Source organism: Podarcis vaucheri, assembly GCF_965113315.1.
Source record: "Podarcis vaucheri genome assembly, chromosome: Z".
Classification (NCBI taxonomy): domain Eukaryota; kingdom Metazoa; phylum Chordata; class Lepidosauria; order Squamata; family Lacertidae; genus Podarcis; species Podarcis vaucheri.
The window spans coordinates 43,659,417-43,781,312 of NC_138758.1; the positions used below are offsets into that span (position 1 = coordinate 43,659,417).

Consider the following 121,896-nt stretch of genomic DNA (forward strand, 5'->3'; position numbering starts at 1 on the left):
AAAACATCATCAAAGTCTGTCAGATGCCTGGGGATGGGAAGGTGAGCTTTTTACCTGGTGAGGCAGACCTCACTCAAGAGAGCCACAGGGAAAGGCTGCCTTCTCCCTTGTCACCACCCTCTGAGCCTCACTCAAAGAAGGGGCCCAGGGTAGGGCCTCAGGTGACGACATAAAGGTATGGGTATGTTCCCCTTTTGAGAGGCATTCTAGAATATACTGGGATCCTGATCTATAAAGTTTTATAGGTCAAAACCAGCACTTTGTGCCTTCTCAATATATGTAAGCCTCTAACTTAAAAATAAATAAATCTAACTTAAAAAAAAATATCTATTTCTGCATTTTGGAAAGCCAATTAAAACACTATTTATGCATTTATTTATTTTTTTAAAAAGACAACCAAGCACTATGAATTGGACTGTGTAGCTGTTAACCTAGATTGTGCTATATGTTCTGTTTGCCTTGAACCTGTCAGCAGCTGGGCTGCTGCACTAATTTGATGCTTCTGCACTGTTTTCAGAGGCAGCCCTATGTAAAGAGCATGGCAGTAGTCCAGTCCTGAGGTTTCTAGAACATAAATCATAGCAGCCAAGTTATTTATATCCAAATAGGGTTGTAGTCGGGCCACTAGTCTGATTTGACAGAAGGCACTCTGTGTCAGCGTGGCCGTCTGTGCCTCAAGTGGCAGCAGTGGGTCCAGGAGCACCCACAAGACGAGAAACCTGCTCCCCAAGTCGTCCCTATTAAGCTCCAGCTCCAGTCCATCCTTGTGACCATGCACTGATCCAGCACATTAGCTGTGGTCCTTCCCCCAAATCTCTGCCTCCCAGATGTTCCCATTTCCTTTGCCTGGCCTCCAGGGAGCTTGCCATCTGCAATCAAATCCAGAAGTGGCAGGTGGGCTGCACGTTTGCCTGGCCTCAGCAGCATGTGGCAGACAAATCAAGACAAATCTGCGCCTTGCAGTAGAAACATTTATCTGGTTATTTAGTCTGCTGCCTCTTGCTAAGACTCTTGTTCAAGCTACTGAATCCAAGCATGGCTTCTGACCTACTCCTTGAATGGGTAGGGCGGGTTGAAATATGCCAATTCTTTTAAATGTATTTTCTTTTGTTGTTTCTTTGCACCGTGCTTCAGGGGCAATAATTACTACTGCACTTTTGCATAGTGCAGGGGCAAGGAAGCTTTTTCCACCCGAGTGCCGCATTCCCTTTTGGACAAGCTTCTGAGGGCCACATGCCAGTGGTGGGTGCAGCAACAAACTTAATTTTTCCTTTGTGGTTTCTACACACTCCCCTCTCTACCCTCCACACAGACAAAGAAGAGGCGTCAGAATTGAAGAGCACATTCCAGCTAGGCAAAAATTATTGGAGTGTGAAACAGGGCCTGTGTGGGTGTGGCCTGTGGAGAGGGGTGTGGCTTGGGGAGGGTTCCAAGAGTCAGCTAAAAAGGCATGGAGAGCCACATTTGGCCCCCAGGTTTGAAATTTCCCAGCAGTGGCATAGCACTTTCAAGGGTCCAAAAGTGATTGGTGTTGCAGTTCTGACAGTGACCTTGTAAGGAGGAGGATGGTGAAACTTGTGGCCCTCCCAGATGTTGCTGGAGTACAACTCCCATCATCACTGGCCATTCTGGCTGGGACCAGTGGCAGTCACCGGGTCCAACAACATCTGGAGGGTACCAGTTTGGGGAAGAGCAAAGTATGTGTTGCCAGCACTGGGGGGGGGGGGCAATTCTCTGTGTGATCTGGCTGAATCTCCAATCTAAGCAGTGCTGCCCCACAGAGGCAACACATGGGCATGTGATGGGTAAGCTCTCCTGAAAGTTAAGGTAGTTCTTGGTAGTTGCTACCTCTCTGCATGAGGAGAGAATTTGCACAGTCTGTGTATCAGGCATGACTGGAGAGAACAATAGGCTTCCCCAGCCTCTGGTGACTCCACTTCCCTGTGTGAGTTTCTGCTGTGCCCTGGCTTCCTGGCGGGGAGTTGCAATGTTCAAAAGTGCAATGGGCAGTCTTCTTTGAAGCCAGATATTCCTTGTGTTTAGGCAGTGACTGAATTACCCATTTGGGAAGGAGGCAAGATTCAGCATGGGGAATGATGCAGAGTAGTGACAGAGATCTTCCTATCAAATCCAGCATCCCGTTCTCTCAACCGACTAGCCAGATGCCTGTGTGAATTCCACAGCACATAAGTGCAAATGCCCTCATCTGCTGGCCTCTCTGACTGTGTGTGTTTTACCAGTCAGGAATAAATCACATGATGTGTGCCAAGCTTTGAAAGTGGTTTCTTCCTAGCTCTGCCACTGTCACATCTGTCTCTTCCTGTTTTTTTGTCCCCCAGGTTCTGCACCCAAATCGGGCAACACCTCTGTCTTCAAATGCCCCACAGAGTTCCCTCTCATCCTATGGCACCCTTACGCCCGGCACTACTACTTCTGCGTGATGACTGGGAAGGAGCATGAGAAGTGGCGAGCCGTTTTCCAGGACTGTGTGCGCCACTGCAACAATGGTAAGTCAGTCAGAAACTGCCTGTTTAGCCTCTTGGTGGACAGCAGAGGCTGCATTCACACAACAGCCTATTCCATTTCCCCCATGGTTTCACTTGACATTGTATGTTTGAGTCTGCATATGGTGTAAATGCCGCTTCCAGAACTAATGAAATATGGGCATAGAAAAGATTCCAGCAAGCGTTTAAAGGTTAAAACAGAAGGTGCTTGCTGAATCTCTTTACGCAGGTTCCCTGAGGATTATTTATTTGATTGATTGATTGATTGATTGATTGATTTGATTTATTACGGCCATTGGCCCATATCTAAAACAATACATCAAGATTTATCCATAAACAAACAATTTAAAACAATTCCAAGTTAAAAAACCCATATAAAACCAATTTTACTTCAATTAAGTAAACACTATATACAATAAGCTCCCTCTGTGTCAACCGTAATTCAAATCCCTCGGGGATATGCGTCATAGTTCTGGCACTTATTGATGGTTCTTAAGTTTGGCTAAGCTGTCAGAGTCATACAGTGATCCATTTCTCCTCTTATGAAATAAGACATTAATCAGGTATCTAGCGACTGCAAGGGATCTACTTGAGTCTTCCTCATTTAATAAGTATATTATCTGGGCTTCCTGAGGTCTGTCAGCAATTCTCGATAAATATGGGGCCAGAAACTTGGACCGTGGAGCCGAATGTAATGGACAACAGAAGATTATATGGTATAACGATTCTATAGATCCACTTTTACAGTCACAGAGGAGTGAGATCTGTCCGTTGGAGAGTCTGTTACCCAACACATTTGATGGGAAAACATTGAATCTAGCCTTTATAAAGGCATACCTGTGCATCACCACAGATAAGGTAGTTAAATAAGCTGGGAGTTTCGTTGGTGTTAAGCCAAGGTTTATCGGCGAACAGGTGCCACCACCTGTCGCAATATTAAATTGTAAATCGATCTCCTCTAATCTGTGAGTTATAATTCTCTTGGCAGAAATTAAATCCAATTTTAGTAGTTCAGATGGAGATAGTCCTAAGGACACAAGTTTCCCATGTATTATTTTTGCCCAAGGGCTAGGGAAGTCATCTCTCCAGAGACACTGTATCAAGTGGAGATATGGGAGTTTATGCCATAATGCCAACCAGTAACAGAGGATGCATTTCCATAGTGTGGTTTCTAGAGATGTCACATTTAGTTCGAGTCGTATAGCTGTATTGCCTACACACCTGGGTAGTTTTAGCAACCTTCTTAGCAGCTGGTTTTGGATTACCTCCAACTGGGTTAGATTAACAAAGGATCCCCATATTGGGATTGCATATGCTATTGTTGCAATAACCTTTGCCTTGAAAACTTTTAACACTGATAGAATATGGAAAGCCCCATCTGAAAAGAAAAAACGCAGTAGCGCAAAGGAAAGGGCTTTAGCTCTATTTAATACATATGCAAGATGGACCTTCCAGCCCATGTTGTGTTGGAGGAGGACACCCAAGTATTGAAATTTAAAAACTTGGTCTATGGCTTTCCCGTCTATTCTCCAATTATAGGTTTTTCGACTCTTGGTGAAAATTAGGACTTTGGACTTTGCGTGATTAATTGTAAGAAAATTTGATTTGCAATAAGCATCAAAAATTTTTAAGGCCCTCCTAAGGCCAACTCTTGAAAAAGATAGGATCACTGCGTCATCTGCGTAGAGTAGAAGGGGGCAAATCTATCAGAGGCGCCCTCATATCGCTTATAAATAGATTAAAAAGGGTCGGAGCAAGGATACAACCTTGACGAACACCTCTATTGATGGTTACTGGATTTGAGAGGTCGCCTGCCGGAGTGATTCTCACCCTAGCGGCCGATCCGTCATGCAGTCATGCAGTTTAGTTATTAGATTATTTGTTTGTTTAACAATGTTTGTAAGACATTTGACTGTAGTAAAATCTCTAAGCAGTTTACAAGAAATATAAATACAGATTTAATAATAAATAATAAAAACAACGCGGGTGGCGCTGTGGGCTAAAGCCTCAACGCCTAGGGCTTGCCGATCGAAAGGTCGGCGGTTCGAATCCCCGCGGCGGGGTGCGCTCCCGCTGTTTGGTCCCAGCGCCTGCCCACCTAGCAGTTCGAAAGCACCCCCGGGTGCTCGCCAGAGCAGCGATGTCACGCTGGCCACGTGACCCGGAAGTGTCCCCGGACAGCGCTGGCCCCCGGCCAATAAATGTGAGATGGGCGCACAAACCCCACAGTGTGTCAAGACTGGCCCGTTCGGGCAGGGGTACCTTTACCTTTAATAAAAACAAAACAAAACACCATTGACAATAATTAAAATTAACAGTAAAAGATATTCAAATGCATTAACATTTTTGTGTCTGGATTGGCTTCCCTGAAGAAGAAGAAATGTTTTAAGTGGTCTCCAAAAGAGTACAGTGAATGTGTCTGCCTAATGTCAATAGGCAGGGAGTTCCGAAGTGTAAGGGTCCACAAGTATTAATGTGGCACCTGTAATAGTTTCATGGACTGAAGCAGTCAAGTGGGCTCATATGGGGCAAGTAAACTTGTCCCAAGCCATTAAGTGCTTTAAATACCAATAGGAACACCTTTAACTTGGCCTGGTAACAGATTGGCACCCAGTGCAGATATCCTTTCCCATCACTCTGAACATAGTAGGACTTCGTCAACTGCAGCATGACTGACTAATTAATGGGCATGTATCTTCTACTTAGGGATGCGGGTGGCACTGTGGGTTAAACCACAGAGCCTAGGACTTGCTGATCAGAAGGTCGGCTGTTCGAATCCCTGTGACAGGGTGAGCTCCCGTTGCTCGGTCCCTGCTCCTGCCAACCTTGCCGTTTGAAAGCATGTCAAAGTGCAAGTAGATAAATAGGTACCGCTCCGGCGGGAAGGTAAACAGCATTTCCGTGTGCTGCTCTGGTTCGCCAGAAGTGGCTGAGTCATTCTGGCCACATGACCCGGAACCTGTACGCTGGCTCCCTCAGCCAATAAAGCGAGATGAGCGCCGCAACCCCAGAGTCATCCATGACTGGACCTAACAGTCAGGGGTCCCTTTACCTATCTTCTACTTAACCTCCTCTAGGAAAGGAGAGCGCTCCACCTTCAGAGGTTTTAACTGCTGAACAGCCTTTTTATCTCTAGGAAGTTGCTCTTGATATATTCAGTCAAAATCTTCTTTCTTGCAGTATCAACTGTTTTATTCCAGCAGAGGCAAGAAGGAACAAGTATGGAAGTGCATTGTGGGAAAGTGTGTGTGTGGGGGGGGAATGCCTTATGGACTGAGACCAATGACCCATCTATTCCAGCACCCTGTTCTCCCAGGGGCCAACCAGCTGCCCCAGTAGGAAGCCTGAAAGCAGGATCTGTGTGGAACAATTCTCTCCTCACTCAGGATCCCCAGCAAAGGAAAGGTTTCTCCAACATAGGAGGCAGAGCATAGCCATCATGGCCAGTAGTCATGGATAGCCTTATACTCCACAAAATTGTCTAATTCTCTTTTAAAGGCATTCAAGATGATGGCCATTACTACCTCAGGCAGGAGCAAATTTTATAGCGGAACTATGTGCTGTGTGAATATATATATTCAAAACATGTTTATATTTTAAATAAACCTGCCTTATTTCTTCCTCCCCTCTCTCATATAAGTGTCCCTGCCTAGTTTTTTTTCCTTTCTCCCAAACACAGTTCAAAATTCATATAAACAGGGGTAATAATAATAATAATAATAATAATAATAATAATAATAATTTATTGTTTATATCCTGCCCATCTGGCTGAGTTTCCCCAGCCACTATGGGCGGCTTCCAATCAAGTGCTAAAAACAATACAGCATTAAATATTAAAAACTTCCCTAAACAGGGCTGATTTCAGATGTCTTTTAAAGATAGGATAGCGGCTTATTTCCTTCACATCTGAAGGGAGGGCGTTCCACAGGGCGGGCGCCACTACCGAGAAGGCCCTCTGTCTGGTTCCCTGTAACTTGGCTTCTCGCAGTGAGGGAACCGCCGGAAGGCCCTCCGCACTGGATCTTAGTGTCTGGGCAGAATGATGGGGGTGGAGACGCTCCTTCAGGTATACTGGACCGAGGCCGTTTAGGGCTTTAAAGGTCAACACCAACACTTTGAATTGTGCTCGGAAATGTACTGGGAGCCAATACAGATCTCTCAGGACCGGTGTTACGTGGTCCCGGTAATAATACAACATCAATTTTCAAAGAAAAACAGTGTGGGAAAATATCCAAATGCCTGCAGGTAACTGCTGCAGAGGTTAAAACAGTGGTTTTCTAACAGAGTTTCCCAGGAAACCAAATGTTTGGGTGCATTGTAGAGTGGCGAGCGCCTTGAGTTTCGTGAGATCTGGTGCTTCTGGGGTTTGAACCCGGGACCTTCTTCATACAAAGCAGATGCTCTACCATTGAGCTATGGCCCTTGCTGCAAGCTTCTTGAAGGACTGGCATGGCTACAAAGAGGTCATGTAAATTTCAGTCTCTGCTTCTCATCAGCTTTGAGTCACCCTCTGCCAACCGTGACAAAGTTTGTCTAAGGAACTTAAATTTTTTGATGGGAACTGTTTTGGATGTTGTGAGTATAGGTTTCTGAGCAGGCACAGGGAGTGAGCAACTGGTGGAGCAACATGATGTGTCTTTTCCACAGCTGGGTCTCAAGTTGCAGTTTGTTGAGCTCCACAGCTTGAGCCAAAGAGATGCTTTGGAAGAGACAGAGTAGTGCCCAGACTTACCAACTGGGAACACCTCTCTTATAATCCGGCCTCAGAATTATTTGTTTACCTGGGGTGATGAATTTGTTAATAGCAGCAGTGTTGCAGTTTTGTTTATTTATTTTATTTAACGACATGTATACAGTCAGGGGGGGAAGAAAGTGCACCCTCTTTGAATTCTGTGGTTTTACATATCAGGACTTAATAGCAATCATCTTTCCCTAGCAGGTCTTAAAATCAGGAAAATGCAACCTCTGATGAACAACAACACATGACATATTACATCATGTCATGATTTATTAAACAGAAATAAAGCCAAGATGGAGAAAACACGTGCGAAAAACTAAGTACACCCTTACTGCTTCCATACGAATTAAGAGGCTAAGTAGCAGACAAGGACTGCTAATAAAATGCCCTTGCTTAATTGATCATCAGCAAGTGTGCCCACTTCTATAAAAGCAAAGACGATACAATGCTCTTAGAAAAGCAACTGCTGCTGCCAATGAAATTGGGAAGAGTTCTAAGGGCACCTTCAACCAGTTTTAAGTCCATCGTTCTACAATGAGAAAGATTATTCAAAATTGGAAAATGTTAAAGACAGTTGCCAATCTTTCCAGGAGTGGACTTCACAGCAAATTCACCTCAGATCCTGCAATGCTCAGAGAAATTGCCAAAAACCCAAGAGTTACATCTCAGGCTCTACAGATCTCAGTTAGCATGTTAAATGTTAAAGTTCATGACAGTGCAATTAGAAAAAGACAGAACAAGTATGGTTTGTTTGGAAGGGTTTCCAGGAGAAAGCCTCGTCTCTCTAAAAATAATATGGCAGCATGGCTTTGGTTTGCAAAGTTGCATCTGAGCAAACCACAAGACTTCTGGAACAACGTCCTTTGGACAGATGAGACCAAAGTGGAGATGTTTGGCTATATTGCACAGCGCCATGTTTAGCAAAAACCAAACACAGCATATCAGCACAAGCACCTCATACCAACTGTCAAGCACGGTGGAGGGGTGATTATTTGGGCTTGTTTTGCAGCCACAGGACCTGGGAACCTTGCAGTCATTGAGTCTACCATGAACTCCTCAGTATACCAAAGTATCCTACAGTCAAATGTGTGGCCATCTGCCCAACAGCTGAAGCTTGGCTGACATCGGGTCATGCAACAGGACAAGGATCCCAAGCACACCAGCAAATCTACAACAGAAGTTTATACATTTTAAAGAGAGCTTTCTCTTTTGATCGAATCAACTCTTTTTCTAATCTACAGTAGATGGTTCTGTAGCGAGAAAAAAGGAGAAAAGAACAGAATCAAAGTATTGCAATGGCCCAGTCAAAATCCAGACATCAACCCAATTGAAATGCTGTTTGGGACCTTAAGAGAGCTGTGCATAAATAAATGCCAGAAAATCTCAATGAACCGAAGCAACGTTGTAAAGAAGAATGGCCCAAAATTCCTCCACAACAATGTGAGAGATGGATAAAGTCCTACAGAAAACAATTACGGTACTTCATGTTATTGCTGCTAAAGCTGGTTCTACAGGCTATTGAATCATAAGGTGTACTTAGTTTTTCACACATGGCTTTTCCATTTCGGTTTTATTTCTGTTAAATAAATAATTTCACAGTGTAATATGTCATGTGTTGTTCATCTGAGGTTGTATTTACCTGATTTTAAGACCTGCTAAGGAATAGATGATTCTTATTATGTCTTCATATGTAAAACCACCGTATTCGAAGAGGGTGCACTTTATTTTCCCCATGACTGTATGTTGCTGGATTGTAAGAAAACCTTTTAGCTGTTTACAAAATAATATAAAAACAAAACGTCCTCAATTTTTTAAAAAAGACTAGTAAAAGTAAGATATTATAAAAGATGCAAGAGATCACTAAAATCAACAGTAGCTGAAAAGAGATGAAATACAAGCAACTTCTGCATGTCTGGATAGCCTTGCCTAAACAAAGATATTTTTAGCAAGCACCAAAAGGAATGCAAAGGCCTAATATCAATAGGCAGGGAGTGTAGGTCCTGCCACACTGTAAGATTGATTTATTTGGAGTGTGGAATAAGAATTATGCAGCACCTATGACAGTGCTAGTTCTGCAGATTGAAGCAGCCAAGTGGTAAGGCGATCCTGCAAGTAAACCAATCCCAAGGTGTTAAAGGCATTAGTAATAGCAGCACCTTGAACTTAGTCCAACAGCAGATAGGCAACCACTGCAGCTCTCTGAGCAGTTGTGTTATGTGCAGACAGGGCCTCACTCCTGTCAGCCTTCGTGTTGCAGCATTCTGTACCAACTGCACCCTTCAGGTCAAGCTCAAGGGAAGCCCCACATAGAGTACATTGCAACAATCCAACCTTGGAAGTCACCATTGCCGGAACTACTATGGCCAAGGTTGTTGCTGCTATTTGTTAGTAGGGCTCATAGTGTGTGCTTCTGATGGACACAGAATGAAGCAGGCATGATTTTGAGCAGATGCTGTTAGGCTCCAGCTCCCATCAGCCCCGGCCAAAATGGCCTGTGCCCAGGGTTTATGGGAGTTGCTGTCCAAAACCTCTGAAGTGCAGGTTAGGACAGGCTGGTGTAAAGACAAGCCAGTGCAGAGATTTCACTGGTTGGGCTTTTAAATTACTGAATGGAATAACAGCTTACCCACAGGGCTGGCCCAATACATTTTGGCACCTGAGGTAGATCTCTAAATAGTGTCCCACTCCAGGGGAAAAGGGGGGGATGGAAGATCTGCATCAGGAACAAGGGGGGGAAGGAAGATCGACATCAGGATCTGCTGCCCCTGTGGATCCTGTCGCCTGAGGTGGTTGCCTCACCATTCTTCATGGGTGGGCCAGCCCTTCCTGCCCACGCCCATCAAAGCCATTTCCACTGATGTCCATTGTCTGGAGATTTTCTGCTTAAGGGATTCTCAACACAAATATTCCTACATCTTCCCAATGTTGTTGTACTACAACTCCCATCATCCATGACCATGGCTGAATTGGCTGGGGCTGATAGGAGTTGTAGTCTGATCGACCTCTGGATCAAATCACATGGGCAGCCTTTGCCGGCCTAGTGCCCTCCAGATGGTTTGGAATACAGCTCCTATGAGCCCTAGGGCACAGTTTTCCTTTCACTCTCCTTTAGTGCCAACCTTGAAGGAGGGGGAGAGGAGGGATACTTGTGCAAGAAATTAGTATTATTTATATGGTGTTTGTGTGCACTTGCACTTGAATATCATTTAAATATATATATATATATATGGAACTGCAGATATGTTGGATAGCTTTTCTCTGAGGCAAGCCTCACACCCACCTTCCTTTGAATGGGCACGCAAATATTGATTGATTGATTCTGAGAATCTGCAGGAGCTGTGGGCCTTTTTTCTCACCTGGGGACAAATTAATGCCTTCCCCAAGCTCCAATTAAGGTGAGCTCTTCCCAGCACCTGCTAGAGCCTAAACCGCTGTTAGCTATGCTCTCTCTCTCCTCCCCCCCCGCCGCCCTTTTACTGCTTCCTACTGCAAAGTTGTGCAAACTTTCTGTCCATAGTGGGCCCTTGGCATGCTTTGGCAGGTTCTGGCAGGGTCAAGCATCACCGCCACCCTCTTTTTTCTCCTCCTCCTCCTGCACCGCTCTGTGGGCTTGCAGCCCTGCCCTGCGCAGGGTGAGGCTTTGCTGGCAGAGGGTGGCATTTTCGATGCGGTGATCCCCACCCATCCTGTCCTCTCCTTTTCTCTCTTGGCAGGTTTCCCGCTGCCTGGCCTACGTGGAATGCGTTGTGCGGGTGGGAGAGCATTAGAATGCCAGGCTAGAAAGCCATCCATCACCCCTCCCCACCCCCTTGGGGAGGACTTCCCTCTGAAATTCCTTTTCCCACCCTGAACTGGGCAGATCCTTCCACGGTGCTTACAATAAACCACCCTGTCCTTCCCCCTCCTTCCCTTTCCTCCCTGGTTTCTTTCAAGCTGCAACGTTTTGAGAGTTCACTCCCAGTACGTGTGCTGCTTTGTTATTTTAAGTTTATGTCCTTTGCAGTCACGTTTTAATTTATTGCTGGGCTCAGATGGCTCAGCGCCACCTCCTTAAATGAAGGAGTCGTCGTTAGGCTGCATGTTGTGCAACTGACCCATGGGACAAGGTCATGTGTGCAAGAGAGATTGCAAGGTTGGCTTTCTGTGCTTTTATTTATTTATTCCTCTTTATGAAAACCTGCCACACACACACACACACACACACACACCTGTCCTTGTCCTGCCTCTCCAGCTAGCCCTCAGAAATTGCCCCACACTCCCCTCTCCCTTCACCAGGTCTGTTTTGCACCTTCCTAATGAGTTTTTGCCTGGCTGGAATGTGTCCTTGAACTCTGATCATGCCTCTTGCATGCCTGGACAGAGGGGTGTGCATAGCTTGTAGCTCAAAGGTAAAATCTGTGTTCGTAATGTCTCTGGTCCCGCCACTCAGAAAGTTGCCTAGGAGGAAATGTTCTGCACCCAAGCATCACATGGGGATAGACCCACTTGGACTGTGCCACCTCAACAGGCATGTGGGATGTTGCTTATTGGAGCCCTCTGCTAACTTGCTGTGCTCCAGAGGTTTTGGACTTCAAAATCTGGGTCTGGGGCTGATGTGAGCTGGAGCTTAGGCCTGCTTCATGTTGTGAGCTTCAGGAGCGTACACTGCCAGCCCTACTGAGCAGTAACAACAACCTTAACCATAGTTGTTCAGGCAATGGTGACTTCAAAATGGAGGGCAAGAAAAAATTACTAGTCATCCCCAGGCAGGACTGCAGGCAGGTGGCACTGGATCATCTCCCCTTCCAGAATCTTTCAAGGGAGATGCTGAGCAGCCAGTTGCATACATGCTGTGTGTGTGTGTGTGTGTGTGTGTGTGTGTGTGTGTGTGTGTTCTGCCACATGCCTGGAAAATGGTCATGCTGGCTTTCGGAACCCATCCACGATCAGCAGGCCTGCACCCCCTTACGCCAAAATGAAGCCAGAGAAATGTCCTGAGGTTCATTCTTTCCTTCACCCATCCTCCTCCTGCCTCCATCCATGGCTGCATTTCCCAAGCCTATCTGAAGGGGAACGGCTGCAGCTCAGTGGCAGACCATCTGTGTTGCATGCAAAAGGCCCCAGGTCCAATCTCCAGTGGCATCTCCAAGTGGCACTGGGAGTGACCCCTGTCTGAAAGCTCTAGAGAGCAGCTGCCAGTTGGTGCAGACCAATGCTCTGACTCAGCATAAGGCAGATCCCTGTGTTCCTGTTCCTGTCTGAATTATGAGGACTAGAACCTTAGTTTATGGTTAGGAGGAAGACTGTAGCTCAATGGCTGGGCATCTGTTTGCACACCCAGGTTCAGTCTCCCAACATCTCCAGGAAGGACTGGGAATGTCCCGTTCCTGGAAGCCTTGGAGAGTCATGGCCAGTCATTATAGACAGTACTGAGCTATATGGACCAATGATATGGCGAATATATGGCAGGTTCCTATTTTCCTAAGGAGATGGTGGTTCTGGATCTAGAGTTGCAGGGTGGTGGTAGTGGAAGTGAAGCCTTTCCATAGGATCTCACGCATGTGCACAGCCACAGAGCTTGGCTGCAGCTTCTGGTGTCTCTGAATCCTACTGGGTAGGAAATAGTATTTGTAACGGGGGCAGAAGAGAGTCATGGTCATATTCTGCGTAGCTCCTTGCCTTCCCTGAGGACGGACAAAATATGCTCTTGTGATGTACCAGGCATCCGGTATTCTTCTTCCACCAGTGTTGAAAGAGCCCCTTTTGTTGTTGTTCTTAATCCAGCATCCCTGTTGTTTCCTCCCCTTCCAGAGCCTTGCAAAGAAACCAAAGACAAGGCAGAGTTAACACTACCCTTTCTCAAAGGAGAGAGAGAGCTCTCTGCCTGCTTCCCTTTCCTCTGTCCCTCTACGGTTTGTCCCTGCCAACTCCAGACTTGGTCATTAAAAGAATGCCAGCTTTTTCTTTTTTTCCTTTTACACCTCTTCTTTCCTTCTCCCATTTCAGAGCGGAGTGTGTGCCCAGGCTATAATTCTTGTTGCTGAAACCTTAGTCCAGACCTTGCCAGATCTAGCCACCTCTTGGCTTAACTCTTCTCATTCCACCTATATTTGAAAGCTGTCTATTCCGAAAGGTTTGGGTGGGGGGGTGAGAAGACTGTGGAGAAGTACTCCCAACCTTCCAGCCTCCCCCTTCCCCAGCAGTGAATCACACACAGAGGAATCTTGGGCAGCTGCAATGCACTCCTTTCTCCAACCCGCTTACGGGGGTGTTGCTTGTGTTAAAAGATTTTCAGAAATCATGTGCTGACTGTGATTCATCCCGTCACATTATTTTTAGTCACTTTCTCTTCCCTATCCTCCCCCCCCCCCCCCGCCCTGTGCCAAAATGTGGCAGTTTCCCTTTTGAAGACCTTCCTCCGTCTTCGGCTTTCCAGACAGGATTCCTCTTTTGTGGATGTTACGTCAATTTCCAGAGCACTGTGATTGTAACTCTGACACTGGCACAGGCACAGCCCAGCCTTGCCTGCTTAACTCTTCCTTCTTTTTAACCCTTCTCCCTCTCCCTCAGCTGGTTGGGCTTGCTAGGAAATGTAGGAAGCTGCCTTCTTCAGAACTAGGCCATTAGTCCATCAAGGTTATCATTGTTTGCACTGACCAGCAGTGACTCTTTAGGGTTCCAGACAGGGCTCTCTCCCAACCCTGCTTGGAGACAGCAAGGGTTGAACCTGTGACCCTCTCTTTACATGCCTATGATCTGAGCACCACAGCACTCTCTCCTCTTGTGATTCCCAGCAGCTGGATTTCAGGGGGTCCAGTTTGCTAGGCTGTGTTATTGTTTTGTTTTATGGAAGATTTGTCTATATGGCATTGGGGCAGAGGGCTCGGTTTGCTCTTTCTGTCCTGTCTAGGAGGCTGGGGTAGCCTCTCCTACTGGATAGGATCATTTTGATTGACCCTGATTGCTGTAGGTTGCAGTTTTCCAACCTTGTTTCCCCAGATGTGTCAGACTGCAGCTACCATGATCCCTGAGCGTTGAGCTAGGGATGTTGGGAGTTGTAGTCCAACTCCATCATAGAATTGTAGAATTGGAAGGGTCCATGAGCCATCTAGTCCAACCCACTGCAACGGAGGAATCTCAACTAAAGCATCTGTGACAGAAGGCCATCCAACCTCTGCTCATATATTAGAAGGACTGGGGCAACCCAGTTAGATAGGTGGGGTAAAAATTATAAAATTGTTGTTGTTTCAACAAAACCGAGGAAGGAGAGTCCACCACCTCTCATGGGAGTCTCTTCCACAGTCAAACAGCTCTTGGTGTGAGAAAGTTCATTGGAATCTCTTTTCTTGTTACTTGAAGCTGTTGGTTCATGTACTCACCTCCAAAGCAGGAGAAAACAAGCTTGCTCCATCTTCCATGGGACAATTCCATCAATTGTTGCTCATAAGGCTTGGTTTCCAGATCCTTGATCATCTTGGTTGTCCTCCTCTTCACACATTCCAGCTTGTCAATGTCCTTAAACTGTGGTGCTCAGAACTGGACACAGTATTCTAGGTGTGGTACTATTACTTCCCTTGATCACGCTGAGGACAATGGGACTTGTAATCAAATGGCATCTGGCAGGGGATGGTGGGAGTTGTAATCCAACAACATCTGGGAACCCATGGTTGAAGAACACTGCTCACTGCTCTAAGAGACATAGAGTTGACGTCCCCCCCCTCTAAAAAAGCACCTTCCCCTTTTCTCTTCCAGGTATTTCTGAGGACAACAAGGTAGAGGCTCCTGCATTCACTGATGCCGTCCGCATGTACCGCCAGTCTAAGGACCAGTATGGCACATGGGACATGCTTTGTGGCAATGAAGCACAGGTGAGTCTTTGAGGGAGCAGCCCAGGAAATTAATTCCTAGGTATGCTTGACAACCTGAGGTCATAAGAACATCGGAAGCAGCCTTATACTGAGTCAGAACAGTGGTCCTTCTTGCTCAATATTGTCTACTTTGACTGGCAGATGCTCTCCAGGATTTCAGATAGGAGTCTCTCCCAGCCCCACCTGGAGATTCACTGCCAGTCAGTGCAGACAGTACTGGGCTAAATGAACCAAAAATCTGGCCCAGTTTAAGCCAGCTTCCTTTGTTTCTACCTCCCATTGTGTCATCAGTGCTGTCACCTCCCTTGGCGCTGGTTTTGCCATCAGTAAGGCACCAGGCAAAGGTATTTCTTTTGTACCTACAGGAGTTTGGGTAGCACCAATGACTGGATGTTTTTAACCCAACTATGTTTTATGGATCGGTCTTATTGTATCTTAGTCACCTTGTGAATTGTTTCAGGGCTTTTCGTTGTGGGAAGCAATACAATAAATCGAACCAACCTTTCCTTACCTTTATACCCAATCCAGGTCTTGAGCAACTTAGTGATGGAGGAACTTCTTCCTGAGCTGAAGAACATGATTGGGCCCCGCCTGAAGGGCAAAATCCAAGAGAGACACAGAGTTTGGATCCAGGTGAGTGTGCGCTGAGCATGCACCAGGTCCCACTCTGTAATATGTAAACGTATGGAACTCCCTGCTGCAAGGTCCAAAGTTCAATCCCTGGCATCACCAGGTAGGGTTGAGAGACACTCCCCGCTTAAAACTCTGGATAGCCACTATCAGTCAGTGTAGACAATACAGAGCTAGGTCTGTATTGGTATTGGTCTGACTTTGTATAAGGCAGATTCCTATGTCCCAATGTTGCTCCAGGAATGTGGGAACCTTAGGCTCTCTGAATGTTATTGAACTATAACTCCCATCATCCCTGACCATTGGCCTGGCTGGAGCATGCAGGAATTGGACCCCTGCCACATCTGGAACTCCACAGGTTCCTCAGCTCTGTCTCCCTACTTCTCTTATGAATGGAAAACAGGATTTCTCTACCAGAAATTTCTCCATGCATTTGTGGCCCTGTCCATTTCCAGGCTGCATTCAGTGAAAAAAACCCCAAACAAATAAAAACCATGCTTTTAGCTGTAAGATAATTATGGCCCAGAATGTCAAAAGACCTCGGGTGGGAAGAATATATATATACTGTTTGAAAAACCAGGATAAATATTTCCTTGTGAGCCATTTTTAAAAATAGATTGGCAGAAAACTCCCTTTTAAACAAATATTCAGCTCCCGGTGGCTGCCTTCCAAACACTGCAGTATAATGAGGACATTCCCTCCAGCACACCGGAGCCCTGTGTGGAAGAGTAAAAAAAACCCTCACAAGACCCCTTTTGCATGCACCCTCTCCAAATTTCTTAATACTTCCTTATTTATATGTAGGGTTGCAGGTGTGCCCTGTGATTCTGTGCCGGGAGAAGTCACAGGAATTTATAATTGGGCTCAGAATTAATCCTCCTGTACATCTCAGCATTCTTCATGTATCTATCTATATCTGTATATATACATATACATATACATATACATATACATATACATACACACACACACACACACACACACACACGGCAACCTGGAAGTAACGGAGACCCGGAAGTAACGGAGCGCGTTACTTCCAGGTTTCACAGCTCGCGCATGTGCAGACTCAAAATGGCGTCATGTGCAAGCGTGGAAGCAGCGAATCACGACCGCGGACGCGGGTTGCGTTTGCTTCAGGATGTGAGCGGGGCTCTGGAACGGATCCCATTCGCATCCAGAGGTACCACTCTATTCAGGTTTCTAGTTCTTATGAAAGTTTGTGTAGATGCCCTTGAAAGTGCAGCTAAAAAAAATGCCACAGAGCAGCTGAGCAAGACTTGTGGGCAGTGTTTATTAACATTGAAATTTTAATTTATGGGATAGTCATAGATCACAGAATCAGAGTTGGAGGGGACTACGGGGGTCTAGTCCAACTCTCTGCAATGCAGTCTTATTGTTAATATCAGCTGGCAAGGTCCCCCCCCCTTTTAGTTATTCTCGCAAATAAAAATCCTTTAATAATGAGAGTGTGAGCGTTTAGGTGATATTTCAGGACCTGCCATCATGCCACTTTTCCCCCTTTCATTCTAGCGGTGGGGAAAATATGTGTTGCTTTGCAGAAGGGATGTGGGACTTGTGGCCCTCAATATCTTGCTTGATGTCAGCCCCCATCATCCCTGACTATTAGCCATGTTGGCTGGGGCTGATGATAACTGGAATCCAAGAACATTGGACGGGCCACAGGTTTCTGCTCCTGTTCTAGGGAAAGGAGTATAAAATCATGCAAATGGTAGAGATATGTGTGGCCTAGTGTGGGCAACACTGAATTAAATGGACCAACAGCCTGACTCAGTGTATAGCAGCATCTTATGAAGGGAAGGGATGTAGCTCAGTGGTAGAACATTGGCTCCAATTAAGGGGCACAGAATTTAGATTCCTTGAGTGCACTTTTTTATCTCAACTTCTAACAGCTTCTTATTTTATTTTTGCTTTTCCTTAACAATAGAACAAATTAATATGATCAGTAGAATGCGGGAGGGGCAGAGAAAGATCAGCAAGGGATCACAGCAGTTTGTATCATACACTTAAAGTAAATACTATTTGTACAAATTTAAAAAGACGTAGTAGGTGTTCGGATGGGGGAGGGAAGGAGAAAAAAATGGGGGGATGGGTTCCCACAGAGCCTGATGGGCATATAAACAATTCTAAGTACAAATTCCAGAGTGAAAATATTTTCACTTTCTCTCTGTTTTTGGTTTTCCCCATAGAACAGGTCGTTCTAATTTATTAATCTCCGCACCCCTGCCCATGTACACGTGTTCTGTTGCAAGCTGCAGGGCATATCTTACCCTTGCTGCAATAACCTTGATGTTTTATTATGTGTTGGAAGCCTCCCAGAGTGGCTGGGGCAGCCCAGCTAGATGGTTGAGGTAGAAGGGGGAGGAGGAGTTGCCTGTCTCTTGATGGCTCACTAAGAAGGATGCTCTCCCATCTTATCCCCCCAAAACCCTTCCCCATCTTTTCCTAGGTCTCTGACGCTGTGTATAGGATGGTCTACGACCAGACCAAAGTCCAGTATGACGAAGCTGTGGTTAAATGCGAGGTTGAGAAGCCTGGGATGACCAGCACCATCCGCACAGATATGGATCAGATCATCCAATCGAAGGAGCACCTGGCCAGCAAAATCCGAGGTAGGGGATGGAGAGAGAGACCCTTTGCTTTGTGGAAAGGGCCGTGGCTCAGGGCAGAGCCCCTGCTTCTCATGCATGAGGTCCGAAGTTCAATCCCCAATGGCATGTCCAGTAAGGGCTGGGTAAGACTCCAGTCTGAAACCCAGCAGGTGCCAGCCAGTGTAGGCAACACTGAATTAAATGGACCAACAGCCTGACTCAGTGTATAACAGCATCTTATGAAGGGAAGGGATGTAGCTCAGTGGTAGAACATTGGCTTTGCATGCAGAATGTCCCGGTTCAATCCCTGGCATCTCCAGGGGGGTTGGAAGAGACCTCGTTTTGAAATCATGGAGTGCTGCTGCCAGTCAGTGTAGACAATACTGAGGTAGAGGGACCAGCTGTCTGACTTAGCATGAGACATCGCCAAACTGTTAGACTAGCGGTTCTCAAAAGCTTCTGCTCTGGGCTACACTTTAAGAATATATTTTTTCTTGTGTCACACAAGAGATTTTGTGTGTTTTTTAGACATTGGAAAACACAACTAGGATTGTCCTCATTGTCACTTGATGCTCTTGATCTCATTTTAAAAAGATACTTATCCATATTGTGCAAATAAAAATAATATTTTTGATACTATACTATACCATACCATACCATACCATACCATACCATACCATACCATACCATACTGGCAGCAACTATTTTAGGCATGTCCAATTGGCGTATGATTGTCAACATACAGGTCCTTTTGATCCCAGAAGTGGGCAAAATGGTGGCAGAGGATGCTTATGCATCCTCCGCCAACATGCGCGGTGGCCAGGGATGGATCCCCTGCACAAAATAGTTAGACCAATTAAACTTTTTATTGCACTAGCCATAGGCCATGGCATCATTCAGAAGGAGAACAAAAAACAAACAAACAAAGAACAATAACCACGAAAATCATTGGGCACCACACATACAATAAAACCAAATTATTTGTTGCATTCAATAGAATAGAATAGCAGAATATTCTCAGGTAAGATGTGCCAAATGAAATATCCGGGTCCCCTTTGCAGTTGCACAAAATAGTTACTGTACTATACTACCCTGGAATATTTAAATGCTTCTTTGGTTGCCTTGAATCTTCCCACCACACTTGCCACCCTCTCCTGCCACACCCCTGGAGAACCACAGGGAGCAGCATCTCCTTGGTTAATGGTTTTAGAGCACCTATCTGTGGGTTTTCTGCAACATCAGGGCTTGGGATAGATCAGGGGTTAGCAAACTTTTTCAGTAGGGGGCCAGTCCACTGTCCTCAGACCTTGTGGGGGGCTGGACTATATTTTGAAAAATAAATAAAAATGAATGAATTCCTATGCCCCACAAATAACCCAGAGATGCATTTTAAATAAAAGGGCACATTCTACTCATGTAAAAACATGCTGATTCCTGGACTGTCCACGGGCCGGATTTAGAAGGTGATTGGGCTGGATCCGGCCCCCAGGCCTTAGTTTGCCTACCCATGGGCTAAATGACCTTTCGAGGCATTTTTCAACTCTGGTTGATATCTGTATGATCGATCGTATGGCGTTTGCTAGTTGCCTGCACAGATGTCCAGATCTGGGGTGCAGGTTTGTGGAGGCAGTTCTAACCTCCCTGATGCTTCTTCATCCAGCCACAGTCTTCTCCAAAGCCGAGATCTGTGTTCGGAACCACGTCCAGCCTTACATCCCTTCCATCCTGGAGGCACTTATGATCCCCACCAGCCAGGGCTTTGCCGAGGTGCGGGAAGTCTTCTTCAAGGAGGTGACCGACATGAATATGAACATCCTCAACGAAGGAGGAATGGAGAAGATGGGGGAGGTAAGCTAGAGGTCTTGGTGACAAAAAAGGAAATTTGGGGTTGCGCTAAGCATTGTAAGGCAGGGTCTTCAGCATAAGGCTCCTCAGACTTCAGCAAAAGGACCTGGAAATTAGTTATTTTCTTTTTACCCTAGCTTTTAGCCCTTAATTTGAAGGGTTTCAAGTACCTGTGGCCTCTTTTAGTGGGGCAGTACGTGGGTGGCGCTGTGGGTTAAACCACAGAGCTTAGGGCTTGCCAATCAGAAGGTTGGCAGTTCAAATCCCATGATGGGGTGAAGTCCCGTTGCTCGGTCCCTGCTCCTGCCAACCTAGCAGTTCGAAAGCACATCAAAGTGCAAGTAGATAAATAGGTACCACTCCGGTGGGAAGGTAAACGGCGTTTCCTTGTGCTGCTCTTGTACGCCGGCTCCTTCGGCCAATAAAGCGAGATGAGTGGCGCAACCCCAGTGTCGGCCACGACTGGACCTAACGGTCAGGAGTCCCTTTGCCTTTACCTTTATCTGCAATAACTATTTGAATAGATGTGGGATTCTTCTGAAAGTTCTCATGGGTTGCATTTGTTATAATTGGTTTCATATAGTATTTGTAAGCCTCTTTGGGTTACTTTTTTGAGGAAAGCACTAATAAGTGGCCGTGGTAGTAAAAATAATACAAATCCTTCTATATACATAAAAATTGTAAGGCTGTCATCATGTTGCAGTATGGTAGGCAGGTGAGTGAGCAGCAGCGTGGGAGGCAGGTGGCCCTGGTGAACTCTTTAATGGAGGTGGGAGGAAGCACTTCAGAGAGCAATTTGCTAAGCCACTCTCTGAAGCCCCTCACCTCCTTTAAAAGGGGTGAGGTTTTGGGTGAGTTGGGAGAGGAGGGGAAGTGGAGTTTGGGCAAGCCATGAGGGGATAGGCCAGGGGATGGGTGAGGCGTAAAGGGAGGGGGTGGGTGGGGGAAGGGGGGTGGCAAGGGGGGGTTGTGTTGTTGAGCAGAGAAACAGAGACAGAAGCCTCTAGTAGCAGTTGTAATTAGTAGTACCTCTGGTTGCGAACGGGATCCGTTCCAGAGGCCTGTTTGCAACATGAAAAGCGTGCAACCTGAAGCACTGTATCTGCACAGATGTGCAGTGTGATTTGGTGCTTGTGTGCATGCGTGAAGCGCGATTTAGTGCTACTGAGCATGTGCAAGCAGTGAAATACGGAAGTAACCCTTTCCGGTACTTCTGGGTCGCCGTGGGATGCAACCTGAAAAAACATAACATGAAGCAAACGTAACATGAGGTATGACTGTAATAGTAGTAATAGGTATGACTGTAATAGTAGTAATAGTAGTAGTAGTAGTAATATCTTTTCCTCTCCCCGCTCTTCCAGTACATGGAAAACCTTTCCCAGCTGGCTTTCCACCCAGTCAAGATGCAGTCCTGCTATGAGAAGATGGACCAGTTGAAGCTGGAAGGGCTGCAGCAGAGGTTTGATGTGTCCAGCGCCTCTGTGTTTAAGCAGCGGGCCCAGATCCTGATGAGACAGGTAAGGACTGCCTTGCCAGATCGGACCAAAAGCCAGCCTCGTTGACAGTATCTGGCAAGCTTGCAAACAGCTCTTTGGATTCAAACGGAAGGACATCTTTATTTCAGCCCAAGGCTCACATGTGTTGGTGGTGGGCGGGACCGGCAATAAAAGTGGGCGGAGCAATGGAAGTGACTCTTTGTAGAGTGAGACAACATCCAAGAACTCAGGCATGCAAACATTGCATCACATTCCTGTTGCTATCTAGATTTGAATATGGTCAGGGGTGGTGTACAACTTTTTTTTATCTTTCTACCCAGTGGGCCAGATCCGCATATACCCTAATGCAGACGCAGGCAAACTTGGCCCTCCAGATGTTTTGGGACTACAACTCCCATGATCCCTAGCTAACAGGACCAGTGGTCAGGGATGATGGGAATTGTAGTCCCAAAACATCTGGAGGGCTGGGTTTGCTTATGCCTGCCCTAATGCTTTGTGAGCCAAATTTGGCTGGTGGGTGTGACTGCCCAGCAGTGAATCCCCTGAGAACACAGTGATTAATTGAGCGTCTTAGAAGACACACCAGCTTACTTAAGAAGCAGGAAGAAACCACTGATATAATTGAGCCTCCCCCCTTCATTTTAGAAGGCAGAGTCGGTGCCAGCCTCTTCTTGCTCCTGGTGCTGGTGGATAGTGGGTGTTTGCTCCCCCCCCCCCAGCAAAGGAGCAATTATGAACTCACTGGAAGCTCTTGATTATTCCTTTGAAGCAATGTTGGCACCCACCCCATACTTGTTAATGAACTGGACTAACTGAGAATCATAAAATTGTATTTTTTAAAAAAAGATATTTATTAAAAGTTTAATAGTTACAGAAAAAAGAAAAATGAATGTTAGAAGGATGCTGGAATGAAGTTACATGGTTTTAGCAGAAATGTTATAAAGAACTAAGTAAAAATAGATTGTTAATGGGCCAAAGTGTAAAATTTAAGGTCAGATTGTGTTAAGATAAATTATAGAACAGAAATTGAGAAAGATGGAAAGGATTTGCTGAAATAGCTAATTGAACAAGAATACAAAAAAAAGAGGTGTGAGGAGGTTGATGATACAAGTAAATGAAAGATAGAGATATAGAAATATTGGATGTGTTTTTTGAATATTTTTTGCTTTTCTTGTTGTTTTGTTGTATTGTTCTTTTTTTGTTTTTCTCTCTTTATTTTTGATGTATTGAGAATCATAAAATTGTAGAGTTGAAAGGAACCCCCAAGGGTCATGTAGTCCAACCCCTTGTAATGTAGCAATCACAGCTCAATAATCCGTGGCAGATAGTCATCCAGCCTCTGTGGAAAAACCTCCAGTGGGGGAGAGTCAACGACATCCCGAGGGAATCCATTCCACTGTTGAACAGCTCATGGCTGACTCTGGGGTTGTGGCACTCATCTCACTTTATTGGCCAAGGGAGCCGGCGTACAGCTTCCGGGTCATGTAGCCAGCATGACTAAGCTGCTTCTGGCGAACCAGAGCAGTGCACGGAAACGCCATTTACCTTCCCGCCGGAGCGGTACCTATTTATCTACTTTCGAACTGCTAGGTTGGCAGGAGCAGGGACTGAGCAATGGGAGCTCACCCTGTCGCGGGGATTTGAACCGCTGACCTTCTGATCAGCAAGTCCTAGGCTCTGTGGTTTAACCCACAGCGCCACCCGCGTCCCAGTAGGTTACCAGTAGGCTATCCCTAACTAAATTCCATGCAAAGTGGCCCCATTAATGTCAACTCTGAGTAGGAATAGCAGTGGATGGAGCCCATTGTTCTGAATCTCCCCCCCCCATTGAACCTTTTACCCCAATTCCCCCCAAAAGGGAGGGATTCACTCAGCTCCAACCCCCATCAGATGAATCAACCGAGCTGAGAGAGTAGCCCTTAGTACTATTGTCACCCAACTTCACTAGGTGTCCCAGAGCGTTGTCATTTAAAAAAGAGAGAGAGCTAAACCTTCACTTAATTTAATCACAGGGCCTCCAGTGATGTTTGTGTGTTTATTTGTTGTAAAATCACCATTTGGGTTACTTTGCTGTTGAAGAAATTTTCAGCCTAGCACAACCCCCAAATTCTGGTGAATAGGTCTTCCCTTTGACCCTGTTTGGGCAGGGAATTGCCACCACTGCCCTCTAGTGGCCAGGATGATTTGTACATGTTTTACAAGCCATACATTCTCGTTTTAAGTTTTTTGTTTGTTTATATGCAGTTTGGGTTCTCTCTCTACCATGTAATAATTCAAATCAAAAACAACAATGACATCCAAATGAACTTAGGCATGCTGTAAAATTACACAATCGAAAGGTTTAAGAGCATAATTGTGACACTTATTTTAATTTCAGAAGGTAATTTTTTTTTGCAGCTAAGCTATCAAATCCCAACACCTGTACGTAGAATGTCATGGTGCTTCTCCATCAAGTGTTAATGGCCTTTCAGCAAAGAGGTCTGTAGAGGCAGAGCCCCAAGCAAATCAGGGTTTAAAACTCTTATTCCAAAGCCAGCGGTCTTCTAAGCAACTGGATTCAGTGTTTTATATCTTTTAAATAAACGGTTACTTGTTGTTTTTGGGTGTTGCAGCAAATGGACGATACCGTGTACACCTTTGAGACGCTCCTTCATCAGGAGGTGGGGAAATCGCCAGACAAAGATGAGCTCTGCAAAACCATTCAGCGCATCTTGGAGCGGGTGCTTAAGGTGAGCCTACAACCTGCCAAGCTTTAGGTCCATTTGCACTGGATCAGACCTGCCAGGCTGGCTTCTGGAAGAAGCAAATAGAATCATAGAAATGTAGTTGGAAGGGACCTCAAGGGGCCATCTAGTCCAACCCCCTGCAATGCAGGAATCTTTTGCCCAGCGTGTGACTTGAACCCACAACCCTGAAATTTAAGAGTTTCATTGTCTGCTGTCTGAGCTGCCCTGGTTGAGAACTGTTGGTAGCCTATCAAGCCACATGGCATTAAGTCAGGAACAGGGAAATGTTTTCTTTCCTTTTTACATTCTTATTTTGTTCATTAAATTTTTATGACATTTATCAACATCGTACACACAAGTAATGAAGTATCACGACCTAATCCAAGAAGACGGTGTTCAGGGAATGCATGCAGAATAGCATCCAAATAGCATAATAAGTTCCTGTCCCAGTCAACCATTTGTACATAAGGAGATAAACAGTGTATTTTTAATTTCATTACATTTTATTTATCGCTTATTTATCCCACCTTTCATCCAAGAGTTCAAGGTGGCATACATAGTTCTCCTCCCCATTTTATCCTCACAACAACTCTGTGAGGTAGGCAGAGAGTGAGTGACTTGGCCCAAGGTCACCCAGTGAGTTTGATGGCTGTGCAGGGATTTAAACCCTGGTCCTCCATGTCCTAGTCTGACATTCTAACCACCTTGTCTCACTAGCAAAAGTTTTCTAAAGTTATAAAATACCTCCGTTTTCATTTTTAGCCATGTGCATAACAAATCTGTGCCAGCGAAAGATTCCCTGTGCTTCGTGCCTCGTGCCAATTTTAGTTTATTATTCAATTTCCCCACAAGTGCTATTTCCCATACTTCATTGTACCGATTTGCCAGAGAAACACCTTCTTAAGTATCTCGCTATTACAAGCCTGACCACTAGCAGAGAAGAACTTGATAGACATTCCAGCTGTAAGAGAATATCACTTGCCATGAAAAGATTGGGAAGATTGGAAGTTTAGAGGCATTTTGTTCAGTAATGGCTTTTACTTTGGAAAAATACTTCCTCCCAGAACCAAGCCAATTTGCCACACGTCCACTGCATGTGCCATTCCACAGCCTCTCCAACAGTTTAGTGAGTAGGAGGTGCTAATATGAACTAACCGTATAGGCGTCAGATGCCGTTTTTGCACTATTTTAAGTCCTGCCTCTTTTGTCAAGACAAATTTAAAAGGAAATCTAGCTTTTGCCTTCCCACACCTGCCTGAAACCATCTGCCATACCCATTTGGTTACATGTTGTGGAAATGTTTTCACCCCAAGGAAGGCATTCCTTCTGGGCAACTTTGTAGGAGGCCATAGCCAGTGGAGGGCAGAACCAGAGGGGAAAAGTGGACAGGACAATGCATTCAAACTTTCACTTTGCACAGCAGGCTAATTCCTACATTCACCCCTCTCCAGTGGCGTAGCGTGGGGGGTGCCAGGTGGGCCGGCCGCACCGGGCGCAACATGGGCGGGGGGCGCGCTCGCACTAGCAGCTCTCTGCCCCTACTAAAATCCACGGGTTAGGGAGCCCGCGCTCGCTTGGCTTGACGAGGAGGTCGCGGAACGGGGAGAGCGAAGCCTTCTGCCACGGGCAAAAAAAGGAGAGGAAGCCGGGCGGGCGGGCTGGCTGGCTGGCGGGGGTCTGGCTGCGCCTGCTGCTGCCGTTGCCGCTGCTGCTGCTGCTGGGCTTTGACAGCTTGGCGAAGCGGAGGGAGAGGAGCTTTATGGTAATTGCGGCTCTCTCTCCACTGGCCGCCTGGGTAGTGAGCCGAGCCGAGCAGGGAGCCTGGCGAGGGGGCGGGAGGAGACTTTTCCACCTCGCCTGGTCAAAAAGGAGAGCGGAGTCTCCTCAGGGCGCCCTCAGGCAGGGCAGGGCAAGGCAAGCAGAGCGAGGAGGAGAGAGAGGGGAAGGGGGGGAAAGCAGCCAGGAAACGCTGCGGTGTGGAGGAGGAATCAATTAAGGAGAGAAATCGAAAAGCCTTGGAGAAAGGGAAAAAAGGAAAGAAAAGAGGCAGCTCCAGGAGAGCGCGGGGGAAAGAGAAGCCTCGCTGCTGCTGCTGCTTGGGAGAGTAAATTACTGTACTTGCCTTGCCCCGGGTTAGGGGGCGCAAATTAATTGCCTTGCCCCGGGTTAGGGGGCGCAAATTAATTGCCTTGCCCCGGGTGCTGATAACCCACGCTACGCCGCTGCCCCTCTCTACCTGCTACCCAGACAAGCAAGAGGCATGGTAAGAGTTTGATGACACATCAAAAGCAGGCAGGAACCCTCAAGGAAGGGGGGGGGGCAAGAGTTGTAGCTCCCCTAGGCCCAGATAGCAAGGCTTGGTGGGTTGTAGTTGTCCTGTAGGTCTGAGGTTAGGCACTCTTCTCTGACATGGTTTAAGTCCCTTCCCTCTGTCTCAGTGGTGTGACTCTCTGCCCCCTCTTTTCTCTCCTCCCTGCAGAAATATGACTATGACAGCAGCACTGTAAGGAAGAAGTTCTTCCGGGAGGCCCTGCTCCAGATCACCATCCCCTTCCTGCTGAAGAAGCTGGCCCCCACTTGCAAAGGGGTAAGCGCAAGCCCCCAACAGGAAGAGGGGTGCGCACAAATGCAAGGGCAAGCAAAGCCTCCCTTTCAGAAGGAGTGTGCTAGCATCATGGCCGGGAGGAAGAACGTCTGGCATGAGGGCCTCATTCGGCCTACCATACGATATGTTGCGATAGTTTTTATTGTCATTGTCCCATACAGAACAACGAAATTGAAAAAAATCTACATCAGACATTCAAAAACCAACAAGAATGCTATCCTAGCTATCCCAGCCTGGTTAGCCCCCTAAAAACTCTTGATACCCCATAATTAAATACAATATACTGCCATAGAGACTACCTTACACTGCATTTATAACCAAAATCACATTTGGATAGGTAAAGGTAAAGGGACCTCTGACCGTTAGGTCCAGTCGTGGCCAACTCTGGGGTTGCTGCGCTCATCTCGCTTTATTGGCCGAGGGAGCCGGCGTACATGTGGCCAGCATGGTGAACCAGAGCAGTGCAAGGAAACGCTGTTTACCTTCCCACCGGAGTGGTACCTAATTATCTACTTGCACTTTGACGTGCTTTCAAACTGCTAGGTTGGCAGGAGCAGGGACCGAACAATGGGATCTCACCCCGACGTGGGGATTCGAACCGCGACCTTCGATCGGCAAGTCCTAGGCTCTGTGGTTTAACCCACAGGGCCATCCGCTTCCCATTTGGATATGTCTCCTCAATTGACCCACGAGATAATTTGGGCCAAGCCATGCTGTCCTGTTCTGCACTTGACATCCTAGACGATGCCAGGGTGTGGCAGACAATGATCTTGCTTAGCTTAAAGGGCAGTTTGCCATCATAGCTGATCAGAGCGCCTGCAAAGCTCTCCACAATACCTGACAATCTACTGATAACCAACTCTTACCAGTAAAAAAAAAAAAAAAAAAAAAAATAAGGGTAACAAATAAGCATGTATTGAAAACATTTGAAAAGAATAAAATCAGCAATAAGCTACAACCATATTAAAATACATGGCAGCTTCCACATGCCATGAATAAGTTTGCCCAAAGGAAAGTATTTTCAGCAGGCTCCAAAAAGACTACGGGGAAGGAGCCTGCCAGATGTTAAAAGGCAAGGAGTTCCAAAGTGCAGGTGCTGCTGCACTAAAAGATCAATTTCTTACAAGTGCAGAATATTAATGTCACACAGACCACAGGCTGAAGCAGAGTGGGTGCTTATGGGATAATGTGATCCTGCAAGTAAGTGCTAATGGAACAGCCTCCACCAGACAGCAACTCTCACCATCCCTAACTGGGGCTGGTGGGATTGGAGTTCAACAACATCTGGAGAAGCCACTGGTTTCCTTTTGCTGGTTGTTGTGTAAATGTTGTGCATAATTTTTTAAAAACGACAACAGTAAACCAACTCTTGTCTATAAGGCTCTTCTGGTGGCACTTTGCTTGGGCAATTTTGTCCAGCAGAAAAACATTTGTAATTTTTTTAAGCAAATACACTACAGCAAGCAAGCAAGAAAGAAAGACAGAAAGAATAACATAATGATAGTTAATTAAAATTATGTTTAAGGGCTGCTATTATTAGAGTCTCTTTCCCAGTCAATTCTATTCTTCACTTCGTTTTGTTGAGTGTGGGTCTTCCTTCCCCCTCTCTCTCCTTTCTTATTTTCCCCTTTTTCTGTTGTTCATTCCAAATACTTTCCTTTCTTTCTCCCATGGCAGGACCTCTCAAGATTCCAGGAACTGATTTTTGAGGATTTTGCCCGCTTCATCCTGGTGGAGAACACCTACGAAGAGGTGGTACTGCAATCTGTCATGAAAGACATCATGATGGGTAAGGACGAGTGAATGCCCTCCTCATGGGGGATGTTACTATTCTATTGAAGTGGCCGCTGACTGTTTTTGGGCCAGTGGGCACATTTGGAGTTGTGAGAGGGCACCGTGGGTGCCAGTCACAGAATAGCCACCATGGTGAAGGTCCGGCTTCACACCAAATGATGCAGGTGCTCCCCCACGACCCACCACATCAATGGGGAGAAAGATGCCTACCCCAGACATGACTTTGCTACTGTTCCTAGAGTAGTTTAACAGTATATTGTTCTTCCCAGGGAACCTTGGGAACTGTAGATCTATGAGGGAAATAAAAGGTAAAGGGGGCCCTGACTATTAGGTCCAGTCACGGACGACTCTGGGGTTGTGGCGCTCATCTCGCTTTACTGGCCAAGAGAGCCGGCGTACAGCTTCTGGGTCATGTGGCCAGAATGACTAAGCCGCTTCTGGCGAACCAGAGCAGCACATGGAAATGCTGTTTACCTTCCCTGCCGGAGTGGTACCTACCGTATTTTTTGTCCTATAGTACGCACTTTTTCCCCTCCAAAAATGAAGGGGAAATGTGTGTGCGTCCTATGGGGCGAATGCAGGCTTCAGGAAGCTCTGTGCAACCCTCGGGAGACCGGCGCCACTTTGTGCCCGCCTCCCGATGGCTGCGCAGAGCTGCCTGCATTCCGAAGCCTGGGGAGACCGGCGCGACTTACCGCTGGCCTCCCTAGGCTTGCGGATAGCAGGCTGTTCTCGGGGCTGGGATTGGGGGAAGCTCGGGCTTCCCCCACGCCAGCCCCATGCCTGGGGGGGGAACATTTTTTTTTCTTTATTTCCCCCCCCAAAAAAAATAACTATGTGCGTCCTATAGGGCAGTGCGCCCTATGGGGCGAAAAATACAGTATTTATCTACTTGCACTTTGTGCTTTCGAACTGCTAGGGGGCCTCTTAACAATTCTCAGCACCTTCAACAAACTACAGCTCTCATAATTCTTTGGGGGGAAGATATGACTGCTTAAAGTGGTATCATTGCACTTTAAATGCCTGGTGTGGATGTGGCCTTATGCATTGTCCCAGTTGTGGTCCTGTTCATGCTCCTTTCCTTTCCACATTTCAGCTGTGAAGGAGGCAGCTGTGCAGCGGAAGCACAACCTGTACCGCGACAGCATCGTGATGCACAACAGCGACCCCAACCTGCACTTGCTTGGCGAGGAAACGCCCATCAACTGGGAGGAGGAGTTCGGCAGGCAGTCGGACTCAGACCCGCCAGATGAGAAGCAGCGCCGGGCCAAGCAAGTCGTTTCTGTCATCCACGTTGATGAAGAGGCCCTTCCCTACGAGGTCACTTCCCTGGAGGGGTCCCCAGGTGCAGCTGAGCTGGAGCCCGAGGGGGTTGACTGCAGTCCTTCCCCTCCTGTGCAGGGGTCCCCTGACAGTGTGAAGGACCTTCGTACGATGCTGGTGAAGGAGATCTGCGTCAAGGCTCCGCTGGAGAAGGCTGATTCCCAGCTGGGCAATGGCACCATTGCCCAGAAGAGTGAAGTAGCCCCCAAACACATGGAGGGGGAGGAGGAGGAGGAAGCCACCAGGGAGGCAGGCAAGCAAACGCCACAACATCCCGCTGAGTGCCAGGCGGAGGCGCAGGAGGCTACGGACTCCATGCCCACATCTCCTGCCCAGTCGCCTTCCCTGGCTGCCGACGGGGGGTCCTGCCTTGAGCCTAGCGATAAGGAGACAGGGGAGGAGATGGGGGTGCAAGTGAAGGTGACCCCAGTTTGTGAGACAAGCATGGAATCCTTTGTGGAGAACAGCCATGGGGCTACAGAAGGCAGTGAAGGGGTGCAGACTCAGTTCTAGGACAGCTGCCCCACCTCCTACGCAAGAGGGTTCCTCTATTGGCTGTGTCAATGCCAAAGGCAGACTCGAATTGGGGGACCCTGTGGGGGGCGCTGTGGGGGGGAGAGCAAAGCGCCTAAAGTTGGTTCTTTGGCCTCCTTAATTTGCATGTGCTCAATCCATCCAGAGAAGTATTGGGAGGGAGCACAGGGGATGGGATGGAGGAGCCCCAGAAATAATATCAGTTCTTCTAGCTGTCTCTCTTGGGACTATGCTGACCGTTCTGGGCTTCTGTAAGCCTGGAATTAGGTTGGCTTCCTCACATTCCTTTCCTTTGCACCTTTTGTTCACAATTGGCTCATCAGGGGTCTCCTTCCCCCATTCCAGTTCTACTGAAAAGACACTTTACCTTGGATGCCAGGGAATGTCCGGGGTACAGGAACAGAATGACAGCTGCTTCCCTCCTCCTTGCCCTCCACTACAGATATAGAAAATGCTTTTCTGCATTTCTTCCAATCCACTTTCATTTTTTTGGAACTTGGTTGTGTTTTAATCCAGTCTTGTTGCCCCACTGATAATTATATATTTTTTAAGGGTAGTCATCTTCTTTTAACTGTTAACTCATCACCTGTGCATCTCCACCTCTCTACCCCAGCATTGACAGCCATGTCCTAGTGTAGTTCTGCAACTCCCATCACTTGGAGAGATTTGAGGATCTGGGTAGGAATATTAGCTGCAGGGCCTAGTAGGTAGAGCCAGCGAGTCCCTTTTCGCTAGAGAATGACGATGCAAATGAAGGTTAGAGAAACTGGATGTGGCGGTTGTTTAGGCCGAACGAGGGAAGTGTGTAGCAGAAAGCAGTGAACATATGTGGATGAGGACAAAGCTACGGAATAAGTTTTCTTCCCTGCCCAGGGAGGGGTCAAGTAACATACATCTTGTAGGTTTACCACCAATGCAAGAAACTGGGTAGATATGTTAATGGTGGTGGCTTGTATCCAATACTCATCTTACTTAGAGTAGGCCTCTCTCTGTGCCCAATTTATAGGCAAGGAAAATTATAAGAGAACTTGCCCGCTTTGTTTTAGAACGTTCTCTTCATTGGTGATTCTGGGTGGATGGGGAATGCAAACTGAATGCCATAGCAATGGGTTGTCCCATTGAAAGTGTGTGTGTGTGCACATATTGGATTTACAAAAATATCCATTTTTCTTTTTACCCCTGGTAGGTAAAAGGAATGTGGTTATTGCCTCCTGGAGCTTCTAGGGATTGTGCCGAAACTTAGTCCTTGCTTGGAGGCAGACCCACTGAAATTAATAGACGTGAGTCTCCGTCAGAGAAAAAGGTGGGGATTTAAAGCCTGGTACAGGTGAAACTGAGAGGAGATATGATAGCCATCTTCAAATACCTAAAGGTCTGCCACATGGAGGCTGGAGGAAGCTTGTTTTCTCCAGCTCCAGAGGACCCAAACCTACATCAGGAAGAACTTTCTGATGGAAAGAGCTGTTTGACAGTGGGGGTGTCTCCTTCCAGAAATGGTGGGCTCTCCTTCCTTGGAGGTTTTTAAGCAGAGGCTGGATGGCCATCTGTCATGGATGCTTTAGCTGAGATTCCTGCATTGCACAGGGTTGGACTAGATGACCCTTGGGGTCGCTTCCAACTCTATAGTTCTACGATTCTGTGAAATAAATATTAATAATATGGTGAACTTAGGCACATTTCAGTGAGTCTGCTCTGAGTAGGGTAGTTTTGGATGCACCACTGGGTTTTCCTGTTATCTGAGGGTTTACACACTCATTTCTCAGTATCTCTGACTCTAGTTTATGAGGCAAATCAAATTTGAGGAGCTTGTCATCCAAGAAAGTATAGGGTGGTCAGTCCTTAGCCATGGAACAGCACCACCTCAGGAGGACTGTTCTAGATAATATCCAGAAGTTGTATATTTGAGAGTGGTTTATTACAAGTTTTTCCCCCATCAGTCCACTCTTGTTTCCCTCTTGCTCTGTGCCCCCAAATAATTGTTTATCTTTAAGGCTATTTTTTAATGTGTTTGGAACGACAGGTTGGAACGTTGATGTGTATAGTTGCCTTCATAGGAAGGAGCTGAGCTGTGGAAGCCTAAATGGACACAATGCTTCTCAGTCTTGGACCACTGGATGTTGCTGGACTACAGCTGCCATCATCCCTGAATGTTGGCTAAGCTGGCTGGAGATGATGGGAGTTGTAGTCCAACACCATCTGGGTAATCCAAAGTTGACTAACACTGAATGGGCCTCTTGAAAAGGAATCCGGAACCTGCGGCCCTCCAGGTGTTGGTGGCCCTCCCACCATCCCTAGTCACTGGCTACACTGGTTGATGGGAACTGCAGTCAAACAACACCTGGAGGCCTTCCGGTTCCCTGTCACGTTTCCTCTTCCCCAGTGGCCAAGTTGTTGCTTTCACCTATCAAACATGCTTTTATAGGTGCAGGAGGGCAGGGAAGCAAATGGACATGGGTACATTTGTATGTGTTTTAGTTAAGGTGGTGACAGAATGACGTTTTAGAATGAAAACAGTGGAGGCCAATGGGGCATCTGGCTTCCACTAAAGTTAGAGGGAGTGGGTAGGGAGCAAGCCCACCAAAGGCTCTAGCGACTTAGAAATGGAGTGTCTTAATATCAATGCAGAACTATTGTAAACTTTTCCAAAGGGCGATGGGAAGACTGAATGACCATGATCCAAGCCTTGCATGTAAATGCACACTGCGTGTGCACACACACACACACACATACACCTTCCTGCAGTTGTGGCACCATTCCAGTTTCAAAGTGCTAGTTCATTATTCCCTTAATGTCTCTTTAAGAATTTTTTATTTTTTATTTTTGGAGGAGGGGATGGAGACCTATTTAGCCATTCATTTTCACTTTCTGTCTCTGCTCTTCGTAAAACAAAAAGTGCCTTAATCTTGGGAACTAAAGCCTGCCATCTTTTTACCTTTTTTCTTCCAGTATACTTTATTGCAAAACTTATACCAAATGTTTAAGAGGGGGGAAATGTGGCTTATATATTATTAATAAAATCTAGATTTATTTAAGATCAGTACAGCCTGCCTCCTCCTTCCCATCGCTTGGGCTCTTGACAAAAATACGTTTGGAAATTTTGTGTGCTTAAAAGAGAGGACACAACCTCTTGTCAGACAGGCCTCCAATTGATTTTACTGTGGCTGTATTCACACTGCATTTTATTCCCATTTCCCTGACATTTCTCAAGCTGTTCATTCCCCCCATTGTTTTTGAGCTTTCACACAACACAAAGTTACTTTCAGAAAAGCAATGGGACATAGCATGAAAGATCCATTTGCAGAAAATCATGGGAGAAAAGTAACAAAATTTGGGGTGGTATTCTGGCCTACGGTTCTTTCCTACTGTTTTCATAGGGGGGATTCATGGGGGAACAGAGGGTGGGGAAGTAGCAACATTTGTTGTTGGCGGACCAACTCTGTGTTACAAAGATGTCTGCAAATGTGAGAGGAAGTCTGGCAATGTCAGCCCTGCTGTGTGGGAATACCTTGCAGAGGACAGCAGTGTCTGGAGACACGTCAGGTTGTGCATCCACAGCAGTGACCAGAGGAGGAATGACTGCTGGGAGAAGCACCGAGAGAAGAAATGTCATGGCAGCACAACCGGACACCTTCACCTGCCCAGCTGCAACAAAACTTGTCTGTCCTGCATTGGTCTCTACAGCCACAGCAGGCGCTGCAACTGTCGAACAGCTTGATTTCACCTCCAAAGGCCACTCCTCCATTGTCTCCTAAGACAGACGGATGCCAACACCACCACCCTCACTGGTGGGAATGAAATTTAGTACATGGTGCTGGTGTTTTGGCAACCCCCCCCCCCACTGTTCCATAATGCAACGGGTACTGCAGTGTGAAACGATCATTAGAAAATGGATGGATGTGTTGGCATTACAATCAAGAAAACTAATGCAATAACCCCTCACATCTAAATGCACTTGTGGCCCTCCTGCATTCTTCCTCACTTGAGTCTGGTTCAAAGGATGGAGGGGGGGGGGAATCTATGGACCACCATATGTTGTTGAACTCCCATAATCTCTGTTTATCTATCTATCCACTGCTATTCATAAAATCCAGGTGGTTTACAACAATCATCCATGTCCATTGGCTTTGCTGCCTGGGCCTTAGGAGTCCCAACAGTAGCTGTCTGGGATACAGGATCCTCCTCCCCTGTAAGACTCTCAGACAGCCAAACTCTACTACTGATAACTCCAGCCTCTTTTATTCTCCCCCAGCCAAAACTCTTTTTTTCCTGATCTACAATTTAAGCACTTTTAACCCTCCCTTAGGATAGGCTCTCTAGCCAACCATGAAAAAGCCAACATCTTTGCTTTGCATTCATCCTACTCTGTGTGCTAGGTGGTGTGCCATCGCCACCCGTTTGTTGGGCATCCATTCTGTTTGGTTTGTGGAGATGCTAGCATATGACAAACGTGATTACCTTGCTTTGCGCTGCCTTTCCCATTCTTTCCTTAGCTCAGAAAGTTCATTTTTTGTTGGGCTGGGGCGGGGCTGGGAAGACAAGTGGGCATGCTGTACAAGAGCATCAGATCACCTTTGATGGCTCGCCCTGAATTTGCCAGCTTGTGATTGAATCCCAGCCAAAAGTAGCAACAGTCTGGAATGATCCACAGAGGTATGTGCTGAGCGTGCTTAAGCAGTTTTGGGGAAGAAAGTGTAGTTTTCACATGCAGGAACAACCTGAGACACCCTTCACCTAATTTGAAGACCATAAAGAAACTTCTGAAATCAGATGTGTTAAGTAAAATATTTTATTTGTCATTGATTTTTGCATCAGATTTCATAGCACATTCATTTTTAATTTAGCCACACAAACGTTTTTCCTTGGTTCAGCATCTGGAGCCATAATGGCGCCCTCTAGTTGTGCTGGACAACAGCGCCCATAATCTCTGATCACTGATCATGTTGACGGGGCGCCAATGGGAATTGCAGACCAACAATATCCAGAAGGCACCACATAGGCTATCCTTGCTAAACATCCTGTCTACATTATCCTCCCAACACAGTATTCCAGGTGTGGTCTGACCAAAGCAGAATAAAGTGGTACTGTTACCATGGCCTGACTATGTATGAGGCAGCTCTCTGTCCCCCAAGCATTGACCAAACCCAGTCCTGCAAGGCATTAGTGAGGCTAACATTTGATTCCCCCCTCTTTACAGCCTCACCCATGTGGTGGTGAGTCCCTTATGTTAATTATGTAGAGTCTTCCCTTTTGTGCCCTGAATCCAATATCCCCACCCCCAGAAAAATAAAGGAATGTAAGAGCTCTATTGGTCAAAACCAAAGGCTTTACATATAGTCTGGCAGCTTGTTCTCACAGTGGACAAAAGAAGAGCAGCTGGGTCAGACCAGTGGCCCAAATTCTCTGGCATCCTGTTCTGACAGTAGCCAACCAGACACTTCCATTGGAAGCCCTTAAGCAGAACCCAAACACCAGAGTCCTGTCCCCTCCTGTGGGTTCCAGCAACTGGGATTCAGAAGCATACTGCCTGTGACACTGGCAGTGGGCAACCAGTTGCCTATGGGAATCCTGTAAGCAGGATATGCGCTGAATGGCTCTTTTCCCATTCATGATCCTCAGCAACTGGGATGCAGAGGCGTGTTGGAGAGGTAGGACCTAGTCATCACAACTGGCAGGCACCTGTAACATTATCCTCTGTGAAATTTGTCCAGCTGCCATTTATTGCTGCCCAAGTTGATGGCTATAGCAGTAATGCATCCCATAGCTTATTTACTTATGTGCTGTGTGACGAAGCACTTCCCTCCTGAATGCTAGAGTCTCCCACCATTCTGAGTTATTGGATGGCCCCAGTTCTAGGTTTATGAGACACACTCCTCCTAATCCCCTTTCTTCCCATTAAGTATAATTTTATATATCTCCACCATTGCCCTCCTACACTAAGAAGCCTGTAAGAGAATGCAACCGAATAGCACAACATGTGCTTTGAATGAAGTTGGCATGGGTTCCACCCCCTCAGAGGACAGAGCGTAGCGGGGTTGGTAAAGTTGCCCCCACACCTCATTCAAGAGTTCCTACCAGTCAGAGTAGACAGTGCAAGGCTCAGCTGACTACAGTGGTACCTCGGGTTAAGAACTTAATTCGTTCCAGAGGTCTGTTCTTAACATGAAACTGTTCTTAACCTGAGGTACCAGCTAATGGGGCCTCCTGCTGCTGCCGTGCCGCCAGAGCACAATTTCTGTTCTCATCCTGAAGCAAAGTTCTTAACCCGAGGTACTATTTCTGGGTTAGCGGAGTCTGTAACCTGAAGCGTCTGTAACCCGAGGTACCACTGTTACACATCCTGAGGTTAAAAAGCAAAACATCTCAGTTCTAGCTACTGAGCATTTGTTCCAAGGCACTTAGTAAAGGCAGTTACAAATAAATTCCAGTGAAAGGACAAAAAGTCATTCTCAAAAAGGTAGAAGGTTTAAATGCCCTGCCTGTGGAAGTCAGAGGATGGGGAGCAGGGGAAAGGATCTTGGAACTACAACAGGGTGACTCCTGTTTACCCAGTTCAGTATTCCAAGCACCACAGATCTGTTCCCAAGGCAGGAGTCTCCAGTTAATCAGCACTGTTAAACCATCTTCCTGCGCTGATGCCAGTGCTGCTATCTGGGACTGAGCAGTGGGTATGCTATGTAGTAGCCAATGGCAGAGCCCGCAATCACTCCCAGGAAGATCCACGTGTTGTAAGACATCACCGCCAGCATCACCAGGTAACCGAGGACCACTTGGACCACATGGAGCAGGGTCTGGACGACGTGCCATGAAAACCAACTTTTCCAAAAGGAAAGAGAAACAAATGTCAGGGCTTATCTACACTTAACTTCCCTCCACGCTTTCCAGGCACAGTCTGCACTTTAAAGCTCTGTGTCTGAACGCACTTTCCCTGCCCCTCCCCTCCAGAGCTTTTCCCATGAAAACCCGCCTGTCAGGGGTTCAGGAGCAGAGGCGAGGGCAAGGGAGGAAACAGAGAGCGAAGGGGAGGAGGCAGAAGAAAAGATGAGTGATGACGACGACCCGAGATCTCCGAGTCTTTCCAGTGAATCAGAAGATTCACAGGAAGGGGCGCCAGTAGCCAGAGCAAGGGGGGAGCCTAGGGGGACACCCCAGGAAGAAGGGTCCAGAGGGGGCTCAGAGAGCAGCAGTTGGAAATCGGGGCCAGCATCACCAGCAGAACGCAGTGGAGAGGAAGGGCGCCAGGTACCGAGCTCTGGCAGCTCGCAGCAGGAGGGAGGGCATGAGTCAGGAGTGGCCACACCTCCATCGGGGAGCGAAGAAACGGTCAGGCGGAGAGTGGAAGGTTGGGCGCGCGCGCCAAGTTCAAATGCACAGGAAGGTGGCGCAGTAAGCAGCCCGGAAAGGGAGCCAGGTCCTAAAGCCCGACGCAAGGAGACAGAAGGGTCCGGGGGGTCAGCGTCAGAAGCGTCCCGGAAGGAAGAGACCACGGGGGGCAGAGGGACCCAGAGAAGAACGGTCAGGAGGAAAAGGTGGAGTAAGGCTAGGGTATTAAGTTGGTGTACAGGGGGCGGAGACTCAGACGGAGCTTCGCCGGTCTAACCCATAAGACGTAGAGTTGCACGCAGCAGCTTGAGAATGGAAACTGTAACTCAATAAAGACTTTTACAAAGTGATCGCTGGCTAGCGTGATCCTCTGTGAGCTAGGATCTGGAAGCAGCTCTGACACCGCCCTTTAAAGCGGAATCAGAGCAAACGTCAATACAGGTTTTCTGCAGATTGCTGTTTGCTTCCCCACCCCACCCCATTTTTTTTACTTCTTTGGGGAGCTGCTTAGCTGTTCCAGGCCCGTGTTAATAGATGCCCTTTCTGGCTCTCTCAAGGTCTCCTGGCTGATGCTGGAGGCAATGGATGGCGGCATTGTGTACTGAAGCACTTTCGCCTTGCCAGCTTTTATGAATTCGTACAACACCGCAAGCAGCATGATCACCAGTACTGAGAACACCATCCCTGTTGGGTAAAAAAACAGATTTATGGTTGGAGCCGGGGTGGGTGGGTGTAAAAATATATTTGTACACAACCATTCCTAAACCTCTGTGTGACTACAGACTGCATAATTCAACTGCAGGATTCCATTTCCTGCAAACCTTATCTTTGGGGGGCGTTTTGGGGTTTTTTAAGAGTGCAAGTTTCTAGCCCATGTGTGTGTTAAGATAAGCTTACTTCTGGGAGGGGAAAATCAAGGAGTATTCATTTTATATGCACTTTTAGCAGTCTGTGGCACAGCTGAAATATTAAAATGCAATAAAGATAATGGTGTACTGATAATACGCTGATAATACAACTATTAAGAGGCAAGCATGGTAATGATATCCAAAACAGTTACATCAGCACCTGCTCATATCAAAAGATCATTCATTATTATAAATACCCTCTTTATCAAAACAACACTAAGCTGCAGGAGGCTCAATAAGACTTCCAGAGTGAGAGGAAATGAAGGAGATTCAGGCAGCAAACTTCCACTCACTTTTCTAGGAGTAAGACCTATAGAACTCAGTGGGACTTAATCCCAGGTGTAGACATGTGTAGGATTACAATGTCAAATTTTCAAGAAGCAAGTGCAGCATTGCTTTTGCTATCCATCTTTCAAACGTTTTTACATACCTGTTTTTAATCAACAATTTTAAGGTTCTATTTTATATTTTGTAATATTTTTATATTTTGTTATATTTTGCTCATCTGTAGGGAGCTAGATATGATCTCAAGAAACCTACCAGAGCCTCAACAATTATAAAGGTAAAGGTAAAGGTACCCCTGCCCGAACGGGCCAGTCTTGACAGACTCTGGGGTTTGTGTGCCCATCTCACATCTATAGGCCGGGGGCCAGCGCTGTCCGGAGACACTTCCGGGTCACGTGGCCAGCGTGACAAAGCTGCATCTGGCGAGCCAGCGCAGCACACGGAACGCCGTTTACCTTCCCGCTGCTAAGCGGTACCTATTTATCTACTTGCACCCGGGGGTGCTTTCGAACTGCTAGGTTGGCAGGCGCTAGGACCTAACAACGGGAGCGCACCCCGCCGCGGGGATTCGAACCGCCGACCTTTCGATCGGCAAGCCCTAGGCGCTGAGGCTTTTACCCACAGCGCCACCCGCCACATATCCTTGTCCAAAAGGCATGTGCTCTGTGTGTGTGTTCATGTAAATTACATAATTCACTCATGTGCCTGTGTCCATCCTCCCTTAACTCTGTGTCTGTATGCTTTTGATCTTTTTTTTAACTGTTGTGCGTAAAAGCGGGGGGGGGGGAGGGGTTCTTAAACTTTTATTTGGGGAGGTGGGGTGAAGGTTGAGTCTCTTCCAGACCTATTCTACCTTTCACATATATCCAACAATCCCTGAATTAGCATCCAGATGTCCTTGCACAAAGTCCACAATGGTCCGTAGTCAGGAATTGTGGGATTTGTAGTTCGGCATCATTTGGAAAGCAGCAGGTTCCGTACCCTTGGCATGGAGGAAGTTCTCCTTAACCACCTTCTCTGCCCCTGAAGGGAGCTGCAGTCCTCACAAACTCCCCATTCTTTTACCACACCATGCATGACAGAGACGAGACTGGAGAGTAAGCTATCTTATACCAAGTCACACCAATGGTCCATGTAGTTAGGTAATGTCTCTCCCAACTCTACCTGGAGATGCTGGGGATCGAACCCATAACCTCCTACATGCAAAGCAGATGCTCTGCCACTGAGCCACGGCTGATATATTATGGACAATTGGTCTTCTATGGGCTTTTCCACACTGACCTTTCCACTGCTCTTTCCATGCACAGCAGAGTATTAAAACTCTGTGTCCAAGTGGCCCCCTTTTTTTGCTCCAGAGCTTTCCCTACAAAACCCCAATCTTTATAAGCAAACAGCAATCTCTGGAAAAGCAGAATCACCTTTTGCTCCAATTGAGCACTAAAGAGTAGTTTTTTGCAGGGGAAGCTCCAGGGCAAAGAGTGCTCAGATACAAGAATTTTAAAGTGCAAGCCTGTGTCTGGAAAGAGTAGGGTAAAAACTAAGTACAGTATGGATAAATCCTGTGTTACGTTTGTTTGACTTCTTCCTTCTTGGCCCTCAAAACTATTACGAAGCCAAGCATTCTAGGGAGTCAGTTGCCTAGGGAAGTCTTATGCATGGCACAGAGCAAGCTTTGTCATCTTTGTTTCTGAGGCTAAGGTTTCCTTATAATCTTCCCTCATCCTCAAGGACTTTTCTTGTTTGCCTCAGCAGCTCAAATTTACTTAAGAGATAAGGCTATTTTCTTACCTGCTGGGGTGTGTGTTTTCCAGAAGTCAAAAAGAAGGACCACTTTGTCCGAGAAATAGAAAAACATCTGTAGAGGATGGATGGGAAGGAGGAAGAATTAACAAAGAGGAAACACTGCCAAGGTTTCTGGGGCTAGCTGTGGACCAAGGGTGGGGCCAATCTCAGTTTCTCCTCTGTCCAATTCAATCCACTAATTTCTCCTTTACCTCCAGAATTAGGGGTCAATGAATCTGTCAATTTCAGTTTCTCACTTATCCGGTCTTAATTTCATTTCTCCACAATTCCACGTCAGCGTGCAATTCTTTTTTAAGTGCTCATGATAATTCACCAACATGTTAGTGCAAACTTCTCCTGATACACTTTGTTTTGCATATTATCTTCACACACACACACACACATTTATGCACAATTTACCCTAGTATATGTAAAGTAGCCCTACTAGGTTCCTGGTTGATAGGCCAGTTTAATAAGCCAGAGCCCCAAATCTAATTACCTAAATCCAGGGCAGGCTTATGCAAGATCTTGAACAGCCTCCACTAATCTGCTGCCCTGCCAACATCCCATCAGCCCCAGCAATCATGACTGTTCATTGCTGGGACAGTTGGAGGTGTAGTTGAACAGATCTGGAAGGCACCAGGTTGACGCAAATTGATCCACTGGGACTGGTAGGGCAGAAAGCAAAGAACCCAAGAGCAGGTAGTGCCAGGGCCAATGAGAGGTGGTGCCCACTAATTCTAGTGCTTCCCCCACCCTCCTCCTTTCTGAGTCCTACAAGGGCAACACCAGGACCAAAAGTACATGACATGAGGAACAGTGTGTAAGTTCTCCTGTCCCATTTTCTGATCTTCTTTTCAAACTGCAGTAGTACCTGTTGTGTTATCGGGGGGGGGGGGCGGGGGTGGTGTTGACTGATATACCAGCATGCCATGTTAAATTTAATTCACACCAGCGGGCACAGTGCAGCACAACATCTAACATCATTGGACAGTGTTGCCACACCCCAACTTTTCCCCTGTGAAAATGGCAGGAAAGAACTGCATGCCGGGTTGCTGCCCCAAATTTTGTCACTTCCCTCTACAGCACATGCATAAACCCCTGTCTTGACCGCTGGACCCAATCTTGGTCTCAGCTGCACCATTTGCCGGAGTCTGTCTTTGCATGCAGGGGAAGCCCTTCACTCACTGAGGGTTTGAGACCCAGCAGCTACCCTCGCCTGGTTTACCCGGCCAAGGGAAGCCATCCCCAAGGTGTGCCCACTATTGCATGCTGGAAGCTTCCACCAGAGGTACTGCCCCTCCCCTAACACCCCATACACCCCAGAAGTGCCCCCTCAGTGGTGCCTCGCAAGATTCGTTCCGCAAGTTTTGTCGTCTTGCGATTTTTTTCGTCTTGCGAAGCACAGTGTCGGGGAAGTTTTGGAAAAGCTTCAAAAATCACCAAAGTCTTTAAAAAACCTCAAAAAAGGCTACCACACCGCGTTCTATGAGTTGCTCCTCGAAGTCAAGTCGCAACTGTATTAATGGTGTTAAGAAAAAGGAAACAAACTTGCAAGACGTTTCCGTCTTGCGAAGCAAGCCCATAGGGAAAATCGTCTTGCGAAGCAGCTCAAAAAACAAAAAAACCCTTTCGTCTAGCGAGTTTTTTTGTCTTGCGACGCATTCGTCTAGCGAGGTACCACTGTACATAGAACGTGTGATAAGGGCTTGCATTCTATATTTATTGAGAGTATTTGCACCCTGCTGTTCTGCCAGAAAGGCTCCCAGAGCAGCTTACACACAATCAAAACAAGGCAGTTCTTCCCGACAAGGCTTACACCCACAAGGGAAAAGGGAAGGGAAGGAAGAGGAAAAACAAAACTCAGGCACAAGTTTCTAAATTGTTGTTCCTATATTGACCAAGAGGGGCAGGAGGTGCCTGGTGGAGCAGGGCCTCTGACAAAGTTAATGAAATGAGCCCTGCTTCCCATCGCTCCTGGTCTGGTGGAATGGCAGCTGAGGTGAGAGGAGGCCTGATGGACTTGGCCTGTCATAGCAGAGCTGATGGAGTGACGTCTGCTTCCCAGATCTCCCATGGCTCTATAGTCATTCACTATTTTACTCTACTGAGGTGTGGCTGGTACTGATAGGAGCTAGAACTAAATACGTTTTAGGGTTAGGAGCTTGGTGGAATAATAATAATAATAATAATAATAATAATAATAATAATTTATTATTGTTACCCCACCCATCTGGCTGGGTCTCCCTAGCCACTCTGGGCGGCTTCCAATGAAGATTAAAAATACATTAAAATGTCACACATTAAAAACTTCCCTAAACAGGGCTGCCTTCAGATGTCTTCTAAATGTCAGGTAGTTGTTTATCTCTTTGACATCTGATGGGACGGCGTTCCACAGGGCGGGCGCCACTACCGAGAAGGCCCTCTGCCTGGTTCCCTGTAGCTTGGCTTCTCGCAGCGAAGGAACCACCAGAAGGCCCTTGGCACTGGACCACAGTGTCCGGGTAGAACGATGTGGGTGGAGATGCTCCTTCAGGTATACTGGGCCAAGGCCATTTAGGGTTTTAAAGGTCAGCACCAACACTTTGAATTGTGCTCGGAAATGTACTGGGAGCCAATGTAGGCTCTGAACCCAGAAGCTCCTAGTTTGATCCCTGGAACCTCCAGATGACCAGTCAGTCACAGACCTTGTGTGTGTGTGTCTCTCTCTCTGTGTGTATATGTAATTTACCACAGGTGTCAGGGCGACTCAACCTGTAACATAGGCTATATTTGACAACCTGTACCACTGGTTTGATTCTGTACAAGGAAGTTCTTTATCATGTGCCATTTTCATCATCCCAACCTATGATTATCTGTCATCTTATTCCAACTAATTGTTGGGTCTCTGTTTTGCTTATTAATGTGGAAGCTCTATTATGGTATGGTCAAAAACAGGGTCAGCGTCTTTGCAAATCCCTCATTCACAGGGTCAGTGAATTCCGGGCAGCACCAGTTTCTTGGTGCCAAATTCCACACCTGTGTCGGATCTTTGAACAGAAATTGTTCACTTCAAGTTGAATCTCTCTTGAAACATGCAAAACTGAGAATGTGAGAGGAGAACCAAAACTGTATTATGCAAAAGCTGATTTCCTAAGAGGCAGATTCTCAGGGTCAGTTGCAAAAGCCTATGGAGTGGATGGCGTATTTGGGTCCCATCCCTGCTCAAGTTCTGGAGAGCCACTGCCAGCCAGAGAAGAAAATGGGTTAGATCAGTGTTTTTCAGCCTTAGGTCTCCAGATGTCTCTGGACTCCAGCTCCCATAACCCTTGACTACTGAGCTTGCTGGCTGGGGGTAGATGGGGTCCAAAAACATTTATAATAATAATAATTTATTATTTCTACTCCACCCATCTGGCTGGATTTATAGGGCCACAGGCTCCCCACCCTTGCATAATTTATTATTATCAATAACTATGATTGTGTCCTATCACATTCTTCCTCCCATAGGAGTCCAGGGCAGTTCACATCATTAAAAAAGTATATTCATAATAATTAAAGCATTCAAAACTACATCTCTTAAAAGCCACTTTGAGGCAATTTCTCAGTAAGTGGGATGTAATTTTTTAATTAAATTAAAATACTGTAAACCTAATCTTCTTTACATTCAGAAGGTCCCAGGCTCAAACGCTGTCTTCTCCAGGTAGGACTGGAAAAACTCCTGTCTGAAACCCAAGGGTGTTGCTGCTTGCCAGTGTCAACAATACTGAGATTTTTAATGCTCAACCTAAAGCAATAAGTTGAACATACACCGTCTGCAAAGAAACTCCAATGGGAGTTGAGGAAATTCACACAAGACTGGGCATGTCTAGGTGTGAGGTTGCAATTATTGGGTTGCTGTGAATGAAAGAGATGGAGGCGGAAACAGAACCAGGACTGATTCTTTCATTGCAAAAGAGCTTGGGAAGAAAGCTGTGGTTTCTAATCAGTGGGATAATCGGGTAAACACTTCTAGCAGATCACATGAAGGGAGAATAGAGAACTGGAGAATTTCCTATGTTTCACTAATTCCTGAGGAACACAGGAAGCTGCCAGACCACTGCTCTACCTAGTTCAGTATTGTCCACGCAGTGTTTACCAACCTTGGGTCTCCAGTTGTTTTTGGACTACAATTCCCATCATACCTGACCACTGGTCTTGCTAGCTAAGGATGACAGGTGTTGTAGTCCAATAACAGCTTGGGACCCAAGGTTGAGGAACACTAGACTACACTGACCGGCAGTGATTCTCTAGGCTTTCAAGGCTGGAGGTCTCTCCCAGACCTGCCTGGAGACACTCGGAATTGAACTAAGGCTCATTCTGCATGAGAATCAGAACTACGTTCTCTTCTGGTCAGTGAGGGGTATGGCCTGAACAAAGAAGCCACAGCTGAGGAAGGAGTATGGCCTAGGGTGAGTCCCAAAGGTCCAATAAAGAACACTGGGGGGAGACACTTGGCCCTTGGGGCTGTTTTTGCCCCTTCCCTGGCATATTTACAGGGATACACAAAGTCTTGTCTGCCCTGTGATTCTCAGATGAAGGTGGTATAGAAATTTAATTAATAAGAATAATAATAAATTAGTCAGGCTTGTCAACTGAATCAGATTTCTCCATCCATCCCTAAAATGAATGCAGTGGGACTTCTCATAAAATAAGAATAGCACTCTCTCACATTGAAATCAAGGGGACTTAAAAGGACTTTGCTTTGACTGGCTTGTTCTCATAGTGTTTATGCTGGGGACTACAATAAACATCAGAGTCCTCTTCCATAGGAAGTCGCATCAGCCTGTTACAGCAAATGCAAAAGAATGAGACTGGCCTATTGAGACCTACTTCCAAGTATGCATGCACAGGATCGCTCTACTAAGGTGGGACAGTTTGGCACATACTCAAGTAGGACTTCCTGAGTAAACAGGCAGGTAGTCAGGATGCGGAAGCAGTACTGTCTAACCTACTTTCAAGAAACCAAAGAACAGCTTCTGGTTATACTGGGAAAGCCCATTGAGGAAGCATGACTCATATCACCCCACTGCCTTTTTCATGCACACACATGTTGCATTATTTTAATTAGCAAAATACTTATTTAAAAGCCATTAGAGAAAATGGGAAGGGGGATGGGATTGCAACAAGAAAATTCAGAGCCTTGTCAAGTTACATCAGATTCACCTCCAAACCCAGTAGTGGCTGGTGCCCTCTGGGAGACAACTTTCCTTCAATTGCTGGCCTTTGGAATGACTAGGAAATACCTCAATGCAGTGGTGATTGGTGCCCGTTGAGGCAGATGGTGCCATAGTCAACGAGAGACAGAGACAACTCAGTCTAGTTTCCCCCCGCCCTCCTCCCTGTTGAGTTCTACAACGGCAACACTGAAACCAAGGAGGAAGCTGACTGGCATGCCCTAGACTGACTGTAAGTAGGAAAGCAGGGAGTAGGAAGGCTGGCTGAGGTTGGTGGAACAGGGCTCCACTTGTCCCAATGGACCAGCCCCCACTCTCCAGCTCTCTCCTGTCCTCCACTTGCCTTTTGGGAAGACAATATGATTGGCTTGGACTGAAACTCAGGTTGCAAATCCACACAGCAGTCCAAGGGTTATTTCACATTGGCGAAGGCTCTTCTGTTCCTGCTGCCCAATTACCTGGTGGTAGTCCAGTTTAGGCTCATCCAGTTGGGCACTGCCCCATCAACCCCAACTGCTCCTGCCTGTCTGCCCTTTTACTTGCAACCAGTTCAGGGGGTGGCCCTGCCTGCCAGCTTAGTCTCAAGTGTAGCCCTTGTAGAAGCCAGAAGGGAGAAAGATGGCAGGGGACTAGACCAGAATTAGTTGGCTCTGCCTCTCATTGGTTCTGGCTCCACTAGTCTGAATGAGCACCAGCAGTTGCCTTTCTTGTGCTGACTCTGAAGCAGGAAACCCATCTATCTGGACAGGGGGTTATGGGGGTGGGGGAGGAATGAAAGTCTGTGCGGGGGCATTTTACACCCATAGCCATACCAATTAGCTCTCAGGCACAATTTAGCAAGGACCTTTCAAACCCTAGCTTGGGGCCAAGATACTTGGGGGATCACCTCCTCCTGTACTATCCTGTCCTCTCCCAAAGATCAGGAGGAGATAAGTGTCAGACCTAGGACAGAGGCATGGCTGGTGGCAACAAAGGTGGCACTGTAAGGGAGGATTTGGGGGCAGATGCAGCCCCACTCAGCAACACAAGTAGGAGAGCATCAGGGCTCTCTCATTACATTCTGAAGTAAGTGAAATAATACACATCTCCATCTAAAGAGGGCCACCCTTGTAAAACCATGAAGTCCAGAGTCTGAAATTGCCTAACTACACCACTTCCAGACATTTTTAAGGAGGGATTCTATAGCATAGCAGCAAATTCTGGGTGCACAATTCAGGGTGATTAGGCAAGCCTGTGCAACAACCCAATCCAGCCCACCCCACCCCAATCATTTTCATACTTTTCTATATACTATGAAGTTACGAGTCTTCTGAGCTGTCTGCATGGTGCATAGCCACTGGGAGAGCTGGACCAAAATTTTCTTTATACCGTAAATCTAAAGTTTGTATTCATGCATTCTGGACCCAAGATATATCTCCCCAACCCAACTCAAGGATTAAGTGTCTGTAAGGCAAGGGAATGGGATGCGAGTGGCGCTGTGGGTTAAACCACAGAGCCTAGGACTTGCTGATCAGAAGGTCGGCGGTTTGAATCCCTGCGACGGGGTGAGCTCCCGTTGCTCTGTTCCAGCTCCTGCCAACCTAGCAGTTTGAAAGTACGTCAAAGTGCAAGTAGATAAATAGGTACCGCTCTGGCAGAAAGGTAAATGCTGCTCTGGTTCGCCAAAATGCTCCGCTGCTCTGGTTCGCCAAAAGCGGCTTAGTCATGCTGGCCACATGACCCGGAAGCTGTACGCCGGCTCCCTCGGCCAATAAAGTGAGATGAGCGCCGCAACCCCAGAGTCGGCCACGACTGGACATAATGATCAGGGGTCCCTTTACCTTTACCTTTTTAAGGCAAAGGAATAGCTGCAGCTCAATGGTACAGCATCTGCTTAGATTACAGGGGTCAGCCAACATTTTCAGCAGGGGGCTGGTCCACTGTCCCTCAGACCTTGTGGGGAGCCAGACTATATTTATTTTTTTGGGGGGGATGAACAAATTACTATGCCCCACAAATAACCCAGAGATGAATTTTAAATAAAAGGACTCATTCTACTCATGTAAAAACACGCTGATTCCCGGATCGTCCGCAGGTTGGATTGAGAAGGCGATTGGGCTGCATCCGGCCCCCTGGCCTTAGGCTGCCTACCCATGGCTTAGATTAGGTCCCAGATCCAGTCCCTGCCATCTCCAGGTAGGAATGGGAACAGTACCCTGACAAGCAGCTGCCAGTCAGTGTGTGTAAACAATAGTGAGCTAGATGAGCAATGGTTTGACTCTGCGTGAGGCAGCTTCCGATGAAACTTGCCAGACAGTAAGAGATGTACATCAACTTCTCTTTAAAAGGAAAGTCATCCCAAAATATCTCTCTCCACCACCACCCGCCCCCAATTAGGGACAAAATAAGGCTCATTGTTTTACAAAGAACACAACAAAACACTAGTCTGTTCCTGGTAAACAGGCAACAGATGGAGACGCTGACTCGCCCAGCGTGCAAATTAAGATCGCGATCGAAATTTCATTACGACGCTTTTAAAGAGCTAAATAAAGGCTACTTTCTGGGCACAGTTACGTTATAGTAAAGTAGTTGATTGTCCGGCGTTTGTTTATAAAAATTGGATCAGCATCGATCTCAGCACGAATGAAAGCAACACGAGCCGGGGAGAATTTGTCCACAAACTTTTGCTTTTTTAAAAAAAACACAAGCTCCGCATTTTTAATTTGCTTCCAATTAAATAAGTAAATTAAATAGACACCATCTACAATTTTGAAACAGACTTGCCTGCATCATCTTGCTGCAGTATTTTCTTCACCTCTTCGTTTTTTCCTCCGGCAGAAGCAGCAGGCGAGTTGCCGTCTGCGCGCAATTAAGTTTGTTCCACTCGATCAGGTTCCGCCTACATTCAATGCCTCGGTAAAAGATAATGAATTTAGTGAGGAGTCACGTGGGCGAGGGCGCACAGCATCCTGGGAATTGTAGTCTATCATTCTGGGTTTATTTATTTCCTCTCCCGTCTTCCTCCCCAGCCCAGAATAAATACTATTTTACGATTTAGACAAGCGGCACATTGCAAAACCTTGATTGACTGCATGCATCGCTTTGTGCTTATTCTAGAGTAAATAGAGAGTAGGAGTTAAGATCACACCCATATTTAAGTAGCTCTTCATGGCGATTCGAAAAAAGATTGCAATAATACTGAGAATTATAAATGTAAATCTAGGGGGGGGGGGAGGTCGGGTAGTCCTAAGGCTCTTTGCAACGATACCGTTTACCTCGGTGCATAGTTGTGGTTCCCTATTTTTAAAGGAGGGAGGGAGGGAGAGATTGGACACTTTCAAACTACACCTCCCAGAATGCTTTGCTCGGCAAGCCCGGATGCAACAGCTGTAACAGCTGGTAGGGACGCTCAGTGAAGCACTTCTATTCCTGCAATCGAAGAGGGCCTCCCTGCGATTATCTTATTCTGCTAGGCATAATATTAGTTCTATATTTATTTTATCTTATCATTTATAAGCCGCCTTTTAGGCTAGCTACCGTCACAAGGCTCCATACATGCACCCCTCGAATAACAAACATTTCAGTATCATCCTATTATACCATCTTAAGCATAATCAAAATCAAATACCAGAAACAAAACCACCATACTAATCAATCTACCGTTCTATTTACAACCAGTAATCTTTTAAATCTTTATAGCCAATTAAAACAAACAAACAAAAACCTACAGGATCTCACCAACTTTTTGTTTATTTAAAAAGGATGAGTCTTAAGCACATAAGACAAGCATGTTGGCTCTGGTCAGTGACCCATAGTCCAGCATCCTGTTCAGTGGCCGAACAGATGGAAAAGACTCAGTTTCACACACACACACACACACACACACATACACACACCCCATTATCTTGATGTCTGCCCTCTGGTTCTCACCATATATGTAAGCTTAACCACACATACCTTGTTCCAGATTTTAGTTATCCATTCTCTCAAGAATGGTGTTCTTACCTCCTCCCCAATAAGGCAATAATAATTCTGGCACAAGGGTGCCAACTTGAATAAAATATTGTGGGGGCCCAGGTAAGCCCCTCCCAGCATAATCAATCACATGACACATTGCACACATACCATCTGAATGGGAATGCCCATCAACTTTTGGGGCCTGGTGCCCACAAGTATTTTATTGTGTATGCCGAAGCCCTCATGACCCCTAGGAGTTGGCTCCTAGGTTCTGGCAGCAGTTAATTAATTCCCTGTCCTCTGTTAGTACAATTTTCTTTAACATATCCAAAGAGGAGAATTAAAGGGTCCCTGGGTAAAGTATAACAATTTATCACAGTACATTCTTTGTTTTCCATCACTATACCTTCCCAGAATTTTCTGGCATGAACTCCAAATATCTCAGCATTTGCAGCTTTACACTTCCAGCAGGTACCACCGGCAGTTGGGTATATTAGGCTAAGACATTAGTTCCTGCCATTGGATAATTCAGCAGCCGCCTCATCTCCTGACCCTCTCTGTCTCTCTGCCGCTTAGATTCATTCCTCTGCAAGAGGATACAGATGCAGCTGGCCCCTTGCAGCTTTGAGGCTCAGTCTTTGCAGCAGACTGCAGCTGAAACCACCTGATGATGCCTTTAGAAAAGGGAGATGGAAGAAAACACGGGAGGGTTCTGCATTTTTCCTTGGCAGCCAGAAGCATGTTGTTTGGGAGCAATGATTTTAAAATTATTTTAAAAGCAGATTTTCCAGCAGATCGATCTCTGCATCAGACTCCACACACCAAAAAAGGAAAAGCCAAACAAATACAAAATGTGCCCTGCTCCTTCCTTACACCCTGAATCCGTGGTGGGTTTCTCCATAGGAAGCTTGTAGTACACCAGGGATTCATCCATCTATCCACCTTAGTTCAATAACAGGTGCAAAACCAGGAGTATTTTAGGAGTGTTTACTTCAATGTGATGAAGCGTTACCTGACCGAAAGGGGAAGAAGAGGAGGTTCCAGCCAGAAAGAAGAAAGTGATTTAATATGGTCTGGGGAGTTTAAGAATGGAAGAAAACTGAGCACATTCTCCCTTTACATAATTTGTGTGTGCACTCTTGTCTCTGCAATAGCCTGTAGTTTGTAGTTAAAGTGCTTAATAAATGCTTACACCTAATGTGTTTGATTTTCATCCACCCCAATTTTTCAAACCACACATCAGCTTTCCAACTTCGTGATGGCCCCACTCCAGTCCACATTTTGTATCCAACTGCACAACAAACAAACAAACAAACAAACATTCACACTTTTTTCTGTGTATAAAAGAGTTGGGAGGAAAGGATAATCTATTTCAACCCCCTGCAATACAGGAATTTTTTGCCCAACTGGGGCTTGAACAACCATGAGATAAAGTCCCATAATTTACCAACCAAGTTATTCTTTGGGGCCTCAGCTGAGCTGTGTTTGCAGATTGTCAGTCATGGGCAACCCTTTGGTAAGGGAAGAGTAAGGGGCTAATATAGAACTCTAATCAGTGCTAGGAATGGGAGACCTCTTGGGCTGGGACTGCTCCTTTACGTTTCATTTTTATACACGAAGGTCTGTACTTGTGTCCAGAGATGTCTGTGGCTTTTGTAAGGACAGGTTGCTTTCAGCATGATACATTTTCTTCCACTCTGGGCAGATCCACACCATTCATTTAAAGCACACACAACACACATCCCTTGTGTGAAGCCACTACCCTGATAAAATGCCAATTGCTTGATTCCTCATCAGATTTTACACAGGTTTAAATTTTGAATATGTATTGTTACATGCCACCCCTGAATGGTGAGAGACTCTGGGAGTACCAAGTGCCCTGTTTCCTTAGAATAAAGGACAACAGAGACTGGTGTCTTTAGGATATATGGGTTTTTAATACATATATAGAACCTGAACACAGTCCCTCCAAAGTGTCCCTATATGCCAGGGTCCTCCCTGAATTAGAGAAGCTGTCCCAGTTTCTGATTTGACCCCGGAATGTTTCACTTTTCCTTAGGATGTCCCTATTTTCATTGGATAAATAAATGGTATGGAGTTATCCGACCCCTGAGCCATCAGAAGGCAATCCTGTATAGGGAAGGTTTTTAATGTTTAATATTTTATTGTGTTTTTATATTTGCTGGAAGCTGCCCAGAGTGGCTGGGGCAACCCAGTAAGATGTTTGGGATATAAATAGTAAAATTATCGTTATGGAATGGGACGTCACTATTTCCATCAGAGAAATGTTGAAGGCTTTGTGAACAGAGAATGGGAAAATATCTATAACGAACTGAAAAAGATGTTTAGATTTTCATTTGGAAAAAACCCAGAATCCTTTCTCCTAGGCATCATGTCAGAGGAAATAAAAAGATTGGTCAGGCCAATATTTATGTATGCAACTATGGTGGCAAGGTTATTGATTGCCAAAAATTGGAAAAGCAGCAGCGTCCCAACTAAAACAGACTGGTTATCTAAAATGATAGAATACTTCCATACTGCTGAACTAACAGGGAGGATGAGGAGATATGGTACAAAAAGTGAATAAAGAGTGGGCTATCTTTATCAAAATTTATGTGGGAAAAGTAGAATTTCTGACAGATATTGAGTGAATCCAGAAAATGATTAGAGTGAAAGGAGAGTAAAGTTAAGATAGAAGAAAAGATTAAAGAAATAATGAAATGTGTTTAAGCTAATTGGAAAAATAAAGTAGCGTAACAAGAACGGCTGGAAGTCAAGTCACTTGGTGGGTGTTCGTGTGGGGTAGGTGTGTAGGTATGTTGGTATGTACTGTATAGGTAAGTATTATATAGAGTAATGGAGCTGTGTTTTATGTTATGAAAATAAGGTAGTGTGTTACGTACGTGTATTGTGTAATTGTGCAAATGTATGTGTTTTATATGTTAATAAAATTTAATTTTAAAAAAGAGAGAATGGAGGGATTCACAGCATTAGCACTGCAACAGATCTTGCTTTCTCTTAGGTTTCCATAAAAGCCCCAAAGATATGTAAAAGGGAGCTTAACAGGCTTGGCTAAGACTGTTAACAAAGAGTCTAGTTTGACCACTTCTTGTAGACTCCCATCTTACATACATCAAGTCACAGGATTGGTGGTACCCAAATCTATCATCCAAACCAACTTCCCAATCATATTAGTATTTGTTTCTGTTGATTTATTGGTTTATTAATAGTCTGTATAATATATTCTGTTTTTTAAATATTTGATGTTTTATTATGTATGCTGTAAGCCGCCCAGTGTGTTTGGGGAAACCCAGTCAGATGCGTGGGATATAAATATAAATACAACAACAACAGATTTATGTAGTGTACATTAATAGCTACTTACTTCCAGGCTATAGTTATGGGATAGCCATTGGACTTCCTTCCCACATGCTCCTTTCTCTTAGGTAAATAAAAGCTTGAAAATCATATACTGAAAGCACATTCTCCATGAACAAAGACTGTTCAGATTGAGCAAAAAGGAAGATGGGAGTTAGTTTATAAGACTTCACCTTCCACTCATAATAACTAGAAACCATGGCCACCCAATGAAATAGATTGGCAGGCAATTGAGGACAGACAAGGGGCAGAAATTATTTATCAGACAAAGTGAAACAAAACAAAACACCCTGTTATCATTTGTTTACCATATTCATTGCTGTAGAATCTGGGAATGAACACTAGATGGCTTCCAAATGGGATTTTGAGAAATTAATGGTGGGCAGAGTCTTTTTCCAATCAGGTGGTGATTAACACAAGGGGCTGTTTGTTTTAATGGAGAACACAAATCCCTCTGTTTATGAGCAAACTTAAGAAACATCAGCATTGTAAGTACAAGAAAAAGCAGAGCCAGCTGTAGGTTTTACGGACCTTGTGGCAAACTGCGCCTCTGACATCAGTAGGTGATGGGGTTGCTAGGTGGTAGGGGATGAGCTGGCTAGCAGCAGTGTGAAATAAGGTGGGCAGGGCAGGGCAGGTGTAAGCTAATTGGCCTTTTTGTTGGGAATTAATCTGGGCAGTTAAGACCCAATCTCGAAGGCTGCTGACCAGCTAGAGATAGCCAAGCACTGGACGTACTCCATATAGTTCTCATTGGTGGGATGGTGGCCCAAAGTCTGGTCTCTTGCCGAAATGGCTTATGCAAATACAAAAGGTGTTGAGGAGCAGAGGCAGGAGGGACTGCTCTGCAGATACACAAGACCCCTTTCTGCATTATGTTGCTGGTCAGAGAGGTGTAATAATACAACTGCCACGTCTGCAGAATTTTGTTGGATTTACAACCAAGATACCTCCCTGGACAAGCAGCTCCTGGTGGATATTACTAGGTGGTTTATTTAGTGTGCTTGTGAATTTCCCTTTTAAACTGCTGTGCACTGCATTTTTATGTTTATATTAAGGTTCCTTTGCAAGGTTATGCATAGTATGATGCTATGTTGTCATGGCAGTGGCAGACTTTGGGCTCTCAAATTTCAGCAGTGCCCTGTGCAATGCTAAAATTCAATGATACTCCACTCCCCAACCCCTCATGCTCCATTCTACAGCATTGTTTTGGTGCCCCCTGCAGCTCTAAAACTGCCTCTGGTCACGCAGAAGTATATTTTTTAAAGGGGGCAGCTATCAGATAATTTCTAATATTGGGTACAACTTAGGAACACATCCAAGGTTTCGTGTGTGTGTGCGTGTGCGCCCGCGTGCACAATTGGACATAAAATATAGAGCTGGAGGGAAATTGTGCTATCGGAAAGCTTGACAATGTGCAATTTGAAAGATGGGTGGGGGTGGAATTGAGCAAGTTAGGTGTAGCTGTTTATTAAGCACTTAACTGAGAGTCAATGTCAGGGACAGCATGTACACAAATTATATAAGGGTAGGATGTGCTTGGTTTTCATACATAAAAGATATTGCCCAAACCAAAAGACTGTGCTCTTTTGGTATGGAAACACCTCTTCTTCCCTTTCATCTTTGGGTAGGTCATGCTTCATAACACATCCTCATAAATACATTTGAAGTATTCCTGGTTTTGCACCTGTTACTGAACTAAGGCAGACTGATAATGAACCATTGCTCCATAAGAAATACGGGCTCTTGTGGCGAAACCACCAAAGATACTGGGTGTGAGGAAGGAGCAGAGCACACTTTTTATCATTTGGCTTTCCTCTCTTTTTTTTAGTAGGGTGTGTCTGATGCAGAAGTTGTGAAGTTGTAAACAACAGCAACAACAACCCTGAACTGGCTAACAAATCATCACACACGATTTGTGGGAGGGAGACTCAGTACTATAACAAATATACTTGAAGTGTATGAGTTCAAAACTTTGCAGTCCCACATTTTGAAATTGAAAGTATTTTCTTCTACTTCTTTTAGGCAGGAAGCCTTAACAGCAGCAAAGTCTGCAGATGGGAAGCTTCCTGCGTTGCTAATTAATTCGGTCCTGTTTTCAGAACCACAAAGAGTGGAATCTTTTAAGTGAAGAACAATTCTGTGGTAGTGTGAAGGTTTTATGCAAAAAAAAGGGTCCCCGGTTCAATCCCTGACAACTCCATACAGAGCTAAGAAAGTTCCCTGGCATAATTTACGCACCTAATGAGAAAAAAAGCAGACTTCTTAAAAAAAAAAGGAAACAGAACTACTTGAATTTGCAGATCAAAAGATGATTTTAATGGGAGACTTAAATGGAGCTCCATCATTAGAAAAAGATAGATCAGCTAGGGAAAAAGAGATGAAAGAAGGCAGGTTGCCAAAGACTTTCTTTGATCTGGCTCAAAATTTGAACTTGATAGATACTGAATTTTTTGCTCTATAAGACTCACTTTTCCCCTCCTAAAAAGTAAGGGGAAATGTGTGTGCGTCTTATGGAGCGAATGCAGGCTATCCCAGAAGCCAGAGCAGCAAGAAGGATTGCTGCTTTCACTGCGCAGCGATCCCTCTTGCTGTTCTGGCTTCTGAGAGTCAGAATATTTTTTTTCTTGTTTTCCTCCTCCAAAAACTAGGTGCGTCTTGTGGTCTGGTGCGTCTTATAGAGCGAAAAATATGGTATATTGAGAACAAGACATTTGTTTCATAAAGAGTTTACTTATTATAGCCATGTTTATGATAGCAGTTCAAGAATAGACTCTTTGTGGATATCCAAAAAGTTGGAACCTCGAGTTTTAAAAATTGAGATTAATCCCAGGACATTTTCAGGTCATAATTCCTTGACAATGGAAACACAAAAGAAAGCCAAATTTCATTTATATGGAGATTGAATGAAGATTTATTAGATGATCAAAAATTTATGGAAAAAGCCAAAAAGGTCTTGAGTGATTATTTTGAAATAAACACTCAAAGACAGAAAAAATTGCAGACGGTCTGGAACACAAGCAAGGCAGTGATGAGAGGATTCTTTATATAACAAAATTCATTTAAAAGGAAATTGAAAGGAAAAAGGAGATTTTTGAGGAAATTGCGAACAAGGAGAAACAATTGTCAAAGAAAGCAAATAAAGAGCCAGTCAAACAGGCAATTAGAACATTACAAACTCAATATTCTATGATAGTTAATGAGGAAATTAGCAGGAAAATAAAAAGAAAGAAAGAAAAATATTTTGGGCATGCCAATAAATCAGGAAAATTACTAGCGTGGCAGCTGAAGAAAAGTGAACAGAGGAACTCCATAAATGAAATTAATATAAATGGAAAGATCACAGATAAGATGAAGGAAATAAGAGCAGCATTTGTAAAATATTTCTCAGATTTGTATAGGAAAGGAAAGGAGAAAAAATTTTAAATAGAAAAATATATTTGTCAGGGCTGCCTCAGGTCTCAGCTCACAAAAGACCAACGCCAAGCTCTTCTTATATACAAGGATGTTTATTGCAGTTCATTATTGGTTCCACAACCGAGGCGTGCAGCCCCGCGTCTCTTTCCCCTAGACATTTGAAGTCCCCTCTGAATCGGTCCCTCCCCTACACCAGTTTAATAAGCTAACGCTGCTCCACCTTTTTCTCTCTTTCCTTTTCCGCAGGGTCTTTCTGCCCGCCGGGGTTCCCCCCCTCCTGCTTTCTCCTGAAGCGGAGTCTCCAGACTGCTCCTGCCCCCTCCTGCGGGCTTTGGGTCCTGGCCCCTCCTCCTCCGGGCTCCCTGTTCTCCTGAACGCCTCCTCATTTGAACTTGGCGCGCGCGCCCAACTTCTGACCTTCCTTTTGACAGTTATGCTACTCTGCTCACTGCCTTCCTCCCCTTCCGGGAGAACGGCTTGCTCTGATCCCTCCCCTTTCTCTGTCGCCGGAGCTGCTCCCTCTGCACTCTGGTGGGGAGGCTGGCCCTGATTCCCAGCTGCCGCTTTGGGGTCCCCTGCTGGCCCCCCACTCCTGACACTTTCCACCCGGGGCTCCCCTTGCCCTTACCACAGGCGCCCCTTTCTGGGAATCCTCTGATTCGCTGGAGAGACTCATGGAATCCCCTGCGTCATTGCTATCCTCTTCCTCGCTCTCCTGGGATTCCTCTCCATTGCTCTCCATTTCCTGCCTTCCCTGTGCCTCTGTCCCTGTACCCCTGACAATATTAAAAGTAGTAATTTACCGAAAATAAAAGAGGAACAAATGACAATCTTAAATACTCAAATAACCGTTCAAGAACTGCTAGAGGCAATAAAGTGGACTAAAAATGGCAAGTCTCCTGACCCAGATAGACTAATGGCAAAGTATTATAAAAAATAAAGTGAACAACTGCTAAACCCACTGAAAGATGTTGTGAATGAGACCTTAAATTCAGGTGAAATTCCAGAAACATGGAAAGAGGTGTATATTACAATAATTCCAAAACAAGATTCAGACTTGCTGCAAATTAGAAATTATAGGCCTATCTCATTGTTAAACAATGATTATAAACTATTTGCAAGCATTTTAGCTAATAGAATTTAAAAAAAAATTAAATGAGTATATACATCAGGATGGATTCCTTCCAGGTAGGCAAATGAAGGAGAATATAAGAAATATTTTGAATATAATAGAATACCGGAGGTAAAAATGAAAAGAAAGCAGTAATGATGTTTATAGATGCCGAAAAAGTCTTTGACAACATCTCTTGGAATTTCATGATAAAGTTACTTGAGGAAATTAAATGTGGATCTAAATTTTTTAAAGGAATACAAGCAATTTATTCAGAACAGAAAGCAAAATACATTGTAAATCAGGTGATAACAGATGAATGTAAGATACAAAAATGAACCAGACAAGATTGTCCATTATCACCGCTGTTGTTCATTCTGGTTCTGGAAGTACTTGCCAGGAATATAAGAGCAGATTAAGAGATCACTGGGATAAAAACTGGGAAAAGTGAGTTTAAACTGAAAGCATATGCTGATGATTTGGTGATCACAGTGGAAGATCCAAAAAAATTTCTCCCTAAAGTTATAGAAAAGATTCAGAAATTTGGGGAAGTGGCAAGATTTAAATTAAATAGGAATAAAACTAAATTATTAGTTAAAAATTTGAAGGAAGAAGAGAAAAAAGAGTTGCAGCAAAGTATTGAAACAGAAGTCCATAAAAAGTTCAAATACTTAGGGTTATGGTTAACATCAAGAAATAAAAATATTTACAATGATAATTATGAAAAAGTGTGGCTCGAGATAAAAAGAAATCTAGAAATATGGAGCAGAACGTATCTCTCCCTATTAGGAAAAATAGCAGCAGTAAAAATTAATGTTTTGCCAAAAATGCTATTTCTTTTCCAGTCAGTCCCAGTAATGGTGAAAGACGATTGCCTCAAAAGATGGCAGAAGGAAATCTGCAAGTTATCGGGAGGGGCAAAAAGCCAAGGATAAAGCATAAGATACTTACAGATACAAAAGAAAGAGGCGGTTTTGCCCTCCCAGACCTTAAATTGTATTATGAGACTGCATGTTTGGTATAGATTAGGGACTGGGTAAAACTGGAAAAGCAAGAAGCATTGGATTTGGAAGGTCATGATAATAGATTTGGATGGCATGCATATCTATGGTATGGGAAAGGAAAAGTACATAAAGGATTTTATAATCATATAATTGGGAAATCATTAATGAGGGTTTGGGATAGATATAAAGATTTAATAGAACAGAATACACCTTGGTGGCTTTCACCACTTGAAGCTTTGCAGCTCAAGCAACTTGGTAAAAAAGGAAAGTGGCTTACATACAGTGACTTACTAAAGGATCAAGAAGGAAAATGGAAGCTAAAAGAGTATGAGGAAATAAAAGATCATTTTCAGAGTTGGTTACATTACAGGCAATTACATGAGATATACAAAGAAGACAACAAGAAAGGATTTAGTTATACTACTTCTAGATTCCAAAAGGAAGTCATAGAAGGGAAAGCGAAGTTGCTGAAGGGTGCATATAGTATTCTGCTAGAATGGGAAACAAAAGCTGAGGAGGTGAAATCGGTCATGATCAAATGGTCACAAGATATAGGACATAATATATATTTTGAAGATTGGGAAAAATTGTGGAGAATAGTTCTAAAATTTTCAGACTGTTCTCTTTTGAAAGAAAATTATATGAAAATGATGTATAGATGGTATATAACACCAGTACAGATTGCAAGAATGTACAAAACTGGGTCATACGTATGCTGGAAGTGTAAAGAAAAGGAAGGGACTTTTTACCATATGTGGTGGGAATGTAGAGAAATTAAATTTTTTGGGGGGGAATGATATATAATGAGTCGAAGAAAATGTTTCAATTGACATTTATTAAAAAAAAAACACACCAGAAGCATTTTTGTTAGGGATTGTAGGAAAAGACCTACCAAGGAAAATAAAGAATTTATTCATGTATGCTACAACAGTGGCAAGAGTCTTAATAGCACAAGGATGGAAGAATGAGGAAATCCCGACAAAAGAACAGTGGCAAGAGAAATTGATGGACTATGCAGAATTGGCAAAAGTGACATACAAACTGCGAGACAAGGACAACTGTGACTTTAAAGTAGAATGGGAACTCTTTACAAACTACTTAAAAACCCCCAAAATGAATTGAACTCCTTGGCAGGTTTTGAATAAACATACACAAATGTATTGCTTGTTAACATAATAGACAGATAATTTAAGGATCTTTACAATTTTACAATATGCAGAGAATAACATGTGCTGAAAAATCAGAGAGAGGAGCTGAGGGAAGTCTGGGGGGGAGTGAGGGAGGGCTTTTGGGGGGGAGAGGGGAGGGAAAAATAATGAAGATGATATGTTTTGATAATTTGTTATGTTGAAATTCTCAATAATATATTTTTTTTAAAGGAAAGTTCGCTGGCATCTAAAATCTTTGTGAGCTGCTTCCATTCAGTTTAGAGCAGGCATAGGCAAACTCGGCCCTCCAGGTGTTTTGGGACTACAACTCCCATCATCCCTGACCCCACCATCTCAAAACATCTGGGGGGCTGAGGTTGAGGAAGCCTACATTATCATCATCATCATCATCAATATTGAGATTGTCTGTCCTCTGCTCTTCAGCCTAGAAAGGCTTCCAGAATGGCTTTACATACAATCAATTAAACAAGACTGTCCTTGCCTGCAGGCTTACCATCTAAACAAAATGAAAATAAGGGGAAAGAGAAGAGGGGGGAAACAGGCACCAGTTCTTGAAGAGCTGCTCTGTTGGCAATGAAAGTTGGCATCTGGGTCTGAAGCAAGGTCTCAACTTAGTGTCTATATCCCTGTGTCTCTTGACATGTGGGTCTGGTGAATAGCTGTCTGTTCTTATTGGGACTGGGGGGTGGTAGTGGAAGCTGCCTATATTTTTCATTATTTATTTATAACCTCCTTAGTGTATTTGAAAAAAAATAAAATCTCTAAGCAGCAGTGCAACATCATTAAAAAAGTGTTGTTGTGGTTTTTTTAAAAAAAGCAACATAAAAACTGCAAATCCAGCTGCACGAAAGCAAATTCAAAACAAGGTCTTGGTGGCAGGGGTTAGCGGGGACGCCATCGAATGTTTGCATTCTGCAAACAAGTACATGTGTAAACGCATGTAAGGGAGTTTCATTCATACAGCAGGAGAAGCTGCGATTCTTTCTTTTACCCACCCCCATCCCTTTATTTGCAGATGTTGGCTCCGCCCCTCACCAGAGTTGGTCGCTGAGCAGAGCCGCAGGGCGTGCGGGTGCGTATGTCTGTGTGTGTGTAGAGAGAGGGGGGGGGAGAGATGCTGAGCAGGCGGCGCGCTGATTGGCCCGGTGGGGGGTATGACGCCATCCACGGCACCACCAGCCTCTTTCTGCATCAGCATCAGCAGCTCGCATCACAATCCGACCACGCCCTGCCTGGACCTGCCTCCTCCTCCTCCGCCCCCCCCTCCGCATCCTTGCCCAGACTGCCCTCCCTCCTTCCTTTTGCAGTCAGCTGAGAAGCCAAACCGGAGAGCAGTTTTGTGCGGGGTTTTGAGCCGAGCAGCAGCAGGAAAAGGAGAAAAGGGGAAACCAGACGTGGGGATTCCTCCTCACACAAATACCTCAAGAAGAAGAACAAGAGAGGGACGTCATGGCACCAGCTGGGCTTAAGGCTGTGGTGGGAGAAAGTAAGATTAAACTCTTTTTGTTGTTGCTTCCTTCCTCTCTCCCCCCCCCGCCCACCTTTCATTTAATGGTCAATGAGACGGGGGCTGTCTATTCCCCCGCCTCCTGCTCCGTAGTCCCCATTGTAAAAATAAATAAGGGACGCAGCTGCAGAAATCTGGAGAGTTGGTGGTAGTGGTGAATGAAATAGAGTATTAAGAGGGATGGAAGGGGGAGATTTGGAGCGTCACTGCAGACCTTACGTTTTTTTGTTGGGTGGGGGCGCCCTCGATGGTCGAGGACGCTATGGGTCAAGAGATCCTTTCCAACACCACCCTTTTTATACAGTTAGTATCTATTCATATTATGAATAGCTTCTTGGCCAAAAAAGAGAAGCGTTCGTAACTGGAAGGGAAAAGGCAGAGGGGGATGCTGTTATTCTGCAGTATGTAGAGTGGAAGATGAAGGAGGGAGGGAAACAGTACCGGCTTGACTATCCCCCTCATCCTTGCCCCGTTTTAAGGCGGGGGGCGCTTTTACCAGTAGATGTATTCTTAGCAGATCAATGTAAGACTGGTGTCTTCTGTATCCTTAACGGATTTATCTGTGGCTGGAAATTATAATTGTTTTATGGCCTGCAATACAGAACAAGGAGAATGTGTGTGTGTGTGTAAGCGTCAACTGAGAAATCCTCTTGTACTTGCAGGTTCATTTGGGGTGGGACTGGGACCCCCCCCCCCCAAATCCAGTCCTTTATCCCACCCCAAAATCCAGTCCTTTATTCTCTCTATCCGACTCCTCCCCCACGCACAGTGGAAGATCTAGCGCAGATCCTGCAGTGTCAGTGCAAAACAGCCCGGTTGTTATCCCTCCCACCAATATCTCATGTATTTTTCTCTCTGCCATCCCCCCTTCAATAAAGCAATAATTATGGAGGGGGGGGTACTTGTGAAGAATCCAACGAAATTGAGAAGTCCTTAGAATGACAGCATATAATAGAAGCTTTTTCCTGCATGGGAGGCTGAAAATGAGAATTTGGTTTATATGTGCTCGCACTGATTTAAGGGGGGGGGGCCTTTGCACACGGAACTGAAATGCTATTTTTGGTCCTTTTGAGTTGTGCATTCTAAAGTATATCTAGGGAATGGTGTGGAAGGGAGATTTGCTTTATTGTTCATCCTGCAAAATTTTGCATTTTTTTTTTCTTAATGTGCCAGCCACATACTAAAATGTATCAATTATATAGGTCAAGTGACATATTGCCAAAGTCCTCTTCCATTTGTACAAGGCAAGTAAATAATTTCAGTCCTTTGTAGGTACGCAGATAAATAGTGAAGACGATAAGGTGGTGGTTACTTTTAATGGAGGGTATGTTGCTATGGCTCATTTAAATCCGCCGTCTGTCTGAAGTAATTACAGTTAAGCCGTGTTTTCAAAGGCAGTGCTGTCCAAATTATATCAGTCATTTAAAAAAGAAAAGCAACATAATGTTAAATAATTATTATTTTTGCTTTCTCATAGAAAATGAAAGGAGCAGAATCATAGCTGGGAAACAGACCAAAAAGGTGGCGGCTGGGGGGGCAGCAGCGGGGTTTTTTTTAGTATTTAGGAAAGAAGGCATCTTCCTCCATGTTATGACACTGGTTCAGCACTGCAGTCAGATGAGGCTGGAGATGGTGCGTGGTGCCATGACTTGGCAAGGTGGGGGCTGGGGAAAGAAATAATCCTCTTAGATTTATGGCCTGCTTTATGTTGCACTAAATCACCTGTCTAGAGACCACTGATCAGCATCTCTGCCTGACTGTTGCGTGTTCTCAATTCTAAAAAAGCATTGAGACTCAGGTGCTGCTAAAAGGTGGCGTAGGGGGAATGTTTTCTCCCTGCTTTAGCCCAAATACCACCCTTTCCTGCAAGGCAGGACAGAATCCCCCTCCCTCTCTAGAGCTTCAATTGTGTTTTTTTCAGAGGGGGCAACATAAAAAAAATAAAAAATGAGAAGAGCTTTGTTTGTGTTGTATCCCCACTTGCTGAAACATTTCTAGGCAGGAACGACAGAAAAATAAAATCAAAGCGTAATGATTGAGGCAATGAGGGAAATGCTAGCCAATCTCAGTGTTTGCTTTTGGTGACCTCTAGCCCATGCACTGTGAACCCCCCCCCTTAGGTATATCGTACCTTGACACAGTTCCGTTACAGCAGCAACTAATCATCACAATCATCAACCAATGAAGATGGTAATGTGAATTTCTTGGTGGTGATACTTAACGCTGTGAAAATTGGGCAGAATTCAGGACCCTGTTCTGTGGTTCTCCTTACAAGCCATGCTTTAGGTCTCTCAAAAGCGTGTGTGAGAGATGCTTAACAGCAGACTACCTGATTTATACCAATATGAATACCATTTTAAAGTTATCATGTTTTTATCCTTTGATAAAGCCAAGGTCAATGGATATCCTTTAAACCCAATTGACCACGTCTTGTGACTGTGAGTTGCATGAGTTTTAATGAAACAGAGGTGCAGAGATACTTAAGAAGCTGTTGGGTGGTTCTGTTGTATCTAAAGCAAGGGTGAGGGACCCATGGACCTCCAGATGTTTCTGGACCATAGTTTCCATTATCATGGACCATACTATCTAGGGCTAATAGGAGCTGGAGTCCCAACAACATTGGGTGGGGAGCGGAAAACACTTTTGTTCAGGCAAGTCTCTCTAGATACGTAAGATGTTAATGACTTTTAACCCCTCTTAAAATGTTTTGGGTGCATAATATTTTGGCTGCAGTTCATTCATTTTCACCTTTGTGTTCTTTTTTATAAAAACGTGCACCTAGACATTCCGTTGTTGCACCCATGACCTAGGTGTAAGGTGCCATGTAGCTCCTAGCTTTCATATCTCAGTTTCAAACACTGCTCTCTCTTATCTATATCCTGTTGTGAAACACAGTTTTGTGGGCAGAACTGTTGTGGCTTTATGAGTTCTGTGCAGGGATGCATTGACCTCTGCCTGTGTTTATCTGAGGGGCCTCCATGGCGAGACATTGGCCAGATCATGCAACATGCCTTCACAGCCCCTCTAGCCATGACTTCCTGATGCTTTGCATCCTCGGGGATGAAGTTATTTCCTGCCTTTCAGTTTCCTCTGTGTGCTCATTCCTTGTTTCCATCTGAATTGGCTTGTGATGGTGTAGGAACCTCTGAATGCAGCCAACTTTCTGACCCTCAAGAGGCTCCATGCCCTGTCCTTGCTGCACATCCTTGAGTGTTTTATTTTCCTGGCTGGGATGTGCCTTGTGGTGATGCCTCTCACTTGCCAGGATGGAGGAAAGAGAATGATGTGTGGCTATTGGTAGAAACTTGCCCACCATAACATCTTTATGCACCCCCTTGCCCAGATTATCCGGAGCTTTGGGCTGGGCTGTCACCAATATGCTGATGACACTCAGCTCTATCTGCTGATGGATGGCCACACTGACTCAGCCCCGGACACACTGACCAGATGCTTGGAAGCTGTGGCTGGATGGTTTCGTGGGAGCCGATTGAAACTAAATCCTTCGAAGACAGAGGTCCTATGGCTGGGTCGGGATGGTATGGGGATGAGGGACCAACTCCCTTCTCTTGAGGGGGCCCAGTTAGTGCCATTGCCTTCCGTTAAGAGTTTGGGTGTAATCCTTGACGCCTCCCTTTCCATGGAGGCGCAAGTTACAGCAACAGCCAAGGCGACATTTTTCCACCTTCGCCGCATCAAGCAGTTGGTCCATTACCTTTCCCGCCCCGACCTGGCCACAGTGATCCATGCGATGGTCATCTCCAGGCTTGACTACTGTAATTCGCTCTATGCGGGGCTGCCCTTGAAGCTGTCCCAGAAACTCCAGCGGGTACAGAATGCTGCAGCGAGGCTCCTCACGGGGTCTCTGCCATGGGAGCATATTCATCCAGTGCTTTACAAGCTGCACTGGCTCCCGGTGGAGTATAGGGTCAGATTTAAGGTGCTGCTTTTGACCTTTAAAGCCCTTCACGGCCTAGGACCCTCGTACCTACGGGACCGCCTCGCCTGGTATGCCCCACGGAGAGCCTCAAGGTCCATAAATAACAACACCCTAGTGGTCCCAGGCCCTAAGGAAGTTAGATTGGCTTCAACCAGAGCCAGGGCCTTTTCAGCACTGGCCCCAACTTGGTGGAACGCTCTGCCTCATGAGACCAGGGCCCTGCAGGATCTGATTTCTTTCCGCAGGGCCTGTAAGACAGAGTTGTTCCGCCTGGCCTTTGGCTTGGAGCCAATTTGATTCCCTCCCCCCCCCCATTTTCTTTTTTCTTTTCCTTCTCCTGAAATGAGGCTACATTTTAATATTTTAATGTTCCATTATTTTAATGTTGTATTTTATTTTTGTTTTTAAGTTGTAATCATTCATCTTGTTTTTATTATTGCTTGTAAGCCACTCTGAGCCCGGCCTTGGCTGGGGAGGGCGGGGTATAAATAAAAAATTATTATTATTATTATTATTATTATTATTATTAGGGTGTTACTTGCATTTTCTGCTCTGCCCATGTCTGCCTTTGGCTCCGACCCAGCACTAGGAATGTGGCCCCTGGAAAGTTGTATTGAAGTGAATACGGCCCTGAGACTGGAAAAGGTTCCTTGCCCCAGTGTACCTTCTTTGAAAAGGTGCTTGCCACACCAAAGTCAGTCACATCCGCACAATGCATTAAAAGCACATTTAAAGCACATTTATTTATTTATTGGGTTTTACCTTGGTGGAAGAAATCCAAGGAGTTCAAGGTGGCATCCTCAACAACTCAGTGATGCAGGTTAGACTGAGTGGCAGTAACTGGCCCAAGGTCACCCACTGAGCTTCAAGACCAAGTGGGGATTTGAACTCTGGCCCTCCTGGTCCCAATCTACACCACACTGGCTTTCATGGTTGTCCCTCAACTACCAATCTAGGAAACTATAGATTGGGGGAAGAGGGCATGACTGAGGTGAGAGTGTGGCCTGCGAAGAGTCCCAGGGGCCAGATAGGGAGACTGGGAGGCCAAATTTCCCCACCCCTGTTGTGATGTTGAACTGAAATCCTGCTGCCTTTGTTTTTTACCCACTGGTTCTAGCCCTGACCCCTGAAGCAACAGTGACCAACCCAGCTCCAACTTTTCTTAAACAGCCCTTCTGATCATACCATGCTTTCCCTGAATCTGGAGACCCAGCATGGTATAGTAGTTAAAGTGTCCTGCTAGGACCTGGGAGACCAGGGTTCAAATTTTAACTAGTCCATGAAGCTTGCTGGGTGAACTTGGGCCAGTTACTCACTCTTGGGCCAGTTACTAACTTCCCTCCCAGGGTTGTGGGTATTAAATGAGGAAGGAGAGAACTGTGTAGGCCGCATTGAGCTTTTTGGGGAAAGGGTGGGCTATAAATGCAGTGAATAAATATGAATACATAATTTTCTCTTCACCAGGCTAACAATATCATGCTCTGTTCCTGAAAGGACATGGTTTCCAGACCCTTAGCATCCTGGGCCTCATCTGCACTGTACATTTAAATCAGTATCATACAACTTTAATCAGTTGTGTCTTCCTCCACAAAATCCTGCAGACTGTCATTTGTTCAGGGAACTGAGAATTTTTAGATCTCCTGACACCTCCCTTGCAAAAGGGGACATTAAGGTTTTGCTTGATCTGACATTTACTGCATGTTATATGTTAAAAGAGAATTATATGAAAATGATATATAGGTGGTATCTGACACCAAGTAAGTTAGCAAAGATGTATAAATCAGAATTATATACCTGTTGGAAATGTAAGGAAAAAGAAGGTACCTTCTTCCACATGTAGTGGACATGTAAAGCTGTGAAAGGCTACTGGGAGATGATTTATAATGAAATGAAAACAATGTTGAAAAGGGCTTTTATTATTAAAAAACCAGAAGCCTTTCTCTTACGAATATTAGTTTTGACATAAAGGAAGATCTCTTTATGTATGCAACAATGATAGCCCGAATAGTATATGTTTAGAAATTGAAGGAAGGTACAATGCCGGCTAAGGAGGAAGGGCAGGCTAAACCAAAGAGTATGCTGAATTGGTTAGTTTAATTGGCAAATTAAGAAAACAGGAATGGATAATATTTAAGAATGTTTGGGAAATGTTTGTTGAATATTTGGAAGATTATTGTAAACGTTTAAAAACATTAGCAGGAATAGACTAAATCTAGCAGTGAAAATATAAACAAAGGGAAAATTGGTTGAGTTAAAATAGGGACTAATTAGAGTTTGCAGCAATGAAGGAGAACTTTAATGAACCATGGGGGGGGGAGAAGGGAGTCAATCTTTAATGTATGGATTGTTTGATGTATGTTGATTTACAAAACTGAAAATGATAAATAAAGTCTATTTAAAAAACAAACAAACAAGTTTTGTTTGCCTGTTGCACTGAACACAGGTACATGCTGTCTCTCCACATGTGCAAGTGTTTGTGTGAAAATGTGTACATTTGTACTCAGCTGTTCATTTGTACTCCTCAGCTGTTGTGTACACAGGCTGTTACCTTGTTGAAAATGGGATATAAATAATTTTACCGGTGTACTGCCCAGCTGTTAGGGGTGTTCCCATTCAGCAAGTATACAATGAATGACATTCAGCAAGGATACAGCTGCACACTTGAACAATCATTCACTGGCATCATTCAAGAGAGTAGAGTTCTGTGTACACCATAGTTGAACGTACACACATCAAGTGTTCACTCTTTCACACAAATGCTGTTTCATGTGTACTTGTTCCTGTGGTCAGTGTAGCATACGAATGAATCTATTGTGTACATATATTGCACGTTCATTGACTGTTACCTGTGTGAATATCTGTACAGTGAATGTTCCATGAAGGCTGAGATGTTTTAATATTTGCCAGACAGCTGTAACCTAGGGCTGTATCTCTTTGTTGATTTAGGATTGGAGATGAACGGTTTAAAAATATTTTGGCTAATTTAAAACCCAATTAATTGGGTTACTTATTTTTAATCTAAGTCCTCAGGGGGTGGGTGAAAACATGGGTGGCTGGTACCATTTTGAAAGAGGCATATTTCCTCGTTTTACACAGAACCAGTTTTTTTAAAATTAAATTATTTATATGCTGATATTCATAGAAGTTTACATTTATACGTAAAATCACCCAATAAATATAAAAATATTACGATGAGAAATTGGCTAACTAATTATGGAAATACATTCTTAATTGCCTGTTTAAGCCTAATGGAATAGAAAAATTTTCAACAGGCATTGAAAATTTGAAACAGGCGGTGCCTGCTGAATGTTTTGGAGGTGGGGGAGGGGTGATTAACAAAATCAATCCTCCCGGCAAACTGGGAATATCCCCTCAGTCAGACAGTTTAGGACATACCACACCTTTCCTCAGCAGAGTTTCTTTTTCTTTGATAAAAATAAGTCTTTCACAAAAATGTAAACTAAGCTTTAGTAATAAAGAAAACTACAACAAAATAACATGATGAGAGAAGCCAAATAAAACATGAGGCAAGTTTGAGGCAAGAAACAAGAAGAGGCAGTTTGTCCCTCATAACTGACACTCTCAACTGAACACACCCTGAAGAGAGGGGATAATTCTGGAGCAAAGCACACAAGCCCCGCCCACCAGATACCAGGCACTCTACTATTCAAATTAGGCCCAGGTGTTTTTCTTACAAGCCACTTCTCACTGTGCCTAATTTGAATTAATCAATTTTAATTTAGCATGCAAATTCTCAAAACCTTCTTATTTCAACATCCAACAATTTCTGTACAATCTTTTTTGTTCTCACTATACAAAATTGTATCATCTACCTTGCTTTATACCAGGGGTCAGCCAACTTTTTCAGCAGGGGGCCGATCCACTGTCCATTAGACCTTGTGGGGGGCTGGACTATTTTTTTTTGGGGGGGGGAATGAACGAATTCCTATGCCCCACAAATAACTCAGAGGTGCATTTTAAATAAAAGGACACATTCTATTCATGTAAAAGCATGCTGATTCCTGGACCATCCGTGGGCTGGAATTAGAAGGCAATTGGGCTGGATCCGGCCCCTGGACCTTAGTTTGCCTACCCATGCTTTATACCTTTGTACATTTCCATTCTTAGATCTAACTTTTTCTTAAACACCTATTTGCACCCTATAGTTCTTTAACCCTTGGCAATTTAGTAAGTGTCCAAGTGTTGTTTTATTCAATGCTCAATTTCTTCCTTGTCTGCTTCCATCAACTTGTCAGCTTCTTCTGCAGGAAGTTTGCCGATTTCTTTCCATGTGTCAGGTTCACCATTAGGCACTGCTTTGGTGATGTATGATAGTTGCTCTGCTGGCACACCTTTGTTAACTCATGATGAGTGTCTGATTAAAGGTTCTAATTGTTCATCCATATCATCACACACAGCTTCTTGTCCTGACTCTGTTTCCCCTGGTAAAGTACAGTATCTTACTTGGACTAGTTTTCTCTGTTCTTTCAACTTCTGTGATCAGTTTTACTGGAACCTCTTCAGTTACCAAATCAGCATTAGTCTGTTTCTCTTTAAAATAGTTCTAATTAGGAACACATGCACAAGATTGCTCTCCTTCTCTAAAATACACTACTCACTTTCACTTCTCCTGTCCTTGGATTAAGAATTATGTAACCTTTGCACCCCTTCTCAAAGCAGACAAATATTCCTAACTCAGTCCCGGTGCTAAGTTTGGTATGTCTTTGTGCTGGCACATATGCAGTGGCAGCACAAAGACATACCAAAGACTTGTTCCAAAGACTCTAATGTGACTGATGTTCGATACTCTTCCAAAGCAAAGTTCAAATGCTGCTTTATTTGCAGCTTTTGTTGGCAGTCTGTTCTTCAAATATGTTGCTGTCATACTTGCCTCACCCCAAGACTCAAATGATAAATTAGACTTCATCAACATACATCTGACCATCTCCACCAGCGAGCAATTCTTTCTCTCCGCTATTCCATTTTGTTCTGGGGTAAATGGGGTGGTGTGCAAACGTTTAATACCATTTTCCTCTTTAATTTCTCTGCAGTTTCTGATTTTTCCTTTAAAAGATAAGTTGTGCAGTATCTGGAATAATCATCAATAAATGTTAAAATTCACTTATTTTTCCCATGAGACGTTGGTTGAATTGGACCACATATATCAGTATGAATAAGTTGCAAAGGCTCTGCTGAGCTTCTCTAGTTTTGCTTGGGGAAAGAAGGTCTTGTTTCCCAGCAAAGAGCTTTCACATACTTCACCATTCAGGTCAACTTTACAAGGCTTAATCTCCATTCCTCTCACCAAAGTCTCTATGTCCCAGCCTTTTGTGCTACAGATGAACACAGGTTGCACTTGAATTCTACTTGACCATATTCACCCTTTCTTGGCCTGTATTTAGTGCAAAGACTCCATCATTTTCAAAACCTTGTGCATGTAAAACTCTGCCTTTGGTAATTACACATCTGTTGTGATTAAAATTTCCATTAAAACCACACTTGGTCAGGGTTGACACACTCAGCAAACTGTTAATTCTGGCAAGTAAACTACCTTTCTCACTTCATTACAAACAGTTCTTCTGCCTCCAACACACTTCTAGTTGGTGCTCTTGCTCCTTTTCCTTGCACAGAAATTTTGTGCCCATTTGCAACCCTAACCGCTCTGGTGAGTTTTCATTTAACTCACTGAAAAAAATAGCATCACATGTCATGTGCAATGAAGCTCCTGAATCAATTAACCAACTAGAAGAGTTACTGTTCCTCATCACTGGTCATCGGCCACTCTGGCGGCAGTTGATGAGGACTGGAGTCCAAGAATATTTGTAATTTATGGAAATAAAAAGTGAGAGGGCACTATGTATCAACCACCTCAAGCCCTACAATTGGCAGAGAGGGCTCTGTTGGTGTTGCCTTTTCTGGCTGCTGCCCATTTGGCATGGATTGGTGGTGGGACCTTCTCGGTGGTCGTTCCCCATTTGTGGAGTCTCCTTACTTTGAGGTACATCTACATCCCTCAATTTTGACTTTCAGGTGAAATTTTAAAACATTGCTTGTTTACCCAGTCATTTGAAGGCATGTATAGATATCAATTCCTGGCAACCATGAAGTTAATAACTGTGTGGGTGAGGTTTTTCTTCTTCCGTATTGACCCTAACACATTTCAAAGCAGCTGATCTCTTCCTTGGGAGCACAGTACACATAAATAATATAAAATAATATAATATTCAGTAATCTATTAGGATTTAATGTTACACAATAAAATTAACTCCCAGACATCAGCAAATAATAAACAGAAATTCACTCTTAACAATTACAATAAATAATTACTAAACTCTGATCAATAAAAATAACTAGTCACAATGCATAAAATACCACAATACATACAAAACCATGCAAAAGGATAAAACTGAGAAACAAAGACACACGACTTATAAAATCATAGAATTTTAAGGTTGGAAGAGACCTCAAGGTGTTCAACCTCCTGTAATGGAGGAAGCACAGCTAAAGAATCCATGACAGACAGCCACCCAACCTCTGCTCAGAAACCTCCCGTGATGGAGAGTTCATCACCCTGCGAGGGAGCCCATTCCAAATGCGGAGAACATTTGTATAGCCTCTTCATGAAGTTGATTTTTGATGGGGCTGTGGCAAGGGAAGAAACTCCCTTCACCTGTAATAAAAACTTCCCAAAGGCTGCTGCTTGTGCTTCCTGTCCCACCACACATGTTAATTTTTAGCCTTGCCCTGAATCTGTGTTGCTTTCTGTATTTATTATTGCCTTTGTATCCTGCCTTTTCTCCAAAGAGCTCAGTGTGCTATGCACACTTCTTCTCCCTCTACATTTTGCCCTCAGAGCAAACCTGTGAGGGAAGTTAGTAGTAGTGACTGTGGCCCAAGGTCACCCAGTGGGATTTGTGGCTGAGTGGGGGATTTGACCCCTGGTCTCCCAGCTACTCAGTCTGACACTCTAACCATTAATACAACACTGTCTCTCTGTCAAGGTAGTTATGGGCATCTGCTTACAAATCTCCCTAACTAGATTGTGGCTTTTTAAAAGAGTAAAATAAAATGTTGCCCATAGACATTTGTGTTATGCAGAGTTTGTTGTCGACAGCCCTGATGCTGAGGGATTTGGACCAGCAACAAGGTGAATCAGCAGTAGCGGAAGCTGCTACGGGTTTGTTGATTCTCTTAGGAGGTCACCAATCTGGCACAGTTCTTCTTTCTTTTCATTGATTCTAGGAATAAGAAGACTGCCAGCTTCCTAAGATGGCATGGGCATGATAGTCTGATTCTTATTTATTAATAGCTTGCTTTTCCTCCAAGGATCTCTCAAAATGTCTAATGCATTGCCTGCTAACAATCCCATGGAATTTGGTGGGTTGGCTTTGCTGTCTTCTACATGGCAACTACTCAAGGGATGCTATTTCCCCAGCCCCACCCCTCAGAAAGCTAGCACCTCAGGGAGAACACTTCTGGCCTGAAGTGCTTGTTTTCCAGCAGCAGAGAGGATTATTGTTGTTGGCTTTCCCCCCAATGCGGCAAGTGAATTGGCCTGAAGTAGAACATAGGAATAGAGGAAGCTGGCGTATACTGAATCAGGCCACTGGTGCATTTAGCTCAGTACTGCCTGTGCTGATTGACGATGACTTTCCTGTGTTTCAGGCAAGGGTCATTTTGAGCCGTGTCTGGAGACTGGGAGATTTTGCATGCATAGCATATGCTCTGCCACTGAGCTATGGCCCTTCCCTTAAGAGAGGGGAACATAGGAAGCTGCCTTATACTGACTAGGCCATTGGTCCTGCTAGCTTAGCATTGTCTACATGGGCTGACAGTGGCCTCTCTGGGTTTCAGGTAGGGAGTCTCTCCCAGCTTTAACTGAAGATGCTGGCACATTCTACATGCAAAGCCATGAAGCTATGACCCTGGTACAGCTCTAGAAGAACCCTACAGTTCTGTTTGTTTGTTTGTTTGTTTAGATCTGCTGGAAAGCAGCCATGAGAGAGGGCTGGACTGCATGCTTGCATCTATGTTATCATCATACTGCTCTAGCTATACATCTGTAAATAAATGGATCAAAAATATCTAAAGCTTTTGTGCAATGATCTTCAGAGGAAAATATAGTCTCTTTGGCTGTCCTGAATACGTACTATCACTCTATTAGCAAAATAGGCTAGTTGGTGCCTATAGGACTGTAGCCAAAAACGGGCTACTGAGAAAAAAGTGGCTGTATTCACATACTGTGTGGAACCTCAAGCTTTGCAGACACTAGGAAAATACCCTCCGCCAACCCGTGTGCTTGATGGCCACTGGATGCCGAGGGCCTGTTGGGGTAGGGAAACAGAAAATGTGGGAGGGGAGGTCAGGAATGGAGTATCTTGGAAAAGATAGCTCTCTGACTATCACTCTGAACAGGAGTACCCTACACTGTAACATTTTGTTGCAACTCTCACTTCTGTTTTACATATTGGTAATAGAGACATAGGTCTCTTCCAGACTTCATTTTGTGCCGTGTTTCTAGGCACTGGTCTGGGCTTTAAAGCGTGGGCCTATGTTTGGAAGGCCCAGTGCAAAAGGAAGTCCGGATGAGCCTATAGTGCCTTTAAAAAATACTACTAAAATGTATTCCAGTATCGCCTAAAGCAAAGGGTGTCCTTTATCTGAGGAACAAGTCCCGCTATCAGGTCAAGCACATATTTTTTCCCCAGCATGCTATTTTAGCAATGTCATGGTGACGGTGTCCATTTTTATCCTTCCTTCTGGGTGTTGTCCTTTATTGATCTGGTTGCTCACCTCTCTCCTCTCTTTCCTTTCTCTCCTTCCTAGCAAACTCATGTTGTTATTCTTCCATGTTTTTGAGACAATGTTATTCTCCAACCCACATACCTTTTTGCATCCCCCCCCAAAAAAAAGCCAAAACAAAGAACCCTCCAGTACTGTATAGGGAAACTGGAAAGTCCCATTCTTGTCTATGTGGAGTGTTTTAAAGGAAGCGCCCCCCCACACCCAGTTTCCAGAGAAATGTCCCCTCTGTGTGTCCCCTTGAAACCTCCTTTCCCTCTTTTCCTTCTTATTAGATTTCCTGAGCTGAAAGCAGAGAGAAGGAGAGGGAGAGAGTGTGAATGTGTGTCCTGAGCAATGCTGCAATGCAGTTCTGAGGATCAAGAGCATGGCACAAGAAACGGCTGAGAGGGCCAAATTGTGCTTTGCTGCAGAAGGATGGGGAGGTTAGCCACTTCACACACCTCCAAAATAACACATCCATCACCCAAATAAATAATAATAACTGCGGAAAACTTTAAGGGAGGGAGAGAGAGAACCTTTAACTGCTATGTAAATGGGCAAGTTCAGAAATGGTGGCTATAATTTAAATGGAAAGGCAGGACCTCTGTGCCTGCTCAGCCTGGTGGCCAAGTGCTCATAGTTCTTTCAGTGTTCTTTTTACAATCTCTAAAGCAGACTTGTACCGGGCAGCCCTTGAAATAGAGCTCTGACCTCTATTTTCACATGGTTAAACAATGAAATATACACCTGCAAGAAATAGCAGCGGCCACTGATTCAGAGGGCTTCAAAAGAGCATTAGACAAATGGAGGACCAGGCTATTAGATATGATGGATATGTTCTTCCTGCACTGTTGCAGGCACTATATGCCTCTGAAGACCAGTTCTGGGAAATCACAAGTAGGGAATTGCTGTTGCAAACTGGTTCAGCTTTCGGGCTTCCCACTGGGGTGCCTGGCTGGCAACTGTGAGAGCAAGATGCTGAACCTTTGGCCTGATCCAGCAGGACTCCTATGTCCTTAAGATGACACTTTTGGGGGGGGGGGGACAAAGGCACCTTCCTGTGGCTTAGCTTGCTTGCACAAGTCATCTGGCTGAAGAATCTCGAAGCTTGATCTCACTTTGTATGGTCTGCTCTATGCTGCCTAAGGGGAGCTAAAAGTGTCATTCCTTGGAGGTATTGATCTCTGCCAGGAGGTTTGGTGGATGGGAATTGGCGGTTCCCTCACTGCAAGAAGGGAACCATGCAGAGGGCCTCATCAGCAGTGGTGCACTCCCTCCCATCAGATGTCACGGAGATAAATGACTACACAACTTTTAGAAGACATCTGAGGGCAGCCCTCTATTAGGAAGTTTTAAAATGTTTGACGTTTTATTATGTTTTTATATTTTGCTGGAAGCCACCCAGAGTGGCTGAAGAAACCCAGCCAGATGGGCAGGGTATAAAGGATGTTGTTGTTATCAGAAGGAATGAATATGCTCTACCTAAATACCCACTAAAGCAGGGGGTGTATGCTTCTTAAGACCAGTTGCTAAGAATAACAAGTGGGGAGAGCTCTTGTGCTGGGTCCTACTTGTGGATTTCCCTTGGGGCATTATGGTTGGCCACTTTGGGAACAGGATGTTGGACTAAATGGGCCACTGGCCTGCTCTTAAAGTAGATCACAAGGCAGCAGCTCTCCAAGGTACTGGGCGTGGCTTTCACATCACCTGCTGCCTTTCAACTTTAGATGCCAGCAACTGAACTCGAAACTTGATGTGCAGAGGGAACTGATTCTGTACCACTCAGCTATGGCCTCTTCCCTCTCTAGGAAGATTACTGGGAGAGCTGTAGTCCCCTCACTTTTGTACATCTTGAAACACAACAGGAGCTGCTGAAGCAGAAATAAACCTGTGTGTATGGTGTTGTTGTTGTTTTTTTTAAAAATTGCCCTTGCCTTGCTTCATTAGAGGTTAAAAATATACACACAGAACAAATGAGGTGGTAGAGTCCAAGAGTGGTAGAAAGGACTGTACCATGCCCAGCTGTAGGGGTCTGAAGCTGGAAGTGTGTTCTGTTCATAAGGAGATTTAAAAACAAACATGAAGGAGTCGTTCAGAAATTGTGTGTGTCCCCCCCCCCACTATAATCTCGAAGTGGTGTGATCTCCTCTTCACTCCTGCTGCTGTTGCCTGTGCAGCCCATGCCTAGAAAAGGGGAAGCTGACAATAGGCTGCGGTTTGGTGCAGATCATAGGGTGGGGGAGATAATTCTGTGCAAACTACAGGGCTTGGTTTTTCTTTTTGTTGAGCCAGATTATGTAAGCAGAAGGTTTGCAATGCCTTGTTACTCTGGAAACTTCCCCTATGCTTTCTGCAGAAAGGGGTTTGTGTAGCAGTGTGTGTGTGTGTGTGTGTGTGTGTGTGTGTGTGTGTTTCCTCCTTTTGTCTCATAAGCTATTTGTTGAAAGAAAAAGACCTTCACTTTTTAAAAAGTGAGATGGAAAAAAATGTATTTACTCCTGCACATTTGCTGTGCACTTTTTTTTGGTAGGGATTGGCCTGTCAGTTTTGTTCCCCCTCCGTTTCTCAAGTTCAGTTTTCCACATTTCTGCAACAGTTTGTGATTTATTTTTTTTAATGGCATATGTTCATGAAAGTTAGTCAACGTTTCAGTGCAAATTTCTAACTTGCACATTTTTGCAAGCAGTTTTCTTTTTAAAAATATTTTTATTAAGCAATTTCAACATAACAAATTATCAAACCGTATATTCACATACCAGGGACTTCTCAGCTCCTCAGCTCCTCTCTCTCTGATTTCTCTGCACATATTATTCTCTGCATGTTATAATGTTATACATATCCTTATCTATCTATCTTGTTATCAACCAATAAATTTGCGTATGTTTATTCATCAAGCAGTGTACCAGAAGAATCCATATGGATGACCAATCACTCTCTGCCTGAGTCTTTCCAGAAGACTCTGTATGGATGACTAACATCTGTTTGCTTACCACTCAAATCATCCTTACAAGAACAATATATATATATATATATATATATATATATATATATATATATATATATATATATTTGCTTTCGTAGATTTTCACGGGTACAGGAATGCAGGTTTTGGTGTCTTCGGGTGTCTTCCCGTGTAAGAGTCGGGGTGTCTGTGCGACGTTTCGACGAGGTCTCACTCGTCATCTTCAGGCTGGTGCTTTCGGCTTCTTGTTACTGGAACAGAGCAGAATCTGGTGTTTGAGTTCCTATAAATACTGTTGAGGGGTGTGGTGTATAGCCTCCAACGTTCTGGGCAGAGAGGAAGTTCCTAGATTAGTGTGCCTTTTCTTCTTTTGTTCCTTAATTACTTGAGGGATATCTTGAGTGATTTCATGAGTGATATTCTGAATACCACTGGGTGGGTCATTAAGTGTAGATTAGTTGCTAAAGCTTTTGTGTCTTGACCTCTTGAGCTTGTGAAGAGTTTTTCTGAGAAGATGGCTGTGCTGCATTTAGTTGTGCTCTGGCTTGGCTTCGTGTATAGGGGCGAGCTGTGGTTTTGTGCCTTGTGCCAGCCAGATCTGTGTAGGGATTGCAGGGGGGTGCAGCATCCGGAGGTGCCACTATAGTTTGGCTACTGGATGGAGTCTGTAATATGTCTGTGGAGAGGGTCTGGGTTTGGGTCTGGTGTGGTTGATTGGTGACGGCGTTCTGTGTGCCTCTGGTTCTGGTGTCGGTTTTTGTGGGGAGGGCTAATTTCCAGATGTCTGGCAGGCGGGACGTGTCGTCACGCTTGTTCATGTTGTGAGGGTGTTTCTCTATCTCGATGGCTTCCATGATTATTCTCTTGTGGTGATGTTCCATGTTAAAGAGCAATTTGGAATCTGCAAAATTAATTTCGTGTCCTGTTTCTTTCATGTGTTGGAAAAGAGAGGAAGTTTTTTCTTCTTTTTTGACGGCATTCTTGTGTTCTGCGATACGTCGCACAGACACCCCGACTCTTACACGAAGAAAAGAAGAAGTTTTTTCTTCTTTTTCTGCGATACATTCTTGTGTTCTCGTCGAAACGTCGCACAGACACCCCGACTCTTACACGGGAAGACACCCGAAGACACCAAAACCTGCATTCCTGTACCCGTGAAAATCTACGAAAGCAAATATATATATATATACACACACACACACACACACACACACACACAGTATTTCGGGAGGAAGGGGTAGGGCTATATTAGAGAAGGGCCGTAACTCAGGGGCAGAGTACTTGCTTTGCATGGACAATTGTCTCAGCTTCAATCCCTGGCATCTCCAAGTAGGTCTGGGAGTGTCTGCTGCCAGAAACCCTGGAGAGCTGCTGCCAGTCGGTGTAGACAATACTGAACTACATAGACAAATGGTCTGGATTGGTATTAGGCAGCTTCCTGTGTCCCTAGGAGCAACTGTCCAGATCTCAGCACATGCAGAGGGTGAAAACGGTGGGTGACTTGTGTATATGGGGGTCCTGTGTGACGTCCCTTCCGCTTAGTGTAAACCATCCATAAAAGGGTTGCCAAATGCGATTTAGCATGGGGATTACAAGGCATCACCTCAAGCTGCTTGTTTCTTGTTTCTAAATAAGGTTCTAATGTCTCTCTCTCTCTGTGTGTCAGATTATCAGCTCCTTGCAGAGAAGGCAAGTGAATTGAGGGACTGATGCCTCTGTGTGTGTGTGTGTGTGCTGTGAGCGAGGAGGTTTTATGCATGTTGAGGTGCACTACTGTGAACCCTTTCCAGTTTCTCGTTTGGTTGTTTCAATTCCTTCATTTCTTAGTTGCTTCTCCCTGTTCTAAGAATTCTAGCCAGCATGTCGGTAGAGAAGGATAGGAGGGAATGTTTTTCTTTGACGTGTTGCTTTCTCCCAGGGGTGTAGCCGGGATTTTTGTTAGGGGAGCCAGAACCTCAGTTACCTAAGTATTTTTTATTGATTTTTATGGGGGGGGGCAAACATAAAATTCTGATATTTTGCAGGAGAGATTCAATCTGGAGATGACCCTAGCCACCACAGTTGCAATTGGGGACGGGGCATAGCTCAGTGGTAGAGCACCTGCACTTGCCTTACAAGTAAAAGGTCCCAGGTTCCACCCTTGGCATCTCCAAGTAGGGCTGCGAATGTCTCCTGGTTGAAACCCTGGAGAACTGCATCCAATCTGTGTAGACAACACTGAGCTAGATCAGGGGTCAGCAACCTTTTTCAGCTGTGGGCCGGTCCACCATCCCTCAGACCATGTGATTGATTGATTTGATTTATTACGGCCATTGGCGCATATCTAAAACAATACATCAAGATTTATCCATAAGCAAACAATTTAAACAGTTCCAAGTTAAAACACCCGTATAAAACCAATTTTACTTCAATTAAGTAAACACTATATACAATAAGCTCCCTCTATGTCAACCAGTTCTCGATGTCAAGCAGTTCTCGATAAATATGGGGCCAGAAACTTGGACCGTGAAACCTCAGACCATGTGGTGGGCCAGACTATATTTTTGGGGGAGAAATGAACGAATTCCTATGCCCCACAAATAACCCAGAAATGCATTTTAAATAAAAACACACATTCTACTCATGTAAAAACACCAGGCAGGCCCCACAAATAACCCAGAGATGCATTTTAAATAAAAGCACACGTTCTACTCATGTAAAAACACCAGGCAGGCCCCACAAATAACCCAGAGATGCATTTTAAATAAAAGCACACATTCTACTCATGTAAAAACACGCTGATTCCCGGACCATCCACAGGCTGGATTGAGAAGGCGATTGGGCCCATGGGCCTTAGGCTACCTACCCCTGAGCTAGATAAACCAATGGCCTGATTGACTCATTATAAGGCAGCTTCCTCTGTTCCTAATCATGGAAGGGTAAGCTCAACACTCAATTGTGCATTTGTTGGGAAGAGTGTCTTAGAATCCAGATATAGGGAGGGGAGGTACTTTGGAGGAGGGAATCCTCTTACTCCTCCCTATCATTTTCACTTTTGCCTCCTTGCTGCTGTTACCTTTCTTCTCATTACAAAAATAAAAGTTTAAGGGCAGGGAGAAGGCAGAGTGTCAGTTGAACATAGGAAGAGCCCTAATGGATCTGCTCAGTGACCCATCTAGTCCAACACAAGGGCCAACAAGGACAGTAGTACTCTTCCCACCTGAGATTTCCAGATGAGTATTCCCTCCATCAAAGAAGGCAGGACATAAGAGCCTGGCTGCTGCATCAGGCCAGTGGTTCATCTAGTTCAGCATCCTATTCTCATGGACGCCAGCCAGATGCCTCCAAGAAGCCCACAGGCAGGACCTAAATGCAGCAGCACCATTCCTGCTTATGATTCCTAGCAACTGGTATTCCGAGGCATACTGCCTCCTGCAGTGGAGGTAGAACATGGCTGTCATGGCTCATAGCTATTGATGCTTGTGTTTTAAAAATAGAAAATACGGTAAATAACAGAGTAAGCCTTTCTCAGTGAGACATTCTAAGGTGGTAGAAAAGGAGACAATCTCAGCCATAGGACCTTGGGGCAGTGTGTAGCATAACACTTCTATTTTCTGATCTTGTTTTCTTTCTTCCTTCCTTCCTTCTAGAAATTATGGCTGATGTGATCAAAAAGGTGAAGAAGAAGGGGGAATGGAAGGTGAGAGGCTTGATCTTGACAGATTGTGAGTTAGTAGAAATTAGTGTGCTTATGTGTGTATGTACACAGTTATAACCAATTCCAGCTAGCCATCTGCTGCCTTGTCCCACTTTTCCAGAGAAGGATTAGTTCACTGTGACGTCTTGGTAGGCTCAGGGTGTGCATGTTTTGTAGCATTTGTCACAGAAGCCCAAGATATGATTCAGGATTTTGCATCCAGAGAAACCTCTTCAATTTTATTTATTTATTTGTTTATTGAGATTTCCTACCTGTCCTTCACCATAAGGTCTGTGGGTTGGGTTATAAGTACTTTTAAAAATATAAATTAAATCCTTATTATATCTTCAATTATTCAGACTTTTTTGTGTGCCTTTGCTTCATATATGTTTTTATTGCATTGTAAAATATTTTGAGATGCCTCAGGAGAAGCAATTCATAAATGAAATAAAGAATAATAATGCAGCATACAGATAAAACCGGTTTAACTATAAAACAACTGAAACCATTCCAAGTGGAACAGAAGAATACAACTTCAGCAGCAGAGGTGGGTCCCACAAAACAAATACCACAGCAAAGACTGTGGTAATGAGGTGCATTTTAACATACAGGGAAAGCTGTACAGGGAAAATGCCAGGTGCATCTCTGTGGCGAGGGAGTTCCACAATTTAGGGGTTGTTGCCCAGAAGTCCTCTTCCTCCTGGGCCACCATTCTCTGCACCTCTGAGGTTGGCAGATCTACCTAGAGAGCTGCACACAGATCTTAACACCCAAGAAGGTCAGGAGGGATGGAGATGGTCTTTCAAAACTGGGCTCATGTGAGTTCCACTGGAACCCTCAACTCAGCAGTTACTGCTGTTCCAAATGAAGCATCCTGTGCCATAGTAGGTGATGTGTTGTGGGATCAGTTTCAGCCAATGCAGACTGCTGATGTGGACAAGGTGCTTGCAGCTGTACGCCCGACTACATGCCCTCTTGACCCTGTCCCTCCTGGAATACTAAATCTAATAGAGAGGGTTTGATTCGTTGGATCCAGAGTGTGGTACACATACTTCCTTGCATGAGGGAGTGATGACTGCTGCCTTGAAAGAAGTGGTGGTGTGGTCTCTCCTAAGAAAAGCAACTTTGGAACCATTGGACTGGAATCCATGAGTCACAAATTCTCCCTTCTTAGGAAAGGTGGTGGAGAGAGTTGCAGTGGGGCAGCTGCAAGCATTCTTGGATGACACTGGTTATTTAGATCAATTCCAGTCTGGGTTGTTGTCCTTGGTTACTGTAACGGATGACTTTTACAGACAATGAGACAAAAGGAGTGTGACCTTGCTCCTGCTTCTCGATCACTCATTGCTGTTGACCATGGCATCCTCTGAACCAGCTCCGTGGAATGGGAATTGGAGGCACTGTGTTACAACAGTTTTGGTCCTACCTGTGGGTCTGAGTCCAGAGAGTAACACTGGGAGAGTGTTTTTCACTGGTTCTGCTATGGGGTGACTAATACCTGAAGCCACTAGAAGCGGTCCTTAAGTAATTTGGAAGCAAGATGCCATCAGTATTGTTATCACACTCACCTCTGTTTCTATCTAAACCTCTGAATAAGGAGAGTCTATGGGGCCCTGGACTGGTGCCTGAATGCATTGGTGGGATGGATGAGGTAAGGAAATTGGGTTAAATCCTAGCAAGGTGGAGGCACTGTGGACGAATGCTTACCAAGTATGAGCCAGCTGTCTGCTTTGAATAGGATTGTACTCCTCCTGAAGGAGCAGGTACGCAGTTTGGGGCTTCTTCTACATCCAGATTTGTCACTGCAAGCCCAGATAGCCTCAGTGACTAGAGGTGCCTTTTCCAGCTGCAACTGGTGCAATAGCTGCAACTGTTCCTCTGAACCTGGAGAGCTTGACCACCGTAGTTCAGTCACTGGTGACTTCAGGGTTGGATTACTGCAGTGCAGAATCTACAACTAGTGCAAAATGCTGCAGTATGATTGCTTACAGGAGTGAGACCCTGCTAGCATATAACACCTCTGCTTGGGACCAGTTTATCTGCAGGATCACCTTACCCAACACACATTCCTGCTCAACCACCTTGATCTGAAGAACTGTCACTCTTACAGACACCACATGACCCTCATTCCGCACTTGTAAGAAAACAGTCTTGTGTGTGACAGTACCTACACTTTGGAGCTCCCTGTTTGTTGACGTGAAGCAGGTGCCTTCACTGTATCTCAGTGCCTGCTTAGAACATTTAGGCAAGCCTGTCCACACATGTGGAAGTTACATGTGCCTTGTTTGTTTTAACTACAGTTAGCTACAGTTAACTGCTGTAAGCTGAAGACTAGCCTTTTTACCTGAACCTTGGGCACATGAGATACATATTTTTGGATCCACCATATTTTCTTGACTGTAATTCACTTTAAACTGATTTTGATTGTGTCTTTAAATTGCTGTTACCCCACTCTAGTACCTTATGGTGAAGGGCAGGTAAGTGATGATGATGATGGTGATGATAATGGGGAAGAAGAAGCTCATATGCAGGACAGTTTTAGTTCAACCCCAAGCCAAGTCGGTGGCAACTTTTGCATGACTTCTTTCTCCGTCTCTCCCAGGTGCTGGTGGTGGATCAGCTGAGTATGCGTATGCTTTCTTCCTGCTGCAAAATGACTGATATCATGACTGAGGGCATAACAAGTGAGTGCATTGTTCAGGACCTCCCCCACCCCCTTTCTTCCTCCAGCCGCCTCACCCTCATTGTCTGGATAGAACCAAACCTGGATACCACCTAGTTTGCCTGGCGTATGGGTTGCCAGGATGATGAGATGATGATTTCAGTTTATATCCTGCCTCTTATCAAAAGCTCTCAGGGTGGTGTAGAACCATATTACAAAACATCAATGACAAAAACACAGACAGCCCATGGGCAAACTTGGATTTCTGAGCAAGTGCCCTGGGTGCCAATCTCCTCTCAGAGGCAGTTATCAAACATCTTCTTTTGAACTTAAGCTGTGTTTCCATGAAGTTTCATTGTATGTGAAGCCCTGTTCTCTTGAAACTGAGGTGTTTTCAGCATTCCTAAATGTTTAGTTTTGGAGCATACAATGGTTAAAAAGCTCCTCATTCATACTGAGGCCAATTGGACTGGTAGTTGAAACTTATACCAATACGAGTGAAAGAACAATGTATTTCACTTCACTAGTGGGCAGCAGGTTAGTGGGGGGGGGGCAGGGTACATGGCACTCATAGCTCTGGCCCTTCCCCCATCTCAGCATCTGCTGCCTGAGGCAGCTGCCTCACTCTTCCACATCTTAGGGCCTGAATACATCACTGCTTGTGTTCCTGGGTGGTGGCTTCATTTAGTAAGTCAGAGGCACAACAGCCACCCAAGTCCATTTTGTTTTGAGTATTGGCTGTGTTGTTGGAGGTGGTGGTGGTATTCCAAGGGGAAAGCTAACTTCTCACGTGGACTGATTTAATTGTAGGCTATTGATCTCTGAGAATGGAGCAATAACTAGTTGCAGGACTTGGTAACCACCTTGAATCTGCCATATTTTCCTCCCTGATGAAAATCTCTGTTGCGTTGCCTTTTGCAGTTGTGGAAGACATCAACAAGCGCCGGGAGCCACTGCCCAGCCTGGAGGCTGTGTACCTCATCACCCCATCAGAGAAAGTAAGCGTGATAGAAGCATGATAGAAGTGTATGAAATTCTGCATGGTGTGGAGAAAGTGGAGAGAGGAAAGTTTCTCTCTCTCGCTCTTGCATAACTCTAAAACTCAAGGACATCCAGTGAAGCTGAATGTTGGAGGAATCAAGTGTTTCATTATTACACTGTGCATAGTTAAACTGTGGAACTCGCTCCTGCAAGAGGTAGTGATGGCCATCAACTTGAATGGCTTTAAAAGAGGATTAGACAAATTCATGGAGGGCTAGGCTATCAATGGCTACTGGCTGTGATGGCTTATGTTCTTCCTCCATTGTCAGAAGCTGAATGCCTCTGAATCCTACTTCCTTGGACATTGCTGTGCTCAGGTTCTGTTTGCCAGCTTCCCATTATTGGGATGTGTCCAAGGGAACGGGGGCATGTCGCAGGCCCCCAGCTGGCTCCAGCCCACCCGGCCGGCAGCCGGGTGAACTCCGGTCTTTGGAACAGCATCAAAACAGAGGCACACAGCTTCAGAAGCCTTCAGAAGCTTGAACACACCTTAATCAGCAGAGTGAATAACACGCAACAGAAGTGGCGGACAGAGGCATATGTAAAGCATATTTACAAGCAGTTTATTCAGCATAGTTCAGGACAAAGAAAACATATCTGCTCTCTTTCATGTCCAAGAGCAGGAAACATAAGCAAAAGCTATACACAACGGAAGTTCCCATCAGGCTGTGCTGGATGTAAACAGACATGTGACATAAAACAACTCCACATGCCTGTTCTAAAGGTGGAATGGAACATCAATATCCTAACACCATTTGGGGCATCTGATTTGCCGCTATAAGAAGAAGATGCAGAGCTAGATGGGTCATTCACCTGATCCAGTATGGCTTTTCTTATGAGGTAGCATGCCTCTGAAATGGCTAAGGGGGTTGGCTATTCTGGAATGCCCACCCTAAGAAGACACATCTGGCACGAATGCTGCAATATTTTTTGGTGCCTGGTCAAGACTTCCTTCATTTAGACAGACTTCTAGTCAGAAATGTGTTTTTTTTACCCTAATTTGTTCTCTATATTACGCTGTTTGTTTAAATATATTGCATGTCATGTGAATTGTCCTCACAGTTTTGTACTCTACCCTGGACTCTGCGGGTGATGGCCATTCAAGGAATGACTTAAATAGAGCTGGTGCAGTGAGGGGGTGAGAATGTCAAACTAGAATCTGGGGGCCCAGGGTTCGAATCGCCACTCAGCCATTTGAAGCCCACTGGGTGTCCTTGGGCCCAGCTGGGCACTCTCTCTCAGCCTAGCTTACCTTATAGGATTGTTGCAAGAATAAAATGGAGAGGAGCAAGAATAAAGTATGCCTCCTTGAACTCCTTGAAGAAAAGGTGGGATATGGATGTACTAATATTTCAAATGAAACCAGTAGGGTTGTATTTTGGGACAAAACTGTATTGGCCAATTCTCCTATCCAAAGACAGAACTTCCCAACCTCATTTTAAGCAAGTCAAGCCTTGTTATAATAGTGGTCAGTGGGGCAGGATCAGGGAGTCAGGAGAATGACTTTATAAAGGGGGCTCACCAAGCAAACTAACTTGGGAAAAATTGTTTTCATACAAACCAAGGTTTGAACTTTGAGCAGAACTAGCAAGCATCTAAAACTGATTGTTTTTACTTATTCTTCTTTCTCCTAGTCTGTTGAGTCTCTCATTGGTGATTTCAAGGAACCACCGAATGCCAAGTATCGAGCTGCCCATGTCTTCTTTACTGACTGTAAGCATACTGGGAATTTCTCTCTGCCCCTCCTGGTTATAACTGGAAGTTTCAAGAACTTCACTGTATGGTGCTACAAACCAAGCATGGGGAACTTCTTTCACCCCCTGCTGTCTATGTAGGGTTGCCATACATCTGGGAAATCCCAGACATGTCCTCTTTTGGGGGATCAACAGGACCATCTGGGGGAATTGTTACATTTTTTTAAAAAAATAATATGTACACATTTATTCAGCTTGGTGGGTCCATATCTCCTAGTCTTCTGTTTCCAGATTAAACAAATAATGACTTGATGAAATGTTACAGAATCATACCACAGGTAAAATTTAATTAAGCTAGAAAGGATGCATCATAGGTAGGAAAAATGCACATGGACCCAAATCTGTTTGCAAGAATATTGTCTACATAATTTCATAGACACAGCTCCAATTAACAGTTGGTTCAGTATTATGAACTGCATTTTGCATGTGCATGGAAACAGCATTTGCTTCCAGTATCGTTTTTTTGCTTAGCCTTGTTATTATTTCCACTGTTGGGCCAATTAATATGGTAGGTTAAAGAAGCTAACTGATAGGCAGTGTTGAGATTTTAAATGATGCAAGATGAAGCTCACACTGTACGCTAGAGGAAATAGGACATATGAATATATTATGCTCAAAACTCCATGCATATGCACCAGAGCATCAGAAAACTGTTTTTTTGTGAACAAAATAAGTACACACGTGGATTAAAAATCTGCACAACCTACCTACACCAGTGGTTCTCAAAGGGTGTTTCAATTTTAACATTTTAAAGGAAATGTCCAGGGTTTTTATTTTATTTTTGCATGGGTGGTGCGGGTATGGGCAGCTTGGCAGCAGGCTGAGCTGCAGGTGGCTCTCTACACTGCGGCCACTGCTAGCCCAAGCCGGAGAAAGAGGCACGTGGGCATGGCGGTGTTGGCCCCACACTCCCATGCGCCTCTTTCTGTGGCTCAAGTTGGCAGTGGCTCAAGCTGTCCTCTGTTTTTGCTCATCAAGATATGGCAACCCTATTCTATGCAACTATCTGGGAGCCACAAGGCATGGTAGGCAGAGCTGGACGCAAAATTGGGTAGACCAAGTAAAGCTAATATAACATTTACTTGAGTAGGCTTGTTTCTACACACACAAACCTTTCCCTCAGGCAAGCATGAAGAAAGATCTGAGTTCAAGGACCTATTACAATCAAGTAAAATCACTCAGGGAAGGTTCAAAGTATGGCAGGGGAGGGTGTGTGGCCTATGGGCAGTCCTGAGGGCCAGAAAGAGAGTGCTGGACAGCTGCCTCTGGCTCCCCAGGCCAAAGATTTCTACTTCAAGCAGGTTCTCCAGGCAGTGCTGATTGGTGGGTGCACCCTATTTCCTGCAAGGACCTGCTGATCTGTAACGTCTGCATAAAAGGGAGGAACTCCTCAAGTTGCAGCATCTGAAATGACTTTGGCAAAAATCCTACCAAGGGATGCTGCAGAAGATGACTTGTTCCTCATGTGGAAAAAAGAAGACCGAAAAGCAAAACAAAGCAGTGGCTTCAGTGGGAATGTGACATAGAAAGGAGGGATTCGGAGGCAGCAATGGATGGTGTGTCACCTGTGGTTTTGAGAAAATGGCACTGTGGGCCATTTGTATGGTGTGGGTGGGCCTGATTTGGCTCCTCACCTCATACCCCCACTGAGGCATCCAAATGGTTTTGAGTTGGCTGTTTGACTATAGTGATTACTTTTACTCCATTCTTCCAGCTTGCCCTGATTCCTTGTTTAATGAGCTGGTCAAGTCCCGTGCTGCGAAAGTCATCAAGACTCTGACAGAGATCAACATTGCTTTCCTGCCCTATGAGTCTCAAGTGAGTCCACAGAGTGGTGGTGGGGGGGGGGCGAGTGGGGGTGTGGGAGCCAAACTTGCTTTTGCATGCAAAGGGTCAGCCTGTTTGTCCAGCTCACCGGTGTCACCCTCTGACTGGCAGTGGCTATCCAGCTTCCCAGTCACGAATCTTCCCCATCACTTGCTACCTGATTGTTTGAACTTGAGGTGTTGGGGAAGTGAACCTGGGCTCCCTTTTTATTTGATATTCTCTGCTCATTATGTCCATAAATGCTTTGACCCTGTACAACAACTGAGAAAGGACTGTGCATTTCTAGTTTTCAGTTTCAGCACAGATTTGGTGTGTCAGGGGGAAAACACCCCACTTCATTTCAAAGCACTTCTGCCTGGTTCAATTTGGATCTGCATTTCAATTTGAAAAGGAAAAAAAAAATCATTTCTTTCACTTCTTTCATTCCTTTATTACATTTATATACCACATTTTCCTCCAAGTTTCTGAAATCAGTGTACAATTGCAGATTGTGGAGAACTGACTTTGGGATTGGAGAAATTGGAAAGTTAAGAAAACTGAAATTTATTATTTTTATTTTCTTATTGCATTTATGCACCAGTTTTGCCTCCGAGGAGCTCAAAGCAGCTTACACGCTTTCACCCCCATTCTATTTTATCATCACAACAACACTGTGAGGTGGGTTAGGTTGAGAATAATGACTGCTCCAGGGTCACCCAGTGGGACTTCATGGCTGAATTGGAATTTGAACCCTGGTCTCCCAGGTCATACCTTCATGTCTCCCCCATTCACCATTATTGTGAAATAATTTTAAAAGCAGCTGTAACTTTTGTTTTCCTTTTGACATAACTGGATAAAATTTGCAGATGATGCAACAGAATCATGTGTGGTGTAGTGGTTAGTGTGTTGGACTAGGGCTTCATTAACCAAGGTTCAAATCCCCAACGTGGCCTATGAAGCTCATTGGGTGATCCTGGGCTGGCAGCTGTCTCTCAACCTACCTATCTCATCTCTTGCTGTGAGATAAAATGGGGCGAGGGGATCTATGTACCCTACCTTGAGTCCTTGGGGTGGGGAAAGGTGGGATATAAAATGTAAGAAACAACAACAATATTAACATAAGATTCCCCCAGTGTATCTGAAGACGTGTGCATGCACACGAAAGCTTATACCAAGAACTAACTTAGTTGGTCTTTAAGGTGCTACAGGAAGGAATTTTTTTTTATTTTGACCATGGCAGACCAACACGGCTACCTATCTGTAATAAGATTCCCCCACTCCCTCTCAGTGAGCAGGTCTGGCCAGCAATTAAAGGGCTGGCCCAATTAAGACTCACATCTCCCTAGGGGGCCCACTGATAAGAGCCCCACCCCAGTCAGCAGTGATGGCAATTCTTTTGTGTGTGCTTCATTCAACAGCCCCTGAAAGCTGAAGCTACAGCCTCGTCCATATTCTTGTATGCTTTTTAAGTTGCCTACAGAGGAAAGAGAGGATTACAGGCTTACATAAGGGCTTGCAGTGGGAATTGCAATTCATGCAACAGCTTTCTAGGCGAGGGAGTGGCCTCCTTCCTTCCTGCTTGTCTTCCTTGATTTATTTATTCTTTCTCCAGGCCTGCCTCTCTCTGTTGCGGCCTTAGCCTTCCTGCTCACACACCCACACGCAGGCACAAACAGACACAGATGTTCCCTGCGTTCTACTCTTTCTCTTCTACCATTGGCTGGTTCTCTCCAATGGGAGAAGCAAGGAGCCTTCCTTGGCCATCTGCTTTGCAATTGGCCCCTCCTGTGCCGTACCAAGGGGTGGGTGGGTGACGTGACTAGGAACAGATGGCAGGCAGGTGTACAGAGCTATAAATACTAAACAGGTCACTTTTCTCTGCACAAACATGCCCTTGGCGAATAAGCACAGAGATGACTTCACTTCCAGCGGAACTACTGATGATGAACAGAAGAGAACCATGGATGCCACCTGAATCTCCTTGGGGGGGGGGGAGGAAAGGAGAGATAAAAACACAATAATAATAATAATAAAATAGCCAAAACTGCATCGGGCACAGATATGCGGGAGATATAGCGAGAGCTCAGAGAGCCTAGAGATTTGCAAAAGTATAAAAATGAAATCTTAAGGGGGAGGGACTTAAGATGGAGGATATCCCAGAAAAGTGCACAGTAAAAACTTTGGAGGGGGGAGAGAGAGGATGGAATGGGGCAGCTGGAAGTTGGACAATCCATGCTGCCATGTACTATAGTGGCAGCAGTGTAGACAGCATTTTGCAGACATTAGCAAACAGGCAAATCCCTACCCTGACAGCCTTAACAGCTTACTTTTCTATTGCCTGAGTGACCAATGACAGCAGGAAACAAGCATGGCAGGGGATGAGCACAAGCAGATCTAGGCATGCAAATATAAGTTTTGTTTTAGCCCTCCTGGATCAAATCAAAGTTCATCTAAGTCCTGCATCTTCTTTCCCACTGTCGGCAGCCAGATGCCTTTGGAGCACCCCAGAGCAAAAATGCAATAGACTTACCCTCTACTGTTGCCCCATAGGAACCAGCAATTGAGTAGTAGGCTGACTCTCAAGCTACACGCTGCATTTAGCTACCATGGGTCATAGCTATTGATAGACCTCCTGCATGGATTTGTTTCATTCTTTTTTAAAGCCATCCAAGCCATGTTGGTCGCCATCACGTTATGATTGTGTGATGAGCTCCCTTCTTGGTCTATTCTCTGTTGGCCTACCAGCCAACATATCCTCTGAACTTAGGGAGGCAACTGAACAGTGTTGGGAGGAAAAATTTACTCCCTTCCCTTCCCTGCAGCAAACTCTATCCCTTTTTTCACCTAGTGGTGATGTTGCATCCCACTAAACCAAGTAGCAACCTGGGAGCAGTATGTGGCCTTCAGCTCCATTTTGTGTGCCTTGGAACATTTCCCTGGTGCTGCTCTATTCTCCCAACCCATCAAAGAATGGCTTCCTTTTTGTTTTCCTCTTATTTTTTCAAGTTTTCTTTTTAAATGTCCCCCCCATCTTTGTGTTTCAGAACAGTTGGAAAGGGCAGTGTTTAAGTGGTGAAGGTTGGAGAATATTGCGCTAGCCCACAGTTGAGCATGATGTGTAATTGTGGCTATTGTTACAGCTGTTTGTGATGGAGCAGACAGAAATATCAAAGGGTGCTTTGCCATGATATATTTGGTTTCCCTTTTTCTGCAAGGGTATTTGTTGGAGATATTTGCTCCCCCTTAATCCCCAACATCTGCTGCACCATCATGCCCTGCTTTTGAACTCTTTCCTAAGACATCTGTCAGATCTCCTCCAGGAGGCAGAATATTAATCTGAATGGACCATTCTCCTGACTGTGTGTGGCAGCAGTCAAGATACAAAAACAACAAGAAAAAAGCTAGTTGCAGAGGGGGTTTAATTTGAGCAAGATTTCTTTCCTTTCAGGGTCTGTCTTCAGCCCCAGGACTTGCTGCTGTGTTTAACTACTTTATGTTCAGTTCAGCTAATAGGGTCTACAGACCATAAATATCCCAATATAATAAAGGGTTATCAAGACAACCACACAGCTGAGGAAGAAAACCCCACAATATACATGGACACAAAGTGTGCATTTTAAAATATGAACACAATAAAACCCATGTACAATCAGAAATAGATTTTTTTTAAAAGACAGTTTTGACATGGGGCTCATCTTCTCTTTAACAATTGTGGCCTGGTTTTAATGACTATAGCAAGGAACTATATTTTCTGTAATCTTAAGGTTGGAGTTGCTATTGAAACATAAATTTCATCAAAGTTCCACTGTTTTTTATCTGTAGTTGAAATGCCCTCTGGCACTGATGGAATTGGGATGATGCTATTACTGAAATAAGCCTCGTTGTATGCTACTCCTTGTTTAAAGACCACAACCTGTGTTGACTGTGCATATTTTCGGGTGATTACACAGAAGCACTTTCTGAGGACTTGATAAGGTTTATGCTTGTGGGAGCATGTATAATTACAGCACAGCACTTCAAAATATTTTGAGTCTGACTGTCCAGAAGTGTTGCATCAAATCTTGGGACTTAGCAATATTGAAGAAACTAACATGTCACCTTAACACCCCATCTGCACCTTACATTTACAGCAGAATTAAACCACTTTGAAGAGGCAGGGTCCCCCCCCCCAAGTCCTGGGAAGTATAGTTTATTAAGGGTGCTGAGAGCTGTTAGGCAACGCCTATTCCTTGCACAGAGGTACAATTCCCAATCGTATCAATCTATCTATCTATCATCTATCTATCATCTATCCGTCTATCTTTATCTATCTATCATCTATCTATCTATCTATCATCTACCTATCATCTACCTACCTACCTACCCTTAATCCAAAATCTACAGAGCAGTTCACAACATAAAAATACAAGATGAGAACACAAAATACATAATAAAACAAAAAACAAGTAGCCCCCACCCACAAACCCATTTTAAAAGCCATAGAATGTGCAATCAGCCAAAGGCCTGGTTGTAAAGGAATGTTTTTGCCTGGTGCCTGAAGATGTGTAATGAAGGCAGCAGACAAAAGTGGTTTAACAGTCACCCCTTCTTAACAGGGAACTCTACAAGGCTCAGTTCCCAGCATCTCCTAAGTAGGGCTGGGAATGTCCCTCTCTGAAATGCTGGACAGCTGCTGCCAGTCAGTGCATGCATACCTAAGCTAGAGGGACCAGTGGTCTGACTTGGGATAAGTCACCTTCCTATCTTGCCACCTTGGAGAGGTTTGCTGACTCCCGTATATGATATCCACCCATTTTACTTGGCCTTGACAATTTAGCTCACTTTGTCATTCTGCTATTATTTTGATGCCCTCTGCAGGTTTACTCCCTGGACTCTGCTGACTCTTTCCAGAGCTTCTACAGCCCTCACAAGGCCCAGATGAAAAACCCAATTTTGGAGCGCCTGGCAGAGCAGATTGCCACCCTTTGTGCCACCCTGAAGGAATACCCTGCTGTCCGATACAGAGGGTGAGTCTGGGTTCTGGACAGAGGACTTCTAAAGGAAGAGCTTTGTGCTCTGCCAACCCCAACCTTTCTTTCCTTTACTTACCTGGTAGTAAATAGCAACAATGAATAGGATGCTTTATTTACTTTCTCTCTTCCTCCTCCCCTCCGTCCTGATGTGCCCTGAATATATTTATAGTTAGTAGCTTTAAGTCAGGGTTTCACGTATAAGTTATAGCTAAAACAAATCCTTAGAAATAGCTTCCCCAAACTGGCTCAGGTTAATGAATCACACTTGCAAATCAGCTCACTTTTTCTTTTCCTTTTTTTTGGAAAGGTTTGCTTGAATTGTCCATGCTGGCTGGAAAGGATGGGAATTGGGAGTTTTATTGATTTATTTTATAAAAAGTATATGTATGCTGCCATCTCTTAAAATGTCAGGGTGGTGTACAAAAACATGTATACAATGAAAACATAAAGCACCATTTAAAAAAAGGTCTGGGAAGCCACAAGTTCCTTGTGCCTGCTTTGGGAAAAGGAAAACCAGATGAATCCTGGTCCTATCCAGCAAAGCAGTTCACACCTTCTTTAAAGTGGGAGCTGAACTGATGTATTTGTGGGTTTTTCCGGGTCCAGCAGCGTGAACGACTCTGGGGTTGTGGCACTCATCTTGCTTTACAGGCCGAGGGAGCTTCTGCAGACAGATTTTCCAGGTCATGTGGTCAGCATGACTAAGCCACTTCTGGTGAAGCCAGAGCAGCGCATGGAAACTCTGTTTACCTTCCCGCCAGAGTGGTACCTATTTATCTACTTGCACTTTGACTTGCTTTCGAACTGCTAGGTTGGCAGGAGCTGGGAGCTCACCCTGTTGCGGGGATTCGAACCGCTGACCTTCCGATCGGCAAGCCCAAGCAGCATAGTGGTTTAAACCACAGCGCCATCTGCGTCTCCTGTGTGTGTGTGTGTGTGTGTGTGTATTGCATTGTTTTTCTCCTTTTTTGCAGGGATTACAAAGACAATGCCATGTTGGCCCAGCTGATCCAGGACAAACTTGATGCTTACAAGGCTGATGACCCTACCATGGGTGAGGTGAGTACTTCAGTGTGGAACAACCAACAAGGTCAGGTCATATAAACTGGGCACCTTTTCTCTTAAGGGGCACATGTCTAGCCGGGTTCCTGACATTTCTGGGGTGGGAAAGTAGATTCAGGCAGCAGGAGGACCTGCCTCACAGAACTCCAGGGGACACTTTGACTGCTGGGTGGGGGCAGCAACCTGCCATTCCCCTGATGTCATCATGACACCAGTTGGCAGCTTCAGAGGGGCTTGCTGTCCTTGAACTGGGAAGGTCAGGGTTTGGGTGTGACACATGATGGCTTTGAGGGTGGGGCTTGTCCATGCTCCCCCTGTCCCCACCCACACTTTGAGCCTTTCTGTTGTGTTTCTCCCCTCCTAAGGGTCCAGACAAAGCCCGCTCCCAGCTCGTCATCCTGGACCGCGGCTTTGACCCCAGCTCTCCAGTGCTACATGAACTGACATTCCAAGCCATGAGCTATGATCTGCTTCCCATTGAGAATGACGTCTACAAGTAAGGGTCCTGCAGACACCCTGGTGGTTGCAAAAGCCCTAAGGACAGTGTTCCGCTAAACCCTTGAGCGAGTGGAATGACTTCCACCTACACCATAGGACTTTCCCCCTCTTCCCCATGCACACCTTAGGCCTCCCCAAAATCTGCTCTGGAAGTTTTGGTGAACCCCATAACTTGTAAATGGATTTTAAAATAGATTTTTCAAAAAGTACTACTGCACTTACTTTCTCTCCCCATAGTTAAACTGCAGAGCTCACTCCCACAGGAGGCAATGATGGCTTTTAAAAAGGATTAGAGAAATCAATGGAGGAGAGTGCTATTGATGACTACTAGCTATGATGGCTATGCTCTGCCTTCCCAGTTTGAGGCAGCAATGCTTGCTTGTGGGTTTACCCCAGGCCTCTGGTTGGCCACCGCGAGAGCTTCCCCCAAATAAACCTGGGAGCTGTAGTATGTTAAGGGTGCTGAGAGTTGTTAGGAGGCTCTTATGTTCTTACATTCTCTTTCTCCCTCACTAGGTATGAGACAAGTGGCATTGGGGAGGCCCGTGTCAAAGAGGTTCTGCTGGATGAAGATGATGACCTCTGGGTCACCTTGCGCCATAAACACATTGCTGAAGTCTCCCAGTAAGAGTGCATCTCCTCTCTCTTGGTGGTGTTGAGTTCACTCTGCATATTGCAAAACAGTGTGCTGCCTTTTGTTCCTGTTGCCTGAGGTTATTTTTTGGGGGAGCAGCCTTCCAGCTAGAAATATTGTGCAAAAGGAGAGATTATATATGTTTTTTTTTGGGGGGGGTCATAACGCAGAGCAGCACTGCCGAATCCTAAATCCAGTTGAGAAGGTTTAATTTATTAACTGAAGTTTGATACCACTTTTTATTTTTTAAACAGCAAAGCACACAACCAACTGGATAGTAAACAGACTGTCCTTTTTTCCTCCTCACCCCCTCATTAGTAGGAGGCTAACATTAATAATCATAATTTGCACAGCTGTTTTTCAAGTGTTTGTGGTCACTGTACAAAGTCTGGTTTTCTCACTGGTTTTCCATACCAGTAAAAAGTTAACTTTAATTATGTTTTTCCAAGTATTCAAAGTACTTTACATGCATTGTCTAGCATAGTCCTTACAGTGACTCTATGAAGTCAGTGGGTGTTATTATTTTCCATCTTGCAAGTGGGGATATTATTATTATTTGCAGAGGAGGGAGGACTCAGGCTGAGAGTGTGTGTACATGGGTTGCTTAAGGCCATCTAGCGAGTTCACAGTCCACAGGAGACTTGAATCAGTAGATCAGTCACTAATCTGTAGCTCAGTCACTCCACTGAGGCAGTTCAGCTTCTTTAGTGAAGTCCATTGGAACCGATGGGATCACACACACTCGTAACCTCCCTGTGTTGAGTTGCAGCCCTAGAGACTTACATTTAACCTCCTGTGTTGGTCTGAAGCTACGCTTTTAGGAAGCTACGCTTTTAGGAAGTGAACTGTGTTTCCTGTCTGGGCAGCCTTCTGAGGGCAATGTACCAGTGGTGGGTGGGGCCAGAAGCAAAAGTGCGTGGAGCAATGAATGCAAATTTTACCTTCATAGAGTAGGCAACTTTCCACGTGCAATTGCACCCTGCTCTCTGTCCTCCATCCAGACAAGCAAGAGGCATTTTTAGGGTTGAAGGACACATTCTAGCTCTACTAGAGATGCTTGGGCCAGTGAGGGGTGTGGCCTGGGGAGAGTTCTGAGGGCCAGATAGAGAGATCCAAAGGGCCTTATTTGACCACCAGTCCTGAGGTTCCCCACCACTGCTCTAGGGAAGGGGCATGGCTTGAGCTGGATGTGGGGAGGATGTTACTGACTTGCTTGGTCTTTATTTGATTCCAGGGAGGTCACCCGCTCTCTGAAGGACTTCTCTTCCAGTAAAAGGATGAATACGGGTGATAAGGTGAGCTTTAACAAGCAATCATGTGTTAGAATGTTTAAGATTGAATAGAGAGCTAGAAGTAGGGGCAGGAAAGGTGCCTTTTTATTCCTATAGATAGATATAAACTCCCCCTCCCCCAAATGTAGCAAATATATAAAAGACCAAGTACCATGAGGCTGAATAATCTGGGGGTGTTTACTCTGGAGAAGAAAAGATTAAGATCACATTGTCAAATATTTAAAGGGCTGCTGTACAGCTGATGCAGCGAATTAATGAGTGAGGCATTGAGGGGTTCAAATTACAGGAAAAGGATTAGACTATTATGAGGAACATAATTACACTGTTAGAGGTGGTGAGTTCCCCTTCATGAGGAATTAGACTGGACCTTTTGAGGCTCCTTTGAATTCTTTGTGTTGGATCCAGATGAAGTTAGTTAAATGTGGTCCCACTGATACCAAGTTAATCATGACTTCACTTAATCTTTATTGATTTCATTAAGAACTCCAGGTAAGTGTGCACCACACGTTTAAAGCCCTCTTATACCCCTTTGGCAGTTGTGACTTCCCACAAAGAGAGAACTGTAGTTTCTTAAAAGTCCTAAGAGGTGTTAGGAGACACACTGTTCCCCACACCAAGCTACAATTTCTAGAGTTCCCTGGGAAGACAAATTGACTGTTAAACCACTCTGGGAACTGTAGCCCCCAGCCAACTCTCAGTACCATTAACAAACCACAGTTTGTTACTTTTAGTGATGTCATGACTGTTAAGGGCACTGAGAGTTGTTAGGATGTCCCTGTTCCCCTCACAGAGCAACAATTCCCAAAGTAGTTTATCAATCAATCCCTTTTGCCAGGGAACTCTGGGAATTGAGGAGGAGTACTCCTAAAAACTCTCATCCCCCTTGACAAATTACAGTTCCCAGGATTCTATGGGGGAAGCCATTGCTATTTAAAATGCTTTACTGGTTCTTTAAATGAGTAGTGCAAGATATGGTGTTTGTCTAGGTACAGCTCAATGGTTCTAAGTAAGATTTTATCCTCCCCCCTCCAACCCCCACCCCCAACAACCTGGTTGTCTTGCTTTAACTGTTTAAGATCTTCATTGTTTAGCTCAGGTCATCTGGTCCAAAAGCTGCCAGGTGCCCTTTGGAAGCAAGACATGTGGATGATTTTTGTTCTCTGTTTAAAACTCGTAGACAACCATGAGGGATCTCTCCCAGATGCTGAAAAAGATGCCCCAGTATCAGAAGGAGCTGAGCAAGGTAAGACCTATTTGACAGTAGAATGGACTCCCTCGGGAGGTGGTGGACTCTCCTTCTGTGGCGGTTTTTTTTTAACAGAGGTTGAGTAGCCATCTTTCGTAGAAGCTTTAACTGAGATTGCTGTATTGCAGGGGGTTAGACTGGATAACCATCAGGTCCCTTCCAATTCTACAAGTCTATGGTTCTGTGCACTGGCGACGGACAGTAGCTTAGCTACATTTTTTATTATTATTACGTTTCTTTTCAGTACTCCACTCACCTTCACCTGGCCGAAGATTGCATGAAACACTACCAAGGCACTGTGGACAAGCTCTGCCGAGTTGAACAGGTAAACCAACTGATTCAGAAAATTGCTGAGCAGGTTGTGCTGATTCAGGAGAGACATTGCTGCAAACACATTCTTATGTCAGCAACACCATGTGGGGTGTGTGTGTGATGCATTTTTGCATAATTTGCTAGGAATCTCAGAAAGAGCTGACTTAGCTGCTGACTAGGTTGCTCCATTTCCCCTTTATTGGTGGAGTGTAGTCTTACAGGGGTCACCTTTTGTTTTTAAATGCTCTGTGACATACAATGGAAGGGTTATAGTGCATGTGTCTTCCTCCAAAAGGGGGAGATGCACATCAAAACTTTGAAATGCTCATGGACATGATATCTGGGTGGCTGTAGGCAATGTGTTTATTAAGTATGGGAAATTGTAAGGATTGGGAAGAACTTGGATTAGCTTTTCATTTGCAGGTGAGAATGAATAGGCAGGCAGTGGGGGAATGGAAGACTGGGTGGAGAGGAGTATCCTAGTCTGTTGGAAGTTTTGGAACTCAGCTTGCACTGGAGGCTGATGTGTCTGCGGGGGAAAGAGCAGATGGAGAGAAAAACCTCCAAGTTTCTTAGCCCATCCTATCTGACCTAACCTGTGTTGACCTTCCCTTAGGTCAGGCATGTCCAAAGTCCGTTTTGGGGGCCTAATCTGGCCAGCTGGTCAATTTAATCTGGCCCCTGTGGCAGTATATGTCCTGGGTAAAATCCTAAAAAAGAAAAATCCTAAAAAAAAGCTCAGCAACTTCAATTCAATCCTAAGAAAAGCTCAACTTTTACTTTGGGGTAAAATTGTGTGTGTGTGTATATATATATATATATATATGCAGGTTTTGGTGTCTTCGGGTGTCTTCCCGTGTAAGAGTCGGGGTGTCTGTGCGACGTTTCGACGAGGTCTCACTCGTCATCTTCAGGCTGGTGCTTTCGGCTTCTTGTTACTGGAACAGAGCAGAGTCTGGTGTTTGAGTTCCTATAAATACTGTTGAGGGGTGTGGTGTATAGCCTCCAACGTTCTGGGCAAAGAGGAAGTTCCTAGATTAGTGTGCCTTTTCTTCTTTTGTTCCTTAATTACTTGAGGAATATCTTGGGTGATTTCATGAGTGATATTCAGAATATCACTGGGTGGGTCATTAAATCAAGGGCACTACAGACAAAATCAGCAAAATCCTCCATAAACACAATATCAAAACAGCCTTCTGCACCAACCAAAAAATAGCCAATATCCTCAGAAACCCAAAAGACAAAATCCAGCTGGAAAACCAAGGGGTCTATGAAATACCCTGCAAAGTCTGCCCAGCCACGTACATTGGACAAACAAACAGACGAATAAATGCACGTATCGCAGAACACAAGAATGCCGTCAAAAAAGAAGAAAAAACTTCCTCTCTTTTCCAACACATGAAAGAAACAGGACATGAAATTAATTTTGCAGATTCCAAATTGCTCTTTAACATGGAACATCACCACAAGAGAATAATCATGGAAGCCATCGAGATAGAGAAACACCCTCACAGCATGAACAAGCGTGACGACACGTCCCGCCTGCCAGACATCTGGAAATTAGCCCTCCCCACAAAAACCGACACCAGAACCAGAGGCACACAGAACGCCGTCACCAATCAACCACACCAGACCCAAACCCAGACCCTCTCCACAGACATATTACAGACTCCATCCAGTAGCCAAACTATAGTGGCACCTCCGGATGCTGCACCCCCCTGCAATCCCTACACAGATCTGGCTGGCACAAGGCACAAAACCATAGCTCGCCCCTATACACGAAGCCAAGCCAGAGCACAACTAAATGCAGCACAGCCATCTTCTCAGAAAAACTCTTCACAAGCTCAAGAGGTCAAGACACGAAAGTTTTAGCAACTAATCTACACTTAATGACCCACCCAGTGATATTCTGAATATCACTCATGAAATCACCCAAGATATCCCTCAAGTAATTAAGGAACAAAAGAAGAAAAGGCACACTAATCTAGGAACTTCCTCTTTGCCCAGAACGTTGGAGGCTATACACCACACCCCTCAACAGTATTTATAGGAACTCAAACACCAGACTCTGCTCTGTTCCAGTAACAAGAAGCCGAAAGCACCAGCCTGAAGATGACGAGTGAGACCTCGTCGAAACGTCGCACAGACACCCCGACTCTTACACGGGAAGACACCCGAAGACACCAAAACCTGCATTCCTGTACCCATGAAAATCTACGAAAGCAAATATATATATATATATATATATATATATATATATATATATATATATATAAAAAGAGCGCAACAACTTTGGAGTTAAATCCAAAAAAAGCTCAACAAATTTGGTCAACCCTTACACATGTTCACTTCTGGCCCTCTTTGGAAAAAAGGTGCTAGACTGATACTCTTGGGGTTGCTGACCTCATTTCCTACTTCCTCCCACTCCATGAGGATTCAGCAAGATCAAGCATGGCTCGAGGCATCTCCATCTTAGATAGAAATAGGAGCTTTCCCATCAAACATGTAATAAATGCAGCGTCTTACTTTTCCCTAAATTCAGGATCTCAGTGTGATTATATTAAGAGTAAAGTTGTGCTGCTCCAGCATTTTCCCTCCCTGGATTTGACATGGACATCAGGCAGCAGAGGACAATCTACCTTGTAGATCCAAAGTGGGCAGAGACTGATGGATGCTATATATTTCTTCTTCAGGACCTGGCCATGGGAACTGATGCAGAGGGGGAGAAAATAAAGGACCCAATGAGGGCTATTGTCCCCATCCTGCTTGATGCAAATGTCAGCACTTATGACAAGATCCGTATCATCCTGCTCTATATCTTCCTGAAGAATGGTAGGTGATGTAGCTGCTTTCAAAGTGGTTGGCTTTGATCCCCACCTCACCCCCAGAGGTCAATGGGGCAGTGCAGAGGCTGAATAAAGACTTTGTGGTCAGGAAGGGGTTGTTAAACTCCCAGGGATGTAAAAAAGAATCTCATAAGGTGCAGTGCAAAAAGTTTAATTGGGAACTATGAGCCTGAAAAATAAAAGGCCTAGGCATGTGTGGAACCATGTGTCCTCTGGTTAATGAGGAACCTCTGTATTGATTAAGATGATTCCACAATATACCACACAGATTTGCATGCAAGTATACTTTTTTCTGGAACGCAGGTGGCGTTGTGGTCTTAACCACAAAGCCTAGAGCTCGCCGATCAGAAGGTCGGCGGTTCGAATCCCCACGATGGGGTGAGCTCCTGTTGCTCAGTCCCTGCCCCTGCCAACCTAGCAGTTTGAAAGCATGCCAAAGTTCAAGTAGATAAATAGGTACTGCTCTGGCGGGAAGGTAAATGGCGTTTCTGTGCGCTGTTCTGGTTCGCTAGAAGCGGCTTAGTCATGCTGGCCACATGACCCAGAAGCTGTACGCTGGCTCCCTTGGCCAATAAAGCAAGATGAGCACCGCAACCCCAGAGTTGTCCGCCACTGGACCTAACGTTCAAAGGTCCCTTTACCTCTTTATACTTTTTTCTACTTCCTTATTTTTCTTTTGTTTTATGATTTCAAGTCATGGTGATTGATGATTGATAAATGTTGATTATATGCTGGTATTTCTTGACTTTATTTCATTCATGTTCTTAAAAATTTGGTTTGGGGTCAATGACAACTTCGTAAGTCCATCCATGGGGTCAATAAACTCAGAAGTTTGGAAAACCTGGCGAAAGGGGTGCTTGAGCAACATGTAAAATTATTTATCTTTTTTTGGGGGGGGCGGAAATAGCCTCACTTTTTATGTTTCCCCCTCCTCCCAGGCATCACTGAGGAAAATCTCAACAAGCTGATTCAGCATGCTCAGATTCCACCTGAGGACAGTGAGATCATCACCAATATGGCCCACCTTGGAGTACCCATCATCACAGATGTAAGTTTTTACCTGGTCTTGAAGATTTTTTAGCAATGGCTCGGAGATGCCTTTCCCAGTTGCTGAAGGAGAAGGGCTGTAGCTCAGCATGCAAAGCTGGAACACAGACTCAGTCACCAACATCCTGAGGCCCTTCTCTGTGTGCCACCTTCGAAGGAGGCCCTGAGAGTGGCAACAAGAGAGCAGGTCTCCTCTGTATAGTAGCCACCTGTTCATGGAATTCTCCCCCAGGGAGGTTCTTCTGCTGCCTTCAGGTGCCGGGCAAAAATGGTCCTCTTCAACCAGGTGTTTGTTTGATTAACATTTACAGCCTTTTTAATGAGTTTGTGTGTGTGTGTGTGTGTGTGTGTGTGTGTGTGTAGGGGGTATTATTCTGTTCTTTTTATTTAAACTATTTCTTTGTGCTTTTGCCTTGTATTTTTATCATGTCAACCACCCTGAGATCTTGTGATGAAGGCTGGTATATAAATAATAACAATACATCTACAGTGGTACCTCAGGTTACATACGCTTCAGGTTACATACGCTTCAGGTTACAGACTCCGCTAGCCCAGAAATATTACCTCGGGTTAAGAACTTTGATTCAGGATGAGAACAGAAATCATGCTCCAGCAGCGCAGGCCCCATTAGCTAAAGTGGTGCTTCAGGTTAAGAACAGTTTCAGGTTAAGAACGGACCTCCAGAACAAATTAAGTACTTAACCCAAGGTACCACTGTACCACTAGATCTTTTGGGAAGTTGTTTGTCTGGCTGCTCTGTATGCATTTGGATACCTCTTTATGTTGTCATAAGCAGATTTTGCATGATGGTTCCTGAGATCAAAAAGCAGATTTTTGTCTGTGTTTGGATACAGCTGGACACTATTTTGGAACAAAATGGTGGACTGAGCTACTCTAAACCAGTGTTTCCCAACCTTTTTTGGGCAACGGCACACCTGTTTAAGGAAAAAAATCTCGCGGCACACCACCATTACAGCCCCGTGACGTCAGCGCGCAGCGTCACGCCGGGAGGGACGCACAAAAGTGAAAGTTTTTTCCCTCCCCCTTGCCGGGGAACCTCCAAGCTTTGGGGGTGGGAGGAGGCAGCAGAGCGAGGGACTGAGGGACGGCGGCAACTGAGGCGGCGGAGGCTGTTGTGGTGGTGGCGGCGATAGCGGGCGGAGGAGGGAGCGGCGGCGGGGCTTGAGGAGCCGTCGCCGGGAGTTGCTGCTGCTGTTGTTGCTGCTGCTGCCCGGACATGCCGGCCTCCTCCTCCTCCACTGTCTCGCGCTCCTCCCTTTTGCATGCGCTGCCCCGCCGCTCGGCACCACCACCGCGGAGCCGCCCCCGGCTCGACGCGGATCCTCGCCGCCGCCGCCTCTCACTGCCCGACTCGCCCGCCTCCCTCCCACGGCACACCAGCCAATGTTTCACGGCACAGTAGTGTGCCGCGGAACACCGGTTGGGAAACACTGCTCTAAACTGCACAGGTTTGGGGGGGTTTCTTGCAATTTCTGGACAACACCGAGTACAAGGCTTCAAGTAAATTTAATAAAGCTAATATACCTAACTTAAACCTTTTCTGAATCCCAGGACATCCACTGACACACAGTAGATTAGGGGTGGTGCCTTTATTCTCTATGAAGGGGCATTGACCTATGGGAAAAGTAAATTCTTCTGACTTTTCCATTCCATTATTCAAAGATTGTTGTGTCTGTCAACAGCCTTGGACTAATTCAACAATTTTTCCATCTTCCCAGGGAATCATGGGAAATATATTTCAGTGTGTGGAAGAGCTAGGGATAGCCACTACAATCTTTGGGAGTCTTTCTAGACTGTAGTTCGCAAAATTCTGTGGAAGTAAGCCATGCAAGTTAAAGGGGTATAAAAGTATGATATTTTCTCTTTTTGTGGGGAAGGGTGCCAGCAGCTATCCTCACTTTGTCCACCAGACACTGATGTGATTGAGATAAATCCCTTATCTGGTCCTGCATCTTTCATCAGCACCATAAAGGAGCTTAACTTGTTAGTGGCCCATTTGCAAGGCACAGGCGTTGCCCTAAACTAAAGCACAAAAAAAGAAAGCCGGTTGTGTGATGTGTCTGCCTTTTTTGTTCACACTCCCTCCATGTTTGCAATTGCCTATTTCCCTCTTCTCAGTCTACCTTACGCCGCAGAAGCAAGCCTGAGCGGAAGGAGCGAATCAGCGAGCAGACCTACCAGCTGTCTCGATGGACCCCAGTGGTAAAGGATATTATGGAGGTAAAGATTTAAACTAGAGGAGGGGGACCTTGAGGCCCAGGGGTCAAATGTGGTCCTACGGGCCTATCTGTCTGGCCCCTGAGATTCTCTTTAGGCCACATCTCCAGTCTAGCCACACTCTCTGCTTCGCATCCTCCCTGAGAGTTGTTGTCTGGCTGGAATGTGTGTTTGAGCTGTGATAACACCTCTTGCTTGCCTGGATGGAGGGGAGGAGCAGAAACTAGCTGTCCTAAAGTAAGATTTACATTTGTTACTCTGCCTGTGACCAGACTGGCTGTTCCTATGAAGTTTGCAGGTGGGTATGTGATGGACATGAGCAGCCTGGATCTCCCTGGATTTGGCGGTGATCATAGGGCTGATGCTGACAGTTGATAGGGTCAAGCACTTGATGAAGGCATCTTTGGGGGAGAGTACCATTAGCAACAGCTCCCTGGCTGTGTTCCTCTTTGGTTTTCTATTTGCATATTTATAATCTGTATTGTTTTAAAAAATGTATTAAGGCTTAAAAGAATGAGAGGCATCCAAGGGCCGGCCCACTGTAAGGAAAGGAGAGACAACTGCCTCTGGTGGCCAAATCAACAGTCTCCAAATATACATCACCTCCTGCTGCTATCACCTTGGTAGGAGCCATGGCTGTGGCGTGCTCCTTGGAGGCTGGATCTGCTGCCTCTATAGTGGCCTCTTGGCAAATAGGAGGCATTGCTGGTCTTCTTGCCCCACCCAAAAGGAAATGGTGGGGGCTGCCTTCTGGGATCTTCTGGGGTCTACACCCAACTGGTGTGATTTCCCCTCATGACAGCCTTTGATTCCCTCTTTAACTGCTGGGTATGGTTGATTTGATTACTCCCATTGTTCCTCATGTAGATCTTCACTCACTTCTTCTTTCCTGGGGGTGGTGGAGCTGGGGATGGGTCTACTATGAAACTAGTAAAGCTTAAGTTTCAGAGCTCCTGATCCCAGGGGCTCCCAAGAAGTGACTTTAGTCCACATTGCTTAGAATTTTTGGGTCTAGTAGACCCAAACTGAGTCGCACAACTCAAATTGATTATTTTTGTTGTTGTATATATTTCAACAATCCCTAGGTTTGAGAGTCAGTAGCACAGATGTTATAAAGGTGTGGTGATATGTTATGGAACAACCCTCTTGAAGAAGATAACAGTGGCTACCTAGACCTCGTTGCTAGTTGCAAAGGGGGCCCCATAACAGTTCAAGCTTCAGAGCCCAAAAAATGTAGGTCCACCACTGGGTGGGGCACCGTGTTATGATTCACCTCAAGCACCAACATGTATTGGGCCAGCCCTGAGGCATCTACAAAAAGCATCTGCAGAGTTAGAAACACCAGTAAAGCATCTTCAAATATTGGTTGGTTAGAAAGAGAAAATTCATATTGTGAAGGCCTGTCTAAACAGTTCCATAAAATTGGACCCCCAATCCTAAATGCACAGCTCCTAATGAACATGAGATGTGCATTGAAGCCATGGGGGCAAATTGCTTTGCTTAGGAAAAATGACATAGAAAAATGTGGCTCTAAGGAGAAAATGTGTATATTAGGAGAAATTTACACTAAAATGCAGATGTAGGCTAAAAGAAAACTTCAAACTGATGTGGAAATGTGCAGAACTGAAAATGAGAAATGAGAATCCAGAGTTGACGGATTTGCTCATCCTTAGAGCTAGCAGGGATGCGGGTGGTGCTGTGGGTTAAACCACAGAGCCTAGGACTTGCTGATCAGAAGGTCGCCGGTTCGAATCCCTGCGACAGGGTGAGCTCCCGTTGCTGGGTCCCTGCTCCTGTCAACCTAGCAGTTCAAAAGTCAAAGTTCAAGTAGATGAATAGGTACCACTCCGGCAGAAAGGTAAACGGCGTTTCCATGCACTGCTCTGGTTTGCCAGAAGCAGCTTAGTCATGCTGGCCACATGACCTGGAAGCTGTACGCTGGCTCCCTCAGCCAATAAAGCGAGATGAGCACCGCAACCCCAGAGTCAGTCACGACTGGACCTAATGGTCAGGGTTCCCTTTACCTTAGAGCTAGCTCACTAGGATGCACATACAAAAGCTCTTCCAAAACTGCTGATCTTCTCTTTTTAGGATGCCATTGAGGACAAACTGGACACCAAACACTACCCTTACATCTCCACCCGATCCTCTGCTTCCTTCAGCACTACAGCGGTCAGGTAGGAAGAAGGCTTCACACCTCGCTCCCAGGCCAGCAACAGCCACAAAGGCATTCCTTGGGTTGCACCTTCCTCCTTTTATCTTCTGTTCTAACACCCCTCCAATCTGGTTTGCGCTGCCTTGTCATGAAAGCACAGCATAAAAAGCAATCACATTATTAAAGGAATGGAAGCGTGGAAGAATTTGAATCCCATGTTGGGAATAGGGCTTGCAAATAAAAGCTGCCCGTGTCTTAGTGCTGTTTTACCCACTGATGGTAAGGCCACCCATGGGATACTGTGTACAGTTCTGGTTGCCTCACCTCAAAAAGGACATTTGCAGAGCTGCAAAAAGCTCACAGGAGGACAAACCAACTGCCCTATGAGGAAAGGTTGCAGCGTTTGGGGCTTTTTAGTTTAGAAAAAAGACAAGTAAGAAGAGACATGATAGAGGTGTATAGAAACTATGTGTGGTGTGGAGAAAGTGGATAGGGAGAGGTGTTTCCCTGTTTTTCATAATACTAGATATGGGAGGAACCACTACTGTTTAAAGTGGAATAGTAGTGATGGTGCTGTGGTCTAAATGACTGAGCCTCTTGGGTTTGCCGATTGGAGGGTTAGCAGTTCGAATCCACACAACGGGGCAAGCTCCTGTTGCTCGGTCCCAGCTTCTGCCAGCCTAGCAGTTCAAAAGCACACCAGTGCAAGTAGATAAATAGGTACCACTACGGTGCAAAGGTAAATGGTCCCATTGCACCAGAAGTGGTTTAGTCATGACCCAGAAAGCTGTCTGTGGACAAACGCCGGCTCCCTCGGCCTGAAAGCGGAGAGGAGCACCGCACCCCATAGTTACCTTTGACTGGACTTAACCATACAAGGGTCCTTTACCTTTTTTTTTTTACCTTGGAGTGATGTCAATGTATAGAGCAGATGCACTTGTGGGGGTTGTTTGTAAGGCTTGCAACAGGACAATATGTGTGACCTGTCACTTCTGACTACTCACAAGCTTGTGTGATGTGCAATCCTAGGCGGGATCATTTAGTTCATGTTAACACAATTCCATGTATTTTAAAATTGTTGAACTTCTGCATGATGTATTTTTGCCTCCCCTTGTTTGTCCTTCTTTTCTCTCCTGCATTCAGTGCCCGCTATGGACACTGGCACAAGAACAAGGCTCCTGGGGAGTACAGGAGTGGCCCCCGCCTCATCATTTTCATCCTGGGGGGTGTGGGCCTGAATGAGATGCGCTGCGCTTATGAGGTGACTCAAGCCAGTGGGAAGTGGGAGGTGCTAATAGGTGAGTCCTTTTGGCAGAGTCATGCTTGGCCCCACCTCCCTTTTCTTCACTCCATCATGAGCTTCTCTGTCCTCTTCTTTCTCTGTCTCTCTGTGTCTGTTTACCTGTCTGTCTCTTCCTCCTTATCCCTTCCCTATCTGCTCCCACCTGTGGCAAAATCCAGTCTCCAGGTGGCCTGTTCTAGCGAGATCCCATTGAACGATGGTTGATCTAGCCAGATCTCTATTTCACATCCCTAACTCCTACAGTTCCAACTAAAGCATTGTTATTTTTTTATGTAGGCAACCTTAACATTTAAAGCAGAACAATGCCACTTTAAACAGTCATGGCTTCCCCCAGAGAATTCTGAGAAGTGTTTTTGTCATCTTCTTCTTTGGCAATCACTCGTAGCCGAGTAAGATTGTCTTCCATGAACGCGGTCTTAACATTGAGTCTGTAAGTCTGAGAAGTATATTTTGCTAAGGGCCCTGAGAGTTGTTTGTTTGTTGTTGTTGTTGTTTAGTTGTTAGGAGGCCCCTATTCTGCTCATGGAGCTACAATTCCCAGGGCAGTTTAACAATCGGTGAACTCTGGGAACTGTAGGTCTTGGAGGGAAATGGGTTTTTTTCCAAATAACTCTTAGCACCCTTAGCACAATACAGCTCCTAGGACACTTTGGGGGAAGCCACTACTGTTTGAGACAGGGCAACACAAGTGCATTAAATGTATGGTGTGAATGCAGCCATAATTGAGTCCCTGCACAGGCAACTCTGCTGTGGCAAGGGATCCCAAACTGTGTGACTGATTGTGGGCAGGAGCTAGTCAAGTATGGTTCTTGTTCAAATGGGGCCTGTTTGAATTGCTTATCAAGTATCTGGCTCCACCTCCCCCGCTTCCCCCCTAGCGGCTTACCTGTGGAAGTTGGGGATCCAATGCTGGTGGAAGGTTCTCCAGTTCCCTGGCAGAGCATCTATTCCCTGCAAGGGGGACGTGAATGATAAACCCCATTGGGACTGGTGGGGCAGAAGGTAGAGAGGCCCACGGTAAGAGCTGGAGCCCAATTACTGGTAGTGCCAATTCATTCTGCTTTTCCCTGCCCACTTTCCTGCTAGGTTCTACAATGGCAACACTGAGACAAAAGAGGAGAAAGCCAACCGTATCTTTAAAATGTATCTTAAAAATAAAATAACAAGTAACCTTGGTTACTATAGACACCCTGAGTTTTCGGGTCTAGGAGGAACCAATTTGTCTAGGGCTGGCCCTTCCAATACAGAGGCTTTCTGGATCAACCTTAACCCCCAGGCCTCTCATTTTCCATCCCAACAGCTGCCTATCCCAGGGATGGTGTGACTTGTGCCCCTCCAGATGTTGCTGGATGGCAACTTTAATCATTCTGGCATATTGAATATTGCAGCCCAGCATCTGGATTGCTACAGGTTCTCCAATCTGAGGGAATGCCTCTTCCTTCCGTTGCATGCAGTAGGGAATGCTGCTGCTTAGAGCTAGGGTGTGCAATATGTGGCCCTCCAGATGTTGCTGGATGGCAACTGCTGCATCCCTGACCATTGGGAGTGCTGGCTGGAGGGTTCATTTCCCATCATCTGAATACTCCTTTCAATTGAGTGATTGGACCCTGCAGTCTCATATTATGTACGACTGGGGACAGGTGTGGGTTTAAATCTGGCATGGGGAGCTTGTGGCCCCCCCAGATGTTGCTGGACTCAAACTCCCATCATTCGTGACTATTGGCTGTGCTGGATGCACCTCTGATGAGAGCCAGATTCTAGAAATGTCTGGAGCACTACAGCTCTGCATCCCTTGCCCCCACCTGCTCACTGGATTTTTTCCCTTCTTTGAAGTGAGCCTCCTTTATAACTATTTTCCTCTTTCTCTACTCTCATATCTTGGTTTGCCATGTGGCTTCACTGTTCTGTGCCTGTATATGTATGTATGTTTGTATGTATGTACATGTGACATGTCAGGTAACTGTTAAATGTAGCTTTTAATGTTGAACGATGCACACTTTGTCTGATCTAGGATTGTGATAGGTGTGTGTGTGTGTGTGTGTGTGTGTGTGTGTGTTTTAAATGTTCATCAAGGAACCAGGCACCATCTCATGCTCTTCCTGGGTGTCAGGCATCAATCTCCATGCCGCCTCTTAGTTAACTAGACCTATTCATTTATTCAGACCAACATTTCCATGATTGCCTTTTGGCCTCAAGGGCAATTAAGGGGCTCACAAGTGATGAAAACAAAGAACAAAACTGAAAGCAGTATAAATAAAAGCAGCAGCTCTTATATCCATGGCATAAACTATTATTCCCAGAACACTTAAACTTCACTTCCTAGGATTCTTTGGGGTCAGCCATGCACTTTATATGCGTGTTGGGTATGCAGCCCTTGGTTTTTAGAAACAACAAACACACAGTAAGAGGAGCACAGAGCACCTGCTTTGCATTCAGAAGGTTTAAAGTTCAACCCATGGCAACTTCAGGGCAGAACAATGGGGGTGGAGACGCTCCTTCAGGTATACTGGACCGAGGCCGTTTAGGGATTTAAAAGTCAGCACCAACACTTTGAATTGTGCTCGGAAACATACTTGGAACCAATGTAGGTCTTTCAAGACTGGTGTTATGTGGTCTCGACGGCCACTCCCAGTCACCAGTCTAGCTGCCACATTCTGGATTAGTTGTAGTTTACCTTCAAAGGTAGCCCCATGTAGAGTGCATTGCAGTAGTCCAAGTTTGAAGGATGGCTGGTTCATATATTGCTTTGGCAGCTGTGAATTCAGTAGTCCAGTTTTCAAATGCAAACTGAATTTTCTCATCCCTCATTCAGCTGAATTATTTTGAGACATCTAACCGGGGGTGGGGGTGGGTTTGTAAACCTTTTTGGTCCGGTGGGCCAGGTCACCTAGCAGTCAGTCATCCAACCTCACAATGAAGCCAGGTAACTGATAGGGGGTAGTCTGAGCCTTCTGTCAAGGTTGGCTCATGGGGATGGAGGAAGATTGTGACCATGCAGGACTGAACTGCCTGCACATCAGCGAATGTGCAGGGAGGTCAATCCTTATTTCTGCAGCATGAGAGTGCATGAGAGAATTCCCTACAGCAGTGTTCCCCAACCTTGGGCCTCCAGCTGTTTTTGGACTACAACTCCCATCAACCCTCGCTAGCAAGACCAGTGGCCAAGGATGATGGAAATTGTAGTCCAAAAACAGCTGGAGGCCCAAGGTTGGGGAACACTGCCCTACAGGATTGAACTTCATACAATCATAGAACTGTAGAGTTGAGTCATCTAGTGCAATGCCCTGCAATGCAAGAGTCACAGCTAAAGAATCCCTGACAGATTCCCATCCAACCTCTGTTTTAAAAACCTTCACTGAAGGAGAGCCCAAGTGCTGTCTGCAAAAATGCATACACTACTAGGGTAAATTGTGCATGGGTTACATAGGGAATTGCTTAGTGAAAATGTGCATTCTAGGACACAATTGCATACAGACTTGTGCGCGTTGAGGAACATTCACACCTAAATCTGAATTTGTATACATGAGATAAACATATTTTTATATGGAAAATAATAATAATTACAAATGAATGTGGATAACTGAACTTAAGATTCGAACAACGAGAAACTAGGAGAAACCAAAATTGATGGATTTGCCCATTCCTAACTTGAACCCCAAACACATTTCTGCTGCATACAGCAGTTCCTGGAGGCCTAGTGGTGACTGCCAAAACCCAGATCCATCAACTCCACTCCACTGCATGCCTTGATGATGCTTTCCTCGACTGTCCATCTGCCTTCGTCTCTCTGTTCGTATGTGTGTCTGTCATTTCCACATTTGCTTCTTTCGCACATGTTCACTCTGCTTCTTTGTACTGATACTTTCTGCTGATAATGAAGTAATGTTAAAGGCCTTTTTAAAGGAAAAGAAAAATCTTTTTTCAGCATGTGCCCTTTTGAATTGTTTTTTTGTTTTTCTCTGTGCAAGGAGTCAGCCCACACTCTGTTCTCCCGCAGGTTCTACTCACATTCTTACTCCCACCAAATTTCTCATGGATCTGAGGCATCCCGACTTCAGAGATTCCACTAGGGTATCTTTTGAGGAACAGGCTCCAACAATGGAATGAGAGCCAAAGAAAACAATAAAAAGTAAAAGCAGCTTACTATAGAAAAAGAAACTCTTCCCTCGCTCGGAAGGGCTTCTTTGATTATTACATCACTCTCTCTCTCTCTTTCCTATCTCTATCTCTCTCTCTCTTCCCCCCTCCTTTCCTTCTTTCTTTGTCCATTTTTTGGTTCTTTAAATGAGAAAATGCTTGCGGTTTTTTTTCTGTCTTTAAAACAACGGTTTTGAAAATGTGCCCAGCGTTGCTTCCATCAAATCCTACACCATCTCTTATTCAGAACTTGCCCATTCCTCCCACCAACGGTGATCTATTTCCAAAGGAAATGTCAACACTCCCATTTTTTAAAAAAAAATGAAAATGAAAAGGGGCTGCATTTAGACTTGGGAAGTGTCCATTTGCCACTTCAGATTTAAACAGGTTTGAAACTTGTTTAACTTTTGCTCAGAGTCCATTTTGGTAAATCGTAGCGTTGCACCTGCCAATAATTATTTGGCTTTTAAAAAGGTGTTAATAAGCTTACAGCAGAGGTGGTGAAACCTGTCAACTCTAATCATCCCTGACTATTTGGCCATGGTGGTCTGGAACTATAGGAGTTGGAGTCAATGTCGGTAGGGCCACAGGTTTCCCATCACCTGGCTTTCAACACTGTTCCTGCCAAAGTTCCAGTGACAGTCTCCCAGAGCAGTTGATACATTCATGAAAATACTGCTGGGCATTTGCTGTTAGTACAGTGCATTCTCTCTGCCTGCTCTCATCAGCCAAAACGCCTGCCTAGCTGTCACTGTTACAGGGGGTGTGGTGAGGGCTGGGTCAGCTGCCCCTTGGGAGCCCCTCTCACCCACCCCCACCCCGTTATGGGGGAATATATTGCATGGTCTAGATAGAATGAAAGAGTCCTGCTTTTGTTTTACTCTCAGGGAGAGGCCCTGTGGGGCTTTTTCTGCCTACGGCGCCAAATTAGCTTGCCTGTCCTTTGGTGCTCCTGCTTCCTGAGCTGGTGGGAAGGAAGTTGCATTTCCTGCTCTGCCTCAAAGAGGAACAGGAGATGGGGAAAGTCAGTGACTCCAGAGAAGCAAGGAACGCCTCTGAAAAGCTTGCTGGTTTTTTAGCTTGCAAGTTCCTGCCCCAATAGCCATGATGGTTGTATGGTTGCTGTATGTTCACTTGTTTGTCCTGACTGGCTTATTGCCTCCCAAGGTCTTTGGTACAGCCTCATCACTCTTCTCCTGCTTTGGATCATTTTTTATTTTGTTAAGTGGAGGTGCCAGCTAGTGAGTTTTGCATTGCTTAAGAGGTGGGGTTCTTGGCACATAGGACACTGGTGTTAAGGGAGCAGGACCCCAGTGCAATCCAGATGGACATTTAGTGCTATACTGGACCTAGCTGCCATGCTTTGAGCATAGAGATGCAAGGCTAGAGCAACACACACACAAACCAAACACACACACACACACACACACACAGACTCATCCTCATCTGTGCCCACAGAGTGTCCCAATTGTCAGCAAGCCTTAGAATCTTATTGTTTGTTGCTGTTTTTATTTCCTAACACACACTCTGGTCAAGGGTAGCCATAATTACATATTTATTTACAGCATTTTATACCTCCAAAGGCTCCCAGAGCAGCTTACAAGAATCATCATCTAAGACAATCTGAAAAACACCATGGCACTTGATAAAATAAGCGGTGGGAGAGCAGAGGAAAAAGCAAGCTTGATGCCATGTTCTGTAGAAGTGGCAGCTCTTACAACGCAGTTTTAAGAGCAGCAGCTCCTTCCCAGTGTCCACTGGCAGTTCTGGGAAAATTTGCCTTTTTAAGGGGCGCACAAATCCCCTACCCACTGATGCGTCACTACCTTACTGGGGCTACAGGAAGGAGAGTGCTCTCTTTCTTCGCCAAGGGGCCCCTGGTCATCATGGATCCCCCCTCCTTCTTTGTCTTCAGTGACATGGGCTTTCTCCTGAAGGCTCCTGCAATATTCCTTGTATCTCACTCTCCCTGACTCCTCTCAACCCCCTTCTCCATATCTCAATATGTATATACATGCACATTTTCAAGTATAGGCAATTCTTTCTTTCTTTCTTTCTTTCTTTCTTTCTTTCTTTCTTTCTTTCTTTCTTATTTGGCTCTTCCCTCCCATCTGAGGCGGGAGAGGAAGAAGCGATCTTTTATCTGACAGCCTGCCATTTGCCACTGCATGCCATGGCCTCATGAGCCACACAGCCACTCCTGCCTTGCTTCCGCTATCTATCTCTGCGCCCTCGACGTCAATGGCCTTATGCTGCCCTCTCCAGCATATCATATGCATCATTCCTTCACCACACTTAACTCACGGGGTTACAAAGCCTCCATCTGGTATTCTATATTTTTTCTTTCTTTCTTTCATTTCCGGTTTTCGCCTTGCCTTTTCCTGCACTAGATGGAATCGTAGTTCCATAGGCTTAACATTTTTGCAAGCATTTCTTCCAGTGGTTAAAAAATAAAAAAAAATAAAAATTGGTACGCTGTCCCCGTGGCAGGTAAGAGGTTCTGAGTGTCAGGGAGGGGGGGCGGTGTCTGCAATTCTTCTCTCTTCTTTTCCTATGTATATAACAGAAACTGGTGTAGAAGGGGATGGATTGGGGCCACCTGATAAGGGGGTTCACAAATCCTCCCCCACACAGTGGCTGCTGCTCTAACTTACCACATCACCAGTATGCCACTTAAGGGTGTTGGTGATCAATTTTGACCCTCTGTTCCACCATGTTGCACCTCTTAAAAACTTTTGATAATAACTTGCCTGATTTGTTTTTGTTGGGGGGTGGGGCAGGCAGTCCTTAGCACATGCATTTGCTCAGACGTGGGTGCAATAGCGCCTCCCTCACCCTCGCCCCCACCCACCCAAACCCACAGCAGGTCACCAAGGCCCCTGCCCTTATAGATGACAACCCCTCCCCCTTTTCTGATGCCTTTTTCAGGGCGGGAGTTCTAATATGCATCTCTCTCCTCTTCTCCCTGCCTCCCACTCCCCACCCCACCCCCATTTGCAGGCTCTACTCACGTCCTCACCCCACAGAAACTGCTGGACACTCTGAAGAAACTGAATAAAACGGATGAAGAAATTAGCAGTTAAACAGACACACACACACACACACACACCAACACACAGATCCTTCCCTCTTTCTCTCCTCCCCCATTTCCTGCCCTTCCCTCCTTGACACCATCATCAAAAAAGCAGTGACATGACATTTGGGGCATCCCATTTCCTTCCAGCTCTGAGGTGATCCTTGCCCCACTTAAATTTGTTGACTGCTTCCATTTCACCTTCTTCTTATTCGTCTTGGTTTCCCCTTCCATCCTACATTTGAAACGAAGGTAAATAAGAGAAGGGTTTGGGGTGGGGAAATTCCATTGTCACTAAGACAGAGAAAAGAAAAAAGAAAGATAAGAAAAATAATATATTCTATAATATAGATATTATCTCCATATGTGTCCTCCAAAATAAACCACCAAAAACTAAACTTCCATCATTTCATCCATGGCGATTATATGATGACGATGCTGATAATATTATTTTTTAATGATGATGTCCTTTTAGTTCTGGTTTTAGTTTTCTGCCCGGATGGACGAATGCTTGTGACTTATTTATGGCTATGTGATCTTGTACCTAACTTCAGATGCAAACTGTGAAAGGAATGCTCTTCTTCCCCCCACTGTGTATTGGGATTTTTGCTTGCGTTTTGGAAATGACTGTCATTTGACCTTCCTTGTCCTCCCTCGTCCCCCCTGCTGCTGCTGCTACTGCTGTTGTTGTTGAGATTGTCCTCTCAATTTTCATATTTATTTAGTTTTATCAGTGTGTAGGTGGTTGGTGCATTTCTGGGTTGTTTTTTTAAATTGCTTCACCCCTGACCTTTTCCAACTTTTTTGGAGCAATATTTTAAATGGCGTGTTTGTGGTTTGCAATTCCAGCATGTCTGGATCAATCTTCCTTATTAGATCTTCTTTGTCCCACCCAGGAATGATGATTTATTTCAACACAAGCATATTTGGAGACCAACCCCTGGTTTTTAATTGGTTTGAAACATGTTGGCAAATGTTTTTTTCTTCTTCTTTAGGAAGGAGCTTTATTTTAGCACTTTGCTGATACCTTTAACGAGGCAGAGTTCGCTTGTGAATTCTGTAATATTATTTATCACATTCTTCCACCTGAGGGCCCAGGGCTGTCTCTCCAATTTTATCTCCACAACAACCCTTTGAGGAAGATCTGTCTTACTCATGGTGAGAAACCCAACACCACTCAGTAAGATTGTGGTTGACTGGGGATACGAACTCTAGCGCTTTAACATCTAGACCACAGTATGTCTCTGATTTCACGGTTCAATGAATAGCAGGCAGGAATTTCTGGTTCTGGGATGCTTCCTCTTACCGGCTTCCAGAAGGCAGGCCCTGGTTGGGCAGGATCTATCGGGATCTCCAGACTTTTCTGGCCTATGAAAGCATAAAGCAACAGCTAGCAATGGTGTATTCATTCAATAGTCTTTGTTCTGGTTTGGGAGTCAATTTCCTTTCAGTAGTTTGCTGAGAGCAAAGTTGTCTTGAAACCACAATTCCCGTGATTCTCTGGAGGTGGCCGCAGCTCATGTAAAATGATACGCTGTGTAGTATAGTCAGCTTGTTTCCTCTGTCCTTCTAGCTTTGCCCCCTGTACTCTTGCAAGCACATGTCTAGAGTCCCTGGAATCTGCATTCCTTAACGCAGGCTCTAGAGAAGCTGACGTCAGTTTGAAAGAGAGTTTGCTGCTTGTGGGATGTAAGCTACACATCCTGTGCACCCCACTTTTGTTTCTAGCTTGGCAGATTCACACATTGCTGTGTGGGGCAGAGAGTCCTACTTTCTTTGCACCACTCTTTTAATCATCTTTTATCTGTCTCCAACCCGACTGTCCTGCCCACAAAGCAGAAATCTGCATTGTGCTGCATTGAATTGACATTCCTGGACTACAACTCCCATCACCATGCTGGCTGGGGCTGATGGGAGTTTACATCCAACAGCACATCTGCGGCCCCTGTAGTAAGCAATGTTGGCACTTCCTTGCTTTGCCTACTAAGGAAGGAGGAGACTCCAAGACTATACAGCTTTCTCTTTTCAGTGACAGATGACAGATTGGCTGGGTGGTGTAGATGTACACTGCATGGTGTAGATTGCATGATGCTGAATGTGTCAGCTGTTGTGAATCATTTAATCCCCTCCCATTTGTGTGACTTGAGGGAGCTCAAGTGGCTTGAAAACTGTCAGGAAGGGGAAATACATTTTTGAGAGAATGATGAAAGATCACTGCCCTGGGCAAAGACAAAGTGACCAGGAGCTTTGCTGTGAAAACTAGAGGCTGTATCCAATGTTAGTCCTACACAGAGTACACAGAGTACGGAGAGTAGACCCATTAAACCTGGTGGCATGACCAACCTAGGTACATTCCTTTTAATGGATCTCCTCTGTGTGGGACTTAGATGCTTCCCACAGACATCATTTCTGGCCCCACAGCACTCCCTTGTGGTTGTTCTCCAACAAAGAATATACCATTGAGCTTTAAATGGGCTTAAAAGCTTCCTCAGCTCTGGGCTGGATTGTACCCAATTTCTTCCTGGCTTGTTTAGGAGCAAAAATAAAAAATAAACACATGACATATTTCAGGATTGAACTGGAAGTAGCAAAACGGATTTGGGAAATGGCATCATCAACCAGGAGCCACAGTTTAAGTGCTTCTATGTCTATTGAGCTAATATGGGATTTGGGTGAGCAACATTACTATCCTTTTTAACATAGTGACTGAAGATAGTGTGGACTACAATGACCATCAGCCCACAGTGGTTGTGGGGAGCTGATTGGAACTGTAGCCCACAATATGCAGTCTACAACATCCGTCTTCCTGTGTTGTTGGGAAATGTAGTCCCCACAGTCTGTGGGGCATCATGTTGACTAAAGCTCAAGCTTAACCTCAGCTGGAGCGTTTCGTTTCTCCTGCCGTCAACAATGGCATTTCTCGTCATCAAATTTTGCCCTGCACCCTTTGGATTCCTTCCCCCTTTCTATCTCTCATCATCCAGTAGTGAAACATTGCTGGCTGTGGCAAGCGCCAAAAATCCCCAATTGTTCTGCATTTATAGATCCCTTTGCCAGTCCTTCTGCTCCCCCTGCAGACTGTATGTATATGAATTAAATAATTGTGTATTGTGGTCGTCCTAACAAGCTTGAAGTAAAGTGGTTTACCGAGTCTTCCTTGTGTGTCCTCTTCTCATTTGACTCCCACAATGGCTGTGTTCGCTTACTGTGATATTTTTTAAAAAAATGTATTTTCTTCCCTGCAGTTTTGGGCTGTCCCTCTTACACCTGTCCCAGGGCATTAATGTCTCTTCCTAGAATATCCCAACAGAGAGAAGAAAATACTCTTTCTGTTCGCTACTATTTTTGTGGTCCATTTCCCCCCTCCCTTGCCCATAATATATTTGTTTTTCGGGCAATGGTTGTGGTCATTTTGCATCAGTAACTGTTTTGCCAGCTCTCCAACCTTTTCTTGCACCCTCCCATTCCCCCCGCCTTCCCCTTCTAAATTTAGCATTGCAGCCGCTTCAAGGTATCTCTTTCTCTCCCTTTTGTTTAGATGTGTTTTTGTTGTTTTTGGTGTGAGATATATATATATATATATATATATATATATATATATATATATATATATGCAGGTTTTGGTGTCTTCGGGTGTCTTCCCGTGTAAGAGTCGGGGTGTCTGTGCGACGTTTCGACGAGGTCTCACTCGTCATCTTCAGGCTGGTGCTTTCGGCTTCTTGTTACTGGAACAGAGCAGAGTCTGGTGTTTGAGTTCCTATAAATACTGTTGAGGGGTGTGGTGTATAGCCTCCAACGTTCTGGGCAGAGAGGAAGTTCCTAGATTAGTGTGCCTTTTCTTCTTTTGTTCCTTAATTACTTGAGGGATATCTTGGGTGATTTCATGAGTGATATTCTGAATATCACTGGGTGGGTCATTAATTACTTGAGGGATATCTTGGGTGATTTCATGAGTGATATTCTGAATGTCACTGGGTGGGTCATTAAGTGTAGATTAGTTGCTAAAGCTCTCGTGTCTTGACCTCTTGAGCTTGTGAAGAGTTTTTCTGAGAAGATGGCTGTGCTGCATTTAGTTGGCTCAGATATGTTGACGACACCTTTGTAATTTGGCCACACGGGAAAGAAAAACTAGATAGCTTCCTCACACATCTCAACAGCCTACACCCCAAAATACAATTCACTATGGAAATAGAAGACAACAACCAACTCCCCTTTCTTGACGTCCTAATCTACAAAAAACCTGATGGCTCCCTAGGACACACTATCTACCGGAAAAAAACACACACCAACCGCTACTTACATGCACAATCACACCACCACCCTGCACAAATAAACTCCGTAGCCAAGACTCTCATCTCCAGAACCAAACGCCTGGCTGACAAAGACCACTTGACAACTGAGTTACAGAATCTCTCAAATGTGTTAATCGCCAATGGATACCAGAAAAACAGGGTTACGAAGCTAATCCAAAAAGAAACACCCCCAAAAAACCAAGACACAGAAGAAAACAATGGCATGGCCCTCCTTCCTTATATCAAGGGCACTACAGACAAAATCAGCAAAATCCTCCATAAACACAATATCAAAACAGCCTTCTGCACCAACCAAAAAATAGCCAATATCCTCAGAAACCCAAAAGACAAAATCCAGCTGGAAAACCAAGGGGTCTATGAAATACCCTGCAAAGTCTGCCCAGCCACGTACATTGGACAAACAAACAGACGAATAAATGCACGTATCGCAGAACACAAGAATGCCGTCAAAAAAGAAGAAAAAACTTCCTCTCTTTTCCAACACATGAAAGAAACAGGACACGAAATTAATTTTGCAGATTCCAAATTGCTCTTTAACATGGAACATCACCACAAGAGAATAATCATGGAAGCCATCGAGATAGAGAAACACCCTCACAACATGAACAAGCGTGACGACACGTCCCGCCTGCCAGACATCTGGAAATTAGCCCTCCCCACAAAAACCGACACCAGAACCAGAGGCACACAGAACGCCGTCACCAATCAACCACACCAGACCCAAACCCAGACCCTCTCCACAGACATATTACAGACTCCATCCAGCAACCAAACTATAGTGTCACCTCCGGATGCTGCACCCCCCTGCAATCCCTACACAGATCTGGCTGACACAAGGCACAAAACCATAGCTCGCCCCTATACACGAAGCCAAGCCAGAGCACAACTAAATGCAGCACAGCCATCTTCTCAGAAAAACTCTTCACAAGCTCAAGAGGTCAAGACACGAGAGCTTTAGCAACTAATCTACACTTAATGACCCACCCAGTGACATTCAGAATATCACTCATGAAATCACCCAAGATATCCCTCAAGTAATTAATGACCCACCCAGTGATATTCAGAATATCACTCATGAAATCACCCAAGATATCCCTCAAGTAATTAAGGAACAAAAGAAGAAAAGGCACACTAATCTAGGAACTTCCTCTCTGCCCAGAACGTTGGAGGCTATACACCACACCCCTCAACAGTATTTATAGGAACTCAAACACCAGACTCTGCTCTGTTCCAGTAACAAGAAGCCGAAAGCACCAGCCTGAAGATGACGAGTGAGACCTCGTCGAAACGTCGCACAGACACCCCGACTCTTACACGGGAAGACACCCGAAGACACCAAAACCTGCATTCCTATACCCGTGAAAATCTACGAAAGCAAATATCTCACCTCTACGGGGAGGAAACCTTCCAGCTGACAAGAACCTACGAGAAACTAGAAATCCGAAGAGCCACCATCTTATGTGATCTCCTGTTCCTACGCAACTGCCGAGACAACAACTTAACTCCCACATGCTTCCAACTTAAATTCCACTCTAAAACCCCAGCTACCGAAAGGATCCTGAAACGAACCGAACTATCCCTAATCAGAAACGAAATACATAAGAAAAGATACCTACTAAACCAAACCAACAAAGATCTGCTCACTCTTCACCTCAAACTATGCAACAAAATCCACCCTGCACTCTGGGACAAATGCAAACAACTAGCCGTCTGGAGAGCTGAAACTGAGACCTCACATAAGACAGACAGACACACCAACAAACTCTACAAACTAGAAAAACGCCAGAAGCCCAGCCACCCTCCACAACAACCCATGAAACAAACAGTACATAACATATCAAACAGGATCCTCACCCCAACTGAAACCAAAGTACTCTCCAAAGGTTTCAACTTTGCAGTCGCCCCGAGACGCATCCCCACGGAAAACATCATATGCGGAGTCGAAGCTAGCCTGACCAAAATCGACCCAGATGAAGCCAATAAAATCAGACTTGAAGTCACCAACATCCTCTGCTCCAGCAAACCACCCAGAAGCAATTTACACAAAGAAGAACAGAAAGCACTCACCAACCTGAGGAAAGACAACAACATAATCATTCTCCCAGCAGACAAAGGCAACGCCACTGTTGTGATGAACACATCGGACTACCAAGCAAAACTATCAAATCTACTCCAAGACCCTACCTACCAACCTATAAAAACAGATCCCACCACCTATCTGGAAAAAACCACCAAATCCAAAATAAAAGCCTCTCCTATCAGTGAAGAAATCCAGCTAAGAATCATCCCCAGAGAAAAATCATCCAGATGCCCCAAACTCTACGGTCTCCCCAAGATACACAAAGAAGGAACACCACTCAGACCAATAGTCAGCTCCATAGGCTCACCTCTACAAAATCTCGCTAAATTTCTCGCTAAGCAACTTCAGCCCTATGCAGAATCC

At 45.0% G+C, this 121,896-nt stretch overlaps 3 protein-coding genes across 7 annotated transcripts in view; 2 read left to right on the top strand and 1 right to left on the bottom strand.

Annotated features, from left to right (window-relative positions):
• Nucleotides 1-33,688, top strand: part of NIBAN2 (niban apoptosis regulator 2) — a 100,605-nt gene extending 66,917 nt beyond the window's left edge. The window contains exons 5-14 of the mRNA XM_082208880.1: nt 2,340-2,507; nt 14,974-15,089; nt 15,618-15,722; nt 18,187-18,349; nt 19,989-20,176; nt 21,535-21,690; nt 24,282-24,398; nt 26,875-26,982; nt 28,678-28,789; nt 29,891-33,688. Of these exons, the coding sequence (XP_082065006.1) occupies nt 2,340-2,507; nt 14,974-15,089; nt 15,618-15,722; nt 18,187-18,349; nt 19,989-20,176; nt 21,535-21,690; nt 24,282-24,398; nt 26,875-26,982; nt 28,678-28,789; nt 29,891-30,630 (1,973 nt within the window). The 3' untranslated portion in view covers nt 30,631-33,688. The remainder of the gene's footprint in view (nt 1-2,339; nt 2,508-14,973; nt 15,090-15,617; nt 15,723-18,186; nt 18,350-19,988; nt 20,177-21,534; nt 21,691-24,281; nt 24,399-26,874; nt 26,983-28,677; nt 28,790-29,890) is intronic.
• SLC31A2 (solute carrier family 31 member 2) overlaps nt 1-49,264 on the bottom strand; it is a 287,433-nt gene extending 238,169 nt beyond the window's left edge. For 2 of the 3 annotated variants that reach the window (XR_014215884.1, XR_014215885.1), the window contains exons 1-4: nt 48,905-49,264; nt 40,953-41,019; nt 38,463-38,655; nt 36,950-37,464 (exon numbers count right to left, since the gene is read on the bottom strand). Coding sequence is in view for 1 of the 3 variants with exons in the window: in XM_082209031.1 (XP_082065157.1) it covers nt 37,296-37,464; nt 38,463-38,655; nt 40,953-41,019; nt 48,905-48,913 (438 nt within the window). In the remaining 2 variants the exon portion in view is untranslated. Of the gene's footprint in view, nt 1-32,672; nt 37,465-38,462; nt 38,656-40,952; nt 41,020-48,904 lie in introns of those variants that run through there. The other variant, XM_082209031.1, reaches the window with a different exon arrangement.
• A 12,143-nt stretch (nt 49,265-61,407) lies between these two features.
• LOC309524338 (syntaxin-binding protein 1) lies at nt 61,408-118,291 on the top strand. Of its 3 annotated transcripts, XM_082208919.1 has the most exons (20): nt 61,409-61,642; nt 80,976-81,025; nt 83,625-83,706; nt 84,606-84,682; nt 86,360-86,438; nt 88,194-88,297; nt 93,143-93,291; nt 94,272-94,356; nt 94,725-94,855; nt 95,374-95,481; nt 96,726-96,786; nt 97,961-98,026; nt 98,274-98,354; nt 101,035-101,173; nt 102,126-102,235; nt 104,374-104,475; nt 106,564-106,649; nt 107,771-107,925; nt 111,928-112,059; nt 115,068-118,291. In XM_082208919.1, exons 1-19 carry the CDS (start codon nt 61,606-61,608, stop codon nt 112,035-112,037), a joined length of 1,812 nt encoding a protein of 603 aa, XP_082065045.1. In that variant the 5' UTR covers nt 61,409-61,605; the 3' UTR covers nt 112,038-112,059; nt 115,068-118,291. The 3 variants fall into 3 exon arrangements, with proteins under 3 accessions (XP_082065047.1, XP_082065045.1, XP_082065046.1); XM_082208921.1 differs by lacking the exon at nt 80,976-81,025 and having other exon boundaries at nt 61,408-61,642; XM_082208920.1 differs by lacking the exon at nt 111,928-112,059 and having other exon boundaries at nt 61,412-61,642.
• The last annotated feature ends 3,605 nt before the right edge of the window (nt 118,292-121,896 follow it).

Coding starts and splice junctions, on each gene's coding strand:
- LOC309524338 (XM_082208919.1), top strand. CDS start 61,606: ATGGCACCAGCTGGGCTTAAGGCTGTGGTGGGAGAAA. Junction 83,707..84,605: donor CATGACTGAGGGCATAACAA/GTGAGTGCATTG, acceptor TGCCTTTTGCAG/TTGTGGAAGACATCAACAAG. Junction 98,027..98,273: donor ATCAGAAGGAGCTGAGCAAG/GTAAGACCTATT, acceptor GTTTCTTTTCAG/TACTCCACTCACCTTCACCT.